The sequence below is a fragment of the Nesoenas mayeri genome (assembly GCF_963082525.1).
Source record: "Nesoenas mayeri genome assembly, chromosome: 6".
In the NCBI taxonomy this organism is placed as follows: domain Eukaryota; kingdom Metazoa; phylum Chordata; class Aves; order Columbiformes; family Columbidae; genus Nesoenas; species Nesoenas mayeri.
This window is the reverse complement of record NC_137545.1, coordinates 8506690-8621585: the sequence shown is the minus strand read 5'-3', so window position 1 is coordinate 8621585 and position 114896 is coordinate 8506690. Positions and strand designations below refer to the sequence as shown.

Below are 114896 nucleotides of genomic sequence, written 5' to 3'. Positions count from 1 at the left end.
GGCGGAGCTGGGCCCGCCGCAGGGTCCCCTGACACGGCAGCAAAAGGTCGGCCCGTCTCCCACCGCTACCGAGGTGGAGCGGTAAAAAGCTCTGCCCTCTCTGAGGCTCGAACTCAGGACCTTCAGATTATGAGACTGACGCGCTGCCTACTGCGCTAAGAGGGCGACGGCAGGATGCGCCCGGGCCGGGCCTCCAGCGGGCGGGCGGCGGGGCCGCTCTTCAGCACGGCGGGGCGGGACGGGCACCTGCGGGGCGGCCGCGCTCAGGCCGGCAGCGAGGAACGGGTCCCGGCGCCGGTTAACGAAGAGCGGGGCCCCGGGCCGGTTAGCGAGGGGCGGGTCCCCGCACCGGTTAGGGAGGGGCGGGTCCCCGCACCGGTTAGGGAGGGGCGGGGTTCCGCACCGGTTAGCGAGGGGCGGGGCCGCGGGCGGCGCGGGGCAGGACGAGGTGGCCGAGTGGTGAAGGCGATGGACTGCTAATCCATTGTGCTCTGCACGCGTGGGTTCGAATCCCACCCTCGTCGAAGCTTTTTGCTGCAGCGCGGGGAGAACGGGGACAGCCCGGGCTGGCGTGTCCTGCGCTGGGGCTGGCTCACGCTCCTGCCTGGCACACGGGGACGCTGGGCTCGACGACTCCCAGCGCTGCCTGAACTAGTAGCAAGTCTCTGGTCCACCATAGCAACGGCATCTTCCCAAAGGGAAAAGGTCACCAGTCCCCGTGCAGTAGTATTTGATTTTGGAAAGGGAGACAACTGAGTGGCCCCTGCAGAGGAAATCAAAGAAGTGTCTAAAAGGGCAGCCAGGTCCTGGCGTGGAGGTGGTTGGAAGTTTCTTATCTGAGACTGATGAAGAAGAAAAACACTCAGACATCCTTTAAAAGAGCCATTATGCTAGAAAGTGGCTGTTAGGCAGTAAGATGATAACCCTCTGAAAGAGAAGGGTGCAGCCGGAAAACAAACTGGGATAAGTGAAGCATGAAGCCGCTATGAAATGGATACCCTCGGGAGTGATGGGAGGGGAATTCCCTCTGACGTGTCGGTGAATGTGCCTGTTCATTTTAACTCAAAAAAAAAGATAAAAAGACTAAAAGGCAGAGTGCAAATCCCACTTTGCAAATGGTTGGAGCCCCAAGCTGGACAGGAAGGTCCCCCAGCCTCACGCCGTCCTGTGCCCAGGTTGGCACCGGGATGCCCAGTGACTCTGAGCAAGCTGCCCAGAAAGGGACCCAAACAAAGAGCTGGTGGATCAGCTTCCTGCACCCCACCCAGCGGGGGGATTATCGCTCTCCTGCAGCTAATCCTGGTTGTCCAACAGGCCTGGGCACCCCGGGAAAGTCTCTGAGATGCTGCCAGGTTCCTCCTGCCAGCCCTGGTAGGTATAAGAGCCCCTTAGGCCAGCTGCGGGCAGGGCAGCCATGCCGGGGGGACAGGTGCTGCTCCTGCTTGTGGGGCTTGCAGGCGCTGCAGGAAAGGGGCCGCAGTGGGACCTGGGTGGCAGGGATGCCTTGGTCATCACCGTGTCCAACGGGGGACCCTGGGGAGACTGGGCCTGGCCAGAGATGTGCCCCAAGGGCTTCTATGCCAGCGGCGTCAGCTTTAAGGTGCAGCCTCCGCGCTGGTGCCCACAGCTGGGCAGGAGACCCTGCTCCCAGGAGGAGTTAACTCCCTGCCCCTGTTCTCTCGCAGGTAGAGGCGCCCCAGGGGGTGATGAAGGACGACACGGCGCTCAACGGGATTCGGCTGCACTGCTCCCGCGATGGGGACCCTGGTGGTGGCTACACAGCTGAGTCGCAGAGTGGCAGGTGAGCCCCCATCAGTCTCCTCTCCAAAACTGGAGAACAACCTCCTCCTCCTCCACTGCCTTCTCCTCCCGCACCCCGCGGCCTCAGCACTGACCATCTTCTCTCCCCCATCTAGATGGGGCCAGTGGTCGGAAGCCCAGTGGTGCCCCCACCAAGGGCGCCTGGTGGGCTTTGTGCTGCGGGTCCAGCCCCCCCATGACGAGCTCCTGGGCGATGAGGTGGCTGCCACCAGTGCCCGCTTCATCTGCTCCGACGGGCACGTCCTGGAGGGGCCGGGGTCTGCCTGGGGCCAGTGGGGCAGCTGGAGCCCCCAGTGCCCCAGGGCAGTGTGTGGCATCCAGACACGGCAGGATCCTGCATGGGGGCTGAAGAGGGACGACACGGCCCTGAATGACCTGCGTCTCTTCTGCTGCCCGTAACAAGCACTGCAGGGCACCTGATCCTGTGACCCAACTCCACAGCAGAGCCTGTGCCCGGGGTCCCCTCTCCTAGGACCCCATCTTCCATTGGAAGATACCTTAGCCCTGGTTCCCTCAGGAAGCAAATTTTCTCATCCCTATGGGTTCCCTCATTGTACAAGCTCCGCTGCCAGTCCCGCAACACGTACTCTACTTCCCAGAGATGCTCCCAAGTCCTTTTTGCCCCCACCCAAACTTCCAGATATTCCCCAGTGTCTCCAGCACTGACCCTGTCCCACCCTGAAATGAGCTTTCAGTAAAAACGTGTACCCAGACTGTTTTGTTGCTTAGAGGGGACAAAGTGGGGTAGAGAAGATTGGAGCTGCGGCCAGCCCTGCCAGGACACAGGGATGCATCCCCCACCAAATGAGGCAACCAAGAATTTGCAGCTGGATCTTCCTAAAAGGGCAAGAGGATGGGAGGATGCAGGCACTGGAGGAAATCCCAGTGGGGCAGAAGGGTGTGGGGACCACCGGGGATCCCTACTCAAGGAAGAGACCCCCAGCAGTGCCCCCAGCTTGGGGCAGGGAGGAAAAACAGCCCCCAGGCCCAGGCACCACTGGGAGTCGAACCCAGGATCTCCTGTTTACTAGACAGGCGCTTTAACCAGCTGAGCCATGGCGCCCACCTGCCTCACTGCTGTGGGGCACCCCACACCACAGGGTGTGCCATGGCCATGGCATCTGCCCAGCCCTTTTCCCCATCCCACTGCCACTCTGACACCAGGGTCACTGCAGGACCAACGGGCCTGGAAACAATGTTGGGACCCCAGGGATGAGGGACAGTGCTGTGTGTCCTGCGAAGCTCACAGCCTCAGCAACCACAGGGTGTCCTTGGGGAATAAAAGTTAACAATTGGGTCCCAGGTGAGCTCTGTGGTGGAAGGGTGGGAGTGGGGCTGTGGGTCCCCAAAAGGAGGGCTCGTCCGGGAGTTGAACCCGGGACCTCTTGCACCCTAAGCGAGAATCATACCCCTAGACCAACGAGCCGGGGTGCACAGCTGCCTGGGCACCCTCAGCCTGTGCCGGGCACTGGGGTGCTGGGGGGCAGCGCTGCCCAGGGACCCCACTGCTGTGGGCACCACTGTTTGGGGACGGGCCCTGTCACCAACCCCTGGGGAGCAGAGCGGGGCTGAGGGGTGTGTGGGGATGCACCGGCCACCCCACAGACCTTCCTGCTTCCCAGGACAATGGGGCACCCAAAGGGTATCAGGGGGTGCCTGGGGTGGGGGGGCAGGTATCTGCCCCAACTGTTTTGGTCTGGGGCTGTGATGGCCGAGGGGTGAAGGCGTTGGACTCGAAATCCAATAGGGTTTCCCTGCGCAGGTTCGAATCCTGCTCACAGCGAGAGATTTTTAGAGATTTTACCTTCTGCTATGGGAGCGGGTTTGGGGCTGGGGGCAGCGGGAGTGCTGGGAAGGGGCTGGGGACTACGGCAACTCCAGACCTGCACCTCACCTTCTCCCTGGCGAGGATCCTACACCAGGTAACCTGCTCTCTGGCACAGTGAGGTAACGCAGGGCAGTACTGCTTGCTTGGAGTCAGGTAAAATCCTGGATCCACCCAGAAGGAATGGGAGCCCCAGACTGTCACCCCAGCTTTGGGCTGGGCACAGCACGTGTGGCAGCTTCTCTCTTGCCAGGATCCTTGCCCGCCGTGCAGGTGCCCACTGCACCCACTGTGCACCATTGCTGAGCCCCAGCCCTGGGCCAGCTGTGCCTGCAGGCAGCCCCAAAGCTTTTTGGGAGGGCCTGGGGAGGCAAAAAGACATGGAGATGCTGGGGGTTGAACCCAGGGCCTCTTACATGCAAAGCAAGCGCTCTCCCGCTGAGCTACATCCCCTCTGCGTGGTCAGGACTGTGTCCAGGGGTCCCCACTCACCCCTGTGGTCCAGCTGCCCCACAGCCACTGGGGCCAGGGCATGTGCTGTGGCCACCTCCAAATGCCAGCCCCACGTCCCAGGGAACAGCAAGATGGTTTTGACAGCTCCAGGCTGTGCCAGGGGCAAAAAGCAGCATCAGTCATCCTCACCAAGCCCCCAAAATTGTGCGACACATCAGCTGGGGGTGCAAGGGGGTGCAGCACCCCGGCTCGTTGGTCTAGGGGTATGATTCTCGCTTAGGGTGCGAGAGGTCCCGGGTTCAACTCCCGGACGAGCCCTCCTTTTGGGAACACAGCTTATTTGGTTGGCTGGCCCTACCAGGGCATGATGAGGCCGCGGTGCCCAGCACAGGGGGATCAGTGCCATGTCCTGGCCGTGTTCATCCCCGTGTGCAGGCTGGACTCCCAAGAGCTGTCAGCGTGTGTCCCAAGGCTTATTTTTGGGACCAGAGCCATGGGGTCAGATCAGGGTGAGCTGTGGGCACTGGCACAGTGGTGTGGAGTGAGGGACATTCCCAGGCCCTCACCATAGTTTTTGCAGAGGGGATGTAGCTCAGCGGGAGAGCGCTTGCTTTGCATGTAAGAGGCCCTGGGTTCAACCCCCAGCATCTCCATAGCTTTTTATGCCAGAAACTGTTGTCTCCCTGGGTGTTGCTGGAGGACCCATCCCTTTGGTGCCTGCCCTGTGTCGAGGCTCTCTGCTGCACCTGGACTTTTTCCCAGCCATTGGTAAATATGCCCAGATGTTTCCTTTGCCCAACCCCAGTACGTGTGAGTACTGGGGATACTGAGACTGTGCAGATGGACCCACACCAGGATGGGGGGCATTTTCTCCCCAAAGCAAACCCGAGGGCAAAGCTGGGGTGTCCACCCCCAGGTACCAATGTCAGGGGCTGTGATGGCCGAGGGGTGAAGGCGTTGGACTTGAAATCCAATAGGGTTTCCCTGCGCAGGTTCGAATCCTGCTCACAGCGAGAGATTTTACCCACGGCTGGGTGGGGTTGGGGTCCATGGCAGCCCCATCGTAGGGGAGCAGTGTGGAGAGACAGGGCAGTGCTCTGGGCAGCTCTGCTTTGCCTTGTTCTGGGTAGCGGTGGGACCTTCTTTTGGGCATCAGCGCCTGCAGGGATGGGGCATGGACAGGGTGACACCTGCTTGGTACAGTGGGGACAGTTGGCCTTAGCACCTCGGCCACATGCCCCCTGCTGGGACAGTCCCATTGCTGCCAGGAGTGGGTCCTGCCCACTGCCCCGTGGGCAGAGACACAAAGCTCAGCCATGGCCAGGGCTTGTGCACTCCTGGCTGGGGAAGGGGCTGTCAGGGAGTGGGGGACAGCAGAGAGGGGTCCTGCTGCCACCGCATCACCACTCTGCAGCTCTGCCCAGGGGCCGTGGTGTGGGCACAGGCAAATCTCCTTTGGGCATACCTTCCAGAGGCAGAAATGGAGTTTGCCACCGCTGCGCTGTGCAGGAGGTGGGTTTGAGGAGGTAAAAGGCTATGGAGATGCTGGGGGTTGAACCCAGGGCCTCTTACATGCGAAGCAAGCGCTCTCCCGCTGAGCTACATCCCCCTGCCTGGGGACTGTATGTGCCTGGGGTCCAGCTGCCCATCCTGGTCCTCTTGGCCCCATGGCTTTTGGAGCCAGGGCAGTCACAGCCCGTGGCCGTGTCCGGGTGCCAGCCCTGCAGCCAGGGCACAGCAAGGGACACCTCCCAGCTGTGAACATCTATTGAGGCCAAAATGAACTTCCCCAGGTTCCATCCCACTACAACCACTTCCCTGGGTCCTGGAGCTCAAACAGGGAGTTCCTGCCCCACTGTAGTACTCCGGCTCGTTGGTCTAGGGGTATGATTCTCGCTTCGGGTGCGAGAGGTCCCGGGTTCAACTCCCGGACGAGCCCTCCTTTTGGGGACCTGCATGCATGGCCCCAGCCCATGGTGGAACAAGCACTGATGGCCGATGCCGAGGAGATGGCAGAGTGCTTGGGATGGACATGTTCCCACAGCCAGGATGAAGCCCCTTGAAAGCAGCGTCGAGGATGGTGCAGTGCAGCCCCTGACGGTCTATTTTTTGGGACCCTGGGACAGAGGAGGGTGAGCTGTGGGCAGTGGGACTCTGTGGGCAGTGGGACAGTGGTGTGGAGTGCGGGGACATTCCCAGGCCCCCACTGCAGCTCTTGCAGAGGGGATGTAGCTCAGCGGGAGAGCGCTTGCTTTGCATGTAAGAGGCCCTGGCTTCAACCCCCAGCATCTCCATAGCCTTTTGCCTCCCAAGAGCCCCAAAAAAGTCCTGTGGTTGCCTGTGGGCACAGTTGGCCTGGGGATACTTCACGGCACCTGCAGCCCGTGGGCAAATGCCCACAGCCCTTTCCCTCCCCTGTGCAGGTGTTGACGGGTGTGGGGACACCTGGTCCTCCTTCCCCAGGGGACTCAGAACAAAAGTTGGAGTTGGCAGGAGCTGCTGAGCTCTTGAGACCACTCGCCCCCACTGTGCTGGGTAGTGTCACCCCATGCATGCATGTCCCCACAGTGACTGTGACTGGCAGCGGATCCCCAAAAGGAGGGCTCGTCCGGGAGTTGAACCCGGGACCTCTCGCACCCTAAGCGAGAATCATACCCCTAGACCAACGAGCCGAGGTGCACAGCTGCCCGGGCACCCCCAGCCTGTGCCGGGCACTGGGGTGCTGGGGGGCAGCGCTGCCCAGGGACCCCGCTGCTGTGGACACCACTGTTTGGGGATGGGTCCTGTCACCAGCCCCTGGGGAGCAGAGCGGGGCTGAGAGGTGTGTGGGGATGCACCGGCCACCCCACAGACTGTCCTGCTTCCCAAGACAATGGGGCGCCCAAGGGATTTCAGAGGGTGCCCAGCCCACTGTGTGCAATCTGACTACGAGTCAACCGCTTTATTCTATAAATGTGACAGCCCGGGTGAGATATTTGAGCTCTCTGCTACACAAGTGTGGCTCGTTGACGATGGTTTGTACTACTCACAGATCAGTCAATGAGCCCAACGTAAGTTTCGTATCAGTCGTTTAACTGAAGTAAATATGTACTAAAGAGAATGAATCACTTAGAATTATATGAGAGCATGATTTGTAATATACTGTCTGCTTCATGTTACTTAGTAAGCTGAATTTGCTGAAATCTTAAGCTGTAAATTTCTGCTTATGTTTACTATACTTGCATCTACTTCATGTAAACAAAAGCTGCTACACTGAACATCTGCAGGATAGCACCTGTTCTACACTTTGCTGGCAAAATAGGATTCATTCAGACAAAACAATGCCTTCAAGGCTATGAACAACATCTACAGTTAAACAAAACAAAGGCCCATCTGAGATCAGAGGAAAAGATCAAATGAGAAGCAAGAAGACCCCAGACTCAAATATTGCTATTGGACTGAATCACGGTCTGTAAAGATAAAAATCATGGTTTTCTGTGCTTGGCTGGGACCTCTGCATAGGCACCCAGCTAAAGTCAGCCCTCCTTCTATAGTACTATTTTAAATTATTTATTTCTACAAACTCTGTTGCCTCAGAGTTTACTTCAAGAGACCTGGGATACAGACTTCAGAGCAACCTGATGTCAGGCCCCTGCAGGGGAGATAAGCAGGCTGAGATGTGGAATAATGACACTTTGAATTCTTAGCTAAGCGATATAAATAATTGGGTGTGCACATATAACCCTTTGCACATGAATACATGTAATCCCTTACATATAGTGCCTTTACTCTCTGTGTCTCTTAGACTTAAACTGTTGATCAAGTCTGAGGCTAAGTTTGGATCCAGCTGCACCTAGGCTCCTCTCTGAGAAGTGGTTTAGAAAGCAAGTGGGTCCATTCTGAACCTTGTGCCTCAACAGGAGGGCCTCCCTTTACCCTTCGCATCTTCTGTCTCCATAGAAATCATTCCAAAGCAACTCTCACCTAATACTGCTTGGCATGTTTCCTCCCTGCTCTAAGTAATAGAGTGAGCCTTGCCATTGAACTCTGTTAAATCACACTTTTCTTTGAGTGACCTAAATGTTGTTTTACGGCAAGCAGAACCCTAAATCACTCATCCTCAACAGCTTGGTATCTTACCAAAATGGTCTGCAGGTCCCCATCCTGCTACCCTTGACGGCTGCTTCCTCACCGCTCCCAGGTCTGCAACACCTGGAAGGCCATGGTGTGGCATTGCTGGGGACTCAGCCGGTGAGCAGGTTCTCTGCTGCAGGAGCCGCTCGCCAGGGCGGAGGTGCAGGGCTGGCTCTGCCCTGGCTCCCAGCTCCCACAGGGGCCCCCAGGATCTCCACCATGGGCACCAGGGCAGTGCGTAAAATTACTCACTGTGAGCAGGATTTGAACCTGTGCAGGGAAACCCTATTGGGTTTCAAAACCAATGCCTTCACCCCTCAGCCATCACAGCCCCAGACCAAACCGCCTGGGGGCGACACCTGCCCCCCCCCACCCCTGCCGGGCACCCCCTGATATCCCTTGGGTGCCCCATTGTCCCGGGAAGCAGGACAGTCTGTGGGGTGGCCGGTGCATCCCCACACACCTGTCAGCTCGGCTCTGCTCCCCAGGGGATGGTGACAGGGCCCGTCCCCAAACAGTGGTGTCCACAGCAGTGGGGTCCCTGGGCAGCGCTGCCCCCCAGCACCCCAGTGCCCGGCACAGGCTGGGGGTGCCCAGGCAGCTGTGCACCCCGGCTCGTTGGTCTAGGGGTATGATTCTCGCTTAGGGTGCGAGAGGTCCCGGGTTCAACTCCCGGACGAGCCCTCCTTTTGGGGACCCACCACTGGGGACAGCCCCTGTGGGGACAGGGCACACATGGGGTGACAATGCCTGGCACAGGGGAGATGTGTATCCTATGATCCCACCACTGCTGGTATCAAGGTGCTGCCAGCTGCCCCATAGGCAGAGAGACACAGCCCAGCCATGGTATGGAATTAGTACTGAGGGGGCAAATTTTTGAAATCAATTATCAAGGATACACTTGAGAATAAAGCTATATCCACATCTTCAGCATTTAAGACAGCAGAGAAGAAATCTTCCTGAGCCAGAAATTTACCTGGTGGATGAACTTTGCTCATTATAATCTCATTATAATACCAAAACACACCTCCATCTCAAAGGATACACACCTCCAGTGTAATTTTGAGCATACTCAGTTGAGTTTTTACCTTACAAATCCAGGCAAGGGTTTTTTACACTAATCAGTAACAAAGGTAAGCGTGACTAGAGTCACTCAAGCTCCACCTAAATGTAGAAAATAATATAAAATACCCTAACAACAGAGAAAAGCTGAAGGGGAGACACCATCATCGAGAGGTCAAAGGAACAGCATAATAGGACTTCTCAGACCAGTTGAAGTGCTGGGTCTGTCTTCTCCATCCTCAGGAGGACGCTCTTGGGTAAGATTTGAGCACTTAATTATACCAAGTTTTCCCCCAGGACACTTAAGCATGTATTTGTAATCACATTAATAGCGCTATATAGTCATCTTAGAATTTATATATATACATATATATATATATATAGGTATCAATACTTCCTTCTTGCAACTAACATTTGTATTTCAACTAAAATGTATTTCTGCGACTCAAGTGTGTTTTTGCAAACAGTGTATCTGTCAACGGCATCTAAAAGAACTTGTGCCTGTTGCTTTAATAAACCTCATTCTTTGGGCATCTAGTGGTGAGAATTCCTCATTGAATGTGCTCAGACTTACAGTATTATTCTACCATTTGTGAATCTGTGCCAGTGCATAAATTCAATGATAGCCACTGACCCGCACTATTAGTGGGTCTAATTGTGCAAATTCAATGTTAATGCGCTCAGACTTATAGATTATGTTATTTGTGAATCTGTGCCAGCATGTACGCTGGCCTGGCTGATGAGCACAATTGGACTTATAGCACTGACTTGAGGTTATTTGATGTAATTGGGCATCACTCAGGGGTTAAGCCCAGCCGCTCCCAGTGCACACACTGAGGTCACGCTGGATCGCAAGGGGGTTTAACTTCTGCTAAATTAATCCTCTTAACGCAACACATGGTGAGGGCTTGTGCCCTTCCACTGGGGAAGGGGCTGTCAGGGCGTGGGGGATGGCAGAGCGGGGTCCTGCTGTCACCATGTCCCACCAGGCAGCTCTGCCTGTGGGCCACATCCAGAAAACCATGACCCTGGTCTGCCCCACAACCATGACCCCATCCCAGACACTCGCCAGCCCAGGGACACCCAGTGTCTGCGAAGCACTGAACCCCACGTCAGCAGCTGCAGGGTCTGGAGAAGGAAGCAGTGACCAGGATTTTCCAGGAGTCACAAGAGCGCTGGGTCCAAGGCAGGTTCAGGGGGATGTAGCTCAGCGGGAGAGCACTTGCTTTGCATGTAAGAGGCCCTGGGTTCAACCCCCAGCATCTCCATGGCCTTTTGCTTCCCCAAAAAAGCAGAGTGGGATAGTGGATGCCCAAAGGAGGACCTGTCCAGGAGGTGAACTTTTTACAGCCTGAATGAGAATCATACCCTAGACCAATGAGCTGGGGTGCACAGCTGGGACCTGGTGCATATCTTGTCCCCCCCAGGGACCCTGCCCCACACCTGCCTGTACAGGGGGTGGCACAGAGTTCACTGTACCCAGGAGCTGCCAGTGTTGGGGTTCGGGGATGTCCCCAGTGGAGTGTCCCCTTCAGTAGGTGGCACAGCTGGAGGGTGCTGTGGGGTATCTTTCATCCTCAGCTGCTCTCAGGATGGGGACAGGGGTATCCTGGAGCTGGGGCAGCCATGTGGGGCGCCCCATGGCAGTGGGGCAGGTGGGCGCCATGGCTCAGCTGGTTAAAGCGCCTGTCTAGTAAACAGGAGATCCTGGGTTCGACTCCCAGTGGTGCCTGGGCCTGGGGGCTGTTTTTCCTCCCTGCCCCAAGCTGGGGGCCCTGCTGGGGGGTCTCTGCATTGCCCCAGGCAGTGAAGACCCCCAACTCTGTCCCAGGCAACTCAAGTCTGGGGGCAAGGAGTTTCCTTCTGTCTCCTCTCCCTGTGAGGCACACAGAGGAGAGATGATCCAAACTATTTCGATTAGGGAAGTGCAGAGATTGTCCAGTGCTGGCTTAACCCCTACCATCTTCCCCATTAATTTGCACAACTGGTACTGAATGGTGCAGGAAAACCCTCTGGACACAAGATGGTGGACCTACAACAAGTAACAAAGCCTGGGGCACACACTTTTACTACCAAAATAAATGCCATCTTGCCCTTTGCCATCCTCTGAACACAGAGACAGAAGGGGACATGGAGAGGGGCAAATGAATTCCCCTCCAGCAGGTGTGTGGGCAGCTGCCTGCCAACACCAGCCATTTGGGCTGCCAGGGCTCTGCCTGCTCAGCCCAGATACCCAGAAGATGCCCTGAAGAACCAGCCACAAATTTACAGACTTCGGCCAAGAAAAATGGGGGGGGAAAAAAAAAAAACTTAAAAAAATAATGGCAGTAGCAAGGGACGAGGTGGCCGAGTGGTGAAGGCGATGGACTGCTAATCCATTGTGCTCTGCACGCGTGGGTTCGAATCCCACCCTCGTCGGGCCCCTGGGGACCCCCACAGAAGGGGAGGGTCCCACCTTCCTCTTTACCTCTCTCTGTTTTGCCCGTTCATGTTAAATAAATAGCTGACTCTGGATTGCTGCTCCCACTTGCAGAACCTGCTCCCACTTGCCCAGGGACCTGCATTGCCCTTTTGTGAAAGGTGCTGGCCCCCAGGCTCCCATGCAGGAGCGATGTGCTGCCCCTCTCCATCCCCTGAGCCCACCTACTGGTCACCCTCCTGTCAGCCAGCTACCATCTATGTCTTCTTCAGGAGGCAAAGCTCCAAACCGTGGGCAGGGAAGGTCAGCAACAGGCTGCCCATGTTTGCCAGCAGCAATGTGGGCACAAGCTGAGCCTGGGCACTGCTTTTTTTCCCCCTTCTGCTCTGTCAGCCAATTTATTACTTCCTGCATCTCATATGTAAACTCCGGGCATCCCTGTCACACCAATGGGAGACAAAAGCCAACCCTGGACAAAGCCGTGCCTTGCTAAGCCATTGCCATGTCCTCGAGGTGCTTCTTGGAGGATGGCAGAGCTGTTGCACGTCGGCAGCTCCCTCCTGTGTCTGCAGCAGTGCTCACAGTGGAGGTTCCTGGGGAGAGGATAGGGTGAGCCACTGCGAGGTGAGGAGGAAACAGGTAAAATAACCTGCCTGCTGGGAGGTTTTTAACTGCTGAAATCCCAGCGGTCTTGCAGACAGGGAAGCCTTGCATTTGTCAGAGCATGTCTGTGCTTTGACGTAGCTGGGGAAACATGTTGTACCAGCCTTGCAGGTGCCTTTCCCGCACCCACCCCTTCTTTCTGCAGATGAGGATGTGGCCAAGCAATGCCATGGCTTGGAGGCAAGGCAAGGATGCTCAGGCTTAGCTGCCCATGCTGCAAGCCCCGCACCGGCTTTTTGGCCTTCCCTGGGGCCATGTTTCCTTCCTGTGCTTTGGGGAGATGCCCCTGGGGACCAGCTGGGAGCTGCTTCCCTCCATCAGCAGCTCCCAAGCCAGAAATGGTGATTGGACTGCAGGGAAATAGCCAGGCACCCTGCAAGAGGGATTTGGGACATTTACTGGGGTAAAAGCAAGAGTTTCACTGCATGGGGGTTACAGCTGTGGAGAAACACCAACTTGCAGTTGGAGACGGCGAAATGGGAAGGGGCGGTGGGTGCAGCTCCTCCTCCGGTGGTGCATGGCTTGGGGGCTGCTGCAGCAGGATGGGACTTGTGGGCTTGCAGGGCAGAAGCAGGTGAGAGAGGAGACAAGACGTCTCCCTTGGAACACTGTCCATCCCTGCCAGGCTGTGTCTGCCCGAGCACGTCTCCCCCTGGCCTGACACACGGTGACAAGGCCTCCTGTGGGGGACATGCCAGCCTCAGCGACGCCATGGAGCATCAGCCCACTCGAGGACCTGGCAATTATAGAGAACATGTGGCACCATGGAACTGGATTGTCTGCAGCCTCGGGGCAGCACAGAGCAGCTGCAGCCTGGCTGTCCACAATGGCACCAGCCGGGCTGCGCTCCCTGGCTGCACACAGTGGCCCTGTGTGACAGATGTGCTCAGCCCCCGCAGCCAAACCAGCAGCACTTTGGTCCCAGCTCCAAAGCAGGTAAAGATCTGAGCGGCAGCCAGACCAAGAACTCCTGATAGCAAACCCACAAGGCAGCAATGACACACTGAACACTGAGAACCTGTGGGTGCAGGGAGTCTAATGCAGACCTTTCCCACTGTGTGCACTTTAACTGCGAGTCAACCACTTCATTCTACAAATATGACAGCCTGGGTGAGATATTTGAGCTCTGTCTGCCAGACAAGCGTGGCCTTATGGTGATGGTTTTTACTACTCACAGGTCACTGGATGAGCCCAATTTAAGCTCCATGTCAATCATTTAGCTTAAGCAAATAAATAAATAAAATGAATCACCTAGAATTATAAGGTTGTGAGATTTGTAACACACTGTCTGCTTCATGTTACTTAGTAAGCTGAATTCGCTGAAATCTTAAACTGTAAAGTTCTGCTCATATTTACCAAAAGCAAATACAGACTACACTGAACATCTGTGAGCTCAGGTCTAGTTCACACTTTGCTGGGAAGAACAGAATTGACCAGAGAGAAAATAACAACTTCAAGGCTAACGTGATGACATTATGGACATCTGCAAAATAGGGTCTGTTCTGCACTTTGCTGAGAAGAACAGAATTCATTCAGCCAAAACAGCACCTTCAAGGCTATGAACAACATCTACAGTTAAACAAAACAAAGGCCCATCTGAGATCAGAGGAAAAGATCAAATGAGAAGCAAGAAGACCCCAGACTCAAATATTGCTATTGGACTGAATCACGGTCTGTAAAGATAAAAATCACGGTTTTCTGTGCTTGCTTGGGACCTCTGCGCAGGCACCCAGCTAAAGTCAGCCCTCCTGCTATTCTACCCCATTAAATTATTTATTCCTATGAATTCTGATGCCTGAAAGTTTGCTTTGAGAGTCTTATTATACAGACTTTGGAGCGAAGGGATACCGGGCCTCTGGAGAGAAGGTAAGCAGCATTCGGCTTGGCCTATTTCCCCATGCAGTAAATAATAGAGTGAACCTGCCACTGAGCTCTTTTAAGTTGCACTTTTCTTTGAGTGACCCACACATTTTTCTGCGGTAAGCAGAGCGCTAAATCACTCTCCCATGACACCCTGAGGCACCCCAAGTCTGCCCAGGAAGAACACAAGGAGGATCGGTCCCGGGCCATGTTTCCCCTCGTGCCCTTATCTGCAGGAGGAACCAGGGCTGAGATGGCCACACACCCTGGGTCCATTTCAGAAGTCAAGAAAATGGATCTGACGTGTTCAGTTTTGTGACATTTTCTTAGTTTTGCAGTTACTCCAGAGAAAGTCATGTCTCAAACACAAAGTACGCGCTCCCTGAAATGAGTAGGAGTTGGAAAAACCAGTCCTTGTCTTTCTCCCAAATACCTGCATTTCCAGCAAGAGCTCTTTCCCCTATGGTCTTCATTTGTTTTAAACTCATTCATTACACAAATCTGATTGTTTTTAACCTCTTGACACGTGCCTTTTGTTTCCCCTGTTGGCTTCTCCAGGCAAAGGATTTGTTTCAGCACACAGATCTTCTCACTTTCAGCAACATGGCCTCGCTAAGTTCCCCTGTGCATTTATTTCAAGCATGCATCCATGGATATTCTTCTGGTACACAATGGTCCAATGTGAGCAGAACCTCAAGTACTTAAACTGGGTCACAAGACTGAAAAAAATCAGAAGATCCCAGTAAAAACCAAAAACATCAAACAAACACCCCAAAACAAAACAAACAAAACAAACAAACAAAACAAGCAAAACCACAAAAGCCCAAACCAACCAACCAAACCCCAACAACAACAACACAAAAAAAAAAACAAACCCAAACCAAACCAAAACCAACTAAAAACCAAAAGCTAAACAAGACCGAAAAAAAAAAAAAAAACCCAAAAAAACCCAGTGAAAACCAAAGCACCAAAAAGATATGGAAGATGATTAATGAAGCTCTGATGGGCAGAAGGGTTTAATTCTTAGGTTGTAGGTCCAAGGTGCACCCGTGGCATCATTCTGTTATTCAAGAGTAGTGTAAAATGCAGCAAGGTAAAGCTTAAAATAACTCTCAGCTTTTCCTGCTCACGAAATTGCCATTTAGGAGGCTGTGATGAACCCACAGCCTTACTCCAGCAGGCTGGTGGGTTGCTTCTCTCTGAAGCACATGTCCTCCGATGCACTTTGGAAATGCTGATTTCCTCTTTCCCCTTCCAGAATGATGTTAAAATGAGCTGGGCTTGACCACAGCAAATCCAAAAGGCTTTTTTTGCCCTGGCAGGCAGGGCAGGGAGAGGTCACTGGGGACAATTCAGTGCTATCAACCATGGCTCTGCAAGGCCAAGTCATGCTAAGAACTAAAATGACCCTAAAAAACACCTACAAGGCATGTCTTCAACAGCGATGCTGACACCCCCCAGCTCCGCACATGCATAGTACATGTGCCCTAGTACTTGCTGTGGTTTATTCTGGGGCAGAAAATGCTTGTGCCTTCGTCTGGGCTCTGCTAGTGTGAAATGAAAAGCCTTCTTCAAACTTTTCTTGCCCCTAGAGCCTGATGGCTCATTCCCTCACTTGGGACCATGTCAGCAACTCCTTCTTGCCAATGAGCAGGTGATTCATGTTTAAGTGCAGGTCGGCACTTTGGTGGCTCCCCGGCTGTTTAGCAGCTAACAGGCTCGCAGCAGAGCAAGCTCGTGTCACGCCGCAGCCGGTAATTAAAAATGTCTTGACAATGTCACCCCATCACAAGGAAGCATAGCTGTGAACTTCTGGCTCAGCATATCCAAAGAGCAGGAGGGAAAGGCTCTTGGCCTCGGAAATCAGCTCACTGGGTAAAATTAGTGGTTTGGTATGCATCACCTTCAGGGATGGACTCCAGAGCCCATGATTACTTTGCTTCTAAAAACTGATGTGCCATCAAAACAGAATTCATACCCCAGACATGAGGAATAATAACAAAAAAAGGGCAAAATTCTCTCAGTGGATCCAAAAGCGTAACAATCTGGTCAATGCCAGGGTAGCTCAAGTCCGCATCTCTGCACCTGTAGCACCTGGAGCCAGAGAAATGCCCACCAGCATTTTGCTCCCAGCTGTGCGTGGTCCCCCAGCACCCCTACCCCTGCAGCCCCCCTGTTTTTCTGACATCACTGAGACTGCAGTGTTTATCTACAGATGCACATTTCATGCGTTCAGCCGCATCCCTGAGCTCACCCCAAGTGCACGGGGGAGCTGAACTGATTGCACTTGGATGAAGGTGGAAAGTGATGTGCCCCCCTAAATGCTGCTGAAAAGCTCTCCTGCCTGGTGGCATAAGACCTAAAATGTGCTTTGGCCTTAGGAAGGAAGGTAATTAATGCCTGTAGCCGGAATCATTTCAATCTTACTCAGTATTAAATGGAAGCAAAACATGATAGATGAAAGAGGAAGCTGTTTAATCACCCAGGAGAGCTTTCCAGGAGAAAACTGCTGGTTGCTGAGTAGTTTCAGGCGGAAGGTATGTGCCTGCTCCCCCGGGGGCTGAGGAACCCTATAAAACCCCACACGGCACCCGGTCCCTCCACCAGCTCCCAGCCACCGCCGCCTCTGCTGCCTGGGTAAGTTCAGACGGGCTCCGTCTCCTCCCCACTGAGCTGTTGCTTTCACCGATGCCTTGTGCCCGGTCCTCCGCAAGAGTTCCAGGTTTGTTACCTGCCTCCCTCCCACCTATGGAGGATATTGGGTTGAAGGGTTTATTTCAGCTTCAAAAGGAGGAGTGCGAGGGGTTGCGGGATAAAGGGCTTGTGGGGTCCGTGACCACATAGCTGGGTGCATCCTGCATGGTTTCCCTTGCTGGAGAAAAAGAAAACAGCACATGCCCAGGTTGCAGGGGTTGTGTCCCTGTTTACAGAAGAGCAGCAGAGGTCTCTTATATTTAGGGATGGGATAGCTCAGCTTGTTTTAAGTCCAGCTTGCTCATTTTGTGTTGATTTAAGTGGGTTTTGCTACGACGAGGTGTGTTTTGGTGAGCATTTTGCTTGCTGCAGGCTTGCTGCCAGCTCTCCAGCGCTGCCTTGGAGGGCAGGCAGCGGGCAGGAGTGGGTCTCAGTGCTCTCAGCAGCGGGTGCCTACACAGCTTACCCAGATGTGCAGCACAAACCAAGCTCCTCTCTTGTTCCTGAGCGAGTTACGGGGTGAGGGAAGGGGAAAGCCTTCCTTCGGGGTTTCTAAACCGTCCAAATTCACCCTCAAGCTAGCTCTCTCACACCTCTTATTATGGGAGCTGCTGAATGAGGGCTCAGCAGGGATGGACTGCTCTCTGCCTTGCATTTATCCCCTGGCTCTGGCTTTCAGGTGCACCTCGTCACCGAGCGATGTCCTGCTACGACCTCTGCCTGCCCTCCTCCTGCGGTCCCCGGCCTCTGGCCACCAGCTGCAACCAGCCCTGCTTCCGCCGCTGCGGGGACTCCACCGCCATCATCCAGCCGCCCACCGTCATGGTCACCCTGCCCGGGCCCATCCTCAGCTCCTACCCGCAAAACACGACAGTGGGGTCCACGGCATCGGCGGCGGTGGGGAGCTACCTGCGGTGCTGTGGGGTCCCCGTGTGTTCTGGGGGACCCCGGGGGCTGGGGAAGGCGGGACTGCTGTGCCTGGGCAGTGGGCTGTAGGGGTGTCCCCAGCGGTCACCTTCTCCCGCTAGTGCCAGCAGATCGGCCGCATCAAACGAAGCACAAGAGCAAGGCTGGGAAAGAGGACTAAGGAAATGCCCGTGGGTTTCCCAGCTGTGGGGGGCACCCGCAGCCCTCCCAGGAGGAAGGGACCCATGTGAGCTTGTCAGACATGACCGTGCCTCTGTATACCTTTCTCTCGCTAAGCCTTACTTTATGTTTCCATGTAGGTGTCACACCCTGCAGTGTCGCACAGTATTTGCTACTGGCTGGGCGAAAATGCTTATAGCAGGCTGTAGACAGAAAACGATAGTCATGGGGCAGTGGGGCAGAGGAACAACTTGTAGGGATTGACTAGTCCTGGAGTGGGGTTTATCCATTTATTTACCGAGCACTGGAAATGCACTTCTCTTACTCTGATCTGGTTTATTCTCTTTCTCCTCATTAAAGTCATGCTACGTCATAGCCTGAGTCTTCTGGTGTTCCTTGTGCCTCTGGTCTGGGGGGGTAACCTGCTCTGGAGGCAGCTTGTTGCTGGAGGGGAGGCTTCTTTGTTGTCTGAAATGTGAGTTTCTGCTGCTTAGCTCTGCACTGGGCTGAAGTAACTGTGTGGTTTTCTCTGACCAGCCTGAAGGCAACTTTCTCAGCCCAGAAACCTCTCCTGCTGTCCCACAGCAGGCGCCTGCTTAGGGAGGAGTTCCCACAGGAGCAGACTTGCTGCCTGTTCCCTCGACGAGGTGGGAACACAAAGGTTTGACATTTCAAACCAGCATTTACTCTGCATTTTGCAGTAATTTTTTGGGGTGACCTGAGGAGGATGAATATGGAGTCAGGGAAAAAAGGCAGAAGCAGGCTTCTTGGGAGGTGTTCTTTTGGATGGTCATTCTATGCCCAACTCAGCCAATGTTTTCTGGGTGATGGTAAAGAGTAAAAAACTCCTACGATACACCAGGGCAAAACCAGACCTCAAGCATTAGGCTCTTTATTCTTACTCTTTACAACAGCATGTGGCAAAAGAGGCCTTATACACATACGTATGTACTGACTGAAACCTAGATAGCCCAGATGCAGGTGAGGCATGTGATGTGTCTGAATCTGGCTGTACCTCTTAACGAAGTGGCAGAAATGTTTTGTTCTGTGCTGCTGCATGCGTGCATTGGCACGCATACATACAGGCACAGCTGCAACATTTGCCTCGAGTGAGTCTTGCGAATAATATGAGCTGTATATACCCATGTCTCTGTACTAGCTCAGAACGACGGCTCAGGGAATGGCATCCCACCCTGTATGTGGGTGCACCTTGTCCTGCAGCCCATGTCCACAGCATCCTTGGCCTCATCACAGAAAGAGGGGTGCCCGTGATGCGAAAAACCGTACAGGGTTACCCAGGTTTCCTCTGGACACAGATATTTCGGAACCAAAGTTTGCTAAGCCTGGTGACTGAGCACTGATTGATCAGAGGTGTCATGGGGAGAGGCATCCCTACTTTTCTTATAGACTCCAAGTGTGATGGACACTCAGGCCTGTGGTAATGCCATCAGGAAAGATATATGAATATAATAATAGAGACATGAAGAAGGAACTGTAATTTCCCTGGAAGAAAAGACTATAATTTCCCTATGTGCTCCAGATGCAGAGGCAAGAGCAACAGCTGGACCGTCACTCAGCATGGAGCTTTGCTGTGTTGCTGAGTGGAGAGACCTGCAGGTCCTGTGCTGGTGAGCTGGTCATTAGAGAAGGACCAGGATAATCCTATCCCTGCCCCCAGCTACAGCACAGTGAGCTCCATACTGAGTTTTTCCCAAAGACTTGGATCAAAGACTTTAGTTGAACATGTTAGACAATTGGACAAGTTTTACAGGGAGGGGATGCAGGCATTCTTGGAAAAATATGTCAGCCATTGAATAAAGCCTCTTTTTAAGATGTCATGTATCATCAAGCAGAACCTTTTCAGCTGATGGAAGGAGGAATAAGAGTCTTCCATGAGTGTTGTTTAAATCTCCTTTCATATTTTAAGCATTTTTATAGTGTGACAATATGCTTAAAACTTATGAGGTTGTAATGAGGCATTATGCTGAGCTTGAAAGCATGTTGGTCATCAAAAGCCTTAACCAAGCTCAACTGGTTTTATTGCTCAGGAGATCTTCACAGAGGTGCTCCTAATTTGGAGAAAATTTATGTGGCAATTGCTCAGCAGTCAGAACACCAGAGAACGAGGGCTGTGGTTTCACATCCCTGTTCCAAGGACTGCTCAGATACTCCAGAAATCGTCTGCAGAGATAGTGTGCAAAATTCTCCTGAACACTGCAATGAGGAAAAGCACTGGATTTCCAGCAAAAAATTTGTCAGAAAGCTGTAGGCTTCTGGGGTTTGTGCAACTGTCTTTAACCAGTCTGCTGTGTATGACAGTCTAGGACGTAGCAGGGGGAAAGAATAATGATATTTTAATGTGGCTTTTCACTGAATGACTCCACTAGTGAGGCTATACAGATTTATTTTATCTTTTTTTTTTCCCCTGAAGATCCAGTGTCTCAAAGGAGACTAAAATCCACACAGGTCCTTGATTTGACTTGAAAATTGTGATGCTGAGTGCAGACAGTCGGGGAAGCGAGGCCCCGCAGGGCTCCCTGTCCTAAGGGACCTGGCACCCTGTCTCCCACGGGTGCTGTGACTCCCGGCTGGGAGCCATGCTGTCTTGGCTCCCAGAGCTCAAGAGCTGTCCCAAATTCACTCCAACCATGTATCCCCCCCAGCCAGCACTTGCCCAGGGCAGGACCCCACAGACCTGCTGCTCAGGCCCTAAAATACAGGTTCCTGCCAAGACAGAGCAGCCAAAGGCCCTGGTGAGAAACAGGGAACTGCATACCAAGGCTGAAAGGAAAAATAATCCTTAGTGGGTGGAAGGTGCACATGGGGGAAATAGCTGGGTCCTGGGATTTGGCCCCAGTGTTGGCTGCTTGTGGCTTTCAAAAGCAGCAACAGGTCTCACAAAAGCCTGGAGCTTAGCCCAAAAGCAACCCTTTGGCCATACCTGCATCATGTCTTCTGCTCACCTCCCATCTTTCCTCACCTGATCATGTATTCAGAGGAAACCTTCTCCTTGCTGTCCCTCAGCATCTCCCTGTAGCAGTCATTGCTTCCAGGAGACCCAAAAATTGTGGTGACTCACAGCAGTGGGACAGGATGAAGAAACAGATCCACCCACCGTGCCTTTTCTGGGTTGCAAAAGGTGTATCCCACCCCAGCACCTGGCGCCAAGCTGAGGGCAACACCAGGAGGGTGAGATGGCCTCATCAGGCAGCGTCCCTCATCCTCCTCCCCGGGCAAGGACTCCTGGCCAGAGTGCTTGGGGACACGTGTGCTGGAGCCAGGTGGAGAGACAGAGCCCATGGAGCTGGCACCCTGCAGGCATGGCAGACAGAGATGGGACCTATTTGCCAACAGAAAAAAACCTCCTTCCTTGCCCACCAAAGCCATGCAATGCAATTTCCCACTGAAGCAGAGAAGACACCTGGTCTTAGGTATTAGGAAGCAGGGAGAAAGTGGTTACATGGCCAGGATAAGGGAGAGGACAGAGTACCACTGAGAGGACATTCTACCATGGACTGACCACAGGGTGAAGGCTCACTATGGTTTTTTGGATGCCATGCAAGGGCCTGGTGCCAGCCTGTGGAGCCAGACAGGAGATGGCTCCGGCAAGGGCTCCGTTTCTTGCCCAGGGCTGGAAATCCCATAAATCAGGAAAATAACAGGCCACCCACACGTGTGAATCACGGGGGAAGAAGCACGGAAATCAAAAGGCTCTGGCATCCCAGTCTGGCCCTCCTGGTTCTGCCCGTGGGAGTGGGGCTCAGAAGGCTTGCACCCCCGCCAGCCCGCAGCCCTGTTGGCTCCACCAGCACCAGACTCACCCTGAGCCCAAATCATCAGCAGACACCGCTCCCAGCTATCCTGCACCCCTTCTCCTCCAAGCTTCTCCCCTGGGGAGGGCAGCCCTTGGGAAGAGACAGGGATGAGTGCAATGAAAGCAGAGCCCAAATCTCAACGGTTTGCAAGGTCCTCGGGGTGAAATACTTGTGGATTTGATTTTCAAACTCAAGAACATTCAATTAAATGTTCCAAGGCTGTTAATTTGCTGAGAATCAGGTGTCTGAACATTTCCCAAAGAGGAGGAGGGTGGTCTGGTTATTGCTATATAAGGTGGTGTTAGAACTGGATGCATGTGGCTTAAGGAACTGGCAGCGGTGGTGGGTTATGTGACCTGGAAACTGGGGGTGCAGTGCTCCCCCTGCCCACTCTCCCGTGATTTGCAGGGCAGGGGAGAGGAGCGATGCCTACCTGTGGCTGATCCTTCCTACTGATTCCACTGTCAGCTCACAGTTTGGACGTGACCCAGGGAGGGCACCCTTGCTCTGGCACAGCCTGCAATGAGATGTAACCAGCATCAGAGGCTCACTGCAGGTGGGCTGGCTAAAAATCAGCTCTTTGCCCAGTTCCCAGCCCTGCGTGGAGGGGGATCCCCACCAGCTGGGGCTCCCACAGAAGCTCTGCTTCCCACCCCAAGGGCACAGTTACAAGTATCCCTTCCCTCATGGACTGCATCCAGAAAAAAATCCCCCTGGTCTGCCCCAGAACTGTCCTCCCAGTCCTGGCACCCAAGGGAGCTCCAGTGCCAGCACCCTGCTGACCCACATTGTTGTCAAAAAGGGAGGTATTTCTGAGTAACCTGGCACTCGCAGGGCCTGTCCCTTGTCCCACAGCCACCCGTGGGGTGGGGGAGAGGGAGAACATAAGCCCTGGGACCACATGAAATGGGTCTCTAAGAGGCAGTGATGGGAGATGGGGCCACCCAAGAGCCATCACCCATGGCCACAGGTGGCTGGAGCACAGGGACACAGGGCAGGGATGGGTGTTCCACCTTGGCTCGTTGGTCTAGGGGTATGATTCTCGCTTCGGGTGCGAGAGGTCCCGGGTTCAACTCCCGGACGAGCCCTCCTTTTGGACACCCATCTTCCCTGGTGGGGCTGTGGCATGGACCCAGGGATGATGAGGCAGCAGTGACCTGGCACAATGCAGTCAATGCCATGTCCTGGCTGGGCAAATCCCCATGGGTGGGATTGGACCCCCAAGAGCCAAGAGGGAGGTGGTTCTGCTCCAGGGGGATGTAGCTCAGCGGGAGAGCGCTTGCTTCGCATGTAAGAGGCCCTGGGTTCAACCCCCAGCATCTCCATGATTTTTGCACCCTGAAAATTCAATGGGGCTACAAGGTGGTAAAAATGACTGAAAAGGCTGGTGCTGAGTAAGAAATATCCCCTTTCTTGCTGAATGGGACATTCCCAAGCTGATCTCACACCAGGGTTTCTCCTCATTGCTCCCTTGGAAATGTCAGGGGCACTTTATTTTCCCAGCTATCTGGTTCTGCCCCTGGCAGAGCTGTCCGGAGGGGAAGGGGTCATAGCAGGACCCCACTCTCCTGTCTCCCACTGCCCCAACAGCCCCAGCCACGAGGGGATGAGCCCAGGCCGTGGCTGAGCTGAGTCTCTGCCCACAGGGCAGCAGCTCGCTCCCAGCAGGGGCAGAACTGTCCCAGCAGAGAGGATGTGGCTGAGGAGTTAAGGCCACTTGTCCATGCCCTGTCCCCACAGGGGCTGTCCCCAGTGGTGGGCCCCAAAAGGAGGGCTCGTCCGGGAGTTGAACCCGGGACCTCTCGCACCCTAAGCGAGAATCATACCCCTAGACCAACGAGCCGAGGTGCACAGCTGCCCGGGCACCCCCAGCCTGTGCCGGGCACTGGGGTGCTGGGGGGCAGCGCTGCCCAGGGGCCCCGCTGCTGTGGGCACCACTTTTTGGGGACGGGCTCTGTCGCCAGCTCCTGGGGAGCAGAGCAGGACTGAGGGGTGTGTGGGGATGCACTGGCCATCCCACAGACTGTCCCGCTTCCCAGGACAACGGAGCAGTCAGGAGGATGAGGTCAGATGTTGGAGTATCAGGGCAAAGGGAACCAGGGGTGCACAGGGAGCCCTGCAATGCCCTTCCAGGGGCTGTGATGGCCCTGGAGCAGGAGGGGCACTGGCTCCTCCAAGGTTCTCCAGGTTTTGTGGCTCCGGAGAGGTAAGAAAGTAGCGTTTTCTCGGGATTCTGAGTGGCTCCCACACATCACCCTATGCCACATCCTCATGGAGGGACAGGACAGAAGCCTGGGGCAGCTGCCCCCCTCCAGTACTGGACATAGGTTGGCTTGTGTGGTGCCCAGGGCCATGGGGGACAGGATCTGCACCAGGTCACAGCTGTGCACCCCGGCTCGTTGGTCTAGGGGTATGATTCTCGCTTAGGGTGCGAGAGGTCCCGGGTTCAACTCCCGGACGAGCCCTCCTTTTGGGGATCCCCTGCCAGCCACAGCCACTATGGAGACCAGCACAGATGGGGTGATGCTGCTTCGCACAGGGTGGGGGTACACGTGGCCTCGGCCGCTCCTACCAACACCAAGATTTGCTCTGAGCCCCCTGGCATTTCTCCACAGTCTGCAGGTGCTGCAAATTAGCCCCGGGCCAGCCATGCCCACAGGCAACCCCAGGACTTTTCGGTGGGGCCAGGGGCTCTGCCAGCTCTGCAGCCGGCAGGGAGGGGGCTCTGGGGAGGTAAAAGGCTATGGAGATGCTGGGGGTTGAACCCAGGGCCTCTTACATGCAAAGCAAGCACTCTCCCGCTGAGCTACATCCCCTCTGCATGGGCAGTGTTGAGGACCCTGAGCCAGTGACCTCACCCTGCATCTCTGTCCCACTGCCCACCACTCACCCTGCTCTGTCCCCAGGGCCCTGATGCTAGAAACAGACCCTTGAGGCACACGGTGCTCTGCAGTTCCCAGCCCTGCCTTCAGCTGCCCTTTCCCACTCACCCTTTCCTCCATCTGTCCCCCTGCCCACACACCCTGCGGTACCTCCCTGTCAGCTCCTGGGGGTTCATCTGCCAACGGGGATGTGCCCAGCCCGGACGGGACACTGACCCCAGTGCTGGGCACCGCTGCCCTCATCATGCTCTGGTTCTGCCATGGTCCCACATGCCACTGGAGAAAGTGGGGCCCCAAAAGGAGGGCTCGTCCGGGATTTGAACCCGGGACCTCTCGCACCCAAAGCGAGAATCATACCCCTAGACCAACGAGCCGTGGTGCTGCACCCCATTGCACCCCCAGTGTCTGTGCCTCACACACGTTTGGGAGTTTGGGAAGGCAGCTGAGGCTGTCTGTATCCCTTGGCACACTCTGGGGACAGGGAGGTCCCTCTTGCCATCCTGGGTCCACGGAGTCAGCAGCTGGAGGTGACAGCAGGGTGTTTGTGCCCAGCATTTCCATTTCCCACTATCTCTGGGAGTTTTCCTCCTCAAAACCATCTCCCTGGTCCTTTCAGTGGTTGAAATGGCTGGTGCTTTGCAGCAACATCTGCCCACCTTCTTCCTCCCTGGCACATCCCCCAAAGCCAATGTCCCCCTCTGACCTGACTTTCTTATCACTCCCAGAAAATCCCTGTTGCTGCTGCTTTCCCCAGCCACACGGAGCTACTGAACCTGGGGTTTGGGGTTTTGCAGGTGCTTGGTGTCCCTCAGGTGCCCCAGGCTGCCAAAAGAGCCAGGATGGGGTGAGGGTGGCTCTGAAGCAGACCGGGGGCATGGTCTTGTGCACCCAGACCCTGGGTGAGGGGCTGCCTGAAGCTGTGCCAGGGTGGCAGACAAGCTGGTGCCATCACCTTTCCTGCAGGGTATGTCACCCTGTCCACGCTCTGTCCCCATAGTGGCTGTGGCTGGCAGCGGATCCCCAAAAGGAGGGCTCGTCCGGGAGTTGAACCCGGGACCTCTCGCACCCTAAGCGAGAATCATACCCCTAGACCAACGAGCCGGGGTGCACAGCTGCCCGGGCACCCCCAGCCTGTGCCGGGCACTGGGGTGTTGGGGGGCAGCGCTGCCCAGGGACCCCGCTGCTGTGGGCACCACTTTTTGGGGATAGGTCCTGTTGCCAGCCCCTGGGGAGCAGAGCGGGGCTGAGGGGTATGTGGGGATGCACCGGCCACCCCAAAGACTTTCCCGCTTCTCAGAGCAACAGGGCACCCAAGGGATATCAGGGGATGCCTGGGGTTGGGGGCAGGTGTCCCCCCAGGTGGTTTGGGCTGAGGCTGTGATGGCCGAGGGGTGAAGGCGTTGGACTCGAAATCCAATAGGGTTTCCCTGCGCAGGTTCGAATCCTGCTCACAGCGAGAGATTTTACCTGCTTTCCTAGTACCAATGCTGGGGGTCCTGGCGAGCAGCTCTCCTCACATCATCACGTAGTGCTGGTGGTCCTGTCGCTGAGCAGGCTCTCCCATCCAGGAGCCAAGGTATGGTGCTGGGTACAGCAGATGCTTTTCTTCATGTGGCATCACTTTCTCCTAGCAATTAATTAACCCTGGTGAGTAATTAGTGTTGAAGTCTGGCCCTGGGAAGCATGAGGTGTCCTTGTGCCCAGATCTGCTCCAGGCACTGAATGGCCAGTACCACATTGTTTACCCAAGACCCTTTCTGTCTTCTGACCACAGATCGATGCAGTTAATGAGAAACCCTGGCTCAGGGAAGAGGCAGTGGGCTGGGTTCTGGTAGGTTTTAGCTCTGCAGTTGGATAGGACAGAGCAGGCAACCCACGGTGTGCAAGGAGCTGAGTACAGGGCTGCAGGGTGCACACAGACCCAGGGACCATGGCCAAGCTGGTGGAGTGCGTTCCCAACTTCTCGGAGGGAAATAACAAGGAGGTGAGGGACTGTGTGGAGGGGTGGGTGATGCCAAGGTGCAGATGGCTGGACTGCCCCAGCGAAGCAGCTGTGCAGGCAGCACCTGCTGCCAGATTCTGCCTTGCCTCCTTTAAAGCGCTTTGTACCTTTACCTGCCTGGCTAATGCTGAAAATGCTGCAAGGCAGCCCCTGCTCCCTTCTGGCACACTGGTGAGAAGTGGGGGCTCAGCCTTCCCCCTCCCCACTGCCTGCAGGTTGCTGTAGCACCAGGGCTTAGCTTGGGGTGGTCTGGCATATCCCCTTAGAGAAATATCACTTGCAGTGGTTGTGCCAAAACCTGCCAGCCAGGTTAATGGAATCTGTGCTGGGCATCAGTCCCAGGTTGAACTTTGGCCCTGCTGGGGCCAGAGGGGTGCAGCAAACCTGAAATTGCCATAAAACCATTGCTTCCCCCAGGGAACAGGCTTTGCAGAGCCCAATCTGTTCTGAAGCTATTTGTTCTGGAGCTCTCTGATGTGCAGCAGCAGCTGGACATCTCTTCCCCACCATAGCGGATCTAGGGTTCACTGGGAGCCAGGGGTGTCCCAAACCCCCTGCATAGGAATGGGGTGCTTGTGCCTTTGGATCCTGCATCCTCTGCAGCATAGGGCTGCATCCTCACTGACCACAGGTCATCCTCCAACCCAGTGCCAGTGGGAAGGGTAAAACTGAGAAAAGTTGTCCCCTACCTTGCAGCGCTGGGGTTGTGGCAGCATCCTGCTGGCTCAGCCTCATTGCCCCGCTCCGCTGCCTGCCAGGTGATCGATGCGCTGGGACAGGCCATCTCCCGGACACCGGGCTGCGTGCTGCTGGATGTGGACGCTGGCGCCTCCACCAACCGCACCGTCTACACCTTCGTGGGGTCCCCTGAGGCTGTCGTCGAAGGGGCCCTGAGCGCAGCCCGTGTGGCTGGGCAGCTCATTGACATGAGCCGGCACACGGGTGAGCTTGGGGGCAGCGCAGGAGCTTGTCTGGCACAGAATATCCCTCATCTGCCCTGTGTGGTTGGCTGTGGGTGAGCTTTGCACGGCTAGGCCTAACATCAGCTGCCAGTGGCCAAGCATGGCGTGTCACTGCACCCACAGCAAGCAGCACTGTTGGCATGGGTGGTGGTGGGACCGTGCAAAGCTCTTGTGCTCACCCTTCTAATCCAGAAAGGCTGAATCCCTCATATCCCTGGGCTGGAGTAGATGTCACTGCTGCAAACACAACTTTCCTTGTGCAGCAGTGCCCAGCCTGCAAAAGAGGCTGGAAAAGGGCTGTCCTTCCTCCTTGTCTGCTTGCTGTTCCCAGTTCCCATCCTCATATCTGCCCCATTACCAGGCGAACATCCCCGCATGGGGGCCCTGGATGTCTGCCCCTTCGTGCCGGTGATGAATGTCAGCATGGAGGAATGTGTCACCTGCGCCAACAACTTTGGGCAGCGCTTGGCAGCCGAGCTGGGGGTGCCTGGTGAGTGCGGGCCAGGAACCTCTGCCCCTCCTGTCCCACTTCACACACTTTCCATTGCAGTTGTGCACCTTTTGCAGAAGGTTAACTGAATGGGGTTTGCTTCCAAATGGGCAAAACCAGACCCTGCTAGACAAGGCTCTGCCAGCCCCTGCCTGGTGGTGCTCAGCCCTGGCTCTGTCTTGCAGTTTACCTGTACGGAGAGGCAGCGCGGGAGGAGAGCAGGAAAGCTCTGCCCACCATCCGTGCTGGGGAGTACGAGGCCCTCCCTGAGAAGGTGAGCCTGGCAGCACCCAGCTGGGTGGCAGGGGCCAGGCAGAGCCAAGCCAGACCTCCCCAGCTTTGGGAAGGGTGCCAGGAGCTGGCATAGTCCCCTCACACTGAGAAGAGCTGATGAAACGCTTTGGGCGCTGCTGAACATGGAGCGGGTAGTGGAAGACAGTGGTTGGGGAGGGAGATGACATCACCAGGAGGGTGGCTCATGCTGCTTTGGCAACGCCAGCCCACATGCTCCTCCTTCTCCCCAGCTTGCCAAACCAGAGTGGGCTCCCGATTTTGGGCCCTCAACCTTTGTGCCCCAGTGGGGGGCCACAGTGACAGGCGCCCGGACCTTCCTTATTGCATACAACGTCAACCTGCTGTGCACCAAGGAGCAGGCTCACCGCATTGCCCTCAACATCCGCGAGCAGGGTCGCGGTGCCGACCAGGTACCCCCATCCTGCCAGTGCCCTGGGAGCAGACCTGCTTGTCCCCGTGCCTCCCGGGCCATGCCTTGACCGTGGCAGTTCTCAGCAGCCTGGGCGACTGAAGAGAGTGCAAGGCATCGGCTGGTATTTGGAAGAAGAGAATATAGCTCAGGTTTCGACGAACCTGCTGGACTTTGAGACCACGCCACTCCATGCCGTCTATGAGGAGGTCTGCCGAGATGCAGAGGTGGGTGGCATGGGGCAACCTGCCATGGTTGTTTCAATGGTGGCTTCCCAGAGGATGTCTCCCTCCAAGCTTTTCTTCCCATCTCTGGGTCAGGCTCTGCTTTATCTCACTCTCAGCTCAGCCAAACTGGGCAGTGTGCTGAATGGCACAAAAAGCCCAAAAGCTCAAGAACTTGCTGCTAGCCCCCAGCTCTTCCAGTGAAGGCTTTTCCATAAGCTCCCCAGGTCCTAGAAAGGGATGAGGACCAGCAGGCTGGGGTGATAGTGGTGCAGAATAGATGGCTTTGGGGACACTCATATGTTAGGTTAATATTTGAACTCCGTGATCCTCCGTGGTCTTTTCCAACAAAAATTATTCTATGTTTCTGATGTCCTTTGCAGGCACTGAAGCTCCCTGTGGTTGGGTCCCAGCTGGTGGGGCTTGTCCCCAAGAAGGCCATGCTGGACACAGCTGAATTTTACATCAAGAAGGAAAAACTCTTCATCCTGGAGGAGGAACAGAAGATCAGGCTGGTAATGTGGCTCCTCCTGGTACCAAGATAAGGTGGGGTGAGAAAGACAGAGCCCTCTGCCCCCTCCCCCCGCCAGCCTCCCAGAGTGGCACTGAGCAGAGATTTGGGACCGCATAAGCCCCCTGGTGTGACACTTATCTCCAGGGATGGTGCTTGGCAAGCTGTGAGGGCACAGCTAGTGGGACAAGTCGCTTTGTTGTCCTGAGGATGTCGAGATGCTCAGGGAGCAGACACCCCCTCCCAGAGCATGGGCAGCAGCTGCCCGCTTGCCTGCGTGGAGGCCAGGAAGGGAAAGAGATCTCACCAGAACTCAAGGAGAGCGAGTGGCTTCATGGGAAACTGCCCCAGGACCAGCATAAGCTGGAAACAAGGAGACAGACTCTGCTTTTCAGCTGCAGGAGGGAGGGACTTTTCTGCCCTATGGGGAACAGGCTAGATAAGAGCAAGCTAATTATTTATCCAGTTTCCAGTTGTGTGTAGGCGGCCACACACCGACCCTAGGTCTAGGATGGGATGGGCTGGTGACACAGGTTGTTCTTACCCTGGGTGGTGGCCCTAGCAGCAGTGTCTTAGGGTGGGATCACCATGGTTAATTAACAGCAGGGAATAAGGATGCAACAGAACTTACTGCGATGGGCTGACGTGGCGGTGCTGATCTTTGCAGGTGGTCAGCCGGCTGGGCCTGGACTCCCTGTCTCCATTTCACCCCCGGGAGCGCATCATCGAGTAGGGACCCCCATCCTGCTTCTCCTCATGGTGTCCATCCCTGCCGGGATGGAGGGATCCTACTGCCTGCATCTTGCACTCAGCTTGTTTAGGGAGTCATGCCTGCACCCATCTCCTCCTCACACCCAGGGGACATCTCTGCTGGGTGTTGGGCAGGCACAGGGTGGTCCCTGTTCTCAAATGCTGATGGTTGTGAACATGGGGCAGGGGGACTCCAGGTCACTTGAGCAGGCAGCAGGGACAGGTTTTGTGGCCAAAGTTGAACATGCATGTGCTAAATCCTCCAGCCCCTCCTTAGCCCAAATTTCTCTGGCTTACATGTTGACCTCCAAGTACAGACTCTGTGCCGCAGCACTTAGTGTAAAACGCACGTCTGCAGAGGGAGAGGAAATCTCCCACCCATGCTGAGGTGAAATCAGGACATGTGCTTTAAGTCCTTGTCGTTCCCCAGGGACATGGCTGCAGGCGTGTTTCTGTCCCACCAAATGCCATCTGCATGATCCCACCCTGTCTAATGCAGAGCAAGCCCCCACACCACTGGGACACCTGCTCCCCATCTGTCCCCATCGGGCTCCTTGTCCTCTCCCTCACCCTCCTGCTGGGTTTTTTGAGCTAGCACCCTTCCCAACCAGCTGCAGAGCCAAGGGATGGATGAAAACCAGTTGGAGAGGGCAGTGCTGGGTGAGAAGTGGTGGTGGATGTCCTTGCACCTGGGGCGCTCTGATCCACGGGGCCGCTGTGCCGCAGGTACCTGGTGCAGGCAGGAGAGGCGGACGGGGGGCTGGTGGCCAAGCCGCTGGGTGCCTTTGTGCGAGCAGTTGGTGGAAGATCAGCAGCACCGGGAGGAGGCTCTGTGTCTGCAGCCGCAGCTGCCCTGGTATGTGCCCCACACCAGGACGGGGTCCTTGCCTACCTAGGGGGGTCCTCTGTGGTCCTCCAAGGGGATCCGGGTCCTGCTGGAGGATTTACCTCTGTGCCCTCGTCGCAGGGAGCAGCGCTGGGCTGCATGGTGGGGCTGATGAGCTATGGGAAGCGGCAGTTTGAGGAGCTGGACCCCATCATGAGGAAGCTGATCCCCCCCTTCCACCAGGCCATGGACGAGTTGGTGGCGATGGTGGATGCTGACTCCCGTGCCTTCAGCAGCTACATGGTGAGGTCCCACTGGTGGCAGACATCTTGTGGGGAAGTGGGGGCTTTTCCAGCTGAGAGGGGGCTGGCATTGCTCTGCCCCAGCATCCTTAGGAACAGGGCTGTGGCCTTGGTCCAAACCAGGGCCGGGGAAAGGGACATCGTCACCGAATGGAGGTTTACAAGAGCATGGGAACTATGTGGTCTGCCCTGGCCCCTGATGCGAGGCATGTGGCGTCTTGGTGCAAATGGCAGCAGATTTGAGGGCAGTAGAACACTGGCACAGGTTGATGCCCCATCCCTGGAAACATTCAAGGTCAGGTTGGACAGGGTTCTGAGCAACATGATCTAGCTGAACATGTCCTTGCTCATTGCAGGGGGATAGGACTAGATGACTTTTGAAGGTCCCTTCCAACCCAAACTACTTGATGGTTCTATAAAATCTGGTTTTCTTTGCCTACAGGAAGCTATGAAGCTGCCAAAGGGCACCCCTGAAGAGCAGGAGAGGTGAGCTAGGCTGGTGGTGACGTGCAGCCTGGGGGACCACGGTCACCCTGTGCTCACTCTGGGGCTGTCCCACCCTCAGACGCACGGCTGCCATGCAACAGGGGCTGAAAACAGCTGTGAGGGTGCCCTGTGCCCTGGCAGAGAAGGTGAGTGGGCTCTGGCCTGCTCTGAAGGACCTGGCACGCCACTGCAACCTGGCCTGCAAATCTGACATCCAGGTACAGCCCTGAGCTCAGGTGCTGCCCCAGCTGGGGCTTTGCAGGCTGCCAGGCTCACCGCTTGTCCCTGCAAGGTGTCCCATCGTGCCCTGGCTTCTGGGATGCATCTCTCCAGCCGCGCTTCCCAAATTGTCCAGTGGTTTCCACTCACTAACTTTTGGCAGCTTGCAACCCTTGCAGGAGAGTAGACCTCTACCAGCAATTCCACCTGTGTGGCAGTTCCCACTGCTGGAGCCACATTCTGAAAGCACCGTGCTGGAAAGCGTTGCATGCCGCTGGTTCACAGGGAGTGGGAGTCCTGCAGTGTGAGGTTCTGCCCTGCTGCAGGACCCATGTGGTGATGCTCTAGTTCAGCAGGAGAGCTTCTTGCAAGCCTCTTGTCCTAGGTGGGAGCCAAAATGCTGGAAGCGGCTGTGTTCGGAGCTTACTTCAACGTCATGATCAACCTAAAAGACATAAAGGATGAGAAGTTCAAGCTTGCGGTAAGCAGGGGCCGTGTATATGCCCTGGACATGATGATGAGTATGAGATGGGATAGAGATGAAGCCTCTGTGACTCCTCGTGCCCAGACATCCACTCCCTTTGCCACCAGTGGGATGCGTGGGGTGGTCAGTGGATGGCTCTTCTGTCCTGTTGAGTGGCAAAAGATGCACCTTCTCTCTCTCCATGCAGATGTCACAGAAGATCTCAGGGCTGCTGGAGGAGGCAAAGCAAGACTCGGCGCTCGTGCTGGCACTGCTGGAGAAGCGGGTGGCCTGAGAGGGGCTCGGAAACGGCCCAGATGCTCTGCAGCAGCAAATACAGCTGGGAAACACACTGAACCCTGCCTGGGCTACTTTGGTATTCACATCGGGAGAGCTGCTCTGCTCAGGCAGATCCTGGCATCATGTCCCCTGCTGGCCTTTCCCTGCCAAGGGTGATTTTTGCTGTCTTGGGCTCGGACCCCAGTCTTCATCCCCAAATCCTTGGAGCAGAGGAGCTGGCTGGGCTGGCAGTGCTTGGGTCATACGAGTCCCAACAGAGAGGACATCAGGGACCCCATGGCACTGCCCAGGAGGAGACCCCAGTGCATGTGCACCTCCTGGCCCTGCACACCCCTGTATGTTTCCGTGCTCAGAAAACTCCCCGGGACACCTCCCTGCCCACAGGGCTGGGGCATGACCTGGCACAGTCCCTTTCTGCAAGGTGCCTTTTTGATGCTGCATGACAAGACCAGCCTGGCATATTGCTCACTGAACTGGGAAGGGAGTGCTGCCAAACACAGGGCAGCACCGGTGTGTTAGCGGGAAGATAGAGATAGGATGGGAGAATGTCTGTCTCCTCCTCATTGACCCCTCCAAGAGGAAGATCTGAGTATCAGGGCATCCAGCCCTACCTCCTGTCACTGTTGAACAGGTCTGATGACAGATATTGCCTTCTCCACCCACGTACCACGGCAGCACCCTGAGCACTGCCACAGGGAGCCATTAGCTGGATGCTGAGCCCCGCTGTCCCACAGCAGTGCCTGCAGGAGGGCAGCCCCCCTGGCACCCTGCCCCATGCTGGGTTCACGGAGGGGACGCCTGACTCACCTCATCACCTGACACCGGGAGGGGAAAAACACCACCCTTCATTCCCTGTTTTTATCAGCCCTGTGAGACCTTTGTACCAGCTGGGAGCGGTGTGTTGACGTTTCCCGTGTGCCCATGGTGACGGTGCTGGGAGCGGTGCGGCTGGTTCCACCTCTTGGCAGTGTCACCCCTGCCCGCTGCACCCCTCCTCACCCGGGGCCGGGCTCTATTTAACGGGTGCCTGCCACCCTGAGAGAGCCGTGTCAAGGACAGTGAGCAGGGATGTGGAACCCCAACTCAGGTGAGGAGCTGTGGGGCCAGGTAGGGCTGCGGGTACCACACAGCCATTGGGGCTTGGAGAGGGGCTCAGTGCAACTGCCACGGGCACCTGGGGGGATGCCCTGCGTACTAAAGGGGAGTGGGGCATCATTTTTGAGGAGGGGATAGACTGGGAGGGTGGGCAGGTACACCAGGTCCCTGCATTGCCTTGTCCAAGGAGAGCTCTGCTCTGCTCCCTAACAGTTCCCTCTTCTTCCTAGGTGCACCTGGAGGGGTGCCACCACCACAAGTCCAAATTTGCCCACCTGCTGCTCCAGGATGTCCTTGTCCCAGTGCACCAGCAGGTCCCTACCCTGGCTACCCTCCTGTGCCACCTAGCGCCCCTGGAGCCTGTCCCCCAGGACACCCAGGTGGCTATCCCTGTGGCCCCGCTCCACCTGGCCCCTGCCCGCCGGGGCATCACCCCCATGGGCCCCCCCCGCCGGGGCATCACCCCCATGGGCCCCCCCCGCCGGGGCATCATCCCCATGGGCCCCCCCCGCCGGGGCATCACTCCCCAGGCCACCACCATCATGGGCATCACTCCCATGGGCACCCCCATCCGGGACCACCGGGGTGCTCACCATGCCCCCCTGGCTGCCATGAGAAGCACCACAAGAAGGACAAGAAGAAACACAAGAAGCAGCACCATGGAGGCAAGGTAAGAACAAGGTTGCAGTGGACCCTTCCGAATCTCTGCTGCGGTCCTCCGGACCACCCCCCACATGCCACAGCATCCCACCTGGGCAGCTGGGGGTCCCCTCGGCCACCCTGCAGAGCAGACTGCCAGCACCCCAGTGGCTTTTGTTAGACTCCTGTTTGGTTAACAAACAGGCAAGCATGAATCATTTCAAGCGAGCCTTTTGAAGCGTGACCCCTGAAATTCTTGAAGCCATTTGCACCAGTGACACAGCCCAGGGTGCACCAGGTGGTGTGTTAAATCCCAGGACTTTGTCCTACTCACCCAAGAGCAAGTCACACCTCTGTAAAGGACACAGGCTCCGTGCCCTGCAGCTGATGAGCAGTTCAGTTCCCACCTAACAAACAAACAAAACAGCAGAACAGAAAACCAAAGAACCCCTCCACAGAAAAACAATCAAACAAACAAACAAACAAAACAAAAAAGGGAAAAGCGATTTCCTGTGCCAAGAGCAGATGCTGCAGAAAGCGCCATTCCAGGGACAGGTGTCCTCCAAGAGCAGGTCTGAGTGAGGAGCTGCTAAACAAAACGGCAGTTGCACCATGGGAGGTAGGAGCATTTCCCAAACAGAGCAAACCGCCAGCTCCTCTCACTTGTAATGGCTGTGTGATGATCTGCCTTGATGTTTGCCCTCGCTGGGAGGGAGCAGGACCCTTCTGGAGTTTGCTTAACTGGCCAGGATAAGCTTGCAAAATATTAATGTAAAAAAAAAAAAAAACCAGCCCTCTCACGATATGCTCATAATTATATTCTCCAAGCAGAAAAATAATGGCTCCAAACTCTAAACCGTGGTTTGTAACAACATTGCAACAAACATTGCGGTGATGTTATTAGTAGCTGTTTTACGTTCAAGTCAATGTGTCCCGGCCAGGGTTTGCTGTCTGCAGTTGTGGTGCTGCGCTGACTCTCATACAGGCTCACCCTCCGCATGACCCCTGGGGCTTAATTACCGGCTAATTGCCAGCTGGCAATCCAGCCAGCCTGCAAACCTGAGGGCACCCCTTTTGCGGGGTGCAAAGGTACCTTGGGAGAGGTGGGTCTGCAGCCACCGCTGCTGCAGGCTCAACCTGCACCCACCCCAGGATCACTAACATGCATCAGAAATGGTGTGAAAGATGCTTGTTTCTGTGCTACCTTAAAGTTGTGTTGTCTCCTCCAGCACTCCAGCAGCAGCTCCAGCAGCAGTTCTGACTCAGACTGAAGATGACATCTCCCACCTGCACAGCGGTGAAGTGATGAGACATAAAACTGGACGCCCCACAGGAAACACTTGCATGATGCTCCTCTCCTTTCCCCTTCCTCTTAGAGCAGCATTTTACCTGCTGAGTGATTTTCTTGTTTTTAGCCTGTAAATTCTCTCCCCTGTCTTTTGGAAGAGCCTGCTGAAATCCATCCCTGAGGCTGCAGGTAGCCGCGCAGGGAATATCATGTGCTGGTTTGCAGTCAGCTGCTGTCTGTGTGTTATTTCTCCTGTGCAATGATGCTGGCTTCTAACGTGGATCACATCACTCATAGAGGTCCTTAAATTTCATGTGAACTTTCCCAGTTGCAGAGGAGGGGCTGGCTGGGGAATGCCATAGCTTTCCCTTGCTAAGCTGTACACCTTGGCATCCTCCATGCCAGGGTAATGTAAGGAACATTTAGTGAGGAACTGTTGTTTTTACATAGCTGAGGACCTGGTCCCTGACCCCAGCAGGGGGGAAGGACTGAGACACATCGGACTATGAATTCTTAATGTAATACACAGTCTTCCCAGAATATGTACTGACACCTGTATACATACTGATACCTGTATTCATAAGTTAATTTAGGGGGAAGTGTAGCTAAAGTACCAGGAATCCATGTCTTAAATAGATTGATAAGGGGAAGGGTATTGTATGCATTGGGATAGTCTGTAAACCCTGAAGTACCCAACCAATGGGGAACAGGGGAGGGAAATTGCGGCCGGGATTTTGGGGAGATATAAGCAGGGGCTTTTTGCCCTATTAGGTGTGCCTGCCTTTAGGTAGAACACCTGGTCTTGCAAAATCGTTATTAAAATATGCTTTGCTGAGAGATCCTGCCTGAACGTATTATATTTGCAAAAGAATTGTTTCCTACAGTAACAATTAACAAGAAAAAGTAGTGAGCTCTCCTGAAGCCCCTGGGCCATAGAACTGTGGCACGCTGGGAAAGGTGAAGGGCTTGGCAATGCTTTCACCACAGCCATTTTAACACTAGACTGCTTTTGCTGTTTAATTTTGTTTTGTCATGGCTCAAAAGGCCCCTTCCCAGCCCCGTTATCATGAAGGCTTTGATGCCAGCCGGTGTGACTGGCTGCTGGACCCAGTGGCACAAACACGAGCAGCTCACTGTGGCAGCGGGAATCTCCAGAAGAGGCGGCACAGCCCATCTTACCCAGATTTGCCACCAGCACAGCCTTGTTCTGTGCATGCTGGGGCAGCGGGGTTTCACTCCAGTGGCTCCTCTCTGGATGCAGTTGTGCTTTGTCCTGTGGCCCTCAAAACTACCCATCAGCTCTCCTTATCAACAGAGGGAACAGAATAGAATCATAGCATCACTTCAGTTGGAAGAGACCCTCAGGATCATCGAGTCCAACCATAACCTAACTAGCAATAAGCTACATCCCTAAGAACCTTGTCTAAATGCCTTTTAAAGCCCTCCAGGGATGGTGACTCCACTACTTCCCTGGGCAGCCTGTTCCAATGCCTGACAACCCTTTCCATGAAGAATTTTTTCCTAATATCCAATCTAAACCTCCCCTGGCACAATTCGAGGACATTTTTTCTTGTCCTATCACTTGCTACCTGGGAGAAAAACATGTGGCAGTGACGCTGCAGTACATGTGGCCACAGGTCCCCACCACCCTGCTCTTCACTGCAGCTCCTCTGCACCCTGCTTCTGGGGTCTCCCATGGACAACCCAGGTCCTGCCCAGCCTCTCCTCCCCATCCCACCTCCACCACCATGCACATGAACTTACAGAAACATTCCCATCCTTGGAGGGTTCCCCTGCTCCATCATTCTTGGATGCCAGAGTGGGCTGAAGAAAGCTTGGGTAAGCCAGACTCAGGTACAATTCCATCTTCATGATGGGGAAAGGTGCAATCCCCTCAAAGAGGGGCACCTGAGCTCTTCCCACCCGTGAACAGGTGAAGAAGATGAAGCAGGTGAAGAATGAAGACACAGTCTCTGTTGTGCTGAGGGATCATGGTCTGAATGGGCACTGTGTGGGTACCAGGGCCAGGGGTGAGAGCTGGAGAAGCCCCATAAGCATCTTGTGGTCCCTTAGGTCCTCAGTAGTGCCCTGTGACCTCAGTGCTGCAGGGACACCTGGCCTTGTGCTCCAGCATTTGTGAGGAGAGGCAGAACACAAACTTATCTGGGCTTATCAGCTTAGCACCAAGAGAATCAGCTGCTCATTAAATATAATTTGAAAAAAAAAAAAAAAGAGACAAACTACAGAATAAAGAGGCTTTTTCAAAATAGGGTGAAAAGAGTTTGTTTATTTTTGCAGACTGCACAATTCAAGTCCAAATCTAGGCATCGCTCAGCAGATACCGGTGGGAAGAAGGCACCATGGTTGCTTTGAGCACATTGGGATGACAGGAAGGCAGCTCCAGAGGCTGCCCAGTATTTTGTGAGATGCTGGGAGGCATGCTGACCCTCTCAGCCAGCATTTTGGGTGCAGTAATAAATGAACAGGTTGTGATGAAGATCAAAATGGCAGAAGGAAGCAAGGGAGATATGGCCCACAGGAAAATTAAGATCTTGAAGAAGATCTATGAAATTTAGGATAGACAAAAAGCCCAAAAGGAGCACATGCAGACAACTGTAGAAGGCAGCAAAACCTCTCACTATCCCATTACTCCTGGAAAAAGAGGAGCATGCCATGCATAATGAAGGCAAGCTGCTGACCATTTCAAGCTGCATGTGTTGTGTCATAAACTCAATTGATTCTCTCAGAGCAAAAAGTGCTGAGAGAAAAGAAAGGATGAGACAATCTGGAAAAGGCTTTGCTAAGGACTGGGGGATGTCACAACCATAAAGCTCCTCACAGGATGCTGAGGGTTATTGAGAGTGTTTGAAAACTAGAGATGATCATTTGTCCTACTACACTGGAAAGGTTTCTCTCTTGTCTGACAAGCCCTCCTAGGCTTACAGCACGTATTCAAGGCATGGCTTAGTGCATGTAAAGCTTTACAGAAGTACGTAGTATGGCTCTGTATCCTGCTTTGATTTTGGTTTTAATTAGCACCATAAATGTAAGATACATGACTTTTCATCATGAAAATCCAAAAAGAGCTCTGGATTTTGGCTAGAAAGGAGCACCCAGAGGGCAGCTTGTTCTGGGCCAGCTCAGAGCTGCTAGCAACCATACAGAAGGAAGAAAATGAAATAGGTAATATCAAGGGTGTGTATACTGGTGAGAAGAGGACATGTGCACTCCATTTAACATATCCACCTAATGAACCTGTCAAAGAAGCTGGGCTGGGAGAGGCTGTCATAGTCCTTCTCCCGGAAGATAGCTGCCCGGTCCCCGAGGCCAAGCTTTAGCAGGACATCCATGTCTACGTCACTCCCAAGAGCCACTACCGTGGGCATGACATCTTGCTTCTTCATGGAGTTGATGGCCTCCTCGAGGTTCTTGCTTCCCGTGATGCCATCAGTGATGAAGACAAAGGAGAGCTCAGCGTTGCGCCGGGCGAGTCGCTGCCCATTTCCTGGGCTGAGCACGATGTTGTTGATGGCGTGTATGATGGCTGACCCGATGTTGGACGATGAGTCCAGGTACTTGATCTGTGCCAGAGCGTCCGAGATTTCCGTCAGGTTGTAGGTCAATGGGAAGACCACGTCCTGGTCCCTCTCACTGCCATACTGCAGAAGTGCAATTCGGGCATTCATGTTGTCGGTGTCGCTTCTGGCCAGCGTAAGCTGTCGGGCCACCTCCTCCACAAAGCGGTGGGCCTTGTGGAAATTCTGCTCCCCGATCCTTTCAGAGCCATCGAGCAAGAAGACGACATCAACAGGGCGCTGTGTGCACTGGGCCACTGCAAGCTCTGCAGGAGAAAGAAGACAAGAGTTGGGAGCATGAGATAGCCTACAGGGTAAAGCTTGAGCTTGGCTCAGGCAGTCTGGGCCAGAGTTGCCTCTGTGCTTCTTTGTCCAAAGGACCAGCCCCACTCTGCTGCCAAAGCCTGCCTTTGCAGCTGGTAATGTGCATGGTTTGCTTATGATGCCCTCAGCTCCTAGGCACTAGGTCTTAATGAATATTAATTCTGGGGCCTACAACAGACCTCCGTGAGATTAGACTGGTCTGTGCATTTCAGTCCCAGAGTTACATCCCCCTTCTAACAGCAGTGCCCAGCTCTTATCTGTAACAGGACTATCCAGAGATTAATAGCAGGCAGTGTCTACAAACCTCTTGGTTACTTCCAGAGAGTGGTTTACTTTCAAAGTTATTCTTCATACCCAGATTTGTAGGACAAAAGCTGTTTTCATACCTCTCACCCAGATTAGTTTAATCAGCAGTCACTAGTTCCTGAAGAGCTTATAAAGATTGGGTCATATGTCTGGCAAACAAGACTATTCTTTTTGATGCACCTGTATGCAGTAAAGCAGCTTTTGTAATGTATAACAGACTAATATTTGAGAGAAACACAGTGGGACGTTGTTCTTCAGTCACTCAGAACAGCACATGTCCACAAAGGGGGCATATGAATATACACAGTAAATTAACTCAGAAAAAGAAGGAGACATTAAAGAACATTCTTTGGAGATAGCTGTTAGGGATGATTATTTTGTTCCTTTGCAGTAGTTAATGTGAATGACATTTGGTGTTCCTCTGTGTGCACTGCTTCTCTAAAAAACACTTCCATTATTGCACTCTTGAATTTTCTTCTTCTTCTTCGAGTTTCCTTCTCTGCTGAAAGCACTGGTCAGGAATATGAGTGCAACAGCAGTATTGATTAGTGATGCACAATCTGCAGCTGGCCACCGCCTGAGTTGGCAGCAGGGCAGTGGCCTCATCACTGTCAAGCAATTCTGTGACTCTAAGACTGTATCTTAAAAGGGTGAAGTCCTGGAGCTGATGTCATGTTGTGCTGCATGACTGGCAAGGAATAAAAGATTCTGGAGCAGCCCCAGCATCCATCTCTGGAAATGAGGGGTAACTTCCAAGAGAGTAGTTGAAATTCTGTACTATGAGCAAATCCAACTTGACAAATGCTGTTAGACCTGGGTTCAGCATGGTGGGGTGCTGAACCGGCATAATTCCTTGTATGAGGGGAGCAACAAATGGATCACCATTTAGTACATTAGTACTATGTGTGTAGTCAACAGTTGGGAAATGGCAAAGTTATATTTTAAGCAAAATAGATACACGCACTCTTGAGACTACAGAGACAGTGTCCAACGTGAATCCAGCGGCACAAGACAGTCTAGCAGGAGCTCTGATGGTGGTACTGTTGAGCTCACAGACTATTTGGCACCATTTTCATCAATGATAAAACAGTCAAAGCCAATGCAGGAACTTCTGCTGGTACTTGTGATTTAACCTAACTTGTTAGACTTTGCAAAAGTCCATGGTTGTTTCTGTATCATGTTCCCTGACCTTATAGACTGGCACTTCTCCCTAGCCCACACTGTAAAACATATCTAAAATGATGGCAAGCCCTGAATGGTGCTTACTGTACACTGTCTTACTGCGAACAACAGGACTCTGCAATGCCAGTTCTGACTGCAGCAGAAACTAATTTCCAAAAAATGCTTTTTTCCCCCCATGAGATTTTTGAATATAGCATTTCAAAATTCAACTGTGATGCTCCACTCCTTTGAAGCATTAACAGTATGTACTCACCTCGGCCCAGCCTTCTTTGAGAAATGATGTCTAAAGGTACATGGATGCTGCAGTTCCTGGTGTGCAGGTGCTGCTGCCACAAGGATACTTTGCCATGGCAGCAGCTACACCCCCGGTCCTCACCTGCTCTGTGCAGTTGTGGAAGAGGAAAGGAAGGCATGTTCCTTGCAACCACACATCCCAAAATCTATACAGGGGTCTGCAAAAGCAGGTGGAAGCGAGCAAATGCGGGTGAGGGCTGCATATCGTCTTGGAGAAGCGTTATCAGTCCCTCTCTCCCAACGCTTGTCAAGTTGTAATCATGTTTCTTGAGATGACAAGCAAGATCCACCTACCACCCACATGATCCAAAGCAAGCCTTGAGAGCTCCTAGTTAAGCAGACCACAGCTGAGCTCAGCATCGTTCCATGGAGCTTTAGCAAGAGCATCACGTACGTGTGGCTCTCCAGGCGGCCTCTACTGCAGGAGCACTCCCTGGAGGCACACCACTTGCTGCTCAGGAGAGGGCTGCCTCTGTGCTGTGTGATAAGATGCCTTTACACAGGACTTAACCCACAGAAAAGTAACTGCTGCAGGGCAGCACAGCAAAACCTCGGGTTTGTCCCTCTCTCAGTGTCACGCTTTGGTTGCAGCTTGTTTCTGGGAGGCCAAGGGCTTGAGTGCCCTTTTCTGCACCACCACAAATTACGCCAACTAAAATCTTCACGTCATGCTTTTAACTGGAGCACTTGTCCACCTCACGCAGCTCACAGCAAGGCAGGGAGGCCTGCAGCTCCCTGTACTGCACACCATGTGCTAGGACACAGCTGAGGACATCTAACAGCACAAAAAGCAGAAATACCATGGATTTTCTTGCCATTAGCAATGCATCTAGTTATGGGCTTGTGCAGTGACCCCACCCATTCACGTCATGTTCCTGCTGCTTCTAAAACCTGGGTAACTTGTATTTCCTCCCTTGTTTCACAGTGTTGACAGTGGAGGTGAAAGTGACAGATGGGGACTGACCTCCCGGCCCTTTCACAACCCCTCCCATTTCTTTGTAGAGGTGGTGTCTGTCCTTTCCCCAACCCCTGATCTGTGTCCTTCCCTTGCCCAAGAGCTTCACTGGAAGAACTGCTGCTGTGATGAAATCTGGTTTTATCAGAGGGGTTAGCAAAACACCACTACACTTGCCTCTGTCTAACAAGGGCCTTACCCCCTCTCCCCATCCCCCATAACAAACAGAAGGTTTTTGAGAGGTCAAAAACTTTCAATTTTGCACTGCTTTGCTAGGAAACATTTCCAAAGGAAATGAAATAAACAGCCACTGCGTGATGAGGCCTAAACCCCCTTTGCTGAAGACTTGCTGAATCCTCATCTTGTTCAGCAAGATGTCCCAGCCCTGAGATGTTCCCTCCAGATCAGTGTTTCTTTGGGGCTTTTCCTCTAGCATTATGGCTGGAGCTGCTTAACTACTCTGAGTCCAGACACCTGCTACTTTTGGGGTAAAAAGAAAACAGAGTAGGGGGCTTGGCACAGACTATCTGGAATACGTGGATTACAACCAGACACTAGCATCTGGACTCAGACACCTCATCCTTTCGCCTGCACCTAAAACTCTGAGCACACCATTTAAAGCTCTCTGAACAATTTTCCCTTCATTATATGCCAATAGCAGAGTTTTCTGGGCTCCTTGCCCCTATAGACAGGGAGCAAAATGTGCTGAAACCTTGGGAGAAAGACTGCTTTTGTGCAGGACATCAGACCTGCTCATGTACTGAGCGACACAAACACCTCCCCTGCGTACCTGTCACCAGACGCCTTCTAGCCTTGTCAGCTGGCAAGCCCCAGATGCTGAAAACACTGCAAGAAGCTCCAGCTCCTGTGCCTGAGCTTGGCAACTGGCTCCACTTTGCACCCCTGGAAACATTACCTCCTGACCACATTTTTGAAGACCGTACATCTCCCTTCTGCCCATTAAATATGACATTTGCTCAGTATACTTTATTGTGATAATACCATGTCAGTTAGAGAGGCTGCAAAATTCACTTGCTGGCAGTAAACACTTCTACTCTTGTGTCTGCACACAAAATGCTGTTTTCTTTTCTCACAGCTTGAGAGGGCAGTAGTTTTTCTGGAGGCAGGAATGACAGCCACCTGCCCAACCTTCTGTGAAAACCAGGGGCAACTGAGCTCATGGAAATATCACTCCTTCTCTAAACGTACATACCCGCAGCACAAGTGGTTGGTCTGTAGTCTCTCTGAACCAAACTAGCACTGGGCATGGATTGAATGGGTTATACTACAAGTTTAAATACTTGCTTTTAAATAGCTCATGTAATGTATCATGGAGGTTTGACTGTGCAGTCAAGGATTTTTGCTTTGGACTGCCTGGTCCTACATAAACTCTACATCTTGGATATGAACAGGTACATGTTGCTCATTAAGACAGAAGAAACACAAAGGTACAAGCAGAGAAAAAGGCAGAGAGAGCTCATACAGCTTCTGAGAGAAGCACTGCCCAGGTTTTAGTGCCCTCAATGGAAAGCCAGGCTTGCCTCCTCTCCCATACTGTTAGCTCTTTCCCCTCAGAATTCCCAGCTGCCCATTAAATGATTGTACAGGGACACTCACTATGGCGAGAGGAGATGCACCTTGCTTTGCCAGTCTTGCCACATAAGTGGTTTGCATGAAGCGAACCCTCACGGTAACCCAGCGAGAGGATGCAAAAGATGCTTTAGAAGCGGTCAGCAAATATACATGTAGGAGACACACTGGAGAAAGCTGCCATGCTCACCAGCCAGCCAAGCCAAAGAGGACTGTCCCTTGTGTCACATCACCAGCTGAGCTCAACCAAGCCATTTCGCTGCCTGTGTTTCTCCTAAACTAAAAGCATCTACCAAGGTACCTGTCCGCTCTGCCAAACAAGCACTCCAAGAAAGACAATTACAACCTCCGCTCAACCTCTGCCTCCACCCACTTCATGCGATCTCTAATGGAGATGTCAGCAAAGCCCTAGCACGGTTTCTGGGTCCCCCACAATCTCGCTGTGCACCATTTTGAAGGTGTCAATGAACAAGTCCATCCACTCTTGACGCTCATTTCCAGTGGCAAACTTGGCTTTTTCGGCGGTAAAGGCCAAAGTGGCCACCAGCTGGGTGTACATGCTGGGGTCCTGGGTTTCCCGCGTGGAGTTTAGGAACTGGGCGATCGAATGTATGGTGCTGGGGAAATCTATGTTGACTCCCTCTTCCATGGGGCGGAAAATAAGTGGATTTACGTTCCCAGGATTCCTGTCATCTGCAAGTGAGCGTCAAAAGAATATTTTCAGGGCTTGCTAGCAATGGCTGTGTCTCTCTCCGAATGCTACCTGGCTTTCCTGTGTGCACTGTGCCAGAGAAGAGCAGAGCTAACGAGAGACAGAAAAGTAAAGACCAAAGCCAGATTTTAAAACTTTCTGCCACGTTTATGCCTGAGGAATCGTGGGATCCACACCAAAATCAATGGCACGTTAACCGAGAGACCTCAGGAAATGATGTGAAACCTTAACTGCCCAGTTCCTTCCCACTCATCCAGCAAAGGCACGATGGAGAAAGAGCAGCGCTCAGGAAGAGATGGCCACGGGGTCCAGCTTCTTTCCTGCATATGGGATTCAGCCACCACATAGCTTTGAACTCCGCTACATGTAAACCATACACATGATGCTGTACAGCATCTAAGGGACAGCATTATGTGAACTCCTTGCCTGGCACTCAGCCTGCTGTGTTTTGGCTAGAGTCACCGCCTTGCAGCTTGCAATGCTCCTGTGCAGTGTACGGGCTACTCAGGACTCCAAGAGCCTCTGTCTCCACCTGGCTGTGCTGAACTTCAATTCAAATAACATCCCAAAGCTCAAAGCAAAGCCTTTTGCGCGGATTAGAAAGACTGTCACAGAGCATCATGCGGTTTCTATTGAAGCAAGTGGTCAGTTCCTATTTGCTCAGCATTTAATCCATTTAACACTCTAGCATCCAGTCAGCACCCCAGTCATCAATGGGTAGTAACAAGGAGACAAGGCTCTGCCCCAAAACCATGAAAATGTGGATTTCCTGAGGCTTTCAGCTGCAGATGTGGACCCAAAGCAGTGATGTGCCTGGCTCTGCATGGCAGCAGAGAGGAATCTGGGGTATGTGTAGTACCTCTCCCTCTCTGTGCCCTGCTGACAATACCCAAGCTGGAGCTGGGGTACCTGGCATGAGCAATTGATCTGCTCCTTAAAAGTGCCAGGACTGCAACTCTGACAGCCATGGGGCCAAGAGCAGGGCTGGGTGTAGCTGCCTCCCTCACCTGAACCTGTCTGGCCTGTCTACAACTGGACACGTGTTGGATGTGCCCAAAGCTCGCTCAGACACCTGGCGAAGGGCACTGTCTCCATCCAAAGGGTTTGCATGTGAATCGGCACAACCCTTGAGCTGTACTCAGAGAACCAGAGGAAGCTGAGCACTGAGCAGAGAAGCCTCAGGCTCTCCCACATGCCTTATGTTACATTCCATCCAACATGTTCCGTTGCCACCAGGCAAGCGTGGTCATTGCAAATCTTTCTAAATGATGACAGCAACACATCATGGACCATCCAGTGCATTGGGTGGAAGGCCCTTTGCCAAAAGGCCCCTGAATCCCTGAGTATCACTTAAAATTTAATCTACCATGCCTAGAACAGATTCTTGTGCACCAGGACAACTTTTGCCCATGCTGAGATGGGCGTACTGGCACTTTCACAGGAGGTCCGCACCTATCCAGCTACGTCACTACACCTCCCATGTCCTCTGGAGCACAAGTGTAGGGTCTGCAGTTGACCTGGCCTGCCTATGGCATGGCTTGAGGGATTCACCCACGAGGGGACCCTCTCAGATGCCTCCTAAAGCCATTTCTGTCCTGGTCCCCAGGACTGTCAGGCACCAGTTCTCACCTTGCATCAGGACAGAAACACACAAGTATACAGCAGGGAAAGGAACACCAACTTCGCCTTGCTTTGGAGGGCTTTGATGACTCAAGCCCAGGAGAGCATGAGTGTGCCACTGCTTGGGTCAGTCTTTCTCCTGCAGTGTTCCTCAAGAATGGAGAGGCTGCAAAGACCAAAAGCTTTGAAGACACCTTAGCAGTCACCAGTGTGGCATGGGGAAGTCACCTCCTTTTGCATGGATCAGCAGGACAAAGTTCCTCAGAGGACACTGCAGAGGAGCCTGTGTGGATAGCTCAGCAACATGATTGGACTTTGTGCTCTATGCATGGGCAGGTGCAAATATGCAAAATACTAGTGAAAAACTTTATATGAGAATAATTATAGTTTTTCTGTCTTCAGATTCCTTTGCTTTGTATGGAAATGAAGTGACTTCTTTGAAAATGAAATCTGAGACTCTGTATAACGCTGAATTGAAGCTGGGGACTTTCACAAAAACATTCATGGGAAGAGTAGAGACAAAAATTGCAAGAATTGGCAAAACTTTGTCCCCTGTAAGCTTTGTGTATATCAGCAAATAGTGCATCTATTGTATTTAAATAGGCACAGAGACTCAGACAGGATCTTTCCAGCTGCACATTCAGATTCACATTGCAGATCTGCTCCTTAACGAGCAAAATGTAATCAAGTAAAGCTACCTGCAGCGAGCAGCAGCAGTCTCCTTTATACCACAGGATCCTTACAGCCTTTTTTCTTTACTCCAACACCCTGAGTTAATTGTTAATTAAATACAGCCAGCGTTAGAGAAGCCAAAGCTTTTGGTCCACTACTCTGTCATTTTCCAAACAGTCGCTACTACCTGCTCTGCCCTCGTCGCTCCCAAGGAGCATCCTGTCCAGTGCGGGTGGGAGAGTTTAGCAAGGAGGTTTTGACTTGGTGTACAATAGAGATATGGAGCAAGTGAGAAATTAATTGCCAAGTCTGGAGGTCAAAATCTGGTTGCTCCCAGAAATTGGGACAGGGAGAAATACCGGGGCTGAGCCGTGCTGATGCACAAACTCGGTGCACGCGTACCTGCACAGAGAGCTTAGAGAGACAGGAAAAGAGCAGAAGATGAAAACCCAGAGCCTCTTCTCATGCAAAGTAATGCTGTTTTCCAAAATCCTGCTATCCAGAGGGAATGAACAGGTTTGCACACCCCCCTCCCAATCCCGAGTCTTGTGCACCCTCCCCTGGAACTACCACTTGGTGCAGAAGGCATGAAGCTACTTATGATGTTTACCTGTCTGACAGGGCAGCTCAGGGCAGACGATCTGTGGATCTAGAAGGAAAAGAAACAAGGAAAACTGAGTGATGTGCTGCCGGCCCCCTCCACAGCTTGCACACTCGGGGTGGCAGGGTAAGGACTCTTCACAAGGGGAAAAGGACTCCAAAGGACTGCCCCAAAAGGCCAGCACGTGTCTGAGGAAGGACTGTTCATCCAGGGCTATAGAAAGGACAGCCCCCACCTTGAATGACTCAACTTATGAGCTATGGGCCAACCTGGTGGGACATGTCTCTGCAATGGTTGCAACACACCATATGTGCCCTCCACCCCAAATTCTGGGGGTGAAAACTCCAGTTCCAGTAAGAATTGTGTGAGGACAGGTACAGACCTGGGCAGAGCACGTCCTCCATCTTGTCAATGAATTCCTCTGCCACCAGGTCTGAGAAGAGCCTCATCTTCTGGACTCGCTGGGGTTCATTGCAGGCAATGGAGACCAGGGTCTCACTCTGTTCTGGCTGATCAAACATGTCTCCAATGCCAATGGTGTTGACGACCACGTCTCTACCGCACAGAGCCCCTAGGTTCTTGTCGTCATCCCGGGGGTCGTAGCGCCCATCTGTGATCACCACAGCAAACACTTGGGCTTTCTCTCGCCTGCTTTCCTTGATGAGCTTGTTGTAGGCAAACTGAAGGGCAGACGGCGTCCAGGTGCCTCCAGCGATCCACTCCAGGCGCTTCACTGCTTCCTTGAAGCTCGACAGCGAATCAATGCGCTCATCATCAAGCTTGATGGCTTCAAATGTCCCCTCATGACTGTACTGCACCACACCAACGCGGGCACCTGCCAATGAAGTGTCACGTTACTTGGCTTTGCATGCTCAGTTGAAAGCAGAGAAAGTCAGCAAACTCTTGTATCTGCAAAGACCTGTCTGATTGGCCTACAAAGGGTGGAAGGGGGAAAAGCAGAAACTCCTGCAAAAATGTTGGACAGATGGATTGCAGACCAGAACAGCTACAGAGAGAGCATGGCAGCTGGAAAGATCCAAGAACCTTTTCTTTTCCCCATGCCCTGCTCAGTCCTCACACAATCCAGACCTGTCTGTGACTTGGGATCTTTGGCAATGGAGCCCAGCCGGCTGACCACGTTGACAACAAAATTTTTCTCCAGGGTGAAGTTGGTGTAGCCAATGCTCTCCGAGCTGTCTATGACGAACATGATGTCCAGGGCACCACAGCGCTTCTCACAGTCTGGGGAGAGGGACAGAAGGAGGAAAACACAAAGGTCAGTGATGGTGGGAACGAGAGCCATCAGGACAGAAGTCAGTTAGCATCACAACAAGCATCCACAGGGCTCGTAGTGCTGCCTGGAGCCAGCAGCATAGGGAGGCTTTTACATGCATTTTACTGTCAAGGTATATGGGAAAAAACCTTTTTAATCTTGCTGTGTAATGCACACTGACCTATCATCTGGACCATGCAACTCTCTACTACAGCTCACTGCTTCTGTGATGGCAGAGTTAAATTTTGGGAGGTGAGACAGGCTGCCCTTGTGGCACCACCACACTCAGTGGTGGGCTGGGACTGGGATGACCAGGGAAGGACTTCCCGTGGTGTCTCCTCTGCAGGGTGCAGTGCTGTGCAGAGCAGCAAGGAGCCCACAGTGATGGTGGCTCGGTGTAAAGGGCAGCTCACGGGGCAGAGCTCCCTCGAGGGAGCTCGTGAAGAAGGAGGCAGCCTCTGGTGACTCCCTTTTCTCATTGCTTGAGTGGTCGTTCCCTTCCCTGGTGAAAGACATTGGTCTGCTCACCACAGCATCCACACGTCTCTCGCACGTAGGTCATCACGTCACAGTCCTGCCAAATAAGGGGTGCAGGGTGAGTGCCTCCCTCCTCATATACAGCATCCATCCCCTCATCAGCCCCCTCCCCTCTTTCTCCTGTGGGAAGACACAGGCTGCCTCTGTGGGGCAGTGACAGGACCTGATGCCCTGTTTTGTTCTCAGGCTGTGCATGGCAAAGCCACGATCGCCCCAGGAGGACACAGTTGCAAAGCAGAGCTACTTACAGTCAGGCCAGGGTCTCCTGGTGGGCCAGGGGTCCCCTGTAAAGAAAAGCACAGGGATTTCAGGCACAGTTTTCCCATGAGTTCTCTTTTTAGGAACGAGAATGTCAGAGCCACCAAAAACGTGGCTTTTTGCAGAAATCTGCCATGGGAAGGGTAGGAAAGCCTCGCTGGGAGCCAGCAGACTCATCTGGCAGCTGGTGTCCCCTCAAGCAAGCCCTGCTGCAGGGAGACCCACTGGGGTCCTCTGGGCTTCAGAGCATCAAGGAGAAGTGAGGAGGAGCGGGGGGAGCTGCAGCAGCTCTCAGGCACAAAGACACGGTACTGTACCTCAGGGCCTGGTTCACCAGTTGGACCGCGAGGTCCGGGCTCACCTCCTGGGCCAGGATCACCCTGGGGAGGAAGCAAAGAAGGGTCAAATATTTCTCAGCGATGCAGCTGCTGCTGTCGAGGGCTCCTCCTGACCCGCCCATCAGGCACGGCTTTATGATGGACAGTCACCAGCCTGCCACAGCTGAGCTTGGGGACATGGGGCAGGCAGGAGAGTGAGCAGTGCTGTACCCAGCACAGCTGGCAGAGCCGTGGGAGGGGGACACTGACCCTGCAGGCAGTATGGGAAATCTGCTTACCGGTTCCCCCTTCTCTCCTTTGGTCCCTTGCGCGCCTTTTGGTCCAAGCTCACCTCTTCCTCCCTGATCAAAGGAAGGAGAAAGAGATGCAGCATGGAACACATCTGGATGTGCTCAGGCAAAGGCACTTACTGCTATGAGGCCATCAAAAACAGACGTCTGCCTGGCCTGGAGAGCACCCTCCAATACAGCAGCTCAGCGCAGAGCAAATAAACAGTGTTTACATAGGCATTAACTAAGAATAAAGAAGTTTTGCAAAGCTTATTTCAGATGGTTTCAAGAGGAGATGGGCTCAGGAGATCCACCCAGGCTCCGTTGCTGCGGGAACAGCCAGGACAGTTGCCAGCAGGACAGGCTCCTTGGCCACACAACTGCTCAGGTGGCAACTGCTCGGCATTTCAGTCAGTACAAAAAACAGTTGATGGAAACAAACATACTCACCTTGGGTCCCGGCTGTCCCTTCTCACCCTTGTCACCCTGTAAAGGGAGAGGAGGGAGAGGTCAGCACCCAGCCGGTACCAGCCCCCACCACGCACACACATATCTGAAGTTTGCAGTGAGGAGCACGAAGCTGAACAGCAAATGTATCTTCAGCCCCACTGAGGCTAGGGTCCCCAGCACCGCTGCCATGAAGCTTATGGAGCTGTGGACAAGTTCAGTTCTGGCATTCAGCCACTCAACTCCCTGCCTTTGTGGGTTTCATGTTTTTGATAGAAAGTTAGAGCTCAGTTAATGCAGTAAATGACTGAGATTACGATTTCAAATGTATTAGTTATTCTTATATGTGAGTCTTGATCTCTTTTAAACTCTTCTGTCTTTTCCTTATTCATGGCTTCATGTCTTAAATGTGATTTAAAGAGCCTTTCTTCAGCTTGAAGGATCAAGCTGAGGATGGAGAAAAGTACTGCACAGCACAATGTGTACTCCGCAAGAAGGCTATGTCAACAGATTTTGAGATTTGTCTATGATACATGTGTGATTAAAACTTTGGTTGATGTAATCTGTCTTTACCTCTTACATTAATACTTACTCCTTTCTGACATAGTGTGACAGTGCCTTTCATTACATGAAATTCTGACACTTTCAGTTTTGGTTGTGAGTTGAATTCTATATAGTCTTCCACCTCCCTCCTATTTTTCTTACTTCTGAGAATAAGATTGTTTTTCAGAATTTAATGCTTATAGACCAAATCCTAATATTTCATCATAAAATTGTGCTTTTAGCAAACTCATGCAGCTTGACAGGGGGGTTTTTAATCTACATTCCCTTACTTTTTTTCCCCCATTGCTTGTAATTTGACCCTTAAAATTTTTCTTCCTCCTTCCCTCTTCTCCCAGGCTGCTCAGCTCCAACAGCAACCTCTGCCGAAACAGATTTCCTCGCAACATGTACGTCTGCACTGGACAAGGCATACATACCTGTGGTCCTCTGGGCCCAGGGTAGCTAAAGCCGGGTCTGCCTCTGTCACCCTTTGGTAGAAAAAAAAATGACCCGTTAGAAACCAAACCCCGCCTTTCTGACCTGGTGATGACAGCGACAGTCAGAGCCGTCTTCATCCCCTCTTGGGGTGAGACACCATCAGGGGCTGGACTTCTGCAGCTGGCCCTGAAACATCAGGAATGGCTGGATCTTGGGGATGTGTCATGCCAGGGACACCCCGAATCTGTGCAGGGTAAGGGGTGTAATCACAGCTGCCTTGGCCAGAGCAAGACTTGCATCTCTGCCCTATAGGGAGGCTCAGGCTTGAGCCATTCAGTTTCTGAGGCACTCAAGTTTTGCAGTGGAAACTGCCTTTTTTTTTTGGAAAAAAAAAATTACAAGAAAGAGCACAAAAAAATACCCTTGCAAATGCAGGCTGCATTCAGGGACTTTACCTTTGGTCCTGGTGGTCCAGCATCACCTCTTGGGCCCAAGTCACCCGGGTCCCCACGTGATCCCTGCAGGACAGTGTTGGGGAGAGCAGAGGAAGCAGGTGAGGATGTTCCCTGGGGCTCTCTGGCCATGCAGAAGACTGTGCTGGAGAAACCAGCTCTTGAGACGGTGGTGCAAGTCCACCTCCCCTCCCGATGAGGTTACTGTGACAGTGACTGCTTCAGCACTTGGGTTCCTACACCCCGTGGAGCCACATAGATGTCACAGCATTACTGACACAGCGGGATGCTGGACTAACCACAGACTTGGGATAAATGGGCACTTGGGGAGCCCCATCTTTCTGCACCCCATGACCCGCTCTGATATGGTCCCTTCCACATACATTGTCATGGCAACACCTGGATCTGGGAGTGATGGAGAAGCAGGGACTCTTGGGTCCTGCAATTTCTCTTTGCCCTGGGAAGGGTTAGTCAGGGGCCATTGGGCTAATTTTTTTAGCCTCCCTGAGAAAAGGTCAGGCAGGCCCCCCTCGAGAGGGACAGTGCAGCCAGCTTACATCAGTAGAGCAAGCTCTCACTGCAGAGAGAGGACAAGGTCACACAGATGCCTCAGGATGACTTACTGTGTTGCCTGGCTCTCCAACAGCACCTGAAGGGCCTCGGGGTCCTGGCAGCCCTTGGTCTCCCTGCAAAGCAAAGCAAGAACATCCAGAGGCAGGTGCAGGCAGGTATGAATGAAGAGGAAAGCTGGGTGCGTTGCTCTGGATGGCAGCAGTGCTTTCCTTCCCTCTTGGCTGTCACCAACCCCTGCTTTGTGCTTACCCTTGCTCCTTTGCTTCCAACCTCACCGGCCAGGCCACGAGGACCCTCTGGACCTGGATCTCCCTGTGAGGAGAGTAAAGATATTCCTGGTCAGGGATATCTCCAGTGCTGTCAGTGTGCGTGGCAGTGCTCCTTGGAGCAAGGAGGCATGCCGATGTTCTCGGATCTGGTGTTTCTTGTCTTGAAACAGTGTCAGGGCAGCACATCCTCTGAACATGTCTCTTAGCCTTGAGCTTTGCTGCCATTCACCCCTCTCTGGATCAAGCCCTGGAAGAGGAAGCTGTGCCTGCTACCACCACAGCAAGCAGCAGGCACGGTGGGAGCAGAGGACACATGCAGAGCCCACTGGGATCCACAATGCCCAGCTCTGGTGTTAGACACTTCATGGCTGTGCAGTAGCACATCACACACACCAGTCCTGTGCATCTTGGGCTCATTTGCACTGGTCTGGGCAGTCGCTTTACTCACCCTTTCTCCTTTGGCTCCAGGAGTGCCTTTGCTGCCTTTTGTCCCTGGATCACCACGTCGGCCCTTGGCAGACACAGAAAGTCACATAAACAGGATGCAAAGATGGATGATACCTGAACAGTGACACATAGTTGCACTGCCTTCTCCCTCCTGGCCTAAGACATGTCTTCTTGCCCCTGTAACAATCATGTGCCTGGCAGCAGGGATGCCCATGCTGGCACTGCTTGGGGGATCTTGCCTTTGCCTTTTGGGAAACCACAGCTAGACTATTCTTCCAGGAGGGTGGTCACCGCAGTGACCACTAACACTCATGGTTCATTCCCGCAGGGTTAAAGACTCTGCTGTACTTCAGGCTCATCTGGCCTTGCTTTCTCCACCAGATCTCACACAAGGACACAAGCCAGCTGGGCTCCAGCCTCTTGGTGCTGGTAGAATCATGCTGCTGTATCCTACTAGGGAACATCACCTTCAACCCACTCCCCAAATTTTGCAGTGCCCTACCACGTTAACTTGGATCTGTGTGGCACAACCGATGTCACGATGCTGCCCTTTTCAGAGAGCTGTACCGTAATGGCCACTGGATCTCCACTCTGTGAGCTCCTGCAAGAGCCAGCATTGGGGAGAACTTGCTAGAGTACAGCCAAAGGGTCCCTGGGCATCCACAGAGGCATTTGTGGTTATGTGGGAATAGAGGATGCTTCTCTAAGGACAAATGGCTAACATCAGGCTTAGGATGATGGAAACACTGCTCTGTGAATATGGGGGAGATGAAGAGATCAACATCTGCACATCTTTTGGGATGCAGAAGGCAGGGCAGACAGGCTAAAATAAGGGAGATTCTCAGTGCTTGTCCATGAGATTGCATCAGGCTCCTGTGGTGTGCTCACTGTCCAGGGACCTATTCAATCACTTACAGGTTCTCCTTTGGGTCCAGGAGGTCCTGTTTCACCTTTTCTTCCCTTGCTTCCAGCAGGCCCTTGAGCTCCAGGATTGCCTGGAAGACCCTTGGAAAAGAAAAAGAAGTGTAATTTGTTGGAAGAGAGGTCAAGGTACACATACACACACCTCTTGTCCCATGCCAAGCCCTTCACCCTTGAGCAGAGGTCTGTATGAGCACATAACTTATGTTTCCACACACCCATCATGCCTAAATGTCAAAGCTATGTGCACAGGCTCCAGCCTTGGAGCAGTGTAATGCTGTGTCACCTTTCCTCCATCAACCAGTGAAAAGGTTTGTCAGCTCTTCCTTGCAGCATCTATCCAGCCCTAACTAAAGCCAGAGGGCTATTTCAGCCTTCTCCACTATCTCTGAAGTAACTGGCCATCAGCATAGCAACCCCTTTGGCTATAAGGTCAAGTGCAGTGGGCAAAGCCAGTATTAGATCCCTGAGCAATTAATTGTTGAAGTCTACTTACATGGAAAAAAAACAATGAAACAAACAAAAAACTCTCAAAACAAGCAAACAAAAACCCACAAACAAATAAAAATCCACAAAACAAAACAAAAACAAAAACAACAAAAAAACCCCACCCAAACAACAACAACAAAAGAAACAGCCTGCAAGTGCTGGCACTGCCACGAACACTGAGCAAGTCTTGAGACTGTGGACAAACACGGCCTTTCTACTCAGGAAGAAGATGGGAAGACAGTGAAAGTGCAATGGATTGCCTAGAAAGGTAAATCCTCCTAAGTCTGTTTTGCCTGCTGTTCTCTGCTCTGGACAAATGCTCGAGACCCATTCTCATTTTGCTGTGGACAGCTGCAGAGATGTTGCACAGGCGCCTCTCCTGTTGTCCACATGACGCTTCCCACTGTACTGGTGGGGACAGGCATGGGGGGAGACCTCACTTGGCCACCCAGGAGATTGTGCTTTCTCCATGCAGGTGGATCAATTTGCAGAATCAACCAGGACGCATCAACCAGCATGCCCTGGCAAGCAATCATTGTGCTGCAGCTGCGCTGTGACCAGCAGTTGATATGACTCCGGCTCCACACCATGTGCAACAGACCCTGGTAAGACACTTGAGACATTCGAACACTGCATGAGCCTACCGGGCTTCCTTTTTCTCCTGGAGGTCCCGGGGGTCCGCTGCGACCAGGTCGGCCAGGATCGCCCTGAAATAGCCAGAGAGCAATGGTTATTGCCTGTATCATCAGCATGTTGCTGTGCACTGCTGGTGTGCACCACAAGGAGCCCAAGGAGCAGGGCCAGACAGGATCATCCCTCAGCTCCTGTGTCTGCTGATGGGACCCAGAGCCCAGGCAAAGAGAGTTTATGGGCTCCACAAGCAGTGAAGGATTTAAGAGCAAATACAGACAATGGTTGCCTCTACCCTCACTCTGCTTGCTGTTCAGAGTGCTTATACCTTTATGCCTTCATCTCCTCTTTCACCTTGGTCTCCTGCATCTCCTGGGTAGCCGTCAGGGCCCTATGGAGAGAAAGGACAAAGAACCACACATTTTGCAGTGGCAACAATATGCACTTTCCCTATAGAATATATCAGCTGGCTTAGAAAGTTGCTCTAGAGACAAAAATAGTTTTTGCTTGTTGCTAGTGTTGATGAAAGGAGCAGCTCCTCCTCTCTGTGTGGAGGGGAGGGATGCTGGGGAATCCTAGCCTATTTGCCCATGGAAAGGAGGCACAAAAAAAATCAAGCTGTGGTCCCCATTCCAGGGAATCCCAGGCCTGGGGTCAGGTCATGCAGTTGGTTGCGAAATAGGCCAGTAACCTCTCATTGACCATTTTTCTACACGTGCAACTCATTCGGTAGCTACACAACTGATGTGCTGAATGAAAGAGTAAAGTGTTCCTACCTTGTCACCAGGGTCTCCCTTGCAGCCTGGTGGTCCAATTCTCCCCAGCTTGCCCTGGAGATTGCATTCAAAAGAAAAAAAAATAAAAAGAGAAGCTGCAGGTGTCCAAAGAGAAAATATAGCTTTTCTTGTTAATAGTTTTTAATTTTTAAAATCATCTGCCAAACGTACCTGTCATCAGCTAGAGAATAAATAGCAAGTATATTCTTAAACAGGAGGGTGGTGTGCAGAGACAAATGGAGAAGGAGAAAATAGACTAAAAGCCCCGAGTAGCAACCTGGGTGTTGGTGGGAATTCAAGAACGCTCATGCCTCACACATGCCCTGAGTGATGGACCCGTCCCTTGAGACTGGATTTGGAGGTCACTCATGTCCATGGTTGTGCTGGTCCTTCGTTGTGCACCATACGTCAGAGCAGCTCAGGTTCACAGGACCCACGGCTGCCTGACGGTTGCTGTGAGAGCACTGTCTGCCTTGCTCTGCACCCCAAAATGGCTTTTCTGACAGCACTTAGACAGCTTGTCTCAGCTAGAAAGTGGCAGGGACTGAAGGACTTCAGTGTTTTAGAGCTTCAGCAGGCGTTTGAGGGGTGGGAAGAAGAACTGGTATTATCTCACAGATGTACTTGGCTGGGTACACGAGAAAGCGCAGAGCAAAACCAGTGTGTGCTGGCCAGGGGACAAATCCAGCTGAAATAATCTCAAACTAGGCTATCCCGCTGCGGTACCCCTGCAGGGCACGCAGATCTGAGGGAGGTCATGACCCTCTATGCTCACCACACAGGGAACAGAGGATTTCAGGGACTTCGTTACAAGGTACTTGAACCTGGCTTTGGGGCTTTAATATTAAGAACAAGCAGAGGCTTAGAGGTGAAATTTCAGCCTCTGTGATGAGCTGCCTTGAAAACCTAATTTCTGCAAAACTCTGTGTACATGTCCTGTAGGGATCACTAACACTCAAGATGAGATATCTACACTCAGGTGTTCTGATATGGCCACATCACCTCCTGCAGCAGGAGCACAGCCCGGGTTATAAATCTCATTCCTAAGGAGAGCTTGCTGACAAAGGGATAGCTCTTCTGTGACTTGAATTAACTCATCTCCAGCTATCTCACATATTTCTATGGGACATGCAGAATAATGAGCAAATAAGTTCACAGAAACCTCAATCAGAACAAAAAGCTAGAGTGTAGGATGAGATAAACAAAACAACCTGTGGGGACAAGGCGGGGTAAAGAAGTGAAGCAACAGGAGCAACGTTATGGAGTGCTCCCAGTGCTGTTACCTTCTGTCCATCGGTGCCGTTCCTGCCTTCCAAGCCAGGGGCACCCTGGAATGAAGGGGAAAAAAAAGAGAGGGATCAGAGATCTGTCAACACCCATTTTGGTAGCTGGAACACCATGCAAGATAGAAAATGTCGTTTCTTACCCTCCGTCCATCGGATCCAATCTCGCCCTGGGGGAAGAAGAGGACAAGAATCAGCATCTCTGCCTACATCCCACCCATTTATATAGTGAAAACACCACCACTTCACAAGACTGTGAACAATGCCTGAATGAGACAGGCTTTGGGATGCTCCTGGAGATCCCTCTCCAAGTCCCCAGTTACATATTAAATAGGGTAGTTATTCTCCCCATTACAGATAAACTCTTATTTTTTGTAACAGAAAGGTGCTCCTCCAGCCCCACCAAGTACCCAGACCTGCCATGTGGTCTCTTCTTTCTCACCTTCTCTCCTTTCAGTCCTGGGACACCCTAGACAAAAAGCAAAGAAGAAAAAGTCTGTGTTAGTGCCTGGGGATCAGCAGGAGTGGAGGCGGGGGGGCGCTGGGGGTCTCTAGTGGGACAGGCAGGTAAGAGGGGGAAGCGGCGCTCCCCCTGCTTTACCAAAAATTAATGAATGCCAAGAGCTCCATCACCGGCTATGGGATTCTTACCTTGGGACCAGGGTACCCGATCGGACCTTCGATACCTGGGTCACCCTTAAGGGAAGAAGACACGGAGAGTTAGCTGGAGCGTGGCAGAGATGTGGCACCAGCCAAGGCAGGGACAGCACCGCTGGCTGCAGCGCTGGGGGACTTTCCACAACTCACCTGTCGTCCCTTCAGCCCAGGGGAGCCTGGCTCACCCATGTTCCCCTTTGCACCCTAAGGAAAGAGAAAAAAAATATGTAAGTCTAGGGTTGGTGCTGTGAGAAAATGGCAATTTCAAGGAGCAGGAGGTTCACTGCAGCTGCTCCTACAGAGCTTGGGGCGGCATGCTGGTGCAACAGGACCTGCTTTTCTCTGGGACAGCATGGACATGAGGAGACACCAGTGCTGGCTGTGTGCTCCAGCACGGCAGCCGCCCAAGGCCATGGCAGATGCTGGGAAGTTATTTTCCCACTTGCTGCAGCTGACGTGGGATTTAGGGCATCCTGCAGTGGCTGTGACTGGCACAGGTATCAGAGATCCAACACTCCCACAGGTTAGGGAGACTCACCTTCTGCCCTCGGTATCCCTTGAGACCAGGGGGACCTGCAATCTCCAGGCAGCTCAGCTTGTAGCACTGAAACACAAATTAAACAGGAGGTGTCAGCACTGCCGGCTGCTCCGCATGCTGGGCCAGCGTGCACCTGAAGTTCAGCTCTGCACCACGGCTCTCCACACACCTCTCCACAGCTCCACAGTGCTAAAAACTGCTACGGCTCCAGCTGGATCAGAGTTAAGGCAGCAACAAACATGCAGAAAAGTGCTGCCCATAAATTAAAAGCAGAAACTTGCCACAAGCACATTCATTATGGTTTGGCTCTGGGCCCAAACTGAAAGAACAGGACCGCTAAGTGTCAGGCAAGATAGTGTGGGCTTGTTCTTCTGGGACCACCAGGGGATGTACATGCCCTTTGGAGCATCACTCTGCACACTTCTCCCTACAGATACCAAACCCCGTTCATGTGATACCAGCAGGGCAGGAGCTGCAGCTTGCAAAGCACCTACAAAACGTGCTTCCAAAGTGATAAAATGGATCTATTCAATAGACCTGAATTAATTGTAGGTGAGGGTGAGGCAGAAAGTGAAGAGCCCAGTATGCCATTTTAACAACTGGGTAAGGGGATGGATGCCCAGGCTCTGCACTGATCCACAGGTGGGCACAGCCCCATCCCACACATCTTGTTGCAAAATCTGCCCTGCTACCTCGGGGCACAAGCTGGTCTTCTCTAAGTGGAGCAATTCAAACCTGTGTTATGTAGCAATGGCGTAAAGGTGCTGCTCACTCACCTCTCCGTAGGCTTCATGTTTCTGCAAAGGAGAAAACATGATGAACAGAATCAGTTAAGGTGGTTGGTCCCAAGAGAAAAATAGCATCACACCCTTGGAGGTGTGTGTGATGGTAAGGGAAAGGAGGTGCTAAAGGTCCCATGGCTTTAAAGACATCCTCAGCAGAGTGCCCAGTTAACAGCGTCTCACAGGTGGGGCCTCAAGGACCATGGGCACATCTTGGTCCTGCAGACTCTTCCATGCACCCCTGGACGAGGGTCAGGCTGGGGCACAGGTTTGGCTTTGAGCAAGAGCCAGGACTAGGGTGCCAGCCTGTCCAGACATGTCAGGGAAGAGAGGCATGAATCAAGGAGTCCAGGTTAAGAATCTAATCAAAGAAATCAGAGATACTCGAGACTCCATTTGGCCCATAAGTGCTGAAAGGACACAGAAAAGGAACAGAAACAAAATGGAACCTTTCCTCTGCTAGATGTGCTCTCTAGAACCCTGCCAAAACCCACTACAGGGCTGCTCAGAAAACACCCCCCCATCCATGTATGTGCTGCTTCTCTTGTCCCCCCGCATTGTGCTCCTTGCACCTCAGGCAGCACTCCATACCATAGCTTGGATTATCTTGTCAATGGTGTTAACGTCGATTTCCAGGGTGTCTTTCTGTGTGATGGCGTAGTTGTTGCGGTACAGCTCGTGGGGCAGGTTGGCAATCTCCCGCAGTCCCTGCTCATAGATGTTCTCGCTGGGGGCCACAGCGAAGAGCTTGATCCCCATGTCTCGTGCCCTTTCAGCCTGCACCTTCATCCCCCCGCAGGGGCTGCCAGTGACATGGCCATCGGTGATGACCACTGCAAAGTTCACACCCGTGGCCATCTGGGTCTGGATCTGCTCTGTCATATTGGAGATAGCGCAGTCCGTGAATGTGCCCCGGCCAAGGTAGTTAATGGCAGACAGCCTAGGGAGGTATATGTCTTTGCTGCTCGTTAAAGGGCTGTAAACTTCCACCACATCTGAGTAATGAAGTCCACCAAACTGCCACGTGATGTAGACTTGGTTCTGGTATAGCTCGCTCTCCAGTTTATCGATGAACACAGGGATGAACCGCTTTATTTGGTCCACGAGGCTCTGGATAGGCACAGTCTGCAGAGCAATGCTCTCCGAGGTGTCAATGATGAAGTACACATTGATGGGGCAGTTCCTCTTTTCTGCACAGAGACAATTATTCAGACCATGTCAGAGCACTTCATGCACTGCTGCACCCCCTTCACTGCCTCCCAGAAACCTGGGAGGGGGGCATTTCTGGACCAAGACAGCACATAGAGTTGTGAAGAGAGCAAACCACAGCACGAGCTCAAGGTTCAGCTTCCTGCAAGGATCTTGCAGTTCTTACTAATCAGGAGCTATTAATATTTCCAGCTGCTTTGGAGGAAGTGAGGAAACTGAGGACCAAGTGACAGGTTTGAATGACGGAGAGCAAGGGTATGACTTTTGCTTTCTTGCACTAAATGAGTGCCCTGCCTGCCAGGCTGCTGGTTGCTCCGTGATTTATATACATTTTCAAAAACATCATACCCAAGTGCAATATTGGAAAACACACAAGTCCCACCTAGCTCTGGCAGTAACATCTGTGATCAGGTCAGACAACCCTGCAGTGTCCAGGACTCAAAAAGCCTAAGATCTGCTCACTATTGCATCAATCTTGAAAATATTTTTAAAATTTATTTATTTATTTATAATTTTTGTAAAAGTCAGGCTGGACACATAAATCACCTCCTCCACACTGCAACTGAAAAGCCCTGAAACTGTCAAATTCAAAACGGACTATTCACTGCCATCAGATACAGAGCTGAGCTCTGAGTACTGCACCAGCTGGGAGAAGCCACCACTGGCAGACCCCAGCACTTGCATCTCTACCTCCCTGCCCTCCAATGCAAACCCAGAAGAGGGAATTTTGGTGGAGGAAGGTGTTCCCTACAGATGGATCGCTGCCCCAGGGGTGCAAAGGGGCAGGAGAGGTGTCATGGGACACTGTCAGTTCTTTGTGAGCAGGCTCTATGACTGCGCATGGCCACTGCTTTCAGTGAAAACGCTGCCTACAAAGGAGAGGGACACACAAATTATCTGGTTAATACCTGTACAGGAGGTAGGACTGACATCTCCAGGATCCCCATCAAACTGAGCATGGAGAGGAACTAGAGCCACACAAAGGAGAGTGGAAAAAAAGGCTTCCCGGAACATCTCAGCAGTTCCTCTGGATATTTAGATGCCTGTGGGAAAACACAAGTTACAGGTTAAGCATGATATACACCCTCCTAGCTGTTCTGGGAAGATATAAAGCCAGACAATGCTCCTTGTAAACCTGCTGTATGGAAAACATGACCTTCAACACCATGATGTGTCACTAATGTAGAGTTTTACATTGACTTGAAAGCTAAGCAATTAAAATATTTCTTTTGTTGGAGTATTGACAAATGATTTAAAAGTACTTTAGCTTCTGTGTCAGTCTGAACATTTGAAGAAATGCATGTCTTTAGCATTCAACCCATCACTGGGCGTCTGAGGTCCAGCTGCCCATGGGAGTATATTTTGTGTAGGGTTATCGTAACTTAAGCAGCAGAGGAGTTAGAGATGTATTCTGAAAAGTTCGTGGAAATATATATATAAGCATTCGGGGGAATCCAGGCTTTGAAAGTATATCCACAGAAAAAAAAAAGTGACACTTATCAATGGCAAAGAATATGAAGGAAAAGATGATGCTCGTCTTTATGTCTAGAGGACAATCACACTAACCAACATGGCCCCTTGATGGCACACAGACAGAGTGGTAGCATAGACACTTTTTGGCTGGTTTTCAACACAATATAAACTAAGAAAGGTTATGTGTGACCTCTGTTAGGAAAAGAAGGCCCTACCCTAGTCCACAAAGAGAGTTTCTTCCTTAAATGGCTTTTTTTGGTAGTTCTTGGAGAAGTTTAAGGCTTGAATGGACACTGAGAGTGCATTTGGTTGCATTGACAGTGCAGGCGGAGGGCAAGTTATTAACAGTAATGCAGCTGAGATGGTGCCTTATTTGCAAGAGAAATAGCATTACTCGAAGAATACAAACAGCCCAGCTCCCACAGCATCTCTCTAGAGACCTCTCTCCACATGGCGACCAGCTATTCCCTGGTGGGACGCATCCCATTCCAGTTTACACTGCAAGCTGCAGCACACCACAGCGTTCTACAAACTGGTTTATGCTGGAAAGGCTGGTTCCTGTCAGAGCTGCCAACATCCTTATACCAGTGACAGCCTCCATCATTACTAAGGCTTTTGTATATGCTAACAAGCCCGACAGAGCCAGTGCTCAGGATACGTTTTAGATAGAGGAAGGAGAAGCCCTTGTGCTCTTTGGAGATCTCCTGGGAGAAGGGAACAAGAGGTACAGAGATCCGAAATATTCCAGAGTACCAGCTTGAGGTAGTTCACACACTCAGCTCAGCAAAGCCCTCTGACATCTCACATGGCTCCAGCTCAGCACCCAAATGTCCCTACCAGGTAGTTCATGGGTCCATTTTTCCCCTCCACCCCAGAGAGGCTGCACAGCAGTTTGCAAAGAGACCTGACTGTGGCCTCATGAAGCCCATGCATAGCTAAGTGCACCTCAATTTTCACTGCACCACAGAGAACAGAAGAGGTATCATAAGGATAAAATACTTATTTCAATGCTAAAGGGGCATTTTAGTTAAGATCCAAACTTCCTCCCTCTAGTCTTATTACAGGCCTCCCTCCTCTTGTTTGCCCTCCACAATGCAGAGCTGCAGGAGATCCTGCTCTATTGCAGCACATAACAGCTTCGTGCCTTCAGACAGCACCATTTTGGAGCCAGTATTTCGTGACGGCTGAGGAAGCTGGAGACATCAGCTTTTGGAGAGGCTGGGAGCACTGGAGGCTTTGGCCAAGTGTGTGACTCACAGATCACCGAGTCCCGAGTTTAACCACCTCCCTCCCTCCCTCCCACTGTGTGTGCGTGGGTGGGAAAGGCGCCGTGCAGAAGAGCTACTCTCCAGACAGAGCTGCGAGCAGCAGTGAAACTGTGTGGACAACCAGGGCCAGCTCTGGCACAGGACCGTCCCTGCCCGCAGACCTCAGGGCTTTGGTCTGGGTCAACACAGGACTGTGGCCTTTGCCTGTACACAGGCAGAAAAGCAAGGCGGAAAAGTGACAGCTGAAAACATCATATGAACTTCACTTCTTTGTGGTCCTGTTACACACAGTCTCCTCTGTTCCACTCTGTCTCCCTCAGAGGGGATGTCTGTGCCTCAAGCCACTTCTGCTCTACCAGCATCCCACCTGGTCATTAACAATGAACGGACACATAGCAGAGAGATCCCTCTCCCCACCTGATGGGCCTCCAAGGCTGGGGTGGGTGTCAGTGCCTATTTTATCATCTTTGGAGCACTACCAGCTACTGTGATTTTCTCACCAATCTCATAACTTTTGATATTTTCCTCAAAGCTCCACCTCCTGCTGTGAAACACTAAAAAGGAAACCTCAGATTTCACCAGCAAAAGGGTGTTTTTCAGACTAATGTGTTTTCTGGATGTTGAAGACAATTTTTGAACACTGACAGTCCAGTAAACTAATGGAAAGAGCAAATTGGGAGCTGACTCATTACATTTGAATAATTGTGTCTGCCCATCCTGTTTGTTCTTGACTTTTCTCTCTCTGCAAGAGCAGGACCATGATATTGTAGGCATGAGGCCTTACAAGGATTCCTCTTGAAATATCCTTCACTCGGTATTGCTGAGTGATTCATCTTTCCCTATGAGATGCACACAAACAACACAACAACAGGGAATCCTGAGCAGTGGTTTTTGGGTTCTCCGAACAGATTTTGAAGGCACTGCTCTGCACCATCGTCCCTGCGTTAGGGTCTATGCTCCTGCCTAATGCCCCAGGTGCTCAGCAGAAAAATGCATGGTCTTCTTTGCTGCTGCCACACTCAGATCCCCAGGTGACCTGACTGTAACCCACATAATTGCAGAAGTATACAGTGTCATCTACAGAGAGCCCTGCAAAAATGGTGGTCTTGAAGAATAACCTGAGTTCCCTAGTTGTGGGTACCTCTTCCCACCCTGAGCTACTGAATTAAACATATTATGGCAAACAAATGACTTGCAATGACTATTTCAAATGTGCAAATTACAGTTGGTTTAGTTTTTAGTGCACTAGAAAGGTCATCTCATGTGCCTGGTCAGGCAGAGGCATGGCTGTTTTGTCACACACATTGATATTTCCTAAGTTCCTCCTGGTGCACTGTGTATTTCTCCTTCAATATCACAACACCTGTTATAGCTGAGCAAATTGTTCCCAAAGTCACAAAAACTCAGGTGCTCTGCTCTCCAAGCTAACTTTGCCTGCAAGCTCATTTAAAGCCACAAAAATTGTGTTACTCTCAAGAAAGGAGAATTATGCTAGCTATGCCTTATGCAGAACGAAGTTTGAAACTGCATTATTGGTCTGACATGGAACCAGTCCCAACTTTTTTCATGGCCATGCCCAATGGGCAGTACCTGTGGTGCCATCCACTAGTGCAGGCAGTATTTTACTCCACTCAAATGTTTGCTAAAGAAAATAAAGCGAGAAGGGAAAAATGTGTCCCATTTGGAACGAAAGCTCCTATAAATGCACCTCCTCTTTCTTATTTGCATACCCAGGGTTTGCACATTCCCATGTGCAGAGAATTTCGGTATTTGTCGTAGTCACTACCCAGATGTGCCCTGTCATTTTGGTCCCTGGGGACTCACCACCCAGGGGGAAGGTTTCCCTGGGGCTACAGGGATCCCAGCTCTTCTCCAGCTTTCCCCCAGCCACCAGGCCACAGGACTGCGCCTGTCACCCAGGGCAGGGGATGCTGCAGCCGCCTGGAACTTCAGCTCTGCCTGCCGGAAACCCCCATTTCCAGCATCCTGCAGACCCCCTGCCACCAAAAAACTAGTTACCCCGAGGGGGCAAGGGCAACGTGCTGTTACCCCCCCAACAAAACAGAGAAGCTTGTGCTGATGAAACTCAGCATAACTGGGAGATGCAAATCCCAGGTTAGCCAGCCTAATCTGTATCTTCTGAATTTCAGAAAATCAAAGAGGTTTCGTGCAGCGGCAGATCACAGCAGCACCCTCCCTCCCTTCCCTCCCTTGTAGCGGGTGAACTCGGTTGTCTCAGGGAATAATTTGGTTCTACAGGTGTATCCCCCCAAACACTGCCGAGGGATTTTCTAGACCTCCGGCCCTGGGCAAAGGTAGCATGTAGCTCACAATATCCTCAACCTGGGGAAAATAAAATACCAAAAATCCCATAGACTCTTAGAAAAACACCCAAGCTACCCAAAAGCTGAAAGCAACAGAAAAATGTGTATTCACTTATAGCAGGCACCATCTAAACATGACATGCGCGAAAAGAGCAGCTTGCTGGTGAGCCCGTTAGTGGCTGTGCTGCCCGCAGGGGCACAGGCTGGGATTTGGGAGCCCGGCTCTTTCATTCCTAGCTGGAGAACCCTCAGTAAAACAGCTGCACAACCGATGTACAAGGAGAGGAAAACTCTGCCTACCTGGAAAACGAGGTCATCAAAACTTGCCGTCAGAAAAGCACCAGAAATGACAGGAAAAAAAGCGCCTTTGCGGAGCGGCTGGTGTCAGGATGGCTCCTGCATCCCCGGCTGGCTGGGGGTGCTGGGGGTGTGGGGAGGAGCAGCAGGGGCGTCTCCAGCACAGTCCCTCCGTGCCCTCGCAGGCTGGAACTTCTCTCGATGTCCCTCCTCCTTCGAAACCAGGCAGAGCCTCTTCTGTAGTAGCTCCGGGCATCCACGGAGAGTCACTGTGGGTCCACAGACACCTCGGGACGGTCCCCTCCCACCCGCCCCCCTCCCAGGGCAGATGCTGGGCTGGGTTGTCATCTTTGGAGCTGGAGGCATCTTAGTTTTAAACAAGCTGGAAGGAGTCTCATTTTTCCACGATGAACGGCCTCTTTTCGTAGTTGGCATGGCTGCTCCAACATATTTATACTATCAAATAGTGTTCTTCTTTTCTTTTCCCCCACGTCCTCCTCCTCTTCCTATCCTAGTAATGTGCCCTGAGTGGAACAAATAGAACATTTCAAAAAAGAGCAACTTGCATCTTAGCTTTTACAAAGCTCAGAATCATCCAAGTCTGAGTACAACCTCTCTCTACTGATATTTTTTTTAGCTCTGCTAAATGAAAAATTGGGGCAAACGTCCCGACAAAATATAGCGAACAGCAATGACTTTCAGGAACATGGCCTGTTATCCCTTGAGCTATAACCTTGTCTCCAAACTTTGTGAAAAATGGGCAGTGTGAAGGGAACAGGATCAGACCACAGCTGCCAGACAAGATAACTGCAATGGGAAAACCCAGTTTAACCCTAATTTCACTCTACTGACTCCCAGGTAGTGACATAAGCAAAGGATTTGTCTCAAGAGACCTCAGAACAAGCTGCTAACCCCACCAGTCCTGATCTACAGAACATGTTGCTCAGGCTGTTTGCGTTTGCAAAAGACATCTGAACTACCAGGTGAAAATAATATATCCAATTCTGTGTAGCTGCTAGTGCTTCAAATGGTGCATTTCTGGAGTAGCTTCAGTGTCAGCATGTTCACCAGGAGTACTCTGGTGGACTTGGCAGTGTTAGGTTTATGGTCAGACTTGATGATCCTAAGATGTTTTCCAACATAAATGATTCTCTGATACTCAAGCAGCACCTATAGCAACCACAGCCACAGCCTAGAATTTTCGGGGCCTGTTTCCCTGTTCACCTCCAAGCCCTGTGACAGAAGCAGGACTCATTCTGGAGGAAGGGGACACTGCAGAATAAGCTTACCCGAGAAACAAGAAATTTCTCAGTGATTCGTTGGGAGACCCCCTTTCCAGGGGCACTCCTGCAGCTCTAAATGGGATGGTTGCTTTTCCTCTGGAGCATCTTTAGTGAAGAGGAGGAGTCCAGCTTCTGGTGACAGTGATTTACAGGACAGTACATGAGATGTCTAAGCAAAGCAGTCAGCTTCCATCAATCCAGCAAACACACCACATACCCGGCCATTTCTTTTGCCTTCTTCACTGCTGTGTCCAAACTCTGCTGCATCCATGAGTACCCATCAATGCTGCTTCTAATCCATGTTCAGTATGTCTATTTCTAGGTGAATGTGCCCCTGCAGAGCTGTTTCTCCAGCAAGATGCCTCATCACAAACAGCACATCTGTCTCATACCTTCTTGGAAAGTGCCCAAAGTGTAGCAAAGAACAGAATACAGGCCCAGATATCTCCCTCTTCCTCCTTGCAGACTTGTGAACGTTGCCTTTTAACTGCAGTTTCTTCACTAAAGAACATACAGACTCTTAGCTTTCTATGTGTGCTTCTTGAATTTCTCATGTCAAATCAATACCTCTTCTTGCAGCTTGATATGACATAATCCTCGTGAGGATTCTCATACATTTTACAAAACAGCTCCCTGTTGCGTCCTTTCCCTCAATAAAAAAGGCTAACTTGGACTTTTTCACCTACCTAGGCATCCATTTTCATGACATCTGTAGGAATATTATCTTCACACCTCTGCCACAGATGGCCACATCTGGCAAGTTTGCTTCTTGTGTTGGGGTGATCTGACACACAGGCACACTGAAGTGGTAGTATGTCTTGTTTACATAGAAATTACAAAATAACCACAAAACAAGATGCTGCTTTTTTTTTTCCTGAGTTTGTTGGGCTTTTTTACAGTCTTCTTTTATAGTTGTCATCATTAAAGGCCTGAGCTAGTTCTTTGTTACTGAGTTTTTGTTCTTGTGAGTGGGATGAAAACATATGAAGCTCTAGAGTAAAATGAACATGGGGCAGGAACTTTTTGAGACAGTAAGAAAAATTTATCTAGCATCTTCTTTCTTCTTTGTAAGAGGAATCAAGATGGCAAAGACATTGCTTTCTGTGTGCATTGATCCTCTTTTACACATAGTGCTTGTTATGTATATGTGTATCTGACCTGCATACCATTATTACTGCTCACAGAACATGTTGTGTACTGAACAGATACTTAGCATTTAATCACATTTAAAATAGAGAGAGAGAAAATGGAGGAAAATAAAGTGTAGAAAGAAGGAAAAAACTTTGATTTTCTGCTCTTCCCTATGACTCTGCATAGATGGCTACTATTTCATCAGTTACATCCCCTTCTAGATTTACATGTGATTTATGGTATATTTAGTTGTTACTCTGTAAACTGTGCAGCTGCTCTTTTTTTTTTTACATCAGAGTTGTAGCCCCCAGTAAAATTCAGTCTCCGAGATTTAAATCACATACATACATCTGAAATAGCTTTATGAGACTGCTGTGGTTCTCTGGAAAACAGCTACTGTAGTTTCTTTGTGTCTGTCTGCAATTGCTTTCACCTTTCATGTGATTCTGAGACTATACAGTGGTCTCCAAAGGTCTTGTTTTCTAAAGATGTGAAGAGAACAAAAAATGAGGTCAAGACTTTTAAGTGCATAGTGAAAACAATGAATACCAGTTTTCAAATATTTGTAAGTAGGCAGTTGATAATCTCAGTGTTTTCACTGACAGCAAACAGAAGGTTGGATATTTACACCCTTTTGTAGCTGCCATTTTCTAAAATTCTGCTTCCTAACTCAATTCATAGGATGCATTTGTATTCCACACCCCTGCAAACAGGCAAACCCCTGCTCCTCCGAGACTCAGGGCTGTAATTCTGCTCTTTGCCTTGCTGACTTCTCTCAGCACCTCAAGTGCCACTGTCTCATAGTCCCTGCAGACAAGGCTGCTTCCAGCCTTCTCATTTTCGGCCAGTTCTTCCCTGTGTCTGAGTAGCAAGTCCCAAGTGATCACCTCCACCAAGAAATTGCCTTTGAACCATTCCAGAAACCTCTTGTGGTGGCTGTGAGGATTCCTCCAAATGTCTGAAGAAAACTTCATTTACCTCCTCTTCTTCCTCAGGGGGTCTGTAGCAGACCTCTAATACAGTATCAGCTGTGCTGGTCCAGCCTCTGGTCCTCACCAGCCTTTGTGTGGTCATTGGGTGCAGGCTCAGCGGGCTCTGAGGCATCCCTGACAGGTCTTGCTCATCCTCACTGGTGCCCAAGAGAAGACAGCTATTGAAGAAACAAGAGAACTAAAGAAACACATTTATTTTTCTAGATTGACCCAGGTCATGTACGTGAGCGACAGCCCCCACCGCATTTGACATTCTTGAGTCATGGTAAAATGAGACACAAAGGGGAATCTTTCTGAAGAAAAAAGCAAATGTTCATTTGATACCATATTTTAGCAGCATTTCCTGGGATTTAGGCCACTAAAGACGACTGCTCCAGGATGTTTAGAGAGTTGTCATGAACACACATATGCAATCTGAGCTTTGCATACTTTTTCCTATTTTAATGTTCTGGTGTTAACTTTTAAGTCTCCTATTCTATTGCAGTTCTTATTTACTTAGCACCCCATTTTTATATACAGCAATTGCATGCTCGTAAATTGTTGTTTGCTAACACAGACGGAAGTACTGTTTGGAGTTTCTAGACCTTAACTTTAAACAGCCCCAAGGATTTCCCAACCTACGGCATTGTTGAAGCCTTGCCAGGCGTAGACCCGTATCTGTGACCTTGTGTTTTTTCACTAGAGCTCAAGATCCCAGAGAGAGCAGCTGGAAAATGAGCACCCAGAAATGGAGGTGGCAGCCCCCACATGTTCCAGCTGGTCCCACGCTGCAGACTCCAGAGGAGCTTGCAGCAGCCACCCTCAATGCCATCAATGGGGCACTGGTGTGATGTAGCTCGCTTTGGTTGGTCGGCCAAGGATCTGCTTCGGTTCTGCTCTGCACAGCAGAGGTTTTTTTAGCAAGAGATCAAGGTAACGATGTTCTCTTGGCTCTCTGTCCCAGCTGCAGGTCATTCCTCACTGAAGCTTTACACCCACAGCCAGCTGTGAGCCAGCTTCCCCACCATTTCTAATAATCCTTCTGAAGCGTTCCTTTAGATTTCATTAGTGCAGAGACCCTTCTTCTGAGTTTTATTCCCCTTCGCTCAAGATCTCCCTTCCCAAGACCAGTTTGGGTATGCTGGCTTAAAGAAAAGCCAGGGATGCTCTGGGGCTCCTGTGCTAAGCTGCTCTTGCTGCCCGATTTCTTTTGGGGTTTTGAAGTTTGTCATTTTGAGATCGAGGCCATACTTATGACCTTGTTAATATTTTACCTTCAGTTTCTCAGTCCAGGTTTTGCATCTAGGGTCAGCTTTCCTACAGCTCCCTCAACCAGTTCTGGAGCTGCTCCTTCCCAATAGGGAGAAAGCCCAGGGCTTCCAGCTGACCCTTACTGGGTCTCCTCACCACTGTGCTGTGGGTGAAAGAGCCAGCTCAGGCATCTCAATACCAGGGAAGGGAGGGTGCCCCCAGAGCTGCCAGGTAGCAAAACACAAGATCATACGTGAACCCAGCAAGTAAAAAAGCAAATAGGTGGACAGAGGGCAGAGAGAGTGGGGAAAGGAAAGTCTGCAACCCTTTCTCCCAGAATAATTCCCCTTTTGCCGGTTTCACAATCCTTGCTTTTTTGATGCTTTCATCTCTTGCAGCACATTTTTTCCATGCAGCAACTCAAGACGGTTGAGTCCCAAAATTTGTTGACTCATTGGGAAGAGCCTTTGCATAGTGAAGCAATTACATTCCAGCTCCTTGGCAAGGCAAGAGCTTGGAGAGGCAGCTCATGCCTCCGTGGTCCGCAGTACTCGCTGGATAATCCTGAGCTATCTTTCTGGAGATGACAAATGATCTTTAGTTTCATAGCCCAGGGTAGAGAGAGAGTTAAAACACACAGTTTGTGTCTTTGGGGCTTCGTGGTGAAATACAGCAAGAGCAGAATGACCCAGCTGCATTTGTTTTATTTTCTTGTCACCAGAGAAACGAGAAGGAAAAACTTGCAGTGTTGTTTCCATGAAATTTAGAGAAAAAAAACCCACATAGTTTATAGAGGAAACCTCATTCCCCTTCCCAGCCTTTTACCAGTGATGGTTCAAAAAAATGTACATTTTTGAACTTAGTCACATCCCGCCCCACCCATAGTCCTTAACACCATGTACAGACCTAAGAAAGAGATTTCAGTTTCCTTCTGCTGATGAACTTCTATCTAAACATTTGCTTTTTTCACTGCTGGAGCCTGGAGGTACTCCCTCCCCATGAAATGACTACTCTGGCTAAGGTTACAAATAAAATATAGACTTTCTCTGTTAGATTTCAACTAAGTGTATGAACAATATTCCCTCAAGACATACTCATTGTATTGAGCCATAAATCTACTGGGGGACACTTTTGCAATGACTAATGGGTATAAATAGAAAGGAAAGGAATTAATTAGTGCCTTATCCTGGGAAAAGAGGAGGCTGAAAGGGATCAGATAGGGAAAAAGCACCTTTTCTCTAAATGTGGGGTACAGCAGTGTGGGCTGCTGGGCTGGGAGGAGGCTGGCCCTAGCTGGGGTGACTTCCCTCAGGATTCTGGTGGCCTGGCAAGGAGACATTGGGGCTCAGCAATTGAGCTGATTTATTTGAAATGTTAATCTTGTCTTTAATCCCAGCTTTGTCTCACTGTAACCACACAGTTTTCTTGCCCTTGGGTCTTAAATAAATGTTTCCAACATCCACTTTTTTGTGTAGCTGAATCCTTGGGACAGATTATGTGTAATTCCCATTTCCATGGGACGAGTAAAAAAGAATCAGAAAGGAAATACGAAAAAACCCCTTGAAGTCAATGAGAGGCTTTTTACTGGCTTTAGGGATCTGTGATCCAGGTCCTAAATGAAAATCTGTGACTTCAGGGTTGTAACCTGTAACCAAAGATGCTGACCAAGAGAAAACATTAAGTTTAGCTTCTTGAAAAGTCCTAATCCTCACAAACCCTCAGGAGGGGAGTGTGTGTTTGCGCTGGGAAATGAGCCTGGCTTTAAAATTTTATCCTACAGATAAACGGAAATATAATCCCTCCCTCTCTAAGCCACAGGACCTTATGGATGCAGGCAGTAAGGAGGCCAACAAGGGTCTAGAAGAAGATCTGATCAGTGTTCATATGAATCAATGAACTGACAGGCAAAAGACACTGCACAGGTAAATGACAGTGAGTAAGACTGTACAGTGATATATTGTGGAGTTTCTGCAGGGGTAAGGAACTGTATCTAGCTATTCACTGACAACATTGCCCCCAAACTCTCTGCAAGACGAGTGCGGTCCTGGAGCAAGGGATGCCATTGTGGCCCCTTTCACAACCTGAATAAGGGGCCAAATTTGTCACAGGTTAAACTAACAGTGATTTGCAAAACTTTTGCACAAAACTGCAATCACAAAAATTTGCAAAAACAGAATTTTGCAGCTAATTCAAGTCTTGCTATCAGTGTATGCCACAGGCATACAGATGTGGCTCTGAACTGTAGCGACAGAGACCTCTGAAATCTGCACCCATCTCAGCCACTAAGCCACAAGACTAAAGCCCAGCATGTCTCCAGCCCTCCTTGGAATGACTTCTTGTGCTGAGCTCCCCCAGGACTTGTTTTGCTGTGCCAGGGCAGAGCCTGCGGGAGCTGCCCTGTTCTCGGGACAGCCCCGTCCCGGGGAGCGTGGTGGGCAGCCACCCAGCTGCTGTTCCTTGGGCTGCACAGCTTTTCCACAGCTCGATGGCTGCTGCTTTTCACGTATTTGATGTGAATCCAGGGAACCCTGTGCAGCTCTTTGGCCCAGCTCCCCGGGTCACGTACAGCCGAGCGTTGCTTGTCTGCTTTTTGGCACAACGCTTGACACCTCCCTTTCCCTTACGCACATGCTTGAATTCTGGTCCAGCGCAAAACGTTAGAGGCCCTAATTTCATTTGCAGCTACAGACTGACACCCAAGAAATGTATAATTCTGTAATGAAGTATTCTCCTGGTAAAATGCAACATGACAATGAAGTTCCTCTCTACTGTCAAACCTGCTACGATTGACGTGCCATAAAATGTGCCATAAAAATTCGAACAAGAGTTTTATGCGTATAAGAAATCTAACAGACTTGGGTACATAATCAGTGTTAAGAAAAAGATTCTTGTCTGAGTTGATTTGGAAGGTCCTCCTACAAAGTAAAACAAAACAAACAAAAAACTCCCCCCAAACAAATAAAAACAACAAAACCCCCCACCCAAATGAAAAAATATGCTGAATTATTAACTTGTTTTCCTCTGAGACAAAACAAGCACATACTGTGCAGAGCAGCTGAGCAATACAGAGGTGCAGAGGGAGAGGAACATTTCATCCGTCCTTGGATTATTTTTTAATGATGTCTTAAACCAGTCCAAGAAATCACACAGAAATTAAAATATTTTTGCTGGGGATGTGATATACCCTCTTACCAGCATAACTGAATGTCTGTGCTCTTCATTTGAGCATTAATGTGAGCCCAACCTCCAACAGCAAACGAAATAATTTTGATCACATGCACACAATAAACAACATCTTGTGTTTATACTACATTTTCTTAAGACTGCCAGTGGAACTTGAATGCTTATCTCCAGTCCAAAGAGGCTTGAGATTTTCCAGCTTCAGTGTATGATAAACAAAATTAACAGCGGGGAGGTGAAAGTGTAGGCATGCACTCACTGTTTTTTACATACAGTTCTTCTGTTACATTCAATTCTTGGCCTTCCTTTCTGTCCCTCAGCCGTCCGGAATCTGACAGCTTCCCTCTACAAAGATAAAAATATAAAGAGAGAAGCAGAAATAGGCAAGAAATCATGCTTTTTTTTTTTTTTTTTAAATTTTGTAGTTATCTTCTTGGGCACAGAAAACGTATTTTCATTTCACATTGAGGTAGTGATTCTGGCAGGCTCACCAGTCTGCTCAGAGGAGAAACCTGAAGGCTTAACAGCTGAACTGTGTATGAGATCAGGTGAACATGAGCATCTCTAAAAGCAGCCCACTCCTGTTTGCACACCTCGCTGCCTCGCAAAGGCAGAATCCATGTCCTGGCTGCTTAGCACATCTCTGTCAGATACACACACACACAAAAAAAGGTGCATCTGTGATCAAGATGCTATTTAGTGTATCCCACCCCCTGGGAGGCACAAGGACAGACACAGTGAGAAAGGGGGAAGGGTGCTGGAAAAGGGAAATGGGGAAGGAAGGACTTGCAGGAGCCACTGGAAACTCTGTGGGGAAACCAGCCTCCCACATCCCTTCTGGGGAATCCAGATAATTGAAGGCTGTAATAGCAGGCTTGATAGAAAACCCCAAACCAGGGATGATTGAATTCTCCAGGCCTCTCATCAAGGACACATGGATCCCATTGAGAGACCACAGCTTGGCCAGTGGTGAATAGACATCTCTTTGGAGGAGGACGGTGCGCTGGCAGCGTCTGGCAACAGGATACAACAGGCAGCAGCCAGTTTTGGCAAAGCCTCTTTCATTTTTCGTCTCTGTGAGCAATCAGCAAGCTTCCCTCTGGTCCAGGGCTTTGCCCTTGAAACCTTTGGGAAGAGGTGTGGGAGCACAGGAGGTGCCAGGTCTCATTTACCCCTCTGCTGCTTTGGCTGCAGCTGCTGCCAGCGCCAGCAGCAGTGAGAGCAGTGAGAGCAGGGGCTGGTACAGATCGTGCTGGAGAGGACCTGAAGCAGAAGTGCCAGTACATATTACAGCCTAGGTTTGCTACCTCTGAGCTGCAGATACCCGTGAGCAGCACCAGCCCCAGTTTCAATAGCATCAAGCTGACTTAGAGTCCTGCTTTCAGAGAAAACATGTTCCAGAACTGGGAGCTGCTTTCATACAGCCCAAAGTCCACGTTTCAGGGGAACATGTATTTAAGAGCTGTCATTTGAATATACATTCACTACGAAGTCTTTTAACATCATCACAAACTTAACATACATGTGCTACAAACTCTGTCTTTCCCCCAGACAGTTCAGATGGACATGATAACACTGTGTCCATACACTCAGTAAACAACCCTTCTAACTCTACAAACACCAAAACTAAAGTCACAAGTTTAAATGCACATATGTGACAGCCTCCACACCTTACCTCTGTGGAGCTGAATAAAGAGTTTACACTGTAATAAGCTTCATCCCTTGCCCATGCAGAACTGACACCACAGAAGCAACAACTGCTTGAATACTCACCCATCACAGACTCCGCATGCTGTCTGTTCACGGGGGTACCATTTCTGCAGGAACAGTAGGATTGATCCATAGCTCCACAAATCCCTCCACTAGTTCATCCCAAAGACCTTCTCCACTGCACAGGACACCATGGGCCCCAGCAGCCTCCTCTCATGACCCACCAGCTGCATCCCATCAGCTTTGGTGTCCCAGCACCGCTGTAACCACTGTAGGAGCATCTCCCCCTTTCCCTGTCCAGTGTATTGCGGTCCCCCTCTCAGGGGGTCACTCCCTCTTCTCTCTTTGCTCCTGCACCAGTTCTGGGGACAGCCTCAGTGCTGACCTCCAACCAGAACCCCTCACTAGTGCCCCCATTAGCAGCTCATTGCATCCCCTAAGGCCATCAGTTGGACTCTCCAGCCCTGCCAGCAGCCCTGGCCAGCTGCGGTGAGCCCTGGGCACCCCCACAGGGGAGCAGCACACATTTCCTGGGGCTTGGCACACAGCACAGCCACACTGCAGCTGATACTTCTGGATCCCGCACATGGTGAAGGTCCCAGATCCAGGCCACCAGGTCAGGGGCTTGGGCTTGGACCAGGACCCATCCCAGGTCTGGCTTCCCATTTGAGGAGGGTGCTATGGGGTCTTACACATCTCTTAGCTTCTCTTCCATTCTTCTCCCTGCCCAGGCAAAGAAAGGACTGGGTAGGACTCAAGCTCTTGAGAAAGGAATAATGCTCATACTCTTTGCACCCCAGGACATGGAGTGAGACATGACATGCCATGATGTGATGGTTTTAAATGTCTCCCATCTCCTTTTCTTGAATCTTTGTCATAACATAGGTCAGAAATCCAAGAGCTGTAGACAGGACTTCATCATTAGGGCCCAGCAATAACAACACATTTCATTTGTTCTTCCCACGGTGGCTCTCAGTTCATAGGAACTGAATGCTTTGATTATAGAGTAATCGGCTCTGGCAGAGATTAGGCCTTTTTGGCTGGAAAAAGTCAATGCTCTGTTTTCAAAAGGTTTTTCCAGAAATCACATGTTTCTACAGAATACTCAGAAGACAGCCAAATGTTTGAAAGGAAACAATTCGGATGCGGAGAAGTTATCCATAACCTGACGAAGATGGAGCTGCCAGGTCAGTGCTCCAGTCTTTGCACCCTTTCTGCCTTGCTGGGAGCAGGAGAGGAGCCGCGCTCCTCCTGCAGCCACCTCTGGCCAGTCAGCCTGGGTTTCACTGAGAAACGTGCTTCATTTCCACAAAAGTACGTGGAGCGAGAGCAAAAAGCAATGGTATTTGCAGTGCCCTGCTGAAATCTGCCCTTAAAGGAAAGATCAGTTATTTTTCCAATCCAGTGCCCTGGGTGAGGGATTTATTTTTTTTCCCCTCAATTGTTCTCAGCCTGCTGCTCCATGTGAGTGGGGTATGGAACAGGGGATGGGGAACCAGCAAGCAAGACAATGTGCAAGGGCAAGACGGAATCCATGCCACATCCTAATGCCATTCATCCAGAGGCTTCAGCCCCAGCCGCCGCAATAAGCTTGCAGGAGGCACATCCCTTTTCTAGTTCAAGTCACGACTCGGCTTTATCTGCTCTAAAGCTCTTCATAAGCCAGGAATGCTTTTTTTCCATGGGCTTGCTGGAGCACAGCACATTGTAAAACTGCACATCTGTAATTCATGGAGGGAATCTGGATCCCACATGCTATCTCTCTCTAACTGGATCCTCTTTTCCTGGAGGCCAGCAAGGAGCATTCAGAAGCTATGGCTCTGGGAACAGGATGGACACAGACCCAAGGGTCTCTGGTACTGCCTGCTCATGTGGCTGCCCCTTCTCCACAGCCCTTGGTGGGATCAGGCACAGCACCCAGCTGCTAGCAGGGACAACCAGGTCAAATGACTGCAGCTTTCTATGTCACAGCTTATCGGAGCCCTGGGCAAGGAAAATATTGACAACCACAATGACATCTGTGTTCCTGCCACCAGACAGGCACGGCACCCGCTTCTGGCCAAAATGATTCCTAATGAATCCCCTGAGCATCCTGGGTGGTGTGCTCCTGCAACAGATGCTTGCAGTGCAAAGTATGGATACACACAGCTGGTTTCTCCTGATGTAAACCTATGGCCTCCCCTTTTGGAGAATTTCCATCTGCGTAGTGATTGGAGGCAAAGGGAAATAAAAATCCCAGCCATAAATGGAAACATTTGCAAGGGATGGGGTAAGACCAGCTGCCAAGTTACAGTTTCTGCAGTATGACTAGGCAGCAACATCAGCACAAGATACTGTACTTTCTGCAAGCTGCTGCTCTTTCACACAGACAACAACCATGCAGCTCCCTGCACAGCTCTTCCACCACCCCCAGCTAGAGCTTGGTGACCAGAAACACGGTGACACTAGGAGCTAGTGAGCAACGGGGTGCCTGGTTCCCAAACCTGGACTCTGGGTCCCAAATCCAGCAGGATTTCCTTGAAATAAGAAGTCAGGAACTATTTCAGAGTTTATAAACCTTACCCCACACTTTCTGAGTCTCTTCTGAGCCAAGGTGATGCTGTAAAGAGGGGAGAAGATCCCTCTTTAATTTTCCTCTGCCTCAGCTAATGCTTTGGGACTGCAGAATGTTTTCCTCTGAAACCGTGGTTAGCTCAGGGACCTGCAGGGAAGCAGAGCAGATGATTTTCTATTGCCTGGGGTGAAATGGGGACCAGTATAACCAGAGTTGAATGGCTGAGGCTGGCAGGCACCTCTGCAGATCATCCTGCCCGAGCAGGGTCAGCCAGAACAGGCAGGACAGTGTCCAGTTGGGCTTTGAGTATCTCCACAGGGATACCCTGCTTCATAATATAGGCTTAATTCTGGAAGAAACCATCCAGGCTGGGAAAGAAGATGAACAAAAATATCCAGATAGAAAAATAATTTTCAATTCAGCAGTGAGTTCCTTACAATACTCTAATAAAATCACTTGCTTACTGAATTTCTCCTAAAGTATCAGCAAAAATTGTCATTCATTGAATGATTATCTAACACATAAGACTACATTTAAAATGTTTTAATAGAATTAAAGGGACTTTTTGGAATGTTTGGATGTAAATTTCCTGGAAAAGAAGTGCAAAGTAATAGATCTATTTTTACTATTGCAGCATACATGTCCTTTCCAGTGGCTAACAAGCAACAACTCATTTAAGTGCAATAAGAAAATAGTGTTTATATAGAGTACTTCAGTTCCAATTTCACAACTGCGCAGTGAACACGTGTTTCTAATTCGGCTACCAAAATCAATAGAATGTAAAAAAGCTGGAGATGCAGTGGTCACAGGCTTGATTCAACCATCTGAGCTTATGAAAAATGGCACACAAACACATGATAATGCTGTAGAGGAGCTGAAGGGGAATGTCTGCTCTTGGGATAGTAACTAGCAACACACTTCTGAAATAGCTACCGTGACCCCTTTTTAACTGGTAGAGAGAAATGAGACTTGTATGGACCAGTTCACCACGCTCTGACCTGTCTGTTAGGTCTCAAATTAATTTTACTCCAGATGTGTTTAATTCTTACCCCTGCTATGAAGAGGCCCTAAAATATTAGCTTAGACTAAGGTGTCTTCACTGAAGATAGCTCAAGCTATAGGAAATGAATACCCACCCGAAAAAGGCTCATAAAATAAGGCATCTGGCCTGGCAGTGACGTACAGCATTCAGTCAACATAAGTGTCTCAGTAGGGTGTTCCCATGCTCCATGCATAATGGAGGGAGAGCAGAAAACATTAAGCCCGAAGTGTGTCTGAACACGAGCCTGACTTCTGTGCATATCACTGCCTTTGTGTCCCCTGTGTCCTCAAAGTGGTTTTCACAGAATCTCTTGCACAAAGAATCAAGGAAGAATGGTTCAGTTCCTACATCTCCTACAGCCTTGAGTTATGGTCTTGGGCAAGCTCCCACTTTATTTGGTTTGGAACTCCCTGCCAGCAAAGTGGCTTCTGTAATATTTTTCGAGCTCTTTACATAATAACCCACCAGACATCACAGGCAACAAGTATGATACAAACATCTTTATCAACCAGAGTGTTTTCAGTATCTTCTGATCAGAAGATTATTTTTCTGATTTCAAAGCAGAAGCACTTGAATTGTGCAAAGCCTCCTTGACCCTGTGGCAGATACAACACAGTCACATCTGTCTTTGCTATGCAGGCCACACACTGCTGTGTTATAGTTTCTCACACAAAACTGCCTTTCTCTTGGAAATTCCCTTCCCTACACCAAAGAGGGTACAGAAAATCTTCCCAAATAGCACACCTTCTGCCTTCCCTGCTTGAGTAGTAACCATCTAGCAGCCAGACTGAGTCTATCAGAACATCCACAACAGCAGCCTGTTGTCAAACAGACAACACAGCTGCTGGGATGTGGCAATGCGTGTTTTCTGACCGAAGAACAGCACGGTTGACTCACCATTCAGTTGTGCAGCATCTACCAACAGAGTATGTCTTGGCCACATCTTGCCACGTGCATGAGGGACTTCCCATGCCCTGCATAAAACATACAACAACATGAACCTAAGGGACCGTGAATTTGCAGGAAATCTCAGGTCCTCTGGAGACTATGAAATGTTGGATCGCTCAATTAGGGTTTGATAGCACTGAATTCCCAGCACACACCCACTCGCAAATGAGCCGGCAAGGCAGCCAGTTTGCATAGCAAAGGGGACAGTGTGGGCTAGATAATGAGACATCAGCTGAGATGGGAAACTGTGGGGACCCTGAGACCCTTGGCCAGACTGCACAGGCTTGAAGGACACACGGCCTCAGAGCAATCTCACCATCTTTGCATGCAGCTCTCCTCTGCACCACAGGGAGCACGTGGTCTTCCAACACCCAGCATGGATCTTCCCATGGGACAGGACCTGTGAGACCCAGGGATGTTGCAGAGGGAAATTACACAAGGCTGGTCTGCTCCTGCTTTGCTTTGCAAGGTAGGAAATGACACTTCCAGCAGGACCCTGCTGTGCCCTGGGGGTCGCATCCTGGGATGATGTTGGGATGGCTGGTTTCGACTGCAGCCATCTGCCATGTGTTCTCATTTCCCTTGCATGCCAGACCCCTTTTGACACGCTTTTCAAAGGAGTTGTAGAGCTCCAGATGGGACTCATCTAGCCGCCCTCGGCTGCATCTTGTTAAGTACGTGCCTAACGCTTCCGCACAGGGCCCTCGGAGCCAGAAAAAACTGCAGTCTGCTGCTCGTGGCCTGAGCTTTATCCAGGACAGGCTTGTCCTAGAAAAGCAACATGATAGTTTTACAAGCTGCTTTTGAAAAATCTCAGGTACTTCACGTCCCGTGCAAAATACTGTGTGTGACTGTGTTTAACTGTCACATTAACCGAGACCTAATTTTATATGCAGGGATAATTAGATCACCAGAGGTACTACCAGAAATCTAGAGCCCTCAGAAACACCCCAGGCTGAATTTCCCATTTATGTAGAAATTAGCACAACGCAGATGAAGGAGCAAATATTTTGCGGCTCCTGAGTGTTTGGATTCTTTTAGGGCAAGAGAGGGATTTGCAGGGATTTCAGAAGCTATAGACAAGCACTTTGAGCTAATATCCATGTTTATGAAGGTTTGAACTGCTTTCTAGAACTGAGCCAGGAAAGAAACACCAGCCAGGGTCTGACAGATATGCCTTTTCTCTGTGCTTTTGGAGCAGTGAAAAAACATGGGATCTAGTTGTCAACCTCACATGGTTATTCCTGCCCTGCTTGGTTGCTCTTAAGCCATGAAAAATGCTAGTTGAGGGGTATGGGATTTGGTTGGTGGGGCAGAAGGAAATAGAGGCAGAAGAAAACTTTAGGAGCAATCTTTAGTATCATGTTACACCAGGTTTGTTCCATGTAGAACATGCTGCTTTCAAAGTGTGGTGCTCCAAATCCACACTGTCTGCAGTCTGTCCTTCCACTGCCTCTCCCCACCAGCTGTCCCGGGCCAGCACCAGGGCAGCAGCAGCACAGGCAAAGGGGACTGCAGGCTCATTGCTTGTCTGCAATGTCTATTGCAAGATAGATCTTGAAACTGCTGGCTGACCTCTGTGGGCAAGGACCTGCCACTGCTAAGGCTTGCCAGTCTCTGCTGGACATGCCTCCAGTGTGGTACGAGGTCACACGATGCGAGGCTGGGCATCTGATGTCTGATTTGGTTCAGTCTGACTGCAAGAAACACATTTGTGGTGTTGCAGAACTCTCTTCCTGGCTCACAGCAGCATCTGAGGTTTAATACACCAGTAGGATTTGATCCCCCAGTTCTAACACAGGAAAAACTTGTTTCTGGAAAGCTGGAAGAACAAAGTGCCATTACCCCCCATGCAAAGAGAAAGGAGGGATTAATAACACTGCTACCTGCTTCTACCGATTTTCAGCTCAGCAGCCAACAGGGAGCATCCTCAGTGAAAGAAAACATGAAGCAGTAGTAGGGCTGATCTTGAGATCATCTCAAGAAATGACAGGATCTTCAAGAGATTGAAAGACACAGTTTGGTAAGATGGGAGCCTTTGCCTGCTCACTAGAGCTGCTGGATGAGGCCCAGGTAGTGGCAGCGCCTGTCCCAGCCAGTCTATGAAACACATAAGCTTGCCTTGGTATTTCATTTCACATCTCTCTGAGGGGTCAGAGTGGAAACTGGTGTGCTTAGGAAGGACAAGTCCTGCTAAACACCCAAAATTACTGTGAGGCTTTAGAAGTTCTCATGTGCCAATATAATAACTATTGTAGATGTGTATATTTTGTTCCATCTCATACAAAGTTTCCTCCTCTTCGCAAAGACTTTTGAGGCCACTGCCAGTGATGCTCCATGTCCTTCCCCCATGGGATACAGTCTCAGCAGGTGGGAAAAGAAGCATTGGGAGACAAGGGTCATTGCAAAGCTGAAACATCAGGCTAGCCACTTTGAAATAGAGTGATGTGGGAAGTAAAAAGTCTGTCGATGGCATTCGATCCTTGCTTTCTGGGCTCTACCATCCCTGTGTGCTCCAGCAGCAGCCAGACTCGCTGCACATCACTATGCACATCTGAGGGATGCGGGTACCGCAGAGTCTGGCAGGCTATCTCTCCTCTCAGTTTGATTCTGTAGAAGGATGCTATTTATTTCCTTTTGTCAAGCACCTCCTGGCCTTGCCTCTGTGACTGGTTGCTCTCCAGTGTCCATATTTTCCAGGATAACAGGTCAGAGTTCAAATTTCAGTTTCAAAAATGATTTGCTGCTGGCTGGCATAAGCTTGTTACTGAAGATGGCTAACTCTGAGACTGTTCTACCGATCCACACGTAAACCAGGGGCTGCCTTCCACAAAGGTTGTTTCAAAACTGTCTGTATACAGACAATTTGTGCCTTAACCACTTCCTAGTCTCTAGGACAACCATGCAAAACAAATGTCTCAAGGTCCTCTTGCCAGAAGTCTAGTCTGGGTTATTAATCTGCTTCACGGGGGCTCAAAAAGGCTTTACCCTGTCCCTAAAATACCTTTATGATGGGTAGAGGTCTCAAAATAAAATAATCGCTGTGTAATTAACCCATGGGCCAACTGGGAAAGGTTGGCCATGCAGATTTTCCAATGACATGGGAAAACAACCCCAAACAGACCCAGAACCAAGGAGGAACGGCACCCCCACGGCTCCTTACCAGTTCAGAAAGGTTTTTCCAGATTGCTGCTTTGATGAGCATGTCTGCTACACAGACCTTCTCCACATAGGTGCCATGGCTGGGAACAGACCTCTGGATTTTTTGCCGTAGCCTTACATTCACGTGCTCCCATAGTCTTCCTGCACCGTGAACAAGAACTGGGTGTTCAGGTCCTGAGAGAAAAAAGACAACACAAATGACAGACCTCAGCTGATAAATGACTCTGTAAGGGAAGGAGGAACACAATCTCTTTGTCCATGGTGGAGATTACAAGTAGCAGGCTTAATGGCAGCAAGAGATACTTAGGCTGGACGCTAGGATGCGTTCTCCAGAAGTGGCACCAGCTCCATTATTTGCAGCACTGTAAATAGCAGCAGTGTTTTAAACTAAAACAGATTATCTGTAGATGTGCTAAAGCCTCTGTGTTCAGATCTCTTTAACACTGAACAAACGCCCATCTGACATGGGAACAGCCTGTGAAGTAAAACTTACCTTTAATGTAGAAAATGAGCTTAAAGGCCACTTCATGCCTTATTTCTCGGTGCTTCAGTGACTAAAGAAACCTAAGTTTGATGAGGTAGCAGCTTTTACTTGGCCAACATTGTGAAAAATAAAAAGTTTTTAGGCAGAGGCTTAAGCACATGGGTATTCCAGGGCTGCTCCAGCATATGCTTTGTGCAGTCAAGTCAGATGATGTAAAAATAGAAGACCCTGAAATTTCTTGCATAGTTTTTCCCCACTAGAAAACCCTTCTCATTCCAAGAGACAGCTTATGTCCCAAGACCTTCGAAGTCACCATAAACAAAGTTCCATAACCAAAAGTAAAGGGAAAAGTACAAAAAGTTTTCTCCAGAAACATGACGTAAGGGGGGCAGCATGCATCTGCATTGCCTCCAGCTTCTGCAACTTCGTTCTATTTTCCCTTGCAATATATTACCATCAAGAAGAGATACCCCAGCTGCGCTTCTATTTGGTTCAGTGGCTTGGATGTTAAACCTCTAATGTTTTCACAGGGATGACAAAGCTGAGAAGCATTTCCTGCGGATGTCTGCAGAAATGGACGGGACTGGGAGCGCTGCTCTGCTGAGGCAGTGGGCAAGTGGAAGGGCTGCAGTGATATTTCATGGTCATAAGTGACTCCACACATTCTCAGTCATTGCTGGAAGGGCTGTGTCATTGTCTCAAGGTGCTCCTGTGAGCATCTCTATAGTTTCCATGTCTGACAGGGATGACCATATGCTTTTTTGCAGACAAGCATAGAAGGCAGACGCTGTGAGTCCAGCCCAATCTCCCAACAGACAGAGAGAACAAATTTTGAGGGGAAAGGTTGTGGAAGAGCGCGCTTGCTGTCTGTGAGCTTAGCCACAGGCAACTAAGGAAGACACTGTTAATTGCAGATCTAAAAATTCCTTGGTTGTCTAATTAACATCTTCTCAGCCTAACCAGGATACAACAGCTTATTTTATCTGGTTATTATATAGGTGCTTATAAGGAAGGGAATTAGGAAAACCTAAAATTATTATATAGAATACATGTCCCCCAGACTTGCACTATGCCTTGGTGGTGTTCCCTCACCCTGTGCAATGTTACAATCAGCTTCTCGCATCCTCTACCTGGAGAAGTATGATGGCAATAAAGTGTATTGCGAGGACCGGTCTTCCTCTGTGGTTGTGAGTTTGCTCAGAATTACTTCTGTGCGTCAAGCCTGTATTTCTTAATGGGTTACAGTCTTTGCTCTTTGCCACAAGCTTACATCATGATTCTTTCTCTTTATACAGTATGATTTCTTTTAAGGGGAAATCCTTGCAATTAGACAAACTAATGCAAAACTTAAACTAAAACATATTTGGTTCCAATAGAGTTAAAATAAACCCCAAACCACAGGATAGCAAGAGGCATTTGAACAACATTCTGCTGTTACATCTAGGAGAGGCTAGGCAGGGGACCTCTGCTCCTCGGGAAAAATCATAGGCACAAGAAAGGCTCTTAAATAATTTTGAAAATGCAATTCAAAAATCATCCTAGGGCAGCTGTTTGTTGTTATATAGCTTGAGGTCTAGGGCTAGCAACGCCAACAGCAATTTGGTTGAGCTACAGGGCTGCAAGCTGGGGAAAGAGCTGCCCCGACAGCCCTGTGGTCTCCAGCAGCCCCACGGTGTCCAGGGCAGTGTCTCTGGGGAATGGGGCTGCCCAGCGGTGCAGAGGTGGAGATCATGATGCTATTGTGCCTTCCCAAGGATGGTGGGACCAAGCATCGACAGGAGCTACCTGGGCAGGAGATTTCTCTCTCACCAGTTTACCTCTCTTACATCACTTTTTGCTCTGTCCCTCTGGATCACAGTCCCACAGTACTGTCCCAGCCTGTTGCATTGCTAGGTTTTGGTGGGGTTTTTTTTGCATTGCTCATAGGGTATGTGTTCTACGAGTCCTATCACATTGGTAAAGTGCCCTCAGTGATCCCCTTCTTCTGTGGCCATCACCTTCCCATGAAGGGCTGTGAATCAGCATTGCCTCAAATGAGGAGAATTTAGTCAGAGAAAAACAGAAATGTGGCCCAAATTCTGCCGTTGTTACATAAACCCCCTCGCTGAACATCTGGAGAACATCTGAAGTTTAACAAAGCAGGCCCGCAGGCAGAGGCATTTTTGACCTTCCATGTAATGGAAGCACAAAAACCAAGACTGAAAAGAGGAGAGTAAATACAACCAGAAATGGAAGACAAAATGGGTCCAGCATATCGGGGCCAACTTTGGCCCAAACACTTGACAAGGGCTCCCGCAATCCTGTCTGGACAGTGCACAAGCATGGGGACAGACAAGGCATCACGCCTGAAAACAAGGCATTAGGCTGAAAAATCTGCTGAAAAATCTCTGCTGGTCCCTGTCGTCTGGGGAAGCCAGCTCTTCACTAGGCTCTGATTAAAACTGTGTTTCTTCTGGGCAAGCTGGAATTTAAAGGGAATGTTTAGATATTTCTTTTTGGGAAAATCGACAAACACTTTCAGAACCGAGGCTTGGAAATCAACAGTTTCTCTCGGTTTGGGATTTTCTTCCCCTTTCAGTAAGGGAAAAAGCAAGGGCGTGGTTAGGGGGAGGAAAAGTGCCCAGAAGTCCCTCCATTTGATATGGCCCAGCTGGGAGGTGAGTGGGACATAATCCCAGAAAGGTGCAGGAGTTGCACAGGGGGGTCAACACCCTTGTCCCACCCGTCTTGCTGGCAGCAGCACATCCCACCAGCCAGACAGCCCAAACAGTAGGTGTGTAACACAGGGGCTTGTCCCTATCATGTTCCCTTCCTTCATGGATGATTCATGCTGAGGACTAGAGCAGACCATTAAGAAATATTTCTTCAGCTGTTACAATAACTGCCTTTATTAGGGCAGACATGAGGGCGTTTTTTCCTAACTTTCTGTGGAGAGGAGAGCGGGACATTTGATACAAAGTGCAGTCACCCACAGAGCCTCACCGGAGGTGCTGCTCAGAATTTCCGGCTGTGGGTGAGGTGTCCCCAGTGCCACAGGACAGCCAGGGAACCCAACAAGCATCTCCATGGAGGTGCTTGGCCAGGAGAGAGCGTGACTAATAGGAGGACATAAGACAAGGGGGAAGCAAGGCAGTGCCTCTCTCTGTGCCAGAAACAGGACATGGATGTGGTCATCTGTGTGGGGAGTGACTGTGCATGCACCCATGGTGAAAAGCTGCAACAAGTCCCTGGGACAAACTGGTGTGGCCTGGGAGCTTCCCCAAAGACAGGCACCCTTAGGATGCAAACCAAATGTTTGGGGAACACTGAGCCTGGCAAAGCTGAGTGAGATGTTTGACACCTTCACCACTATCCCTGTCTGCAAAGCAGCACCCCAACGTGCCTGGGAAATGAGGTGCTAAGGGGAAATACTGAACATAAGCAGAAAGTAAATGTAGCTTACCTTTTCACCATGATCACCATCCACACCTTTGCCATGATCACCGTCCTGCTACACCTGGTCTTCTGGAAAAAAACCCAGTAACTACCTATGTAGTTTGGATTTTTTTTTTCTTTTTCAACCAGAAGGCAAACAGAAGCTGCATAAGCATTTCCTATCCTTTCAGAACTTGGTGCCCTTCTCATAAATTTTTATGCACTATTTAATAGATGAAGAGAATTCACCGCATTTCTCAAATCCATGGCATTCAGTTATAGTCAGATTTCCAATGCAAGACCAATAGATCTCTCTTCTTCTATCCCTTACAGTTTTATGTGAGAAGTTCTGCTGTAGTCTTCCCAGATCCCAGCAATCTCTATCTTACTAAGGGACTTTTTAAACATTTGGAGTCCCTGAAATTCAAGTCAGACAAACTTCCAACAAGACTGTGGAAAACAATTTATTTGACAAATTTCCAAAGTGGACAAATTCAGTAAAACATAGGCATAAAACTAACTTGTACAATGGGGTTTTGGATACAAAGTAAAAAGATTGGGATGCCAATACCTGGCAATCACTGTTGCTTTCTCAGAAGCGCATAAATTCATAGCAAGAGCACCAATGGAAGCACTGAAACAAGATCTCACCCAGCCAAAGCACATCTTCAGTGTGGTCCTGGAAAAAACTGTGTAAACACCAAGGGCCTGCATCACCCATGTAGTGATAGCACCTTTGTCAGTATATCCATAGGGTGTGAGTCAAAGACCCTGGCAGATAATGACAGCCTTTCCCTTGACTTTGCTGGGCTCTGGATGAGGCCCTAATTCAATATATAGTGCAGTTAGTGGGTTCCCCTAGTGCCCAGGTGCCTAACTCCTAGATAGTCCTATAGAAACAAGGCTCCCAGAGAGCTCACCAGGAATTAGACAGCTTGGCACTTAAAAAAAAAAAAAAAAAATCCCACTAACTGGGCTCAGAGAGATTTTTCCAGAATGGAGCTTGGACCATAATACAAGTCATCAGGTTATTAGTGAGGTTCCTGGTTTCACTGTAGGGCCATGAAGGCCGTTTAGTGAAGGAGTGCAGTTATGTAGTTTTTTTCTAGGGTTTCTTCCCTTCCCAATGGCTACTGTCCATCTTTTATTTGGTCAGCAGCACCCAGCCTCCCTGCCTGAATGCGAGCATCAGCCCTAAGGGATGCTCTGTCACCCACCTCCCACCTCCACCCCAGCCCTGGGAAGTCAGCGCCCCATCCCATGACACTGGAGGCCAGACATGCTTCTACCAAGCTCGAGTAATGTAGCCCAGCCCTCCCCTCCCCAGGCACAAGAGGTATGAACCAAACTTGCCAGCCATGACAATGATCCCTTCTCAAAGCTTGTTGAAGTGTTGAACATTTCACTTGAAGCACAGCATTGGGTTAGGATCATCGTGATGTATGAAAGAAAGACGTAAATGAACAATAAACAATAAATCTGAAAAGAGCAAAAATCAGCCTTGTGAGACCAGGCTAGTTCTTAGTGGTACACAATTCCTCATTCTGATTCTTTTTTGGCAAAAACCAGTGGGATGAGATTGTTATTGGTGTTCTGGTGGCCTGCTGCTGAGTGTGCTTGTGTTTGCCTGCTGTGGGGGTGGAGAGGCAGTCATGGGCAGGGAGGGAAGTTTGAGGCTAACAAAGTAGAGATGCAGGTGATGAAGCAGGGGGAGAAGGAAGGGGACTCTACCCAGCCAGGCTATCTGCACAGATGCAAATTCCTCAGATTGGTCAAGAATACTGCTAATTTTCTGTTTTGTTGGTTTTCATTTTTAGGCAAGACAGAAGAAGGCATGGCCTTGGCAGAAACCCACCCAGACACTCAGTCAACAGCTATCTTCCTGGAGACAGTTTGGTAGAAGACACCACGCAGCAGAGACGTATAGTCAGGCACACGGAAGAGGTGGCGCTCACCGTAGACCACATCGTAATCGGCACTCTTCCCCGTGACCAGGACACGGATGTTGGGCTCGTTGGCTTGGCTGCCCACTGCCAGCACATAGATCTCGATGCCAGCCTGCTGAGCTTCCTGCACAGCCCTCTCAATGGCCCTCGCCGTAATCCCTTGAGAGTTGCCATCAGAAAACAGCAGCACCCTCTTCTTCGCCCCAGCACGGGAAGATCGCTGGTACAGGCCCGTGACGTACCGCAGAGCGGCGTTGACATCCGTGGCGTCGTTAATGTACTCCATGTTGTCGATGGCTTTGGCGATGACCGTGTAGTTGTGCTGGAACTGAGCTTCCACCTTCTGCTGGTTCCTGCCGCTGTACTGGACAACTGAGACGCGCACGGAGTCGTCAGCAGGCTTGCCGGCCTCCAGGAACCGCTCTGCCAGCCGCTTCACGAACTTCTTGGTGGTCTCAAAGTTCTTGCTTCCCACACTGGTGGAACTGTCCACCAGTAGCGTGATGTCCGCCAGCCCAGTGAAGGTGACTGCAAGGGGAAAGGCCCAGGGCTAGTTACTCTGCATTTCTCCTCCATGGAAAGACAGTGAAATCACTGGCTGTCTCACTGGCTTCCTGCCTTGTCAGACTGGGGAAATCTCCAGTCTGTGGGTATTAGCTTGGTTTCCCCTACCCCAGTGCTGTCCTACACTTGTCCTTTTACCCTTTCATTCCATCTTGTATTTGGTTTAGGACAGGCTGCATTACAGGTACTTATCTGGCTTAGGTAATTTCGTGACTCTTGTTGCTTAAATACAATGCTGTCCCCTCACATGTCTGGGGAAACACTTTGTCTCCCAAGGCTGGCTTCTTTCCATGAGGAGTCTGAGGGCTGCATACACTTCTGACTTGGAGGTGTACCCCAACAAATTCCCCCCTGTACTCACTTTTCAAGCACCTTTCTCAAATATCCCTGCCATGGTGCTGATTTTTCTCATGCTTCCACCACCAAATAGCAGTTGATCTCATTACCTCCCTCAGCTACAGCCTGTGAGGGCTAAAATCTGGCACAGTCTCCTCTCTAGGTTTGAGATGCCAGGGAAACAACTGTCTAGGCTTTCTCCAAGATGCCTTGGGCTGGTGTATATGTGAGAGACACTACGAATTTCTGACAAGGCTTCCTCCATTCTCCAGCCCAGGAGCCTCCCTGTTGCAAGAGGTCTCCAAGCTATGCATTCCCACAAACTCCTATTTCCTCCACCACAGCACCCACAACCCCTTCATGTGGCAGGACGAGTCAATACTCACTTGGGCAGGTATAGTCCGGACATTTCTTCTCTGTATACGAAAATCAGAAAGAATAACATCACCAGCTGAACCAGGAAAACCACTTCTCCTATAGCTTGCCACAGAAGGGACAAACACTCACCTGAGTCACAGACATATCATACAAGATGCTGTGCAAAGGCTATAAATGTGCACCAGAAAACACAGAGGTGCATGCTTGAATAATACTGTGGACAGAGGTGTCCTGCAGCAGGAGAGGAACTGCACCAGGCTGCAAAGTGTTCTGAGACATAAGATGTCTTTGTCCCTTATTTAACTATATCTTGAATGCTGTTCTCTTCCCTCAATGCCTTAAGAACATGACTGTGGGAAGGCAAGGGCACCCCTCCCTCACCCTTTGGCTGAGGCAATCCTCCCTACCTTCCTTATTGCCTCCAACCACAACCTCTCACCCACCTTGGCACACATAAGAGGTGATGTTCTGCAGGAAGGTGTCATCCAGGAGCTCAGCGTAGTTGTCCCTTTGAATAGACAGTCCTGGCCTGGTAGGTCTGCTTAAACAAGCAATGTCATTCAGATGATCTGGATTTGGGGGGTTCCGGAAAATGTCGCCTATTCCAAGAGAAACCACCTACAAGAAAGTTAAGGTTCATCACTGTCTGTTCATCCGTGTCTGTCACCTTGTGAGAGTGCTTCTAGTGACCTGTGTCCCCCCCACCCTAGCCTTGAGTAACAAAGCCATGGAGACCCCCAGAGACCCTGCACTACTCTGATGCGCAGCTGCTGTGAGGGGGTTCCCTGCAGGCAGGATGCTTCCCCTGTGCCCTCACCGGGGTGACGTCGCACAGGGAGCTGAGTGGGGTAGGGTCCCGCAGAGTGTCAGAGCGTCCATCCGTGATGACGATGGCAACGCGCTTGTCAGAGGTGAATCTCCGCAGCAGGTTGTCCCTGGTGAACTGCAAGGCTTCTCCAGTGTAGGTGCCCCCAGCAATCCATTTCAGGTTCTTGACTGCCCTGCAAGCACAGACACCAGTGAGCCCACAAGCCCTGCCTCAGGAATGCTGAAAGAGCCCTTGGGAACCTGTATCTCACTGACACGCTTGTGAGGCAGTGTAACATCCCTGCACGGGGCTTTGGCCTCAGCACCACCTACAATGCCACCAACTGCTACTTCCCACTAAAGAACACTGAGCATCCTTGCCGTTGCAGGAGCTGCCAGTCTGGAGACAGAGGATAGGAGGTGAGTAAGTGTCCCTGGGTCAGGTCTCTGCACAACGTGCCAAGACCCCACAGACTCACTGTTTGAGTGCACCAATGTTGTCTATGTTGGCATCTCCCATGGCCACCAGCTCTTGCGTGTTGTCGTGGCTGTACTGCACAACACCCACACGGGACTCCCCAGGTTCAAACTGTTGGAAAAAGCAGAAGCCAGTTAGGGCAAGATCCCTTCAGGGGTCCTGGAGAAGTCAGAAATCCTGCTGATGGTTTCATACCGAACACCTTCACAGCAGGCTCTGCCATCTCTCATCTGCCTTATTCCAGACAATAGGGGCTCCAGTAGGAGCAGATGCACATGGGGGCCAGTTCAGTGAGCCAGTCAGTGCCTTACCTGCTACAGCCACCCAAAATGCTCATTGTGACAAGGAAAAGACTGAGAGACTGATTGATCAGGCAAGTACTTAATGAGCTGGGACATGAAAGAAGAGTCCCTTTGCCCAGAAGGAGCAAAATGCCCATATTTTGGGACAAACTGCTCTCTCATCTCCATCACTTTAGGAATCTGGGAGGAATCAAGACCCACCCCAGTTAGACACTTGAAGCTGAACCTTGTGGAGGCTTCTCCCTGGTTTTCTGCTTGCGTCGAAAAACATGTAAGTGCACACAAGCGTGTCCTGGCACTTGGTGGAAATCTCACCTTCACACGCTCATCCTTGCTCAGGCGGTCAATGACTTTGATGATGAAGTCCTTGGCAATTTGGAAGTTCTGCAGGCCGATGCTCTCCGAGCTGTCCAACACGAAGAGGAGGTCGACAGGTCCGCAGGTGCACTCTGCAGCAAGGCACAGGAGCAGAGAGGCTTGTGTTTTCTGCCTGAGCAGCTCATTCAGAGCATCATGTTTTGCAGGAAAGCACAGCAAAGCAAGCAGATGATGTCTGCTGTTAGTCCTGACCAGGTGGGAGCCTGTGCCCTATCTACCTGCAAAGCACAGTGTAAAATAAAGTAGCAAAACAGTTGCATAGGAGACTTGAGAGTCAGTTTACTAATTTTTCCATTTGCATTTTGCTCAGCAAAGACAGATAGCATTTCCAAGCTGTGAGTACCCTTAAAACACCCAGTAATTATTCCAAAACGCATTTCCTCACTTCTTCTATTCACCCAGCCCAGGAGGACAGAGGTGACACGGGTGGGCTGGAGGGCCTGACTCAGCTTGCTCCCCCTCTCTCCCATGGCTGAAGGACATCATGTGCCCTTGGCTCTTCCTTCAAGCTTTTGGACTGCAAACCCTACCCATCAGGATAGCGTCAGAGGAGGGGGAAAAAAAAAATCACATTTCTCTGCAGACAAGCACAGGATTTGGAAGGAGGAGGACAGAGTTGGACCACAGTGTGCCATTAACTAACATCCTTTTCAACTGCAAAAAGGGTGGAGAAAAATCTGCCTGAAGTTTGCTGGCACGGGGCAGCTCGACAAGAGTTCTCCAGTGGTAGGACCCAGCCACAGTAGCCTCCAATCTGCACAGCACCCCGGGGAGAGCTCGCTGCCCTCCCTGCCTTCCTCATGCTCGGTCCTCCCCCCCCAGGCTCTCGCCATGTCTCCATAGCAGAAGACAAGGAGCAGGGAAAGGGAGGGATGCAAGCAAGGACAAGGGCTGGCAAATATTTGCACAGCAACTTTGCCAAGTAACACTCACCACAGCAAGCTAGAGGAGAAGGGAGAGAAAGAGAGAACGTTAAAACACTTCACACGAGGATTTTTCATGCACTAATACAGACTACAGGTTTGTGTTTCCAAAAACCCAAGGACACCTGACCCAGCCTGAACGATTCAAGCTCATGGAGGTTTCCCTCCTGTTTGAAATAATGAGATTTCTCTCTTGTTTCAGATTTTAATGCCATGACCTGGAACACTGCATGCAGCAGAGCTCTGTTTCTGCACATACTTATACATTCTTATTTAAATCAGAATAAAAGCTAAGCTTGGAGGGATTAAGTAAATCACCAGAGTATGCAGCTCAGAGTCAGCTCTCTAAATACCCTGCATCCTTCCAGCACTTCATTACTGGCCATGAGCCAGAAACCCTTTGCAGCACCTGTGTGCTGCTGCTCCCCATGGCAGGACACCCCAAAACAGATCTGTCTTTCCTAAATGGAAAAGTCAGGCCCTGCTATTTAAGAAGAAGGCATTGCATGATGGTCCACACAAAGGCTTTACAGAACTTTGCTTATATTTTCCGTGATGAGCATTTGTGTATGTACAGAGCCACAGACACAGTAAGCCAGTCTGCAACACACAGAAACGAAATACCGATGTACAACCTACTAGAGATCAAGCTGGAAGTCCCTGGGTCATGAGAAGGGACAGCAACGTACAAATATTTACCTCTTTTGGGTTGCTGTCCCAGCTGCAGGGAGGACCCCCCACCTCTGCCCCAGCTTATTGACCTAAATGTGACTCATGGAAGGGCAGCAATGCCCATGGCATCCCTCTGCACACTGAGAGGGCCCTGCTTGCTGGGACCCCAGAGAAAAAGCAGCTACACCAGCTCAGCAAGGAGCCAAATGGGGTAGGAGGACCAGCACATGGTACTCACAGCACATCTTCATGATGATGTCCAAGATTTCACATTCCTGAAAACAGAGGTAAATAAACACCTGAGTTACAGTGAAGGCAGCTTCCTGGCTCCCAGGTGCTGCCCACCACCCCCACTGCTGCTTTATGCCCTCAAAGCAGGTCCTGATCTGGAAATGAAAGAGGTGCAAGTGGGCCACACTACAGAGAGAACTAGCATCAAGGACATCTGGACAGTGAGACTCAATGTGACAGTAACAAGGGGCAGCCACCACCCAGCTTTAGAGCACAAGGCTCCTCCAGCAGTGACCCCCTCCCAGGAACCACCATGCATGGCAGTGCCCAAATTCCTGTCCCACTCACATCTGGTCCTGGAGGTCCCACAGGTCCTGGTGGTCCCTGTCAAACAGAAGCATGGAGACAACAGTTACAAGAGCAGCCAGCCCTATCTGTGGCATATTCTGCCAATAACTTTCTAAGCAGTACAGAGTTAGGAAGAGTCTCTTGGCTTCCCAGTTGCTGGCCACTGCACTGGGCTTTCAGCAGGTACATCTGCTTGCATGATGTCCCAGGGCTGCACAGCAATGGGGGGAAGGAGACCCACTTCCACACATGCCATGCCCACCGAGGTGTGAAGGCAAGCTCTTGCTGCAGGCAGCAAGCACACAGACCATGTTTGATGTGGATTGGCATTGCCCCCACAATACCCAGGGGATGGATGGATGCCGTTTGCTGGGAGGATGCCTTAACTTCAGCCTCCAGGCTACAAACTGGAATGTTTTCAGGTTCAGGATGGCCACTCCAAAGGGCTGCTTACCCTTAACAAACCTGATCATATGAGAACGCTTTGCTCACGAAATGCACAAGTGCCTGTAATTTCTGCCCTGATTTGAGACCTGTGTACCAGGCTGCAGCAGAGGGTTTTCAGACTGCCTTGTCCCTGCTGTGAGCAGGGCCAAGCACAGCACATCTGCAGCGAGCCCTGCTGTTGGGAGCTCCGTCAGTCCAGCACGCTGCGCTCATCGGTGCAAACCTTGCCAGGTTCCCTTGCTTACCGGGCGGCCTTCAGGTCCCCTATGGCCCTTTGCTCCTTTGATGCCCCTGGGACCAGGGGTTGGGTTCTGGAATGAAAACAAAAACAACATCCACAAATCTGTACATGCCAGGATGCAGCACCTTCCCCTCCAGATGTCTGCTGAGCCCTGCTTAACCACAAAAATGTTATCTGAGATTACTGCATCCAACCAAATGAGTTAGGGCTTGGGAGAGTTGGGACAGACACTGGGAAAATCTCCCAGTTGGGCAGCACAGATGCAACCATTGGTGCTATCTGGAAGCACACAAAACCTTGCAGAGGTGATATCCGCCTCAACCTAACACATCTGGAGGTTTGCCACCCGTAAGCTGTAGGAAACAAAACAAACCTCTGGAGGCAGCTCTCCTTGCCACCAAACACCACACAGTGGTAAAGGGCACTTGCAGACTTACAAAGCCTGATGGGGTCTGACCCACAGGCAAGGTAGCGTCAGAGACCCAGCCCAAAGCTCCTGCACTGTGTTCACAGAGAAAGATGATTCAGCTTTATATGGATAACTCACATCATTGCCAGGGTCTCCAGCTTCTCCTTCATCACCTTTAGGGCCAACATAGCCTTTTGTTCCCTGAAAAATAGTAGAGAAGAGACTCCTTCATGGACAGCTGTTAGCACAGTGAAGTTGGTGCTGGCACACAGTGACCTTGTGAGAGCTGGTGTGAGAGGAGGGCAAAGAGCAGCATATAGGCTCCCTAGCACTAAATTGCAGTGCTACTGAGGGACTGAGCATCTTAGGTGCCTTTCACTGTTACAGCACCATCCGGCTCCCCCTTGGTGGCAATTCCAACCCCAAACTCTGGCTCCAGAGCTGCAGAGACCACCCAGGACAGGCTGCTGCCCTTGGTTGTTACCACCAGTGCACCAAGGCAGGACACTTCCACCAGAAGCATCCATCGCAAGGAGAGGCAGGCAGAAGGAAAAGAGGGCTTTGAAGGACCAGGCTGCTTCAGGGAGCCCATTTCATCATGCAGCTGATGGAGAGGTTCTAGGAGCCAAACCACTGGCCAGGGCAATTTCTGTTGTATATGTGAGGAAGCAACACACTTACATTAATGCCAGGGTCACCTCTGTCTCCTTGCTGCCCCTGGGGACGAAAGAAAGGAAGCATGTTAGGTCTGACAAACAGAAATAATGGTCTTACAGTTTCAAAGCAGCACAAAAAAAACCCAACTTACAGGGGCGCCCGGGAATCCAATTGTGCCATTCCCAGAAGGGCCATCCTCCCCCTGGTATGGAAGGGAAAAATATGTGAGATAATGAAGAACAGACCCCTTATATAGCACAGCAGCAGGATCCTGACCTCCTTGGACAGTTTATCTCCACAGCAAAATATCTGTGCAGGAAACATGTGGCTGGTAGGCTGGACATTGGTGCAGACAGGTAAAAAAGGCAATCTTGCTGTTTGCAATCTGCACAGCCACTGAGAAGAGGGTGATGCTGTCTCAGAGACTGGGGATATAGCCACAAGCTGGGAACAGACTTAGCAGTATCAGGTCTCTGTTTCTGGAAAGTACACCCCAAAATACCTCTCTTTAAGCCTGCAGATATAATGCATATTCAAAAGCAGGCTGCTTGCAAGTTCTCCTAGCATCTCAGCTGTGTACAAATGTAATTTCTTTCCTCCGTGAGCTGGATCAGCCTGTGTGGAACCAGCCCATTGTACATCCTTTCTACATAACATGCAATCCCACTGAACAAATAGGACTCACCCTTTCTCCCATCAGGCCAGGCTCTCCAGGCAGCCCAGGTGCTCCAGGCAATCCCTTTGGGCCCTGGAAGGAGAAGAAACAGCAGCCAAGCATTGCATGTTATCCTTTGAGCTGGGAAGATGATGCCTTCTGAAACAACCAGCTACCACTACAAGCCCATCACAGGAGATGTTTTGTTTATACAAGAACAATGCAAAGCCCACAGCTGGGCTTAGGATTCAGCTTGCTCCCTGCCCTGGGCATCAAATCTGCTGGCAGATTTGGGTGGCTGCCCTCAGAGAGCAGCTCCCCCAGCTTCTGTGATGGGAAGCCATGCAGATTGTGGTGTGGCTATACCTTCTCCATGAAATGGCCCCTGGGAGGCTGGGAAAAAGGCAGCCATGGCCTTAAGGACCCAGGAAAAAATGCCTTGATGTATCTATCAAGAAGATAGCACTTGAGTTTGTACCTACAACAGGTTTCCAAGATCCAAGAGATCTAGGGACAGCCTTAACAGGCAGCATATCCTGGTCTTTCCTTCATTCCTTCCCCCAGAAAATGCGGTGATGAAGCAGCACTTACCTCACTGCCACGGGGGCCATCGTCGCCCCTGTAGCCCTTGGGTCCTGGAGGTCCAGCCTCGCCCTGGGGAAACACAAAGAGCTCTCACAATAGGGATTTTTGTCTTGTTGCCACTCCTGCCCTGAAGGGCTGGTCCCTTAATTTCATGTATGATGGGTGGAGGCATCCACCTCATGCTCTGGTACCCATCAGTGAGTCACCTCCACCTCAGCCAGACTCACAAGAAAGGACCTATTGATGGGGATTAAGGCAGGGAGAAGATGCTTCAGGAGCTGTGCCCAGCTCCTCCTGTGCCCCCCACCAACTCCTGCCTGCACAGGCAGCAGCTCCCCAGGCTGGCTTACATCCCCCTTGCACTGCAAAGCCCCATCAGAGGCAGCCGTGGCCATATCCCTACTGAGCACCAGCCAAAACAAGAAGCTTTCTGGGCCAAGGTGTGACACTGCAGGCACAGGTTGAACATCTTGTGCTCTCAGCAGCAGCCGGGCTGCAGGAGGGAGCAGCCTCTGAACAGAACCTCCAAGGCCTGGAAGCCATCCTTGATCTCCACACTTGGGTCTGGTGAGGAAGAAGACCAGGGAGGCAGGGGTGATGCTTTCTAGCAGAAAAGCACAGCTGGGTTGCACAGTGGCATCTCATCAGCTGTGACAGAGGTGCCCTCAGGGTAGAGAAGTGTCCTTGGTAGAGCATGTCACCCTGAAGGTGACACAGACCTCCTCCTCCACATAGTCCTCCCCATGCCTCGGAGCTCAGACATGTCTGGGTCACAGCCGGGCTTGTAGAGGCCCTTCTGTGGCTCCAAGGAGTTTGTCCTCAGGAGCTCTGGCAGCATGTGGTGGAGCAGACAAGAGCTGTCACTCTGCCACATCCCATCTGGGCAGAGGCCTCTCACTTCATCAGCTGCAGGGATGGCCAGAGACAGTCAGAGACAAGAGAGGAGGTGGGAGGGGGGATTTTTTTTCTCCAAGAGCTCCAAAAGATGCCCAAGGGAGCCCCTCCACCTTCTGCTCAGTGCCAACAGCCCTTGATGGAGTTTGCTTGCCAGGAGATTGGTAATGATGGTGGGTAACTATTGGGTAATGATGTTCTTGCCTGCAGCTCTGAACACTGGAGCAAGGCAGCAGCTCATGTTGAGCTGGGTGTGAAGCCAGTCCCCGGGCAATGGAGATGACAGAGGTGGGGAGAGGGAAGGCAGAGAGCAAGCTGTGGTGGGAGCTGGGAGCGAGCAAGCAATGACAAACTGTGCTCTTCATCACCGCTGCTGCAGGCAGCAGGAATGCCAGTTCAAGACTCCTGACCTCTGAAACATTGACTATGATGGGCTGCATGACTGCAGGCTCCTGGTAGGCAGAAGGCAACACCTGCTCAGTGATATCTGGGCTTCAGCAGCACATGCCCAAGAGCCTCCTCCATATTTTCAGTGCATCATCAGAATCTCTGAGGGTTTTTTGGGAGCTGCCTCAGTGTGGTGGCTCAGCCTAGCCCAGCTCTGCACTTACTCACCACTCAAAAGCTGAGGAAGCTGTAATCCCTTCTAGCTGTCACCTCTGCTCCCTCTTCGCATGACAGCAGCTGGGAGAAGCTGGTGCCAAACGTCCATGCACACTGCATGCACTCTTCTTCCAAGGAAAGGTGCACAGGTGGGTGCAAAGGACTTAAAGCTGTACAGCGCAGAGCACTAAACTGCTCAAGGGCATGTGACCTTATATTTGCACAAAAGCCCAGAGGAGAGAAAGCTGGGAAGGAGAGACAGAACTCATGATCGCTCACGTCAGCCAAAGCTGGATCCACAGCACCCTTGGCTTGCACTGGCCATGCTTGTCCTCACTGCAGCACACAGTGCAAATCCCTCATGGCCATGGAGGAGTTTCTGAAGATGCAGGATTTTGGATTGGGAAATCTTCAGCAGCTCCCTGTCCGTTACTTTTCTGGGTGCAAAAAGAACTGCAAGAGGGACAGGCACCAAGGCCAGAAAGAGAGAGGGACCACCAAACCTGCCCATGAGGATCAGGGAAAGAGTACACTGACCCTTTGTTTGTCTCGGATAGAAAGAGGATGAAAGGGAGTCACAGGTTAGTGGGAGCCCTTTCCCCTTGCCAAGAGAAATACGCTCCAAGATCCAGAGCTTGCAGATAACATGGCTTGAAAAACACTTGTGTTTGCCAAAGTCCTACTCTTACCCAAGCCCAATTACACATTTATTTTTAATTTGGCCTAGCAAAAGCATTCTTCTTCAGCTTATGGAAAAAAATCCTTGCTTTGCAATTGCTTTTGTAATCTCCCTGGAGCTGTGGAGGTGGTGGGGCAGTCTCTGTTCTGGGGAGGTGGTCGAGGTGCTTCTGTAATGCTTCCCTCTCTGGCAGGGGTTAGACACAAGTTCATTGCTGGGGAGGGAAAACTGGTGTCCCACAGGCTCAGTGGCAGCAAGGAGACTGTTCTTTCCCCTTTTTCCTCATCCCCACCAGTGAAGGCTGGCTGGAGGCAGGATCTACCCCAGCCTGGCTCCCCACCATGCTTACACAGCTTTGGCTCCCAGGCTTGTGTCAAATATCCATCTTAATTGACTTCTGCACAGTCCTTCTGCCTTGAACCTGGAATGAGCCTCTACCACACGGAGAGTGGCTCTGGTTGTTCTTCTTTCACTGGTGTCAGCTTGCAGCACCCACCAGTCCATTATATATCTATGTCCAAAGAGCTGCCTTCCCATCAGGGCCACCTCCCAAAATGAGACCTCACACCACAGCAGTGCCCAACAAACTGGATGCTGCCAGACACTCTTTGGTTGCAACAGGAGTTCAGCACATCTAAAGACAGTAGGATCTGGAAAAACCTCCTGTGTGAATTTGGTGCTGTTCACTAGCATGAAACAAGCTTGAGGGAATGCCAACTCCAGGCAAACACAACCCTGGCGCAGGCATGTTCTCCCTCCAGCCTGCAGCATGAGGTAGGTCTGCTGTGGGGGTCACCCATGCTGGGGATAAAGTGAACACAATAGCAGCCCCTTCATGCCTGTCCTGTACTCCAGATCTCCTTCAGTGCTCTTCAACACTTGATCAACCGTAAATGAATTCAAAAGCTGTTTTGTCTTGGTCCCCACACTAGTCTCCATGCTTCACCCCCTCTGGAAGATGTGCTCCACCAATGTGGGAATGTTTATCTTAATACTTCTCTGTATCTTGGGCTCCATCAAAACTGGTGGTATGAGTAGGAGGGAAATTGTCCCACAGAACCCTGTCCAAGCTTGTTGTCAAAGCATGCTTGCTCAGGTACAAAGACGCAGTTGGTCTTTGCAGTCAGTGCTTTTGCCCTGGAGGATCAACCCAGCAACACCGCCAGACCCAGAGTTATCACTTGGGAGCTGGGTATGTCTTTGGGAAGAAAGAGCCTTTAATTGTGCAGGGGACAAAAGCCTTTCTCAGGCTGAAGGTAGCCAGGTCTGCTCTCCAGAAAGCCCGTGGGGTCTGAGATCTGTTCCTTGAGGTGCACAAGGACAAGCAGACCCCAGAGCAGGAAGGCCAGACCTTGCAGCAAGCAGACTTAAGGAATTCTGGCTTTGAGCAGACTCTGTCTGCAGATGCCAAGGGTGTCACAGACACTGCTGGAGCCTCGTCAGGCTATCCTCACTGACACAAGATGTCTCATTGACTCCCCTGACCACGGTGAGCAGCATCTGGCCCCAGGCCTGAACATTTTGTGCGTTGCTGCAGCTTGCACTTGCCAGTTTCCAAATCTGTCAGATGTGTTGACATCTGTTTCCATGGGATTGGGAAATGGCCTGAAGGTTGCTCTGTCCCCGGCCCAGCAGCCAAGTCTCCATTTTACTTTAGCCCTCTTCATATTCTGGGTTCACCCAGAAATCACTGCCCCTCTTCACCAGCTTTGCTACCTTGTCTGGAAGATGCTGAGAACTTGCCCAAAGATGCTGTAGCACAAGTCAAGCCTCTTATCTGACTCTCCTCACTGTCCTAACCACTTCCACCTGGGATCCAGAAGGTTAATCCAAGCTCTTACCGGGTCGCCAGGTGGTCCGAGGGGTCCTTCCCGCCCTTGGTCACCAGGTGGTCCAGGCTCTCCCTGAAAAGGCACACAAAGGGCATGAGAAACTCAAAGAGGGACAGGTGTAGGGTGCAAAGGACCCTGCATGCAATGGGGAGCAGACATGCAGCACTGATAGCACACGCTGGATAAAAATGCAGTTGTCCAAACAAGGAGGCTTGAGGCAGATGCAGGAGTTGGGTAGGAAACTATCAGAGGTGTGGGGAAAGACAGGCTAGTGTGGCCACCTTGAAGCCAAGATAGCCGTAAGAAGGCAGTGTTCTGAAGGATGGGAGCGCTTGCCTCTGAGTGACATGTTTCAGCTCATTTTGTGCCAGAAAAGCAAAAGACTGGAGAGATTAATCTTTCAAGGCTTCTGCAGATACACAGATGTGGCCCTGGCCCCAAAACCATGTAGTGGCTTTTCCAGCCACACTCTGCAGCCATGGCTGCTTTTCTAGAGCAGCTCCTGCCCTGAGTAGTCTTGCATGGAGAAGAGCTACTGTCCCTATACATAGGCAGCAATTCCAGGCTAGCAGCCTCCATCCCTTCTTTCTCCAGCCTGCCAAACTTGTGGAGCTAAGAGATTTCCCAAGGAGATGAGCTAGCAGATGGTGAGGGATGTGCCCACCTCTCATCACTGGCGCTCTCCTCTCTGCTTAGCACCCTGAGCTGGGTTAGGGCTGTTTGCAGAGGATTAACAGCCCAGGATAACCTGGGAAGTCTGAGTCTGGGTGTTCTTGCACCCCAACAGCTCCAGTAAAAGGAAATGCCCAAGGGCTGGGTATGGCTAGGTTCCATTTTCACTTAACCAGTGTGGAGAGGCACAGCCTTCCACCAGCCCAGCAGAGCTGCATCCCAACAGGGCAGTGTGTCTGCCAGACCCAGGCTCGCTCCAGGGCACCTTCTCCATCTAGACCCACAGCCAGGAGCAAGCAAGCCAGGGAGACAAAATGAGAACCAGAAGGCATGGCCCCCATCCCTGCAGCCCAAGGGCTTGCTGGAAGTGCCTGGCAGTTCAAAACAAAGCTTTCCCCCACCCTCCCAAAGTGGAACGTTACCCCTTCCAGAGCTGCAGGACAGCTAAGCACAGAGCTCTGCACCTTACAGCCAAGCCACTCCTGAGATCAGCCAGCACCAAGCGCTGCAATACAAGTGTCTTTGCATGAGGTGCTGCTCTGCCTGCAGCACTGGGGCCAGGCAGCCCCCAGGGAAGGGATGTGCTCAGAAACTTCCCCTTGACAATCACACCTGACTTAAAACTTTAAGGAAAACAGTTGAAAACTTGGCGAGCAAAAGCTGCTGTTTGCAAGCTAGAAGCTTCCACATGCCTAAGCCAAACAGTAAATAAAAAACACAACTTCCAAAGGGCCCCAAGTGCCAGCGGAGACGTTTCTGGCAAGATTATGCAGCCTCGTGCTTGGACTACAACTTGGAAGGAAGCAGCTCATCATCTGCTTAACAATTTAACCCCAGGACACTGGCTTGTCTTCATCTCCCGCACACATCTGCCCCGCACACCACATGCGACAGCGCCACTTCCTGAGCACTAAACAGGAATTGGGAGGCTGCCAGCAGCCCCCCTCCCAGGGCAGACCTCTGTCCCCCATCTCTGAGCTGGTGGTAGACACTCGCTGTCCCCACTGCAGAGACAAGGAAGGAGTGGTGGCGGCTGCCCAGCAGTGCCAGGACATGGCTGGCCACCCGCGGGGATGCTGCTCCTGGACATCCTGGCTCCTGCTGTCTCCACCCTGAGCAGCAGCACCCCTTGTCCCTCCCTGGCGTGCGTGGCACCTCTGTCGCTTGCCACATGTTTGTCCTGGCCTGCTGAGGGCTCCTGCTTGTCCTTCCCACACTCACGCTCGGTGACTCAGCCCAGCAGGCAGGAAAATTCTTTCCTAGTGACTCCCACCCAAAAGGGGAGGGTGTCCCCCCCCCTCCACTTCCACACCCAGGCCTTCCTCTCTGAGCTACTGGTACCACACACAGCCCTTGAGCAGGACATCTTGCCTCTTTGCTCTCCATCAACTGGTTATGGAGCCACAAGGCAGGGGCTGACCACTCTCCACCTGCCCTTGGCTTGCCAGACGTGTCCTCCTTTGGGTCCTGGTTGTTTAATGATTAGTTACCAGCATAAAGGGGCAATTGCTGGGGAATAATGGCAGGTCCCCCCAAGTCTGGTAGGTAATGGCTCTGCGCCTGCCTGCTGGCCCACAGGCTGGTGGAGTCAGCCACTCAGCATCTATTTCCAGCCCCTGGCTGCCAAGCATGACCCCATTTGCAAGCAGATGCTGAAAGCCATCCATGGATGCAGTTACCGGCTCTCCTCTTGGCCCACGGTCACCTGGCGAGCCTGGGGGGCCTCTTTCTCCATTGCTGCCCTGAAAGGAGATGGTGGGAATACAAGATCAGGACCTGCTCCCAAACAGGAACAAAGCCTTCCCCTCATCGGTCACCTCCAGCCCACCCCTTCTGCAGGGTACCAGCCCATGCCTTGCCAACATGGTGCCCAGCAGCAGTGCCCTCGCTTACCCGTTCTCCAGGAGGACCATCCGCGCCAGGAGCACCCTGCAGAGAAACAACGGGGTGGGTCAGGACGTGGGAATGGTTGGCAAGCATGCGTGGAGGGCATCACAGGCAGAGGACTCACCTCATCGCCAGTCTCTCCTGCTGGTCCAGGCTCACCTTGGTTTCCAGGTGCACCCTGTGTGAACAAGCCACAGGGGTGCAAATGAGACAAGTCAGCAGGTTTTGGAGCAAAGCCCTGTGCTCTTGGGCAAGCTCTGCTTCTGAGTCAAGGCTGGCAAAGAGGATGCCTCCCCCTCTGGCAGAGGGCTGAGGATGCTCCGACACAGGTGTTTCACTCACCTTCTCTCCAGGGCTGCCGGGAATGCCCTGCCGGCCAGGTTTTCCGTCATCTCCAGGCTCCCCCTTTGCAAGGACACAAGGCATTGTCAAGACTGCATCCAGCCGTGGATTTTGCCTCCCATGGTGCAGAGGCATCATGAGCCTCTGTGCACCCCAAGCCCCTTTGTGGGCTGCTATCCCTCCCCTGGGAGCTCCACATCCTCAGGCAGATCCCTCCACCACTCCACTTGCCCAATGCAAACCACCTTTCACAGCAGCCCCCCAACATCTCAGGGATGCTCATATGCCAGGCTTGTGGGCATCCGCTAACCTCAAGCACACTGGGAGTCACACTGGCCAGATCTTACTGTGGGTGACGTGCAATGTCCTCAAGCACAGGCTTGCTCCCAAGCAGTGCAAGGAGGCCAGCGACAGGTCCATCACCACCTTTCCCTCTTGCAGGCATATGGGATATCAGCACCTCTTCTCCTGCATGGGACTGATCAGAGCAGCTCACCTTTCCACCCTTGGGTCCATAAGCACCAGGATCTCCCTTCGGTCCAGGTGGGCCTTGAGCTCCCTGTTGAAAACAAAGGTAGTATTACTGAAAACCAAGCCAGCATCGCTATCTGTAAGAAATCAGGCATGGACTGAGCATCCCAGCAGGAAGGACAGGAGGCATGTGTGCTTGGGAGCAATGGTGGGGATGTCATGGCACTCTTGCACTGTGAGCTGTGCAAGCAACACAATATTTCTGAGTGGCTGGTCACAGCAGACTGACATTGGTTGATTCTGGCCTTGCCTGTCTGGCACTGAGCTCTTCTTTGCCAAGTTCCCTGTGCTGAAGAGCCTCCTGCCAATGTTCCTGCAGCTTCCCAGGCAGGCACATGCAGTGGGGGACAGCTTCCAGGTGAGGACAAGTCAGACTGCCCCATGGACACCTCGAAATGCCACACCTGGGATGAGCATTGCATGTCTAGAGGCACATGTCCAAGAGCAGCCACTTCCTCCCACAGCTCCCCTTTTTTGGGAGCCCCCTGTTTCCACATGCCATTACAGCAGACTGGCAGCACATGTGCAAGGGGCACCGCTGGGGTACATACATCAAATCCAGGTGAGCCTTTGCAGCCAGGTAACCCAGGGTATCCAGCTTCACCCTGTCAGAGAGACAAAGCAGGGGTCTCCGTGAGTGGTGCCCATGGGAAGACTCCATCCATCATCCCAGAGCCCCAAAAAAAGGGACATCCCAGCCCTGTCCCTGGCCAGCAGATGGATGGCCCTGCAGGAGGGGAGCCCCACTGCCCCATGTGGGACACTGCCTTTGTTCCTGCACCCCACGATGGTTTTGGATGGGCAAAAGCCAGGGTTCTCAGGCTAAACAGACTGCCCCAGAGTGGGAATTTACCTTCATGCCATCAATGCCATCGATTCCACGCTTGCCTTTCTCACCCTAAAAGAGAGAATAGGGACCATGAAGAAGGGATTTCCAAAGACCATTCTATCCCCAGGTGTCAACCAGAAAGAATAAATGGTACAAAAGCAGAGACTGACCTTGGCTCCTTTGGCTCCTCTAGAGCCCTGCAAAGGGAAAGAGAGACATGTTAGGCCCCTGTGCAGAGCAGATCCATCCCCTCACCGTGCTGCGGTCCCCATGCCAGCTCAGTCTGGGGGTGCAGACATTCACCATGGCCCTGCACACTTTCGGTCCCTCGTGTTTTGCCCGGCTGTGCCCATTGCAGAGTGTTCATCCGAAGCCCAAGGCTGTGTCAGCAGCAAACTGGCTGATCCCAAGGGATCCCTGCTCCTGGCACGGGCAGGGCTGGCAGGAGGGACAGATGCACAGGCACCTACCAGACCCCAACACCCGGCAGCTGCAGCCTGGGCTAACCAAGCAGAGGGACACAGAGTTCTTCCCCTGACATCCTCATCATCCTCACCTTTTCTCCTCGACTTCCTTTGTCACCCTAGAGACGAAAGGAGAGAGGAAATCAGAATGAGAACATGCAGCACAAAGTCTGTGGTCCATCTAAGAACCATGCCCATCACCCTGCAGCCCCATATACCTTCATTCCTTGGTAGCCAACAGGTCCCATGTCTCCTGGCCTGCCCTAGAGGACAGAAACATGGTGTTATGAAGGCAGATACTGTCACCACTATCAGCATGGGGCAGTTTGCCCCAGCTGCCATACCCTCCCACAGGAAGCTCCCCCATAATTCCATTTCTTGTCTCTGGGCACAGGGCCATTGTGAAGGGCAGAGGGCACCTGCCTTCACCTCCACCATCTCCAGCCCTTCCTGGGGATGAGGGAAATGGGGCATTTGGGGACACATCATTTGGGATGAAAGGGAAGGAAAAATCTGTGTGTGCATGACATCCGATTTTCCAATTGGGAATGCACAAGCTGAGTAACTGCACACTCACATGAGTGGGAGAAACGCACCTCCCAAAAATAAGTGCATTTAGTAGAAAAAAAAAAAAAAAAAGAAAGAGGGAGGAGGAGGGAAAGAGTTTCCTCATGCTATTAGCTTATTATATACCAAAGGTTTCCCAGTAACACTGGTGTGCTTGTTGTGTCAGAGGACGCAGGAGGGAGCCCAGAGTCCACCCTTGGGCTGGCACACATGAGTCAGAGATGTGTCCTCCAAGAGAAACGGCTATTTTAGGTGAGGAACAAGAAAGCCTTGTAGCAACAGAGGAGGGGGCCACCCCACTGCCCACCAGGAGCCACTGCTCAGCAGGGTGGCTGCGGAGGGGGACAGCTGGCTGTGACACTACATGGAAACAGGGTGATGCAGGGGCAAGGGCTGGGGAGGATGCATCAAAGAGGTCTGGCCAGAAGTGGCTGAAAAATAGCCCCTGTGCAGCATCAACGGGGCTGGTCCTTTACTTACGGGGTCTCCAGCCTCTCCTTTCTGGCCAGGAAGACCTGGCTTGCCTCTTTCTCCCTGCAATACAGGACAGAAATAAAGTTAGTTTATCATCCCCAGGAACAGAACAGTGACCTGTTGAAAGGAGAGCAGGTAGCAGCAATGATCCATGGGTATGGGGAGCAGATGATGCTGGATGCATGGGAGCACAGTGTGGGTCCTCATCCATCTCTCCATGGGACAGTGGTGGGGTGCTGAGGACACATGCCCCACAGATCTCTGAGCATTCCCAAGTGAGCCCATCCCACCAGCCCACTACCACACCATGGCTGGTCGCTCACCTCATTGCCTGGGTCACCAGGAGGCCCGGGTGGCCCTCGGGGAGGCTACAGGAGAGAGATATGGGTTAGATCAGCCACCAAGCCACCACCTGGAGCCATGGGGATACAAGGGGAGGGGATGGTGGGGCTTCCAAAGCCCAACTCACCTGGCACTCGAAGGAGCAGCACTGCCCAAAGAGAAGGAGACAACAGCATTAGAGGCAGTGGGCAGCACCAGGGCCAGGCTGCACCCTGCCAGGGGGAGCTCCCCAGGCTGACAGGGGCTGTCTGCAGGGCAGGGCTGTGCCACCAAGCCCCTGCTGGGCTGTGGGTGACCCACAGGGGACAGGCTCAGGCACAGGACTGTGGGGAGCAAGGCTCTGGGGGACACTCACCGATTGCTCCGTGTTAACTTTCTGCAAGACAAAAAAGCAAAGAGATGAGATTTAAGTGGGACAGGTGAGCCCGGGGAGGGGTGGGCTGGTCACGGGGCACAGGCAGTACTCACAATCATGTCGATAATGGTGTTGATGGTTTCCTCCACATCAAGCTCCCGGGTTGGCTTCAGGCTGGTGGCGGTGAAGTTGCGGCGGTAGGCATGGTCCGTGGCAATGATATTGAGCCGCTGGTCCTAGGGTTGGGGGTAGGGAGGGCAGAGTGAGACCTGTGGGTACCCACACAGGACCCATCCCCAGAGACCACCCTAGGGACCCGCAATCCTCCCTCCAGCGAGGGGCTCTGAAGGGCACTCAGAGCCTCCTTTGCCATTCTGGGGGTCCTGTTGTCTCACTCAGGATCCCTGCAGGGAGCATCCCCTCCCCATGTTTCCTACCAGGTGGTTGGGGGAGATGGCGACAGAGAACACTTTGATCCCCAAATGTTTGGCTTCATTAGCAGCATCATCCAGGCCTCCACAGGGCTCCTTGTACCCTTCCAAGGGGTGTCCATCAGTCACCACGATCAGGTATTTGTTCTCCTTGTGATGGGAGCCACTGCAAGGATTTAAACGCAGGATTTAACATTTCAAGGATTCAGCAGATTTAGCTGGAGAGGAGTGGCTTGGGGACCTCTGGCCACTCACCCCAGGCAGTGCCCCAGCCAGTGCTCAGGGCAATGCTTCATTCCACTAAAGCTGGGCACTAGTAACCTGCCACCCCTGTGCCTATTTCATACCCAGATGATCTCCTCTCCTAGCTTGGGGACAGCTCTGCACAACACACAGGGACATCCTAACCCAGATGCTTCCAACCTCCATCCACCACAGCCATACCACCAGCATCAGACCTCTCTACCCCCACAGCCTTACCCAATGAGTAGCTCCTCGATGCCTCGCTTTATGGCGCAGTCAGTGTAGGTGCCCTTCCCGATGTAGTTCACAGCCGAGACGCTGTTTTTCAGCTCGTTCCGGCCGCTGGGCATTGAGGTGAGGCTTTTGATGAGCACGACCTCATCACTGTAGTGCAGCGCCCCGGCATTCCACACCAGGTTGCGGTCGCAGCGGTAGTACCTGCACGGACACACCAGGACATGGGCTTTCAGCACCTTCATCCGCTCCCTGCCACCACCTCCGCTTCACATGCACTGGCCTGCCATGCAAAACGCAAACCCTCTGCCAAACATTGCAGGGCTTTGCTAGGGCTTCCTGCTGCCCTGCAAGGCTGGGGTGTGCTTCACATGCAAAGACCAGCCTTGGGAGCAGTCAGTTTGTCCAGCAGGTGGAAGGGCACAGGTGTGCTGCTGGTGGTGTCCAGAGAGGTCAGACAGTGTGGTAGAGAGGCTTCGCAAAGAGGTACCAGGCTGCAGTGGCTGGAGCTGAGCAGGAGAGGCTGAGCCAGACAGCCAGGTGTGTGTCTGTAAGGCAGGTAACTGCTGAAACACCCCATCCAGGACTGCAGTGAGTTTTCCACTGCTGGATATGTTAAAATAAAGAGGGACGCCTCCCTCTGAAGGATGCTCCGACTGAGACAGATGAGTGTGTGTTGAAGCCCTGTCCTGTGCACTGACACAGCCTGCACCTGTGACTCCCTGGGACAGAGGCATCACAACTCCCTCTGCTTCGGTCAGTGCCCCAAAAATAGTCTTTTCAGGATGTCAGGGACAATCTCAAAGGGATGGGGTTGCACAGCTCTCTTGCTTCCCCAAGCTCATCTTCTCTCTGCCCAGCAGGACCTTTCCTAAAGCCACCTGAGCATTGCCTAATGCCATTCCCTCCGCCCCACATCTGCCAGTTGCCTCACCATCACCTGGATGAACCACACTACACATGCTGTGTGTGGCTGGCACAGTGCTTGCAGAGACGTGTCTCCAGCACAGGTAGGGCACACGGGTTTTGGCATAGGCTCAGGAGGCCTGTCCATCTCTCCACATGCAGCAGAGGCTTTGGACAAAGCCCTGAGTCTTGCTTAGGAGAGAGTCATGCTGCACTGATGGAGGCCTGGCAGGCTGTTCTGAAGCACAAGGCTTCTAGTGGCCACTCAACACCTTGTAAAGTAGCTCTCCTGCCTGGGCAATGGGCAGGTGATCTGTTAACCCCCTTCCACCTGTTTTGAGATGCAGGCCTTGCCTCTCCAGCTCATGCAGCACTGGGGCATCGCCCCGGCGCCCCTCTGGCAAACAGCACATATTTCCTGCTGTCCTTAGGGCCTCAGCAAGATCCATGCGCCTTTAGGACTTGTGGTGTTCCCACATATCCCAGGATGTCCCACCAGCAGGCAAGCCATGGCCTCTGCCTGCAGCCCTTCCCAGCATCACCCGTTCTGGATCTGGGAGCTTTGGTGCTCCTGGGTATCCCTGGGTGACCTCACCCTGGGAAAGACAGGATCAAACCAGGGTTGGTGGCTGCAATGGTGAGAGAGGAGGTGGCGGATAAAGGGCTGGGCACTGGGGTGGAAAAGGGGCACCCAAAGCTGGGTTCAGTGCTGCAGGGTGTCCCTGGCAGATGCCAGTTGCAAGGGAGGGTTTGCTGGGTTTAACATCAGAGGTGCCCTGCTATCACTCAAGCACCTGGGTTGTCCTGGGCCTTAGCAGCTGATGGCATGGGTATCAACATTGCTTTGGCATTATAGAATAGCCACCCAGTCAGCCAGAGGTGGTGGGGCTGGGGTGTTGCATCTGCCACTCCAGGAAAAGCCCTTGCTTTCTGGAGGACGGATGCAGACAGCCCTGCTAAAGGCACAGTGCCGGCCTCAGCATGGATAGGGCAGAAACAGGGCGACACAGACCGGTAGAGGGAGGAGACGCTCCCACCCCCTCTCTGGCATCCCTGCTTTCTTCCTCTCTCTCCTTGATGGTCACACAAGGTAGTCTCAGCATCCCGTCCAGCACCATCCCTAAAGCAGCCTGGACCAAACCCCAGGAGGTGTACCTGTTTGTCAGCTTATCAATGAACCGGTTGGTGAAATCTTTCACTTGGGCAACCAGGTCCCCAAAGGGCTTCACTCTCAGGGCGACACTCTCAGAGGTGTCCAGGACGAAGAACAGGTCCACAGGGCAGTCTGGGAAGAAGTGGGGAGGGAGGAGTGGGCAGGTGGCCCCAGTGCATCACCTCTCAAACCTGAGCTCCCTGCACATCTGCACCCAGCTCCCCTCCCAGTGCCTGCACCCAGAGAACCACTGTCACATCTCAACCCCACTCAAGACACACAAGTACGCACAGATGGGTGAGGTTGCTCATTTCTGGTTCATCATCAAGTGTAAGCTGGACCGAGCACATACTCAGAAAACAACGCTTTGCAGGGTTTAACAGTTTCCTATACATCCTTTTCCATTTACATTCAAAGGATATCTTTGCAATACCAATACTAGTTATTGTGTAAAATCACATGCAGCTGCAGCAAACACTTAAAAAATAAAACCAAAACACAATAGCAATTAATACAACGAGAAATTAATGATTTTCTGGCATATTCTAGCACAAATATCATTGCAAAGGAGAGAAAAAATGAAAGCGTCCCTTAACAGCCAGTGTCAAAATCAAAATGTTTCACAAAGATAAACTTGTATCATCTGTTATCCCCCACTCCTGCATCCCCGTGCTACTGGTAAGATCTGACAAGACAGAATCAAGGAGAAAGAGCCAAAAACCTTTTAAAGTGTATATGTCTTGTAGAATCTTTCTGATCCTACGTTGCTCTCCCTGGCAAACACAACTATTCCACCAAACGCGCCAACAAAGCTGCAGCTGTGTGCAGCAGCAGAGAAGTCTGTCCAGGAAGCAAACTTATCTTAAGATCCAGGGGAAGAAAACCACCCTGGGCAGCAGCTCGGACTTACCTTCTGCATTTGCAACCCGGGTGGTGATTACTGGGCGCTGAGCCCATGAGCCCCTCCCTAGGAAGCTGGCTGGGAGCAGCAAAGTGAATAGAAAGTCTCGCAGCCTCATTGTTCTTGGTTCAGATTACCATTGAGCTGGATCGAAGGAAACAAGAAAGTAGGGAAGGAGAACCTAGCAGCCGAGAGAGGCCACGGTCCAGAGGCAGGAGTTGCTGAAAATATTTTTTACCGCTTTCCCCTTGGTTTCCGTGGGAGGGAGAGCAGGCAGGAGGGTAAGGGTGAGGAGGAGACTTCTCCAGCCTGAGGACGGAGAGAGGGAGGGATCAGGGGCTGTCAGCTGTGAGTCAGAAATGAATGAGGCATTTCTCCTTACCCTTTTCTGGATGTTGCTGTACCTGCCATGACATCCTAGCCACCAGTGCCTGTGTTCTCTGCAAACCTCACACAGAGAGCCCTGACATGGGCTGTGCCCAGCACCAGCATCCTCCTCGGGGGTCAGCCTGCTCTGTGGGGCAGGGGCGCTCGGAGCACCTATGAGACTGCTCCCTCCCAGCAATGAGAACAGGGATTCCCATTGCATCCCCACCTGCATGACAGCTGGCCTGTCTTGCCCCTGTTGACCCAGGGTGTCCCCACCACTGCAGCAGTCGCATGGTCACCCAGGGATGGGAGCACCGTGGAGGCACCACATTTTTGGAGCAGCACCTTGCTCCCCAACTTTCAGGGCTTTCTACTCAAGCCAGTCAGAAAGATGAGGGGAAAACTGAGAAAAACCTCACAGGGACCCCCACAGACTGGGAATAACCCCCCGCCAGCCATGCTCAGGGGAGGGAGCAAGGATGGAGTCAAAGCTGTCAAAGCCAAGAGGTAGAAGCAGGAGCCCCAAGCCCTTAGGGATTCCTGGAGATGAGCATCTTCCCTGAGGACCTGCAGCAGTGGGGAGCTGGACCCCACAGCAATGACCTCCAAGGTGTTGTAAACCATTTGCTCTCCATGGCCAGCACTGTAGACAAGTCCCATGCTGCTGAGCTCAGACTCAGACTGACAAACCCCTCATCACAAGAGGAGCATTATTTGCTATTGGAGAGAGGAGAAACACCTAGGTGCTGATTCTGCAACAGCTGTAACCTGCTCCCACAAGTACAGGAGGAGACCAAAAGCTGGCATTAAATAGCAAATTGATGGTTTCTCTAAGATGGCTCCAAAGCGCAAAAAATTGACAGCACAAACTCTGTCAGTACAAATGGTTTGCACACAAGTTGGTTGCATGAAAGCAGAAGGAGATGTGCTGCGCTGCTTCACAGGGCCATGCAGGGCTGTTCGCCACATCCATCACCCTGCCTTTCACACACCGCTACTGTGACAGCATCTTTCTGTGAATGATCAGGAGAGAATGTCATAGACTTGGCTGTAGGAAGTTGTCTCAAGACAACTGAAAAAACAAAAAGCTGTAGCTGCACTGATTACATCAGTGGAGTAGCTTGTCCACACTATTGAGGAAGATGCATCAAATAATGACTCTGGATAAACAAATCTAAAGTTAGCGGTGGGGGGGGAAAAAACAATCCACGCAAACTTTGCTGAAGTGAAACCTTGCAAACCCAACAGCACAACAGGTGATGTTTTTCCTGCCAATACAAATTTAGGTGCACCTGTGGAAGCTGACATTGAAACAAAAGAAAGAGGAGAAGCTGGTGATCCCAAAGAAGGGCAGGATTGCTGCTGGGCACCCCATCTGCAGCTTCTCTAGGACTTTGGAGAGCCTCAGGGTGCCATGTGCTTTGACCAAGGGGCAGCCAGACCAACAACACTTCTTCTTGGAGGGAGGTTGGGCAGCATCAGGAGGTGACACCAAGATGTGAAAAAAACCTGTGTGTGTTGGGAATGGGAAGAGACTTTCCAGCCCCAAAATAGCCAGGTGTTTGTTGTGCTGAAGAAATAATATTTTTTCCCCCAGCTGAAAAGATTTAGTATGAACATGAACCTGGCTGGTGTCAATAACCACCCAGCTGTGCACCAGGAGATGAGGACACCAAAAGGCAAATTTTCAAGGCATCTCAAACCTACTGAGGATGCTTTCCAAGAGAGCAAACTTGTCAAGGGACAAATCGTGTTGTGTGACAGTTCAAGGGGGATCAGACCTGACCTGGCTCTCCAGCATGGCTCCTCAGCACTCTCATGAGGGAGCTCACCTGCAATTTTGAGAAAGAGCCAGAAGCTCCCAGGAAGGAAGGTGCTGGGAAGGGACCTGTTTTCCTGCATCAGCTCATCAGAGGCATCCCTGAATCTGCACACCAGAGATGTTTCCTATTTGCTTTATCCATTTCTCTCTCCCTTTCTCAGGGAACTGCCCCGAGCCGAAGAAGAACCGATCCCTCCCCACCTTCTTACAGGAAGGGAAAGCACATCACATCCAGCCCGGGAACAGCTCTGCAGAGCCTTGCAAGCTGGAGGCCAGCTGGCCCCGCCAGCAAAGACTTAATGATAATGGTATGGCTTGTGCAAGGCGCCTGCTGACCGTATAAGGCTCCAGGCAGCTGCAGCTTGTCAGATCCAGTGCACCCCAGCACCCAGAGTCAGTAAGGCTTCCCCCATCACACCAGGGACCCTGCTCCCTGCCTGGCACCCAGCCACCAGCCCCGGGGGCTCTTATCAGGCGTAACATCCCAGGAGCATCCTCTCCGCTATCCAACCGGACTGTGGGCTTGGATCCGTGTCCAGCTTCAAAAGCATTTTAAAGCACTGCCTTGTCCAGGTCCACACTGCTAAACTAGAGCCAGCAGCAT

At 51.5% G+C, this 114896-nt stretch overlaps 3 protein-coding genes across 3 annotated transcripts; 1 reads left to right on the top strand and 2 right to left on the bottom strand.

Moving 5' to 3' along the window:
- Positions 1 to 26623: 26623 nt before the first annotated feature.
- FTCD (formimidoyltransferase cyclodeaminase) lies at positions 26624 to 32926 on the top strand (the record flags this gene model as incomplete). Its single annotated transcript, XM_080346881.1, has 14 exons — positions 26624 to 26677; positions 27454 to 27637; positions 28019 to 28147; positions 28333 to 28421; positions 28672 to 28851; positions 28940 to 29077; positions 29458 to 29589; positions 30253 to 30314; positions 31062 to 31191; positions 31303 to 31464; positions 31906 to 31949; positions 32029 to 32167; positions 32554 to 32649; positions 32840 to 32926. The coding sequence occupies 14 exons, from the start codon at positions 26624 to 26626 to the stop codon at positions 32924 to 32926; spliced, it is 1626 nt and encodes a 541-aa protein (XP_080203007.1).
- A 6260-nt stretch (positions 32927 to 39186) lies between these two features.
- Positions 39187 to 61927, bottom strand: COL6A2 (collagen type VI alpha 2 chain; the record flags this gene model as incomplete). Its single annotated transcript, XM_080346707.1, has 27 exons — positions 39187 to 39794; positions 47794 to 47832; positions 48167 to 48619; positions 48874 to 49026; positions 49586 to 49631; positions 49843 to 49878; positions 50170 to 50232; positions 50469 to 50531; positions 50910 to 50945; positions 51887 to 51937; positions 52343 to 52405; positions 52963 to 53025; positions 53162 to 53224; positions 53630 to 53692; positions 54544 to 54633; positions 55683 to 55745; positions 55997 to 56059; positions 56445 to 56498; positions 57728 to 57772; positions 57871 to 57897; positions 58170 to 58196; positions 58379 to 58423; positions 58535 to 58588; positions 58923 to 58988; positions 59699 to 59719; positions 60296 to 60894; positions 61822 to 61927. 27 exons carry the CDS (start codon positions 61925 to 61927, stop codon positions 39187 to 39189), a joined length of 3060 nt encoding a protein of 1019 aa, XP_080202833.1.
- A 27341-nt stretch (positions 61928 to 89268) lies between these two features.
- Positions 89269 to 112219, bottom strand: COL6A1 (collagen type VI alpha 1 chain; the record flags this gene model as incomplete). Its single annotated transcript, XM_080346331.1, has 35 exons — positions 89269 to 89879; positions 90638 to 90667; positions 91073 to 91247; positions 91447 to 91630; positions 91916 to 92025; positions 92532 to 92665; positions 93528 to 93536; positions 94428 to 94464; positions 94769 to 94804; positions 95461 to 95526; positions 96004 to 96066; positions 96547 to 96582; positions 96674 to 96724; positions 97208 to 97270; positions 97769 to 97831; positions 101780 to 101842; positions 104122 to 104184; positions 104336 to 104371; positions 104454 to 104507; positions 104672 to 104734; positions 105168 to 105230; positions 105754 to 105807; positions 106056 to 106100; positions 106202 to 106228; positions 106588 to 106614; positions 106714 to 106758; positions 107543 to 107596; positions 107860 to 107904; positions 108006 to 108026; positions 108234 to 108254; positions 108347 to 108469; positions 108671 to 108830; positions 109145 to 109345; positions 111203 to 111332; positions 112111 to 112219. The coding sequence occupies 35 exons, from the start codon at positions 112217 to 112219 to the stop codon at positions 89269 to 89271; spliced, it is 3072 nt and encodes a 1023-aa protein (XP_080202457.1).
- Positions 112220 to 114896: the final 2677 nt, after the last annotated feature.